Below are 144179 nucleotides of genomic sequence, written 5' to 3'. Positions count from 1 at the left end.
AAACTCTCAAAATTTTGAGTTGGGTGTTGTCTCAAGGGTGAGACTAGGGTGTTCCCATAATTGACTCCAAATAAATGGAATCTTAAAGCTAAGAACCCTCAGCCTCTTACAAGCCTTGTTATAAATTATCTGGCATTTGTTGGGACTACCAAGTGTATTAAAGCTGGCATCTTAAAAATAAATGTTGTATTGTAGTGTTATCATCATTCATGGTGAGCAACTAATTGGATTGCTAGCCCTCTTTCAAGGTGGGTATTCACCAGCTATTTGGAAAGCTTAAGAATCGCCCCCTCTTTCATCTGTACTTCAATCTCACTGAATAAGATGGATAATCTTGGGTCCTAGAAAAAGAATGAGGTTGTGTGTTGCAATAGTGTTGTGACAATGAGAAGTCGGAGGCTACCTCAGGATCTGTTCCTGGGTAGTAAATAAATGCTCACCAAGGAATGTCATGCAGTAGTTGGAAACAATGAATTAAATATACACATAGCACCATGGATGGACCCAAAACATGGCACTTAGGAAAAAGCCAGAAGGAGAAATAGAACATAATAACTTGACATAAATTTTACAATATGTGCATTCAAGACAATACCTTATATTTTTGCAAAAACACATAACAAACAAAACAGGTAACATATGCAAACATTAAAATGGATGCCTGTGAGCAGAAGAGGAGAGGGAAGGGCATTTGAGGATGAGAAAATAAATAATAGAAGAGGAGGACCTAGCTCAGGCCAATGACTAGCTCAACCATCTGGTCCTGGAGGCCAACAACACCAAGAAATTTCTGCTTCTGTCCTCTGGAGAGTTTCAGAAGGTCGTTGGTGTTCCAGGAATTTGTCTTTAACAAGCATTGTCATAAAATCTCCTGACTGGAAAAGTTTAAGAAATCTTACTCTAAGAGCCTAGATAAACTACAACTACCAACACCTGTTTCCATCAATTTCGCCTCAGAGCAATCTTGGGAGTGCTCTGATGGAAGGTGTGAAATGCTGTGGGGGAGGGAGGCACAGCAAAGTCACACCTGGCCCCTGCCCTCTGTGAGCTAAGACCAACAAATGGGAAAAGAATACAGAACCAGTAAGTAGAGAGAAGTTCCTGTGAACTGCAGGGTGATTTGGAGAAGGGAGATATTGATGTGCACCAGACCCTTTGAGGAAAGCTTCTGTCAGTTGCAGAGATGTCCTGTTCTTTTAGGAAAGGTGGAATGGAGAGGTAGAAGGGGAAAGTACTGACACTCTAGGAGAGAAGGTTGAGATAAGTTTCAGAAGTAGGAATTGGCACAGGGTAGGCAGTATGGAATGAAGTAGGTATTCACCATAAAAGGTTCATTATGGGTTGGTATAAGAAATGCACTTGAACAGATAGGTTGAGAAAAGATTATAGAGGATTTCAAGGCCCTGAGGAAAGGTTTATACTGAGCTCAGGAAAAACAACACTATTCCCCAATAGAACTCATGTACATCTAATCCCATCTTGGCATCTACTTCTCAATAGACCTGAACTAAAGAAAGTGCTAATGAGAATGGTTCAAACAAAATGGGCAGTTAAGATAGAGATTTGGGAATGTCCTCATATCAAGAGGGCAACACCCCCAGATAATAGGTGGGATGCCCTGGTACAAGATGGCAGCTCAAGAGCTAATGATTTTAGTGGTGAGCACCCATGAAAATGTCTCAGTAGGGGGAAAAAAACTTGCAGGGCAATAATTCAGATAAGCAATGGAATCCCATAGAACACGGCATACAACCAGGAAACTCTGTTCACAGTAAAGGGGGTGTGAGAGTGGATCCCAAAGGCTGTGGCCATGGAATCCAATCCAATCCAATCCAATGTTTACAAGCCATTGTCCAGATATAGCCAGGCTTGCACAAGATTGAGACAACCTTTTATAGGTTTGCCTTCAGGGCCAGTTCTCTGACAATAATCTGGAAGAATTAGGTACTACTTTCTAGAATACAACAGATGCGTTTAAACAGAGAGCTGGGCTATGCCCGCAATAGGAAGACTACATGGGGCTAGAGATCAAAGGGTGGAAGAATAGTGGCCCCAACTACCATTATTCCCAGTGATCCAGTTGGGATTTTGTTGTTCTCATTCCCATTCTGGTTCAGCAAGGTTGGAGGTCCCACTGTTGCCAGGGCACACAGCAAGGATACTGTTGAGCTATAAACTTTGCCTGTCCCTGGGGCTTTTCCTGTGAATCCTGTCACTAGCAGGTGACGTTAATATCGTGGCAGGGTTTTTGACCCTGATCAGAAGGAAGAGGAACTGTTTGTTGTGAAATCCTGGACAGCTTACTTCAAGACTAAAGGTTACATATTTTGTTTGTAAACTGTTTCAACAAAATGGATCGTTTTTACATCAGACAGATTTTCTGACAGGTTTGCATTGATAACCACCCCCCAGCCAAAGTCATCTGGGTCCCACAGAGCAAAAGACAGCAAGTTCAACTGTATGACATGTAAGTCAAATAAAGAGGCACTGGAAAGATGAGCAGATGAGAAATAATATCCAGTTTTTCAAAAGTTGTGGTTATTAAATTAAGTGAAAGAAGATATGAAACAGTATACTTTGAGTACAGGAAATGCCACTTTATCAAACCAATGGCTGAATTTCATCCCCCTCCCCCACAACAGGCCCACGAAAACATGTCCAAAATCAAACAGCAAATTTAATTAATTAACTACACAATGAATACTATTTCATTCTTGTAGATTCCATACCAGATGTGACAAGTACCAATCAGATGGAGATTATTGTATGACACGATTTTGATAGAAATTTCTAGGAGCTATTTTAGGTTTTTTTGTTTTTATGGCCAAACAAAATTTATCTTTCTGTTTCTTTCCTCAACAAAGTGAACTCTAAACAATTCTAATCTGCCACTGAATAGCAGTCCTGGTCTGTCTCGGGAAAATGCTACTGTGAAAGTCAGACAAGGTGATATAAAATGACTTTAAAACATTAGAATATTTGCATATGTGCTGGGTGAGGTTCATTCTTTTAATCTCATCAGTGTTTTGCAAAAGATATGTGTCTTTCAACTTGTTCCATAAATGGGCTACTTTGAATATGTGGGCTGTCCATGTCTGCACACATTCAAATGTTGAAATCCTAGCCCAGGGCCTCAAGTGTGACTGCATTTAGAGGTTAAGGTCTTTGAGGAGGTGACTATATTAAAGTGAAACTGCTAGGGGTGGCCCTGATCTGATCTGACTGGTATCCTTATAAGAGGAGATTAGGACATAGAAAGAGCCACCAGGATGCATGCACAAAGGAAGGACCATGTGAGGACACAGAAAGGGGTCCCTGCAGAATGTGGCCATTTTCAAGCCAAGAGCAAAGGCTATGAGAGAAACCAATACTGAGCAGCCTCAAGAGAAACCAAATTGCTGACACCTTGATCTTGGACTTCCATGCTCCAAGAAAATAAATTTCTGTTGTTTATTTATTTATTTATTTATTTTCCTACCTGGGAGGGAAGGGCAGGGTGCTGGGCTGGGTGTTGATGGGCATTTATTCATTTAATTTTTCTGTGGAGCTGTGGATGGAACCCAGGGCCTTGCAGGTGCGAGACAAAACCCTGCCTCTGAGCTACACCCCTGGTCCTCTGGGCATTTATTCCTGGAATTAAGGATGATTTTCAGAAGCTATCTCCTTTCACACCACCTCCTCCTGCCACCTACTTAAGAAATCCAACCCCAAGCAGGCTTGGGCAGGTCAGCTGTGCTGCCTGGTTGAGACCCGTTATGAGAAGCAGCAGGAATTTGGGGGGGGGGGGCTAGAGGACAACTTTGAAAGGAAGTATCCCTTAGGTGATTTGCCAAACGGTCTGCTGGTTAGAATTAATTGTGCACGCGTAGGTCTTGGCTCCTGTCCTCATAGATGAGACTCCCTTGTCCATTGCCACATAGACGTGGTGGGTAGGACTATGAATTCAGCAGGGTCCCCTCCAACAACCCCTGTGGGCTCCTGAGTGCCCACAGAACACTTTCTGGAAATATGAGGGTGACAATGTGGAGTTTCTTTGGAGTTTGCCTTTGGGCTTCTTTTTTTTTTTTAATTTTTTATTGTGGGTTGTTCAAAACATTACAAATTTCTTGACATATCATATTCCACACTTTCATTCAAGTGGGTTATGAACTCCCACCTTCACCCCATACACAGATTGCAGAATCACATCAGTTACACATCCATTGATTTACAAATTGCCATACTAGTGTCTGTTGTGCTCCGCTGCCTTTCCCATCCTCCACCCTCCCCCCTCCCCACCTCTCCCCTCCCCTCCCCTCCTCTCTCTCTACCCCCTCCACTGTATAACCCTGAGGGTCTCCTTCCATTACCATGCAATTTCCCTTCTCTCTCCCTTTCCCTCCCACCTCTCATCCCTGTTAAATGTTAATCTTCTTCTCCTGCTCTTCGTCCCTACTCTGATCTTGGTTACTCTCCTTATATCAAAGAAGACATTTGGCATTTGTTTTTTAGGGATTGGCTAGCTTCACTTAGCATAATCTGCTCTAATGCCATCCATTTCCCTGTAAATTCTATGATTTTGTCATTTTTTAATGCAGAGTAATACTCCATTGTGTATAAATGCCACATTTTTTTTATCCATTCGTCTATTGAAGGGCATCTAGGTTGGTTCCACAGTCTTGCTATTGTGAACTGTGCTGCTATGAACATCGATGTAGCAGTGTCCCTGTAGCATGCTCTTTTTAGGTCTTTAGGGAATAGACCAAGAAGGGGAATAGCTGGGTCAAATGGTGGCTCCATTCCCAGCTTTCCAAGAAATCTCCATACTGCTTTCCAAATTGGCTGCACCAATCTGCAGTCCCACCAGCAATGTACAAGTGTACCCTTTTCCCCACATCCTCGCCAGCACTTGTTGTTGTTTGACTTCATAATGGCTGCCAATCTTACTGGAGTGAGATGGTATCTTAGGGTGGTTTTGATTTGCATTTCTCTGACAGCTAGAGATGGTGAGCATTTTTTCATGTACTTGTTGATTGACTGTATGTCCTCCTCTGAGAAGTGTCTGTTCAGGTCCTTGGCCCATTTGTTGATTGGGTTGTTTGTTCTCTTATTGTCTAATTTTTTGACTTCTTTGTATACTCTGGATATTAGGGCTCTATCTGAAGTGTGAGGAGTAAAGATTTGTTCCCAGGGTGTAGGCTCCCTATTTACCTCTCTTATTGTTTCTTTTGCTGAGAAAAAACTTTTTAGTTTGAGTAAGTCCCATTTGTTGATTCTAGTTATTAACTTTTGTGCTATGGGTGTCCTATTGAGGAATTTGGAGCCCGACCCCACCGACTGTAGATCGTAGCCAACTTTTTCTTCTATCAGACGGCGCATCTCTGATTTGATATCAAGCTCCTTGATCCATTTTGAATTCACTTTTGTGCATGGCGAGAGAAAGGGATTCAGTTTCATTTTGTTGCATATGGATTTCCAGTTTTCCCAGCACCATTTGTTGAAGATGCTATCCTTCCTCCATTGCATGCTTTTAGCCCCTTTATCAAATATAAGATAGTTGTAGTTTTGTGGATTGGTTTCTGTGTCCTCTATTCTGTACCATTGGTCCACCCGCCTGTTTTGGTACCAGTACCATGCTGTTTTTGTTACTATTGCTCTGTAGTATAGTTTGAAGTCTGGTATCGCTATACCGCCTGATTCACACTTCCTGCTTAGCATTGTTTTTGCTATTCTGGGTCTTTTATTTTTCCATATGAATTTCATGATTGCTTTCTCTATTTCTACAAGAAATGCCGTTGGGATTTTGATTGGCATTGCATTAAACCTATAGAGAACTTTTGGTAATATCGCCATTTTGATGATGTTAGTTCTGCCTATCCATGAACAGGGTATATTTTTCCATCTTCTAAGATCTTCTTCTATTTCTCTCTTTAGGGTTCTGTAGTTTTCATTGTATAAGTCTTTCACCTCTTTTGTTAGGTTGATTCCCAAGTATTTTATTTTTTTTTGAAGATATTTTGAATGGAGTGGTTGTCCTCATTTCCATTTCAGAGGATTTGTCGCTGATATACAGGAATGCCTTTGATTTATGCGTGTTGATTTTATATCCTGCCACTTTGCTGAATTCATTTATTAGCTCTAATAGTTTCTTTGTAGAGCCTTTTGGGTCTGCTAGGTATAGAATCATATCATCTGCAAATAGTGATAATTTAAGTTCTTCTTTTCCTATTTTGATGCCTTTAATTTCTTTCGTCTGTCTAATTGCTCTGGCCAGTGTTTCGAGAACTATGTTGAAGAGAAGTGGAGAGAGAGGGCATCCCTGTCTTGTTCCAGATTTTAGAGGGAATGCCTTCAGTTTTTCTCCATTCAGAATGATGCTAGCCTGAGGCTTAGCATAGATTGCTTTTACAATATTGAGGTATGTTCCTGTTATCCCTAGTTTTTCTAGAGTTTTGAACATAAAGGGATGCTGTACTTTGTCGAATGCTTTTTCCGCATCTATCGAGATGATCATATGGTTCTTATTTTTAAGTCTATTGATGTGGTGAATAACATTTATTGATTTCCTTATATTGAACCAGCCTTGCATCCCAGGGATGAATCCTACTTGATCATGGTGTACAATTTTTTTGATATGTTTTTGTATCCGATTCGCCAGAATTTTATTGAGGATTTTTGCATCTAGGTTCATTAGAGATATTGGTCTGTAGTTTTCTTTCTTTGAAGTGTCTTTGTCTGGTTTAGGTATCAGGGTGATGTTGGCCTCATAGAATGAATTTGGAAGTTCTCCCTCCTTTTCTATTTCCTGAAGTAGCTTGAAAAGTATTGGTATTAGTTCTTCTTTAAAGGTTTTGTAAAATTCTGCTGTATACCCATCTGGACCTGGGCTTTTCTTAGTTGGTAGTCTTTTTATGGTTTCTTCTATTTCCTCAATTGATATTGGTCTGTTTAGGTTTTCTATATCCTCCTGACTCAATCTGGGCAGATCATATGACTTAAGAAATTTATCTATGCCTTCACTATCTTCTAATTTATTGGAGTATAAGGATTCAAAATAGTTTTTGATTATCTTCTGTATTTCTGAAGTGTCTGTTGTGATATTGCCTTTTTCATCCCGTATGCTAGTAATTTGAGTTCTCTCTCTTCTTCTCTTCGCTAGCATCGCTAAGGGTCTGTCGATTTTGTTTATTTTTTCAAAGAACCAACTTTTAGTTTTGTCAATTTTTTCAATTGTTTCTTTTGTTTCGATTTCATTAATTTCAGCTCTGATTTTCATTATTTCTTGCCTTCTACTTCTTTTGCTGTTGTTTTGCTCTTCTTTTTCAAGGATTTTGAGATGAAGTATGAGATCATTTATTTGTTGGTTTTTTCTTTTTTTAAGGAATGAACTCCAAGCAATGAATTTTCCTCTTAGAACTGCTTTCTATGTGTCCCATAGATTCCGATATGTGGTGTCTGTGTTTTCATTTATCTCTAAGAATTTTTTAATTTCCTCCTTGATGTCTTCTATAACCCATTGATCATTCAGTAACCTATTGTTCATTCTCCAATTGATGTATGCTTTTTCCTTCCTTCTTTTATCGTTGATTTTCAGTTTCATTCCATTATGATCAGATAAGATGCATGGTATTATCTCTACTCCTTTATATTGTCTAAGAGTTGCCCTGTGACATAATATATGATCTATTTTTGAGAAGGATCCATGTGCTGCTGAGAAAAAAGTGTAACTGCTTGATGTTGGGTGGTATACTCTATATATGTCAATTAGGTCTAGGTTATTAATAGTGTTATTGAGTTCTATAGTTTCCTTATTCAACTTTTGTTTGGAAGATCTGTCCAGTGGCAAGAGAGGTGTATTGAAGTCTCCCATGATTATGGTATGGTGGTCTATTAGTCTCTTGAACTTGAGAAGAGTTTGTTTGACGAACATAGCTGCACCATTGTTTGGGGCATAAATATTTATGATTGTTATGTCTTGTTGGTGTATGGTTCCATTAAGCAGTATGTAGTGTCCCTCTTTATCCCTTTTGATTAACTTTGGCTTGAAATCTATTTTATTTGATATGAGTATGGACACTCCTGCTTGTTTCCGAAGTCCATATGAGTGATATGATTTTTCCCAACCTTTCACCTTCAGCCTATGTATGTCTTTTCCTATCAAATGCATCTCCTGTAGGCAGCATATTGTTGGGTCTTGTTTTGTGATCCATTCTACTAGCCTGTGTCTCTTAATTGGTGAGTTTAAGCCATTAACATTTAGGGTTATTATTGAGATATGGGTTGTTCTTCCAGCCATATTTGTTTATTTATGTTACTAAACATGGTTTGTTTTCCTCTTTGATTATTTTACCCCCCTTTACTGTCCTACCTCCCACTGTTGGTTTTCATTGTTATTTTCCATTTCCTCTTCCTGTAATGCTTTGTCGAGGATGTTTTGAAGAGATGGTTTTCTAGCCTCGAATTCTTTAAGCTTTTGTTTATCGTGGAAGGTTTTAATTTCATCCTCCATCCTGAAGCTTAATTTCGCTGGATACACAATTCTTGGTTGGAACCCATTTTCTTTCAGTGTTTGAAATATGTTATTCCAGGATCTTCTAGCTTTCAGAGTCTGTGTTGAAAGATCAGCTGTTATCCTGATTGGCTTACCCCTAAATGTGATCTGCTTCCTTTCTCTTGTAGCTTTTAAAATTCTCTCCTTATTCTGTATGTTGGGCATCTTCATTATAATGTGTCTAGGTGTGGATCTCTTATGATTTTGCACATTCGGCGTCCTGTAGGCTTCTAGAATTTGGGATTCTGTCTCATTCTTCAAGTCTGGGAAGTTTTCTCGTATTATTTCATTGAATAGACTGCTCATTCCTTTGGTTTGGAGCTCTGTACCTTCCTGTATCCCAATGACTCTTAAGTTTAGTCTCTTAATGTTATCCCATATTTCTTGGATGTTCTGCTCATGGTTTCTTAACAGTCTTGCTGAACTGTCTATGTTCTTTTCCAGTTGAAATACTTTGTCTTCATTGTCTGATGTTCTATCTTCTAAGTGTTCTACTCTGCTGGTAGTATTCTCCATTGAGTTTTTAAGTTGGTTTATTGCTTCCTGCATTTCTAGGATTTCTGTTTGTTTGTTTTTTATAACCTCTATCTCCCTGTATAGTTGATCCTTTGCTTCCTGGATTTGTTTGCGTAATTCATTGTCGAAGTGATCTTTCATTGTCTGATTTTGCTGTTTAATGTCTTCCTTGATACTCCAGATCATCTGAAGCATGTATATCCTGAATTCTTTATCTGACATTCCATCTGCTGCAGCTGTTACCTCTTCTAAAGTTGCGTTGACCTGCATTGCTTATGGTCCTTTCTTTCCTTGTCTTTTCATACTGCTTGCGTATCTTTCCTGCAGGCGTGGGCGGCGGCTCTGCTCTCTCCTTATTCCAATTGGGGTGTCGTGGCTACCACGCCGGCAGGTCACTGGGCCTGTTCTGGGCGCTGGCGGCGGTTCTGTTCTGCCCCTACTCCAATTGGGGTGACGAGTGTACCACGCCGGCAGGCCACCGGGCCTGATCCGCCGGTCGGTTGCAGGTTTGCCTACCCTGCAGGCGCGGGCGGCGGCTCTACTCTGCCCCTACTCCAAATGGGGTGACGTGTCTGTCGTACCGGCAGGCCACTGGGCCTGTCCCGCTGGTCGGTCGCAGATCTGCCCACCTTTCGGGCACGGGTGGAGGCTCTGCTCTGCCCCTACTCCAATTGGGGTGTCGTGACTACCCCGCCTGCAGGACGCTGGGCCTGTTCCTGGCACGGGCGGCGACTCTGCTCTGCCCCTACTCCAATTAGGGTGGTGTGTGTACCACGCCGGCAGGCTCCTGGGCCTGATCCGCCGGTCTGTTGCAGGTCTGTCTACCTTGGAGGCGCGGGTGGCAGATCTGCCCTGCCCCTTCTACCACGCCTGCGGACCCCTGGGCCTGATCTGCAGGTTGGTCACAGGTCTGCTCACCCTGAGGGCACGGGTGGCGGTTCCGCTCCACCCCCACTCCAATTGGGGTCACGTGACCACCACACTGGCAGGGCCTGATCCGGGCGTGGGAGAAGGATCTGCTCTGCCCCTACTCCAGTTGGGGTGACGTGTGTACCACACTGGCAGGCCACTGGGCCTGACCCGCCAGGCTGTCACAGGTCTGTTTACCTTGCAAGCGCGAATGGCGGCTTAAATTTCTGTTGTTTAATACACCTACTCTGTGGTATTTTGTCACGGTAGTCCCAACAAACTAAAACATAAACCAACTTGGACTTTCATTAAAGAAAAGTCAGTATATCCACATGATCTGTGCATGTTGAAAACTGTTCAAATCTTGTGTTTTAAGGACATTACCCATAATTTCAAGGATTTGAAACAGAATCCAAATCCAAAAGAGGTATAAAATGTCTATTTAAAAAACTGATATAGTTATGCCATTTTAACTGTGATCTGTGTGGACATTTTGGAACAAAATACCTGATTTGGACATATAAAAAGGACTTTTTGTCATCTTTAAATTCATATATTCAACAGCAGAAGAAAACTTTGTTAAAATTATTAGAAAGTGAAAGTGATTAAAAAAATAAATTAAAACCAATAGAAATTATTTTGGCAAATTTTAACAAAAGTTTCAGTTTATACCAAAAGCCATGATTCATTATGAAAAACAGCTCCACTTCAAACAGAAAAAATAAAGCATTTCCTGTATTATTTGATAATGTAATTATTATATAAATAATTAGGAAGAATATAAAATCCTTCCTGGATTTGACAAAATTCTGACATCATTAAAGACACCATAAAATTCATAATGTTCTTCTAAATAAGCTTATCAGTCTCCCATGATGAACTAGTTGTTGATTGTTGTCGATTCAAAGACTCTAAATTTAGTCCTGTACTAGAAATCTTGAAATTCCCTGAAATCTTTAAGCCCATCCTGAAAGAATGTGGATCATGGTTTTCCAAATTGAACAGCAATCCTAAAAATTTATGAGATAATATTTATAACAAAAAGATAAAATCCATATATACCTAGAAATTATTAATAAGCTACTAAAGTATAATCCAATGATGAATCAAAGTTAAATTTAAAAACATTTAGAAATTAATTATATAGACTCTTAAAATGTAGACATATCAAAACTTGTATAATGAAGTGAAAATGGCACTGTCATTAAAAGATTGAAAGTTACTATGGTGTCTTACTAGTAAATTAGAAACAGAGTAGGATAAGCCTGTAGGTAGGAGATGATAAAGATAAGAGCAGAAATCAATAGGGTAGAAAAAATGCAAAAGAGAAAACCAACAAAACCATAGTGGCCTTTGAAAATATTAATTAAAATTAATTATTTCCATTAATTAAAATTAATAAATATTAATAAAAATTAAAATATTAATTAAAATTAATTAATCTTCTGGTAAGATTGATGAAGGAAAAGAGGATGGAGCAACTGAGCAAAGTTAGGATCGAATGGGGGGGCATAACCTTGTTGTGTCCATGGTGATAATAACAGTAAAGGGTACTATAAATAAGCAATGTCGATTTAAATTTGGAAGTAAGGATGAAATGCATAAATTCTTAGAAAAATGTATTCCCAATAAGTGTGTATGTGTATATATGCAAATTCCACCAAACTTTATGAAGTGAATACTTCTAATCTTACATAATCTTACATAAATAAAAACTCACATAGAACTATAAAAAGACAAAAACTTAGGAATGCATTCTATGAGACAAACCTAACTTTGATACTAGAACTAGAAAAGAATGATACAAGAAAAGAAAATTATAGGTCAGTCTAATATAGGAACATGATGCAAAAAATTCTAAATAAAATATTAGCACACTGAGTCTAACATGTGCAAAAAATACATTATGACTAAGTTGTGTGTTTATCCAAAGAATGCAAGAATGGATTATTATTAGAAAATCCATAAATGTCAGTTACTACAAAAACATATTAAAGGAGAAAAACCATATGATCATTTCAACAGATGTAGGATAAAAATTTTATGAGTACATAATTCATTTTTTATTAAAAACTCCTATCAATTTAGAAACAGAACAGAATTTTCTTGACCTGATAAAGGGTAACTACCCAAAACTTATACAAAATATTATTTTTAACGAGGAACATTAAAAACATTCCCTTTAAAACCAGAAATAACACAAAAATGTCCTCTTCTGCTCAATATTGTATTAGATAGCCTAAGCCAATGCAATAAGCCCAGAGAAAGGAACAATAGATGCCAGGTTGAAAAAGAAGGAACAAAAACTGTCACTTTCACAGATGATAGTCATATACAGTCAACCTATTATAATTAGGAGTTTGGTAAAGTGGTCAGCCAAAAGATAGATACAGGGCTGAGACTGAGGCTCAGTGGTAGAGTGCTTGCTTAGCATGTGCAAGACCCTGGGTTCAATCCCCTGCAACACACACACACACACACACTCACGCACAAAAGATAAATACACAAAAACTAATTGATTTATATCTGTATCTATACACATATACATATGTGTATAGATATAGACAAAGATATATGTGACAAATGGAAAATAGATTCTAAATACCAATGTGTAACTGCAATACCAAAAATGTACTCAGGAAGAAATCTCACAAAAAATGTGCATGACTTTTATCGATAACCTATACAAATGTATTGAAAAATGTAAGAGAAAAAATTCAATATATTGACAAACAGACCACATTCATGAAAAGGAAGACAATAGTCTAAATATGTCAGTAGTACCCAAATTGACTTACACTTTGAATGCAGCACAATTAAAATCCCAACAGTGTTCTTGATGGTAATTGGAAATGGATACAGAAGAGCAATGTGCCAGGAATCACCATACTCTTATATTCTCGATAACAGAATAAGAGAGATGCACTTGCCCCCTAAAAACTTAAGATATTGAATATCCTAATAATTAGGATAGTATTGTCTTGGTGTAATAATAGACAAACTGACCAGTGGGACAGAAATCAGGCAATATTTACATGGGAGAGGTTATAATGCAGTTCTGTAGGGAAAACCCAAGACTACAATAACATGCTAAGATAACTAGTTATCTACAAGTGAAGTTGAATCCCTTTATTTATTAGATGTTAGCCTTCCAGGGCTGCCATAACAAGTACCTGGGTTTCTTGAACAGCAGGTATTTATTTTCTCAGAGTCCTGGCAGTTGGAAGCCCAAGATCAAAGTGCTGGCAGATTGTTTTCTGGTGAGGCCTCCTTCCTTGGCTTGCAGACGGCTCTTTTTCCTGTGTCCTCACATGGACTTTCCTTTCCTCTGCACACATGGATTTCTGATATCTCACTCTCTTTTCATAAGGCCAAAGTTCTGTTGGATCAGGGCCCCGCCCTAAACACCTCATTTAACCCGAATTTCCTCCTTAAAGGCCCTTTCCCCAAATACAGTCACATTAGGTGACAGAGCTTCAGCATACGAATTTTTTTGGGGGGGAGAAGGTGCAATTCAGTTCATAATGCCTTCTATATAGCATTGAAAAGAAATGTCAATTACAGATCAAACAAGGATTAAATGTGAAAAACAAAATTTTAAAACTTACTAAAAGTAATTGTAATGTAGGAAACAATGGTTTTCTGACATTGGACAACAGGCAGCACAAGTCATCAATCCTGAGAGAATGGAAATTAACCAAATAAGCTCTAAAATTGCTCTAACTTGGTGCATATAGAGAGTTTCCAGGTTGCAGTGCAGGATGGAAGAAACCAAACAAAGCCTGAGGGGCACCCAGAATTAAGGGTGTAGAGTTAAGGATTTAGGGAAGCCAAGACAGTTAGAATCTGTTAGGCCAAGTTTTAGAAAGATTGTTGCACAGAGAGGGACCTGAAGTGAGAGAGTTCCAGATGCCTGCTAGGGATTCCCCTGGAATCTTCAGGTAAATTCTCTTTTTATACCTTTATTTAATTTATTTATTTATTTTTACATTGTACCAAGGATCGAACCCAGTGCTTCATGCATGCTAGGCAAGCACTCTACCACTGAGCCACAACCCCAGTCCCCTTCAAGAAAGTTTTGATCAGTGCTTATATATGCTGACAGCCAGAGAAAGAATAACTAGGAAAGAACACGAGGATAATCCCCAGAGATCATATGCAGGGCTAATGCAGCCAGACGGAAAACCTTTTACTACACAGGGCAAGGGATATAGTGCTCTGAGAAGCACTGCTTCAGTAAAGGGGCCATATTAGCCCTAGACTAGATGCTACTCTGATCCCACCTGCACAAGCTTAAAAGCAAGCTTTAAAAGGATCCAACCATTCTCAAGTTGCTTACCTGCATTCCAGAACAAAGTCCAAGAATATTTAAGGAAAAAAAAATATCCAGCATGCAACAATGTAAATTTCACAGAGTCTGGTATCCAAAATTACTAGAAGAAAATTACTAAAATTACTAGAAGAAAAAATATGTCAAATAAAAGGGAAATAGCATCTACAATGTGGAGGAATACAGATCCATGAAAACAGACCCAATGAAATTGAATTAGTGGATAAGGATGTTAATCAATTACTACAATATCCTCCTTATGTTCAAGAAGATAGTGGAAAAAAAAACATGTTAAGAAGAGATGACTTAAAAGAGAATTTAAAAATAAAAAAAAAACTACTAGAGATGAATGATACAATGACTGAGATAAAAAAAATACACTCAATGAGAACAACAGATGAGTTGACTCTGCAGACAAAAGGTGAGTGAATTTGAAAAAGTATTCCAAATGAAACACAAAGACAACCAAAAAAGATGAATTTAATATGTGATAATACATTAAAGGTCATGAAAAGAGAAATATGACTGAAAATTTTCTAAATTTCATGAAATGTATTGGAGACACATTCCAAAATTAAACAAAACTACTTACTGACTCAAGAGGCTCAAGAAAGGTCCAGAGGGTTTTTTCTTGAAACCCCTTCAAGATAGTCATTAGAAACTGCAGAGAACCTGATTTTTATGTACATACAAGAAGGCAGCAGTTTATGGTTAACTAAGAGAGAATACAAAAGATTGGAAGTGGCAAGTATGAATATTTCCTACTTCTTCAGAATAGATGACAGGTGATTTAATTCCAACTCCCTGCTGCTTTTAAATCTGGAATAATACCCTGAGATCACCATACCTAATTTCTTCTGCTTATAAATGCATGCACCAAGAACCAAGACATTAAATGATTTGTTCAAGGTAGCACAAAATGTTAGTTACAGAATTGGCATTAAGCACTGATTCCCAGTACTGACTGCTTTCCAGTAAATCACAGGAAAAGTCTCATTTTTTTCCCACCAAAATCCTGTGTCCTGGGTGAACCATACAGAACTTGCAATGTACAAATAAAATTGTTTGAGTGAGATACTGAATTCATATGATAGCTATGGAAATATGAATATGTTAAGGGGATAAATAGTCTGGTTTACCTGGAATCTGAAGTTTGATTAAGGAGCATTGAGAGAGAAGTGTATAGCAGTAATTCTCAAGAGGTGGAATCCTTTCAAAGGTTCAGTGTAGCCAAAACTATTACCCCAATAATAGGAAGATGTTCTTTGACTTTTCATTCTTCTTCTCTTGTAAATATACAAAGGAATTTTTCTAGGGGTTACAAAGCATGTGATATCACAATGAACTGACTATAGAGGCAGATGTAAGAACTATGTAGCTGTCTTCTATTCTTCTATTAAGTCACATGGAGAGATTTCTAAAAGTGCAAAGCAATGGCAATCTCCTGATTAAATTTTTTAAATGTTATTTTCTTCATAAAATATAGTATTTATCTTTACATACAATTGGTCTGTTATTTTATTTTAAAATACATAAATACGTATTTTTAAAGTTTTCTCAGTCTTAACTTAAAACACAGTAAGGGATAGGTATAACCCATATAAATAAAAGCTCTCAATAATTTTTTCTTTCTTTTTTCGTACTGGTGATTGAAGGGATGCAATACCACTGAGTTATAGTCTCAGTCCTTCTTATTTTTTGTTTTGAGACAGGGTCTTGCTAAGTTGCTGAGGGTCTTACTAAGTTGCTGAGGCTAGCCTCAAACTTGCAATCCTCCTGTCTCAGCCTCTGGACTCACTGGGATTGCAGGTGTACACTCCCACGCCCAGCTTCCTTAATAGCTTTTGAAAGTGAAAAGGGATCCTAACCGAAAAGTGTTTAAGAATTGCTGTATGGGGTTTTCCAAAACCATGATGAAAAATTTGTATCTTGCTCCCACACAGTGTCGTGTCACTGGAGAGTTTGATCGGGGAAACAATCATGGTTAGAGCCAGACTTTATGGAAGACTTACCTGGAGATTTGTACGGGGCATAGACAATGAAGAGGACAATAAAGATGAGAGAATCGGAGGGCTATAAAAGTGTAGTTAAGAAGCTAGAAGAAGATCACGGGACCATATAGACAAAGGAAGAAAAAAGAGGTGGCAATAGAATTTGTGGGAGAGAGAATCAATGGAATTCAAAGAGCACTAGGAAGAAAAATGATCAATATGCTGCCCAGTTGGGCCAAAGTTCATTAACGGAAATGAGGAAGATGTGAAATGAGTAAGATGACATCTTACCTGTGCAGTAAAATTGTGAAAATGACAAGCAGATAGTTGGAAGTGTGAAATTGGTTTTGAGCAAGGTTAGTTGATGTTGGAGTTAGAGGTGTTGATGTTTGTGGAAGCTGACGAAATTCCCCAGGGCATCTAGGGGCAAGACAAAGACAGGGAACAAAAAACCCTGGAGGGCGGTGGGGTAAGGCAGGTGCTGATCTAAAGATAGAGGAGAAACAAGGATTTTGCAACGTCTCCAAGTCTAGGAAGAGAGTGCTTTTTGAAGACAAGACAGTTCCTGGTAGCAGAAGCTCATATGGTAGAGGGCTAAGGGAATTTCTGTGATGAACAGATCTGACATTTAAAGGGTCAGGCACCTTTTAATGTAATTTATTGGAATGGTAGGTGTGAATCAGATCACAATAAAGAATGAGTGTGGGTTGAGAAACTCCAAAAAAGATGTTTGGAAGCAAGAGTCTAGGGAAGATGGCGGCCAACTCAGAGAATGAATCAAATTTCTGAAGATGAAAATATTCAGAGAAAAAAACTCAGAAATTTCAGATAAAGTCACTGTTTGGGGTAAGAAAGAAGAAACGTAAAAAAGAAGAAAGTGATTGGTTAGTGTCCAGAAAAACGAGATTGGCTAGAATGTGATAAAAAAAAGACTGGGTAGCAACATCAAAGGCAGCAGAGGTCAAGGGAATAACCGGGCACATCAGGCCACAAAGTATGACGAGAGTCTACTCCTGCCACAAACAAACAAAAGTTGAGAAAACTTCCCAAGGTTTTGTAACCTTCACAGTGGTTTCTTCTAGAAAGGATGGGAGGGCGGTGCTTAGTGAGGTTCTTGTGAGGTTTTTGTATTTATTCTTCTGCATAATTGGAAAGTTTTAAAATTGTTTTTTTGTTTCTTCATTTTGTTTGAACTTGGGTCTCACTGTGTTGCCCAGAGTAGTCTTGAACTCCTGGGTTCAAGCCGTCATCAAGCCTCAGCCTCCTAAGCAGCTGGGACTACAGGCATGTACCAATGTACCCAACTTTCAGTTGAAAAATATTAAATCAGGACTCTTATATTTTCTTTTATAATTAGAAGTATTTATAACTTTAAATATTTTATGCCAAGGCCACATTTTAAAACAATCTGTCCTTAAGGAAAGGGTAGGGGAAAAAATTGAAAAAGGAATTTCTCACTTTATATGCATATACTTCTTTTATAATTTAAAAAACGTAGGCCATCAATGGAAACAAATGATGATTGGATAAAGAAAATATTTTATATGTACACAATTGAATCCTATTCAACTATGGAAAAAAAAGGATGAAATCCTGATATTTGCAACAGGGATGGAATTGGAGGGTAGTATAGGAGTGAAGTAAGCCAACTATGGAAAGACTAATATTACATGATCTCACTAATGTGGATCTAAGAGTGTTGATCTCATAGAAGTTGAAGGTACAATCTGATTGCCAGAGGCTAGGGAAACTAGGGAAGAGAGAGGGACGGGGAAAGGGGACTTTGTATTTAGGTGGGAGACATAAGTTCTCATGTGATATTGCATAGCAGGATGACTGACTGAAGGACATGACAGCGTATTGCATATTTAAAATAAAAAGTACAAGCATTTTGAATGCTTTTACCACAAAGAAATGATAAATGTTTGAGGAGATAGATAGGTTTGACCTGATTTGAACATTACACAAGGTATACATGTATCAAAATATCACATGGTGCCCCATAAATATGTACAACTTTTATGTGTCAATTTCAATAAATTAAAAAATGTCAGCCTTTCAAAATATTCTCACAAAGAGAAAAAAAATAGTGGTTATTGTGTTCTATAATGTTCCAGTTTTAAGGCTCAGTGCAAGGATGCAAAGAGCCTTCCCACAGAAAGAGAGAAAGGACACAATACAACATAGCTTAAAAGTCCCAAACCAATCAGTGTACAGAGTAAAAGGCACACTCATGCATTGCTGGTGGGACTGCAAATTATTGCAACCACTCTGGAAAGCACTATGGAGATTCCTTAGAAAACCTGGAATGGCAGAATACAACATACACTAGTATGGCAGTATGTAAAAAAGTGGATGTGTAACCAATGTGAATCTGCAATATGTATACGGGGTAAAAATGGGAGTTCATAATCCGCTTGAATCAAATGTATGAAATATGTTATGTCAAGAGCTTTGTAAAGTTTTGAACAACTAATAATTAAAAAAATTAAAAAAAAAAAGAAAGAAAACTTGGAATGGGGGCTGGGAATGTGGCTCAAGCGGTAGCGTGCTCGCCTGGATGCGTGTGGCCTGGGTTCGATCCTCAGCACCACATACAAACAAAGATGTTGTGCCCGCTGAAAAACTAAAAAATAAATATTAAAAAATTCTCTCTCTCTCTCTCTCTCTCTCTCTCTCTCTTTAAAAAAAAAGAAAAAGAAAACTTGGAATGGAACCACTATTTGATTCAGCTATCCCACTCCTCCATCTATACCCAAAGAACTTAAAATCAGCATACTATAGTAATGAAGCCACATCAGTGTTATAGCAGCTCAATTCACAATAGCTAAACTGTGGGAGCAACCTAAATCCCTTTCAATAGAGGAATGGATAAACAAACTGTGGTATATATACACAATGGAATATTACTCAGCATGAAAAGAATAAAATTATGGCATTTGCAGGTAAATGAATGAAGTTGGAGAATATCATGCTAAGTGAAGTTAGCTAATCCCAAAAAACCCAAAGGCCAAATGTTCTCTCTTATAAGTGGATGCTGATGGGGGAAAGCATGAGTGGAGGAACTCTGATTGGGCAAAGGAGAGGAGGTATGGGGTATATGCATATATATGGTAATGGACATCATTACCCTAGACACATATGGTGGGACACTACATGGTGTAAAATTAGAGAAATGCAAAGCTGTGCTTCAATTGTGTACAATGAATCAAAATGAATTCTGCTGTCATATAGACCTAATTAAACAAATAAATAAGTTTTTTTTTTTTTTTAAAAAAGGACAATGGAACTGGTAAAAAGAGAGTAATTGAAACTTTCAAGAATGATATCAGTGGAGCTGGGAGTGGGGGTGCATGCCTATATTCCCTTCAGCTCTGAAGGCTGAGGAAGGAGGATCCCAAGTTCAAGGTCAGCCTCAGCAATTTAGTGAGGCCCTGTCTCAAAATAAAACAGAAAAAGGGCTGGGGATGTGGCTCAGTGGTTAAGTATACCTAGGTCAAACTCTGGTACCAAAAAAAAAAAAAAGAAGGAGAAGGACGATATCTGTGGGCTACCAGGGAAACTAGCTATTCAGAGTTGAAGACAGGCTGGATGGAATTGAATAGGAGGCCTCAAATGTAGACTAAAGATTGGAAATCTTTGCTGGGGCAAAAAGCACTTTGTGTAGTAAAGTGCTCAGGAATTTGTGAGCTCTGGAGCCATAATGCTTGAGTAGGAGCCTTGGGTCCATTTCCTTCCTGTCGTGTAGTCTTGGGCAAACGACTTACCCTAAATGGGGCTCATTATAATATTTGCCACATAAAATTTCATAAGAATCAGCTACAATACTACATGTGATGTGTCTGGCACACGGTAATGCTCAATAAATATTTGTTATTATAACTTGTCAAGTTATATTTATATTTCTTATGTTATAAACTATAAATGTAGTCTCCTTGGGCCCTTGATAATTCAATTAATAATTGTAGAATGGGGCTGGGGATGTGGCTCAAGCGGTAGCACGCTTGCCAGGCATGCGTGCGGCCCAGGTTGGATCCTCAGCACCACATACAAAGACGTTGTGTCCGCCAAAAACTAAAAAAAAAATAAATAAATATTAAAATTCTCTCTCTCTCTCTCTCTCTCTCTCTCTTTAAAAAAAATGATAGTTGTAGAACTATGGGCCAGGGATAAGAAAATGAGGTATTTTCTTTTCCTTAAGAGATAATTGGAAAACAAATATAAAAAGATACATAATAATGCAGGTCAGTGTATTCCACGCTCCAAATATATGAATATATGATCCAGACCAAAGTGTTCTGGAGTTTAAACATCAGAGAAATCCCTGAAGACGGGAACAATTCAGAAAGACATTACAGAGACATGGCATGAATGGACCTTGGAGATAGGTCAGAAAAGGAAAGCGCTTCCTGGAGGTTGGGAGACTGGGATGAGCAGGAACTAGACACAGAAAGGTACCTGCTCTAACTGCAATGTGATACCCTCAGTTGGATCCTGGAACATTAGCAGGAAGACTGTTCAGTTCACAATAATACATCAATTGTAGCAAATGCGCCATGATAATGTAAGATGCTAGCATTAGGTGAAACTGGGTGACGGGTATTCTATTGAACTCTGTATCATCTTTGCTGTTTTTCTGTAAATCTGAAATTATTCTGAAATAAAGTTTATTGTTAAAAGTGTGCATGGCAAGTTTGTGAAATAATGAGTAAAAAAATACAGCTGAAAGAAAATATGGTTCTAAAAATAACGGTCAATTAAGATGAACAAGTGAGTAAGGCCCAGACTGTGGAAGACTTTGAATACCTGTCTGAGGATTTTAGACTTAAGTCTGAGGTCCATATAAAAGAACGGTGAGGTGTTTGAAGAAGAAAGGAGCAGAGCTAAGCCTTCAGATGGGTGCTCTGCCATCAGAAAGTCTGAAATGCCACCAACATCACTGATTTGTGTTTGTTCTACCACGCTCGCTAATGAGCAACCAAATAACCCCCTAACATATTCGTTTTAGTATTTTCCTGTTATTAAGATGATGATAACTCTCCTCCTACTAGATGATAAGAGGAAAAGCAAACAACATAACTCTTATCCAGTCCTGATGGTGAGTTCTTGACCTCACTTAAAACCCATAGTCCTAGAAGTGGAACTTTCTTTAAGACAAGTCAGTGTTGTAATGAATGAGCTACCACATCTTTTATTGCATAGTCAAAAATGGTCCTGTTATGGTTTGGATGTGAGGTGTCCCCCATATGCTCACGTGTGAGACAATGCAAGAAGGTTCAGAGGAGAAATGATTGAGTTGAAAGGATCTTAACCCAATCAATGATTTAATCCTCTGATAGGGATTAACTGAGTGGAAACTGAAGTGGTGGCGTGTGGCTGGAGGAGGTGGGAACTGGGGCGTGGCTTTGGGTATATATTTGTATCTGGAGAGTGGAGCTTCTCTGCCTCCTGATCACCATGATATGAACTGCTTCCCTGTGCCACACTGTCCTGCCATGATGTTCAGCCTCACTAGAGCCCCGAGGAATGGAGCCAGCCTTCTATGGACCAAGACCTCTGAAACCGTGAGCCCTCAAATAAACTCTTCCTCCTCTATAACTGTGCTGGTCAGGTCCTTTAGTCACAGCAGCAAAAACGCTGACTAAAACAGTTCCTTTCAAGGATATCAACAAACTTCACTGTAAGAAATCATCTAAAAGACCCTCAAATTATGAAAATGTAGGGCAAATACTTCCCCATGAATTTGTGTAGGTGTAGGTGTCTCTCTGCGTAAAACAGACATGTGTTTGCTGCTTTGCAACATCTACCCTTCGCCTTTGCATGCAATAGAAGATTCCTGGTTGGGATGTGCCAAGGTGTCCAGCAGCAGGAAAGGTGCTAAGGCTTTATGAGAATGCTTACTCCAGGATGACAGACACTGGGGCTGAGTTCTTTTCTAGCCTTGGTGCAGATGGCACAGTACTAAGATGGCTTAGTACTGTGTATATTGGGGAATGACTGACAGTGTGAATGCAATCTAAAATAGATGTGGCCTCAGAGCACAGGGGTGGGAAAGGATGCAGCTGGGGTGATGGGAAGAGAAGAGCTGAATCCATGGGAGTATGAAAGTGACCATCAGCAAATGTCTTGTTATTAGAATGTACAGGGCTCATCTTTAACTTCCTGTGGCAGAAACCCAACCCAAGCTGCTAATGGACTGGTCATGCTTCCCGGTTCTCTTTCTCTTTTCCTGGCTTTTTGCAGTAGGACTGGTCTCCTTTGGATTGGATGAATCCTTGATGATCTTATCAAAGCAGGGAGGTTGTGGAAGGTATCAGGAAATAAGTAGATTTCCTGTCACTAAGGGCAGGTGGGAGCTCAAGTAATAAATGGAATGATTGAAAGTGAGGTGATTATGTTTGCACTCCAACATAGTAAAGGGGATCATTCCAGATACACTATTACTGTGAATTTCTCCAAAGTGAGTCATTTCCCTTATGGTCATTCCTAAAATTTCTTAAATGTGTTCCCACAACACCTGCAGTTAGTTCAGTGCATATTTTCTGGGAATATAAGAAACAGAGCACATAGCATATCTATGAGAAAAATGGACCCAGAGCACAGGAGGGAGAGCTCTAGAAGAAGAAATCTGCCTGTACTACTCTGGTTCTTTGTATTGCTTCTTCCCAACACTAGCAGGCTGCCTGTTTGGAGCCATCTCACCAGATATTCTCCAGATTCTCTAGAACATCAGTTCCATGGAAGCAAGAGCAATTCTTGCTTTACTTATTGACTTATAACAGGGCCTAGTAGATGCTCAGTCTATATTTTTAAAAAAAAAAACACTTATTTTTTAGTTGTAGGTGGACACAATACCTTAATTTTATTTTTATGTGGTGCTGAGGATCGAGCCCAGTGGCTCACGCATGCTAGGCGAGCACTCTACCTCTGAGCCACATCCCCAGCCCTATTTTGTATTTTATTAGAGACAGGGTCTCATTGAGTTGCTTAGCACCTTGCCTTTGCTGAGGCTGGCTTTGAACCTGCGATCCTTCTGTCTCAGCCTCCCAATCTGCTGGGATTATAGGCCTGTGCCACCGCACCAACACACCTGGCTGATGCTAGTTAATTTCTATTCATTGAAAACACTGCTAGGAAAAGAGATGTATTCTGGGAGAAGACTGGAGAGAGAAAGAAACACATAGTACACATACTCTGGGGAGACAGTTTATGTGATGGAGAATTTTAATCTAGTTCTCTTAGAGCTACATTGAGAACATTTCCTTGATGAGAATAACCCTACCTAGAAGAAACAGAGAGCTTAAAAGAAGTGAAAGTAAATCTCAGTTTTCTGGGCCTATGCCATAGGCTAGAATGTACCATTCTAGAACTTTAAAGAAGATAGACAAAGGAGCTTATATTTTAAGACTTATTCCAGATTACATGTCTTCCTCCTCTTGTGGGTTAGCCAGTATTGTCTGGGAAGTAATAAAGAAATGTATTTTGTTTTTTATTTATTTTGTCTTTTTTGTTTGTTTTTCTGTTCTCTTTTTAATCTTAGGAGACATCCTATCAGGGAGACTTGAGGTCTAATAATGTGATGTCCATGCTAAGGGAGAGGAAATGGATGGACATCTGGATAAAGGAAGATGGTAAGGTGGTAAGATTTCCGTTTAAGGGTCCCTGTGACTGACCATGCTCTAACAGTTTGCTTTCACCAAAGAGTCACTTGAAAGGGTCAGAGAAGCTCTACTCCGGGGAAAGAAAAACGTTTTCTATCTTATTAAAAAAGTATAGATTTGGGGGGCCCCAGGACACGTTTTCCCCCTATCTTAATATTGAGAACCATCTAGTATACCAACCATTTCTTGCTCCTTCAACAGAATGGGAAGAGTTTTAAAAACACAGGAATTTGCAAACATCACAGGGTCTCTCTGGACAAAAAATTTAGACCTTTTTTTTTTTTTTTAAGTTTTAAGTGGAGACTTTCTGCAAATGTAGGAATTTCAAAGCATAGGAGTTTGGAAAACTAAAAGTTCTTCAGCCTTGGAAAATCTTGTGTGGAAAATGAACTCCACTGCTCATGCAGGTCTGGGTCACCATGAGGAGGTAGAGGATAAACTTAGTAGGTGGTAATGTTTCACAATTTGTGTGCATTTCCTTATCGATGAAAGGACCTTTTAGATGGTTGAACAGCAGTTTTGCCAAAGGAATGAGCAGGTAGTGATACTGTTTTACATTATAGCATAATTGACACGAAAAAAAATGTAGACAGGTAGCAAAAAGTCAACTAAATCACAACATGTATTTAGCACTCTTGTTTAAATGCAATTGTCTACATATATAGTATATAAACAATATATCAAATTCTTTAGATCAGAAACATAGACAGTCACAACTATTTGAATTTATTTGAATTAAAATTAACATGAGGGAAATTAATTGACTTACAGATATTTAGTGAGCACTTAGTGTGTTGCAGAAATTGTGTTAAACATTTTGAACACATGACCGCCTTCGATCAGCTCTTAGAGAGGAGGTGGCACACATAGAGATAATTCATAAAAGTAGTTCACAGTGAGCTCTTTCCAAGAGCCAGTGCTACATTAACTGCATGACACGTAATTCTCAAAAGCTTATAATATAGGGACTATTCATCTATTTCTATAGATGAGGAAGCAGTAGTAGTTTGTTGGCCAAATTCACATGGCTAATCTGGCTCCAGAGCCCTGGAAACTTTCCAATCTTGGCTGTAACAATGTTAAAATAATTACTTTCGTTACATTTTTTTATAATTTCAAATTTAAAATGCTATATTAATAATAACACAACGACTGAAACAGCTTCTTTCCTTTCCTTTTTTCCCCCTACTACATTCTGTCCTTAATTATATCCTATTAGGGATTTATAGTCAGATCACTGCCTTTTTAAAGATATTTGAAATAATTCCTCTCTGTGGTACTGGCCCAATCATAGTTAGGTTAATTTGGTTCATTTTTATTTTAGTTTGTATCGATTCTAATTAAAAAATAACTTTGCTTTATAATTAGGTAGAATATATCCATGGTTCAAAATCAAATCCACAAAACATTGTGTTTTCAGAAAACTCAAGTCTCCATCCTGCTTTCTCTATCTCACTCTCTCCAACATGGACTCTTAAAAAAGTTTTAGATTATGTTTCCATTATCATTTTGTTACAAGCGAACAAACAAGAACATATTCATATCCCTCCACCTTTTAAAATAAATTAAAACATACATGTTTTTCCCCACTTTATTTTCTTTACTTAACAAATCCTGGAGATTTTTCCCTGGAGCATATAGGAAACAGTCCTATTTCCTTATTCAAGCTCCAAAATACTCCATTATTAACTCAACCAGTCCTCTAGGAAGTTGATTTGATCCCAGTTGTTTATGAATGAAAGAATGACGGGTGGTGTCTATTGAATCTGCGCCACCCCAGAGAACAAAAACAGAAAAGTGTTCATTAAATTTGGCAATGTGAAGGTCAATGAAATTTTAAAACCAGGGATAAATCATATATACACAACCTACCCCGTAGTATGCAGTGACCCTGGCTCAGCAAAAAGGGTTTCAATGGCCAGGTACAAGCCGAAGTTGGGTTAGAGTGCGTGATGTGGCCAGTGGGATTTAGAAGATAGCCAAGGGTGCAAAATACTCTTTGGGGGAAATGTGGATGATGGAGTCACCCAGAAAATGGATGTAACGGGGGAAATATTTAGGGCCAGGAGTGGCTCTATCTTTGTGTCTCTATATGTTTATGAATATTTGTGTGTATGTATTTTTTGGATGAAAGATATTGGAGCATATTCATCATTTGGGTGACAAAACCAACTGCAGTTAGGACCACAGGAGAACAAGAGGTACTGCTGGTGGAGAAATTCTGCAATTCTTCATTATTGAAGACTCCTGTAATTGTCGAGAGCAGCGTTGAGAAATATCAATGTGAGACAAGCATCTTTTAAAATACATATTTCCTGAAATTCACAGGAGCTCAGCACCATAGGAAGGGGACCACCCTTCACTTGGCCAATCCTCTGGAAGCTCACCGTCAAAGAAGCATTAATCCTTAAAGGCATTCTTTCTTCTTTGGCCCATCCTCACTACCAGCCTTGTCCAAGCCACCATCTTCTCCTGTGATCACTGCAGTCACCTCTCCCTGGTTTACCTGCTTTCCCTCTAGATCCTCCTGTAGCTCCCACTTTTCTACTTAGAAGCCAGAAAAAGGGAACCCTCATCCTGCCTCCCACCCCCGCTGCTCGGATGCATTCAATGACTTTCTTTTGAATTCAGAATAAAATGCAGTCCTGGCAAGAGTTACAGATGGGACTTAACTCCTCAGCATCCTTCCTATTATCCTCATCTCAGCTCAAAGTTCTCCTCAGAGAAGCCTTCTGTGGCCATCTGGTCTAAAACAGAACCCTGCAGGGTCCCTACCATCACTGTCACCTTATGCTGTTTTATTGTCCTCTTAGCTTCAACGATCACATCTTATCTTGTGCTCCTGTGTTCACTGTCTCCCCAGTGAAAATATAATTGCCAACCTAAAATGAAAGGTCCTATTGCTACAGTTATCTTAGTGCCAAGAATTGTACCCAGCACACAGTAGGTGCTCAATAAATACTGGCCAACTAAAGTAATATTGTTCTTTCATTTGTCAGTACCTTCTACAGCCACTGTTCCATGTTCTCAGTCCTATGGTTTTACAGGAAGTACTCTCATTTAATAACCATGGTTTGGGGGGCAGGGTGACAATATAACTGCAGCAAATTTGAAATGGATAACACTTAGTTTCAACTCCTTAAAAACAAAATGCAAACTGTAGTGAAGTTTTATTAGAAGCATCCTTTTGTTAACTGGGGGAGAAAACCCGATCACCTTGTCTTACATGGACAAGTGCAACATTAGCTTTGCTTTTGAAAGAGGAGCTAACTTAGGGCACATGCTGATGCAGAGTGGAAGAATCCTTCAGGAACCCAGAAGAAGGATATTCTCTTGAATATCTTTTTTGATTTGGTACCAGGAATTAAACCCAGAGGCATTTTACTACTGAACCACATCCCTAGCCCTTTTTTACATTTTATTTAAAGACAGGGCTTTGCTGAGTTCCTTAGGGCCTCGCTAAGCTGCTGAGGCTGGCTTTGAACTCACAATCCTCCTGCCTCAGCCTCCCAAGCCACTAGAATTTCAGGCATGCATCACTACACCCCGGGAGATATTCTGTTTGATCCACAGTTAAACAAGTAAATTGCAGCCTTGGCTCTTCCTTTATACTAGTGCCAGCGAGTTTCAGGAGGTTGCTAATTTGTATTGTATTTGCAAGTACAATATTGGCAAGCCAATTTGGCCACAGATCTAAGACCAAACCTTCCAATACACTTTATAGGTAATAAAGATCATATTTAGACTTCCATCTCTGTGACTTCTAATTGGTTCTTATATGACCTCGTACTTAGGAGAAAGAGGAGGTGTTATTTATTGACCATCCTCCAAAAACCCCCAACAGATAAGTATGAGTCAGTTGGATACCCAAGCTTTTTAGATTGGTCACTATTGATCATTGATTTATTTTTCAAATAAGATTCTTCAGCATTACGGCTACAGTCTGATAATATTAAGTGAGTCATACAGAGCAAGATTTTTCACAGAACCATCTAAGATACATGTTACAACTCTGATACACGACTTGGTTTCAGGTGCTCATTTTAAAATATCCTAAAGACACTTTTAGCTTGGAGGCAAAACCTCCTAGGTGGGGTGGGACTGTGTTCACAAACCCTTGAGGCTTACTTTTCAATTTCTGGTTCAGCTCCCAAAATTAACTCTTATGGCCTCTTCTCAAGCCAAAGGGGAGACATTCTTTGTCCGTGTCAGTGCTGTGTCTGAAGCACCTGTTTGTATTCCAAAGGGAAGGAGGAAAGAGCTCTCTCCTCCTTAGGAATGAAAATCAGGCAGGCAGGGGTCACCCAGTGATAGAACACCTGCCTAGTATGCTTATGGTCCTGGGTTCTACCCCTAGCACTGGAAAAAAAAAATGATGATATTCCACTTTACTGGTTTTTTTCCAGAATAAATTTTGGAAGAAGCTAGTTCAAAGAGTGTCTTATATTTTTATTAAAATTACATCTTAGAAAAGTTGGTAGTTACAGCAACAGCTTGTTGTAATATTTGCTTCAAACACAAAATCGAGAGGCTGTTTTGGAGCATGTCTGATTCATAAATATTATGAAAAGTTCTTGATTTTTTTATACTATTTAAAAATAAAAGCTTTTACATCTTGAAAAGGCATTTACAATAGTTTTATGACACTCCTAACTTACCACCAAAGAACTTGTACATTCTCTAAAGAAAGAAGAGCTAATATAAATGGATACTCCTAGCACCTTTATGTAATTAAAGAGGGAGATTTTTATTACACCAGGTACTTCAAAAGATCACCTGCTTCATCTTTAATAAGTCTCACCCATTATAGTCAGAAACAACCAACAGAAGGTAATAAGGCGAAATGAAAAGCCTTCTGTAGCAAGGAAAGCCTTACCTGCCCAGTAGCCAGCGTGTGCTGGAAATGTTAAACTGGTTCTCCAGAAAAGAAGGCAGGACCTTATTTGTGGTGTTTGTCAGTCTTTGTGTTGTAGATACACCCACCATGGCCAGTTTCAGGTGACCAATGTGTTAAACAACGAGCTTGAAAAAACTTGAGGATGGAGCCATTAGCTGTCCCCAGCCAGGGCAAGCCCGCTGGGGCCCACTCTGGCTCTCAGCTTCCACCTCTGCCCTCACTTCCTCATTTTGTCGGACTGACATTTGTTGGAGTGACAATTTGCCCAGATTAAACGATTTAAAGTGATATTTTCCAGCCATCCTTGCAAATAGGAAGGGCCACAGGAGTGTTTTCACCCCTGAGGTGTGGGCAGATATTGTAGTAGTAGTGGTGACAGCTGGTCACAGGTGGTGATGGTGAGTGGTATCTTCGTCCAAGGGACTTCAGACTATTCTTTTGTCCTTGTCCTTTTCCTTTTTCTGTCTGGAATGCGGATGGGAAGACTGGAGCTGCAGCAGACATTTTATAATCAACAATGAGTTAGAAGCAAAGAGAATTGCAGAGACCTTGGCCCTAACACCTTTGTGTTATCTCACCGCGGCCTCCGCCCCCAAATTCTTATTTCTGACCTTCTTTTTATAAGAGATTAAATAAGTTCCTATTTTGCCTAATCAATGTTATTTAGGTTTTATATTAAATGCAGCCAAAGCCAGTCCTTCACTGTGGGAAACTTGCCAATGGATACATGTCTAGAGGAGAGAACTTGCTACTGGGAGCAAAACCATTGAAGAATTTTTTTTTTTTCTGGAAATCATGTAGTCATTTTCAAAAACTGACTACTCCATTAATTGTTCTGTGGGTATGAATTTACCCAAGATATTTGGCTTGGAGACAGAAATTGTATTCTCAGCATGGCACTACAAATATTCAGCAAGAAGACTATTGGTAACTTTGGTGAATGCCTACAAGAGGCCAGGTACCATACCCAGTACTTTATAGACACCAGCATACTTGCTGTGTGACTTTGAGCAAGTCACTTATTATGTTGGTGCCTCTGTTTCTGCATCTATAAAGTAGAGAATACAGTGTGTATAACATAGTGTTTTTTTTAATCAGTGTATAGTAATTATACAGAAGAGTGGGTTTCACTGGGGCATATCTGTACATGCATGTGACATACTTTGATCATATCCGTGCCCTCCCAATTACTCTCCCTTTGTCTCCCTCCCCTTCCTCAGTCCTCCCCTCTTCTCAATCCCTCATAGGATTGTCTTGCAGGCTGGCATTCCGGCCACGTTTCCCTACTTCGTTTGCTCTCAAGCCCTCCCAGAAGACAACTGCTCCAAGGTGCCCTTTCTCTGCGGCTTCCAACATCTCTTCACCCTCTGCAGTTCTCTGGAAGCAGGTCCTTGGATATTTCTTCCAGACAGGAGAGCAGTGAGAAGAGACCACCCTGGGGCCCTGCCTCTGTGGCCTGTGGCCTGCGTGCCCCTGGGCCCCACACCCAGCCTTCCTGCCAGGCACTCACTTCTCCTGGCAATGCTGCAGTGGCCCCTGGATCTGTCATGAAGACATGAAGTAGCCTGGACTTTGCACTGGCTCTGTCCTTTGCTTGAGCAGTCAGAAAACTATCCCTCAGATAGTGTGCCAGGCCTCCTTTACTGTGTGCAGAACCTCCTGCCAGGGGGTTTCCCTGTCCCAGTAGAGATAGCCACCATCTCCCAACCCTGGCCTTGCTCCAGATCTCTCTTACCTTGCTTTTTCTATCCCCTGTACCACCACCTAACATATTTGTAATTATTATGTCTCCCTTGAGGAGGGTGGGGATTTTCATCTGTTTTGTTTGCCATCATGTCCCCCAAGACTAACAAGGCGTGATTGATTGATTGATTCATTCGCTCATTTATCTGGCAGGTGTTTAATGAGATTCTGTTAGATGCAGGCAGTTTCAGGCGCTGAGGCTATAGCAGTGAACACAACAGGCTAAGAATTTAGCTTTTTAGGTAAGCAGTTAGGCCATGCTAGAGTTTTGACTTGGAGTGTCGCCCCAAAGACCTCAATGACTTGGTCCTCAGCCTGGCCCTAACGGGAGGTGGAAGAAACTTTAAGAAATGGGGCCTAGTGGGAGGTTTTAGGTCATTGGGGGCGTGCTCTCAAGGGGATCCTGGGATGTTAGAGTCTTTTTCTCTCTCTCTCCTCCCCTCCCCTCCCTGGCTTCCTCACTTCCAGCCATCATGGGGTGAGCAGTCTCCTCCACCACAGACTTCCTGCCATGACCTGCTGCCTCCAACAGGTCCACAAACAATAGGGCCAATGGATCATGGACTGAAACCTCTGAATCCATGAGCCAAAATGAACCTTTTCTCTTTATAAGCTGATTGTCTTAGGTATTTGTTACAGTAATGGAAAGCTAATCAATACAGGTACTGCTACAAGAAACATATGTAGCCAAATAGGGAGAGAGGATAAAAAGTGTATGTGTAGGAGAAACTGTAGATGGTGGCCTGTTGACATGCAGATGAAAGTCATGGGGGAGGGACAGAGGAGCCATGTGGACCTCCTTCCAGGGAGGGAACAGCTAGTACATGAGAACTGAGGTGAGAGTGTGCCCGGAATGCCACAAGAGTGAGGAGGCCAGGGTGACTTGAGAAAGGGAGCAAGAGGGAAAGTAGAAGATGAGGTTGGAGTGGTAAAGGAGGTTGGGAAGGAAGATCATGTAAGTTCTCTACACACTGGGAGAACTTTTATTCTGAGTGAAATGGGGAGCCAAAGAAGGATTTTTAAATATTTTAATGCAATGATATTAATATATAGTCTATATTCATGTTCTTATAACTGTCTCATTAATGTCATTTTTAAAAGAGTATCTAAATTTTTATTACCATTTAAAGAAATAAAATGCACAAGGGGTGAAATCAAATTTCATAGTGTGTGTAATATTAATAATTATCATTTGAGGCTTGTAGGACTGCATTAAGAAAGACCATGTAGAGGTTCAGAAAAATTAGCAGCTTTATAATGCCATTGTATAGCTTTTTTTTTTTTTTTCTCGTCAGGGTCCAATCAAGGATCATATACTGCATTTAGTTATATCTTCCTTTTTTTCCTTTAACAGCTTTGTTGAGATAAAATTCACATGCCATATAATGCACTCATTTAAGGTATAAAATTCAATGGCTTGCAGTGTATCCACAAAGTTGTGTAACTATTACTGGAAAATGATGTTTCAGGGAGGGAACAACTAGTACACCTTTGGCTACCCCCAGGTGCTTCAATCCCCCAATTAATTTCTATTTCTATAGATTTGTCTCCTCTGGACATTTCATACAAATGACACAAACAAAATGTGTTCTTTTATGTCTACCTTCTTTCACTTGCATAATGTCTAAAGGGTCATCCAAGTAGCACACATGTCAGTACTTTGGTCCTTTTTATGACTGAATAATGTTCCCTTGTCTGGATATACCTCATTTTATTTATCAAAGGAGGGTTCTGAACAAGAGAGTGACCTGATCTCAGTGGCATTTTACAAGGCTAAAATTGTAGCTTTTGCTCTGAGAAGCAGAAATGAGCAACTCTGATAAATGTTGCTTTTAGGAAAATACAAATGAGATCCAAGAATTGACCAGTAAATGCTCAAAGAGTTTAACAAAGAAAGGATTTAATTAGCAGAAATTCTGATATATAACCTATAAATGACATTTTATGGGTTTTATGGGATTTGTTGTATTTCCTTTTAATAATTAAATATAAAATATTTAATAATAAGCAAGAATTTTAAATGGGATGCTTGATGCATAAAGATACAGGAATAATCAGAGTACCATTCATTTAACCATGGTTTTTGAAATTAACGTTGCTGGCAACAATTCTTTGGTTCATGCGAAATTTACTCCTCAGAATAATTCTTCTTTAAACATAACTCACCATTATAGTAATTATTCAGGATTCTATTTCAGCTTTCAAAGACTGGCGAAGAAAAAAGTTGATCCTTGGAAAAACATGTTTTCAATGTCTATGCAAATCAGGTATATATAAGTTAAGTTTGTTTTTGTTTTGAGGGCGTTTGGGTTATCTAAAAGATTCTAAAAAACTGGACCAAATCCCTGGAATATAAAGAGGTATCTCCTTGTGGCTTCTGTCACTATTTGGAGCAACAGGGTCCTACTCAAATCATTGGATCCTGAGTTGGAAATGCATCTATGGACTCAGGGTTTGCAACAGTTTTTATCCAATTCTGGACACAAGCACCTTTTGGGGCTGCAAATCTTTGTGGAGTGAATGAGCGGCGATGAAAACTAGACAGGAAAAGGTGAGTGAAAAAAATGTGCTCCGCGTTCTAACGACGAACCCGTGCGCGCGGTGGACTTGTTAAAGAACGTGTCAGAAAAGAAACCCACAGCACATCGAGCCGGACTCGCTCCTAGTGCACCCAGCCTGCCCCACCGGGACTAGCGGCAGGGCTGCGAAAGCCGGAAAGCCGGTGTGCTTTTCCTCTTGCCTGGAACGGTCTGGGCGTGGGGCTGGGGACTGGGGGCGGTGGCTCGCGCCGCTCCCCTGCGCTGTCCGCCGGCCGGGGCTGCGCTGCGCCGCGCTCGCGCCAGCTGGGCCCGGAATTTGGAGAGGATCCCTGGTCGCGCGGCGGCAGCGGCGGCGGCGCGCGCGAGTGCGCGTGTGAACGAGCGGGCGGGCGGGAGAGCGAGCGAGTGCGCCGGGTATTGGCAGCCGAGGAGTGGAGGCTGGGCGGCCGCGACTCCCTGACGCCAGCGCGACCAGATCAATCCAGGCTCCGGGGGCGAGCGGGCGGAGGACGGAGAGGCCGAGCGGCTGAGCCCGGGCCGAGGCGCGGGGTGGGACCCTGCGAGCGCAGCGCGGCGCCGCGCCCGGCCGGCCGCACTGGGGCCGCGGGACCCCGCTCGCCCGGCCACTCGTGCGTCCGCGCGGATGGGCGCGCCGCCAAGCCGGTAAAGCGAAACAGACCCGAACCCAACTTTCCCTGCGCGCGTCCCCGCCCTCCGCTCGGCGGCCCGGGCTGCCCAGCGCCGCGGTCCCCGCCGGGGCGGGCGCGGGCTGCGCTTCCCCGCGTGGGGCCGCGGACCCCCCCCCCCCATGATGGCGCCTCGCGGCCGCTCCGGGTGCGAACCTGCCCGCTCGCCCTCCCCTCGTGCCCCGCGGGCCGGGCTCCCCGCGCCGCTTTGTTGGGTGTGCGGCGGGGAGTCTCGCCCCCGGCCTGCCCGCGGCGGGACCTCCCGGCCGCCCTCCCTCTCCCGGTTTCTCTTTCCGTTTCTGCAGCCGGGCCGAGGCCCGTGCGCGCGGCCCGCGGGCCCATTGTGTCCCGCTCCGGCCGGGCGACCCTCGCCGTGCTCGGAGGACCGCCGCAGGCGCTGCCCTTTCCGAGCCCGGGCCGAGCGGGGCTCCCGGGAGGGGGACTCCGGGCCCCCGGGCATCCCGCGCGGGTTCCTTTCCGTGCCCCACCGGCCGCCCTGGGGTCGAGGTCAGGGAAAGTTCGCACCGAAATTCCCTTTTGATTTATTCAAAGGTTTGGCGGCGGCGCGCAGTTTCCCCCTCTTCCGCCTACACCCCCTGCGCCTCCGAGTGTCGTCTCATTCCTTTCCCTTTACCGGATTCGATTGCCTCACTGCGTGTGTGTGCACGAGTTCGCCAGGAACAACTGTGCCTCCCCTCTGCGCCTGTCTTTGTTAGGGTTTCTCGGGTGGTTTCTGGAGGAAGGTGGGGGCGGTGGGAGTGAGAGCGACGACGTGGGCTTGTTTGCTAGTTGCTCAGTGTTTGTGCGGGCTGCGAGGGAGAAGGTTTCCTGGATGTGCTTTGGGGAGGCAGCAGGAACAGATGCCGGCCGGATCTCACAACTACCGTAGCTGAGGCTTTTGTTTATTTTGAGGCATATGCAATTAAAAAAAAAAAATACTCGGTGCGAGATAACTAGTGAGGCGCTTTGAGAATCCAGGCGGGTCTGAGAACCATCGCCCGCGGAGGAAGCATCGTTTTCGTGAGTACTGACAGCCTGCCTTTTCTCTCTTCTTGGCTTTGCACCCCACTCCCCGCCCCAAAGTATGGACTGATAGAAAAGTTGGAAGATTTCTGTTCTGTCTTCATGTTGCGGAAGCTCTCAGCGGCTAGATCACAGAATGCCCTTATTTCAGAACGAACATCTTTTGCGCTCAATGCCAGTCGTGGATAACGTACCCACACCTCAGGAACACCAGGAGAAAACTGTTCCTGGCCCAGGTTAATATTACATGTTGTTTGTAACTACCACTTAACGTTGTATGGGAGGCAGGTGAGCTGTATTGGAAAGACTGTTTAAAAAAAAAAAAAAATTCCAGGCAGATCCTGTGTTCACTGCCCCAGCATTTTCAATTGGTGTAAATGTTTTTGCATCAGCTTTACTCTGATCTAGGTGCCAGGCCTAAATATGCTGTACTGATTAAAGTGTTTGTCCTCCGCTCTCTCTCCCTCGTTCCCATTTGCAGTTATTTGATATTTCTATGCAGGTGGTGGACCATTTGTGTAATAGGTGCAATTCTTAGGAAACTGTAACCAGGGTCTTGAGAGATGATTTTCTGGAGATGGTGATGCCAGAGGATCCAGGCAGGATCGGGTTTCTTCTGAGGGTAGGGATTTGTCCTTGATTTAGTTTTGACCCCTACAACCATAGGTATGTAATCAAATACATTTTTCCTTTTGTATTATCCTTTCCTTGCAGAGCTGATGACCTTTGTGTTTTAGAGAAATGATAGTTTTTAGGAAATAAAAATGTTAACCTCTTAATACCTCTTGGGATTTAAGTAAAATCCCCCCCCCCAAGTTGATTAAAGCATTAAGAGGAAGTAAGTCTCATTTTTCCAGCTACATTTACTATATATTTTTTTTAGTTAAAAACTAAAATTCAGTTTGTAATTTTATTTTTAGCAATTCTGGGTTCAGGGTAAAATTTAATAACTTGGTAGATTGGAGAAAGAATAAACTTGAGTGTAATTAGAGGAGTATATTTAAGCTGCAGTAGCCTACATAATTAAGGCCAAGTTGTGTGTGTATAAAAGAACTCATTTGTGTAGTCTTACAAGGCTAATGGAGGCATCGCTGAGGCTTTATAAATAATGTAAGTTGTGTATAATGTAGAGTCTCCAGAGATGGCAGAGAAAGCATCATTACCAGCCTTTTCAACCTGCTCAAGATCTTAAATTGATTTACAGCACTGAACTGGTGCAAAATGATACATCAGGATGACATGGGGTCAGCCTGTAAAAGTCTATGATGTCAGCCTATTAGTTCAGTCGTCATAATTAAACCATATTACAGGGGCAGCTAAGCAGGAGTCTGGCGTTATACTTCAGATATGGGTGGTTCATGGATTTTGTGCATAGTGGAAAGGCCAAGAATACTAGTGTTTCTGAAAGAGGGAAAGCTTTACAGAACTGTGAATGTCTGAGAGAAACAATTGAAGATAAATTCAGAGATGTTCAGTGTGCATTGTCCAAGTAGCTTCCCACTTGGTGATATAGAAACAAGTGCTTTGGTGCTGGCCCTTTGCAGATCTGGTCTATGTATTGAATCATCCTTCACATGAGCTTGAATTTAACTTGGCCTTAGGGACCTTCTAAAATATCAGAAGGCCATATACTTCTTTATCTCTGATCCTTTTATTAGCACTGAGTTTACACTGTACTGATGCATGAGTTGACATGTTATTTCTTTAACTAGTCAGTTACCCGATTTCCACTAAACACAAGGATACTTGCATTGAACATATAAGCAATTCAGGAAAAGAAGACCCTTAAATTTCTTATGTTCCTTTTTTCATTTATGGATCATCTGTGGCCATGTAGTCCAGTAAAGTAGCCCCATAGCCACATCTGGCTATTTGTTTAAATGAAATAAAATTAAATTAAAAAAAATTTTTTTTTCAGCACTGCCCAAATTTGAAGTGCTCAACAGCCGCATGAAGCTAGTGGCTTCCATATTGGACAGTGTGTATATAGGATAGTTCATCATCTTAGAAAATTCTAGATAGTGCTGTCCCAGGACCTTCCACACTGTTCTCACTTGTCTCCTCTAGTAGTGAATTTGGGAGGTTCAAGAGAGACAGAAATATATACATACATTGGTTAATTTTACAACTAACTGCTCTTGTTAAAATGCAGTTCGGAAGTGACAGTTGAAGCTGTTGATAAAATTAGGTTTACTTTTCTGGAGATCTTATTTGTCATTAATGTCATGGATTCTCACTTGATTTACAGCACGGGGTAAGAAATAGTGTTCCCTTTTTTCCAGAATTTTTACCATGTGCCAGGCATTATTTGTAATACTTATTTAAGCCTCAAAACTTCCCTAAGGACTGTTGTCACATTTTACACGAAAAACTGAGGCCAGAGCGGTTGTCTTCCCTCAGGTTCATAACCAGTGAGTGATTTTGATTTATCATCTTAGCTGGGATACAAACAAGGCAGTCTGACTCCAGAACCTTATTCTTAGCTGTGCTTTTTGGTTTTCATCTAGAGGACCCAAACAGGCATTGTGCAGTAGGTGGTACTTTACTATGCCAGTGTAGACATGACTTGACTTTTAGGTTTTTAGACATATTTGTCCTCTGTTGTTCTTTTTTGGGCCTGTCTTCTATTGTTCCTGTAAATGTTTAAAAGGGAAAAGTAATGGTAATACTTATCTAAGCAACACATAATTTGAAGAATAAGTCTGACATAGAAATAATGCATTTCAAAGCCCAACTAGTTTTATCTCAGCTTTTCTATATAATTCCTGTCACTTTTCTCGTGTTTTATTGTATAATCATAAGATAATGGGTACTGATGAAAGTTCTAGTAGTTCAGTTTATCTCATCAAAATTACTGTGTTTTCCCTGAGTGGTTAAACACGTGTCTTGAGATAAGACTAGTTCATTGCAAATTCCTTGGGGATTTTTTTTTTTTTTTTTTGCGGGGGAGGGGTGGTGGTGGGGTGGGAAGTGTTTGAGTATTCTTTTGTATGTCTTACCTTTCACTTGTTCTCAACTTTTTGAATAGAGTGTTAGGCTGTTTAAGAATCTGATAAAACCTTGGGTCCTGTGTCTTCTCTTCCTTCCTCTCATCCAGAAATGTTTGTGTGTCCTGGTGAGTTTGTGAGTACACTTTCACAGCCCTAGTGCATGATCCTTCTGGTGAAGTTCATCCCTGGACTGCCTTGACAGGTGCTTTCATAAACACTGACTTGTGATTTCCTATTTAGAAATGTTTAATGTTAAAAGCTGCTTTAAAGGTTTTCTAATCCAGATGGTTCATGTGGAGATAAGCAATGTGAGGCTGAGAGAAAACAACCTGCTTGTCTAAAGTTACCCGTAGGGATTGCAAGTAGGAAAGCCAATCCTGGATCCTCCTAGTGTTGTTGAGTATTTATTATTATTATCATTATTATTATTATTATTTACATGACAGCAGAGTATCATTTGAAATATTATACATACATAGAATAAGTGTAACTTGTTCCAATTAGGTCCCATTGTTTGGTTGTACATGATGTTGAGTTTTACATTCAGGGTATATTTATATATGAGGGTAGGGTATTCTTTTGTTTGTTTTTTCCTTCCACGCTCCTGAGGCTTTGGGCTGAGTCTTTCCAGTAGAGTTTGGGTAAGGAAGGGTAGAAGAGTTTTTGGCATGATACTGACATTTTATTCCTAATGTTTGAGGTAAATAGGAATCAAGTCTGACCACCAAAAAGATATGTTTTTCTCCAGGTTGAAATTGATTTTTTTTCTTCCATTCTAGAAATGGAAAAGAAAAACCCTGTATCAAATTTAATCAATGGGACCTTATTGGGAAATGGGAGATCCAAGATTGTACAAAGTTCAGGTTAAAGCAGACAGTTCTGACATAGGAATATACGAAACTCCTATTGTGACTCTCATAATCAGATCACATTTTTCACCAAAGGTTGGGGTCTTTAAAGAAGGGATAGGGGGCACTAGGGAGAGAGATGGAAATGTTGAGAAGTAAAAGGATAATGTAAATGTAAAAAGGTGGTATAAATTGTTATTAAGTCATAAAGCAACTTTGAGATAAGAGGTGCTCTGATACTTCTGTATGTGGCTTTGATTGTTGGTACCAAGATTGCAGGACGTGCGCATTAGGAACAAACAGGGGCATTGCCTTGTGTCTCATATTGAAATCTCTTGACTCTGTATCTTCCTTTTCTGCTGTTATCTGATAGACAAATACTCAGTCTGATATGGTGATCTCTTATTTGATTTGCAGCAAAAATACTCGAAGTATTTTTAACCCTTATAGCAACCTTTAAAAAGAAAAGAAAGAAAGCTAAATAGCATCTACTACTTAAAATCTAAGTTAAGCTATTCATTGATGTATGTAGTAAGATAATGTCAGTTTTATAGCACAGTTAGTTTTATAGGCAAAAAAGTAACATTTATATCTGCTACTGGCTGACTTGCAGAAATGAGCAGGCTCTAGAACATTTGTTTGCTTAAGGGACTTACATCTTTTGGATAGAAAAAGCAAAACTTTCATAAATGGTTCAACTCCAGTGTCTACATCAAGACTTTTTGGAAGGCACTGGAAGTGCAGTATTCGAATAGTTTAGCATCTTTGTCATTAGCTAAAAATAATAGAGAAGACTCTCCTGAAAATAGAGCTTCCTACCCTCTTAAGGACTGAGGAGTCTTTACCTGATGTGATTCTCCCAAATCTCTTCTGCTTGGTTCTTAGTGTTTGGAAAAGAAGCCTTATTCTTTTACAAGAACCCAGGTCTGTGGTGTGGTGGATTGGTTTCTTAACTTTGTTGTTTTTTTTTTTTTTTGAGACAACAAACCTGAATTTAAAGAAAGAACTCATATACGTACAACCATAAATTATGCATATTTGTGTTTTTGAGCTCAAGATGTAAATGAATATTAACTGTCATATTTGAGAAGTGGGTTACAACGATCTGCCTATTGATTTGAAAATATATTTTTATACATACTTTTTTAAAGCTTTATTTGTAGTTTCCTCTAATTTTAGGGCTGCTCTGCTATAGATATTTTTTCCTGCAATCTCAGATTGTTAGGTTATAGTTACTCAGACTGTTCATTCATTTTCCTGTCCTTGTGTGTCTTTTGTGGCTTCTTTGTGGTACGCTTATGCAAAGTGGAAGTATTTCAGACCTTATGTAGCTTTTTACTTTCAATTTCAAACACCACAAGAAAAAAGGGGAAGTAATTATCTGTGAACTATTATAATTAGCCATTAAATCAGGTCATTCATTTAGCTAAATTCAAGAATGTTTGTATGTTTAGATTGAAAGAAAACATCTATTTTATTAGAGGAAGAATATTAAATACACCCGTATTTAGTAATTTTGGTGTGGTATTGTAATAATTATATATTCTTCATTTATTCCATGAGTATTTGTTAGTTTCTAAGAGGCACAATAATTTAAGACACAATATTGAAAAATTAAATGCAACAACATTGTATGAATTATAACAAAGTAATGTAGGAGTAAGCTCTATTGACAGCTCATGAGAAGACCACTGTGGTGTGGAGGGACACGTGGGTTTGCACAAATAGGAGGGAGACACTGCTGGGCATAGAGCACTGGGGAGATCAGTACTGGTGTTGAATAGCTCTCCAGCAGCACTGTTCAATAAGAGCAGGTGTTCTAGCACATGTATTAGCACAAACAATAGCTATAGCTACAGGTGCTACCAAGCTCTCAAAAAGTGGCCAGGGCAACTGGGAACTACATTTTTACTGTCCTAACTAACTTCTGTTTCAGTAGCCACGATGGCTGTCATGGAGCGGCACAGATCTAGTAACTGGTGAGCATCTCCACCTGACTCTGTGGTGTTCCCAGTGGAACCCAGCAGGATGAGGCAGAGCTGATGTTCAGAAAGGATATGTTGGGATGAGAATTTGAAACCTTGGTGTGTTAGAATAGGAAGCCTGGGGAAGTCACTGAAAGTATTTGGGCATGCAGTTCAGATTGGAGCGGGTAGAACTCGATGCCAAAAGATTTATAAGAAGGCTATTGAATTATCTGTGTGATAGTAAGTTTCTGGTGAAGGGGGAAGTGGAAGAAGAAAGAGTTTTGCAGGCCAAATACCATAGAGACTTGTGATTGGCTGTAGAGTAACAGATGTCAGAGGTGAATCTTAAATTTCCAACCTTAGTATGGGAGAAGTGGCTGTAGAAGGAGAAAGTTAGGGTTGACTAGACATGTTGAATTTAAGGTGGGGTGGCTAAGTGTTCTACAGGTTTGTTGGAAGGGCATTCCTGAAGTTTAGGGGAGACTTCCAAGCTTTCATATGTACCCTCAGCAGCCGTCTACTTCATATTCTCAGGGACCCACAAAGAGAAAAAACAGTGGTTTGGCTTCATTAGAGCCCACAATTAGGAGTTAGGAGAAGGAAGAGGCATGTTTGAAATCGAGAAAAGAAGGAACTGGCAGAAAAGTAGAGGGTCAGCGGAGAGGTGAAACCAGGAAGCTGTGGGAAGAAAATCCAGAAGTAGGTCTGGAGAGGCAAGTGTGAGGTTCAGGGTATGGGAGAGAAGGTCACATGATCAAATGAACGTGTTGGCAGGAAAAATATCTGAGTATGTAAAGAGATGAGGACTAGATTCTCAAATTACTTATTTTTCAAAATGAGACCTGTTTATATTTGGAGATTCAGGGAAAGAAATTAATAGAGAGCAATTGAAGATTAAAGGTGATGGAGTTAGTGTTGGCGCAGATAACAAAATGCCGATACCTATAAAGGAAGGAGTTGGAGTCTGAGAAAGCAGGCTGGGGGTCAAGGTTAGAGGAAAGTGCCCTGCAGAGCTTGCGCCAGCTTCCACTGTCCTAGGAGGCAAGCCCCTGCATCAGGGTGATGAGGTGAGGGGATCAGCAAACGGCAGGGGAAGTTTAAGAATACTGGAGAAGTCTTGGAGGAACCATTGTAAATCATATGCCAGAGGGTTGACCGAGGATTCAAATTCTAAACAGTGGATAAAAAGACTGGGGTGAACAGAGTAATGGCTACTTTCTAGTATGACTCTGGCCTGCTGGGCCTGGAGAGCAGATGGGTTCCCAGGTGGAATTTAAGGTGGGGCGGCTAAGTGTTCTTAAGGGATTTTGGAAGGGCATTCCTGAAGTTTAGGGAAGACTTCCAAGCTTTCATATGTACCCTAAGCTAAGTCAGGTTGCCTGGATTTAAATCCAGGCCCCACACTGATTTGCTTTTGCAAAGCCACCACTAACCTTGGATTCTCCCTCATCGGAAAGAATAGGGATGATAGTATCAGTCTTGGATTGCTTCGGAGATGAAATGAGTTATTCATCCATATTTCATCTAATTTAAGATAGTGCTAATTGTGAGGTGTTATTTCCTGTACAAATGAGGGGAAAACCTCTTGAACATACCATGAATTGTAAGCTTTCCTGGCTTCTGTGGTGTTAAAATGTCAGAGGTGCATCTCGTAGTCAGTGAAGTGCAGAATACATAAAAGACTTAGCATAGGTCTTGGCACATGATCAGCATTCATGTATGGTAACTGTTTATAAAAATCAATGTTTTTTAGAGTCTAGAATGTTAATAAAGACAATCTTGAGTCTAATCTAGATAAGGGAGCCTAATGGATTAAATGAATTGAGAGGAGTTACACATTGGGAGTCCTGGTAATGAAATTTTGAGATATCAAGTTTGGGAATTTGTAGATAGAATATTTCCCTGACAATTCTAGATAAAGGTTTTAAAGAAAAGTATATTAATTGAGCTAAGGGAAGACTCTCTTTAATGATTTAAAGAGATTATTTAAATTGTTCAGGGCTTTTAAAAATAAGTTTTTCTGAATTATTTATTGCTTTTCTTACAGTGTTCATTAGTATTAATTTTTTTTTCATTATAGCAATACATGCTTGGTGCAGAAAAATTCTGGCATGAGTTCTTACCCTATTGGGGGATGGAAAGAGAGACATTGATTTCTGTCAGTTTGGGGACATTATTAATAGCCAGCTACAGAGCACTTCTCCATGTGGCTCCAAGGGCAGAAACCATAAAGGAAAATTTTTATAGATTTGACCAAACACACAGATACAGCCTAAAAGATAGCAGATTTCAACTAATTATTGTTCTTTGTAAGAAACTTTTAAAATTAATAGGAAATACCACTCTAATAGAAAAATACAGGAAAGGGGTATGATCAAGTAATGTAAGAACAAATAAAATATACAAACTAACAAACATAAAATGTTCTACTGTGTTCTGGATCAGACTCATCACCGGAATGGAAATGATATCTTCTCTTTTATTGTGTTTTTCTTTATAGACCAGAAAGTGTCAATCTGGAAACGCTGGGCTTTTCTCCTTGAAGAAAAGGAGAATCCTAAGAAATGCTCTGGAGTTACAAGGAGGGTCAAGATTATCTATATCTATACATATTTATCCGTGTGTGTGTGTGTGTGTGTGTGTGTGTGTGTGTATATATATATATATATGTATCCATATATGTGCGCGTGCGTACACACACACACATTGTATACGTAGTTCTGTGTGTGTTTATACCTATTAGACTTACATGACTTCTGAGAAGCAGGCCTTCTCCATCTGGTTTACTTGATATCACCCTGCTTCCCTCATGACATGATTTTGGAATTTTCTTATTAGAATGTGGGGTGTTTCTAGCACTTTCCGGGCTATCAGTCATATGCATATTCCTCAATCTGCTGGCATGGGCTTAAAGACACCAGTTCTCCCTAGAGCATTTTGAAATAGGCCTCTTTCCCACCTACCTGTGTTGCAGTATGAGATTTTATAGTGGCATTTACTGATTCATGAGAGACACAGTGATGTCTTGGAATATGGTTTTGATTATTGAGATGGACTGGTTTATGAGGTATTAAAATAAAGTAAGAAAAGTTCCCCCATGTAGTAAAACCTCTTATAAAGTTAAAGAAAGTTAGGCATCAGCATTTAATTTTCCAGATTTTCTCTTATGGGTAATAGTTAGTGGTCATGGGTTTTAAAGTCTTTTCATGTGCTGCCCATTAGGAAGAAGTCTGCTGGTGACTAGTAGGGTCCATACCTAACTGAGTCACATTGTCTTACCTCAGCATTAAGTGGGCCCTTAGCTCACTACTAGACAGAATCAGAATTTGTCTGCATTTTCAGCCTTACCACATCGCCTTTCTTTTAAATTACCTGCAAATATTTCAAAGTTGGGTGGGGGAGCTTGAGAATCTCGCCTACAGGCTCATCACTGGCCTGCTACCCAACTGTGTTTTCTGTGATGAGTGACTGGGAGTGCAGGCCCTGAACTGGTATGCACTGGTCCAACCTGTCACTCAAACTCTTGAAACTAAGTTGGAGAGGGAGGGTAAATGTTGGGATCTTAATTTTATTAAAGGACAGTAGCTTTTTGTGAAAGGGAGTGACAGTGCAGTGAATGTTGCTGTGGAAATTGTACATTTAGTCCTTATTGAAACTCAGGACAGTCGATGGTAGGTAGCTCACATGTCCTCTGTTACAGCTTCCTGTTTCGCCTTTTGTCCATTGCCGGCTTTGCAGCCTGGCATAATTAATACCAACCTCTTTATTTTCCCTGTGTTCGAGTTTGTGTGCTCAGGACTTCTGTTTAGTCAGTTCAAGCTTGAAGGAACATTTGATTGATTTTAAATGTTTTTCTGTTCACTGAACAGAATTGATTATCATTTAAATGATTGGTACAAAAACTGCATAGCATTTATTTGCATTTAAACAGTGGAGAGTGGTCAAATGGTGTGGCCAAGACGTTACTCTGTGTCCTAGGAAAGTCTTTTAAAAAGAGCCCATCCTGAGTGTGAAGTTTTGCTTTTGAAGGCAGAAGTAAACAATTCACCAAGTACTTCACATGTTTGTACCGTGCATCCAGCACAGGGCTGTGGTTGTAGAGGAAAAGATACTGTAAAACTAGTTTCTACTTTGAAGAAGCAATCTAACTGGTAAGAAGAGATGACAGCAATATAAAAAGTTAAATAACATGCCTTTGTTGTAATGTTCCTTAGTCTTAGACTGAAGGTATTTCACTTCTAGTTGGGGTAGTGTCTCCACATCAAGGGATTGGGAAAGAAGTTTGATGTAATTGGTAGAACTTTCTCTTCCTGCCTACTTTTCTACCTTAGTTCATTCTCAGCAAGTTTTTGAGTGTCTGTATTTATGTTTATTCTTGTTTTCACAGCATATTGCGTGTACAGCTTGATAAAGTTGGGATACAGAATGGGAAATGTAACTTTGAGGAACAGTACAAACCTGCTTGTCTAGTCTGGCTTCTGTTGGGACACCTTGATTTCAGTTATCGCAGTAACTCTGGACTGAGTCCCTTGAGGGTATGGGAAGCGTCTTCTGATCCTGGTGTTTGGCACCTTATGGAGCACAGCACTGCCAGCATCTTCTCGTCAGAGTCACATGAATAGTCAGTCCCTCACCCCGAGGGGACCCTATTCCAGGGTTATATTGGGGTGCTTTTAGAAAGTACCACTTGGACAATGCAGCAGTATTAAGAGCTGTTGACCTGACTCAAAGTAGACACTTGTGGAGTGCATTTTTCCATCTTGGTGTTTTTAAAAACATGCCAGGAAATGTGCTCTTGTTCCTTGTGAGTGCCCGTGGGTAGGAGCCATTCAGGTCTTTTGCTCATGGTAGCACTTGACAGAGCGAGGATCCTGTCCCAGGTGCTCAGGCACGCCATTTAAAAGCTAGGACTGACTTGCTCCCTTTTTTTTTTTCTTTGAGGAGAAAAGAGAACAGGTGTGTGTCTTTGACATGGTCCCCTTTTTCCTTGAAGCAACCAGCAGTTCTTTGATTCCTGGAGTCTAGAAGTGCAGCTACATAAAGCTGCTGAGGTTACAAAGAGAAACGGAGAGGTAGAGTGTGGAATAGAGCAGCTTTTCACCAGCAGAGCCTGGGAAAGTTTCTGGCTGTCACACCTGGGGGGTGAGTGGGTGGGAAGGAGGGGCCTTGTGACTGCCATCTGGTAGGTAGAGCCCTGTGAGGCTACTTGGGCACCTTGTAATGCTGAAGCCGAGAATGCTGGGACTGAGGATGGAGAAGGGATCGGGAAGCAGATGGATAGCCGACGGTAGTGGCTGCCATTCCTTACGTGTTTGCTTTATCTCCCTCCATTCCTAACCCCTCCACCGCAATCCTCCAGAGTATAGGCAGAATTGCGACTTAGAGCTATGCACCAGGTATGGCTGTGAATATTGTAGTGTTTTACTTTATTGAGATAGGATATTTGAAAGAATCCTTTAAGTTTTCTCTGTCTCTGTATTTTGCTTGATTAGGTAAGAGGTACCCCCCAAAAAATGAGCCACTAATTTTTTTTTATTACTTTGTTTTCCATAAAGGACCTTAAAGACAGTTGGTGAGAATGTAAAGAAATTGAATTTCTTAAAAAGAGTTTGATTTTAATATTCCACAGACTCATTGTAAGAAAAGGATGTTAAGAGTTGAACACATAACAGGGGGTGTTGATGTGAAGTAATGGCCCAGTTTCCTTTAATTAAATTATAACTTAAGTTTATTCCATGCTCTTTAGATGAAAATGAATTCAATTTTGTCATTGCTACCCTGCTAAAACTCTTGGTTTTTACATGTTCTAGAAAGTGGGACGGTGTCAAGAAGTAAAGAAACAACAAAAACCAAAAATGAGCTGGGAAGGGAAGCCTTAGAGGGATTAAAATAAAACGAGGGCTGGGCTGGGGCTCAGGGTAGAGCACTTGCCAGCATGTGAGCGGCCTGGGTTCCATTCTCAGCACCACATAAAAAATAATACTAATAATAAAAAAGGTATTATGTCCATCTATAACTAAACAACAACAACAACAACAAAATCTTTGCTTGTGGGTCCTTCAGCTTTATCATCGAGAAAGGAGGAGGTGGTTAGGAGGGCAGCTGTTAGAGGGATGGCCTCAGCAAGTTTCTTAGCTTCTCTGTTCTCACTTTTGTCATCTCTAAAACAGTGCTTACAGGAGCCTCAGCGGGATGGAGAGAGTTGGTACAGGTCAAGTGCTTGCATGTAGTGCTGCTGATGAGGAGGACATGGGGTGATTTTTTTTTTTTTTTTAATACTTTATCTGTGTTGAAGATTGATGGGGACCATGAGTGGCCCTCGTGGCATTTTCCATAGATCCATCTGCACAACACTCTTTCCCTTTGAAATTGGTGGCAAGAGTGACAAAAGTGTTTTGAGTTCTCATGCCAGGATGTATTCTATAAAAAGGCTCTTTCTTGCTGATACTCTAAATTCTGAGAGGAGGATAGAGTGATTCATGTGATAAAAGTTTTTACGATATTGAGAAAACTGATGGTTAATTTGTCATCCACTTACATATTTTCACAGCAAGTTTTGAATCTCCAACAGGTAGTTCTTTCATTTACTGTTTTCTCAGGCTACATAAGAGCTTTATTATCATTCTAATAAAAACAGAAGGAACTAAAATATTTCTTGGTTAAATCAATGTATTCCAAAACAGCATTTCATTTTTGCTGGTGCTGCTTAGGAATATGCATTCCGTTTTCATATTCCATGGTGTGACTGGTTGATAGTTAATTGAACTCATTTAGGTTTCCATTGCAAGGTGAACAACGTGAAGCTCAGTATGCATAGCAGATATAGTGGTACCAAGAAAATGGCACAGGCCATTGTCTACTGTACCTGAACGTGTTTCCTCCATCGATAAATAGTCAAGTCATATTGCCCTGTGATTCTTACCGCAGTACCTTATTTAATGCCCCCGCCAGTTCTCTCACAGACTTTATTTCTGTAAGCGTGGTGGTGGTGGGAATGGTATCATTCTCCTCTTCATTCTGCTGTACCTATATGTTTGATAGTAAGTACTTAAAGGATTTTTTCAGTAATAGTTGGTGTCTTAGACATCATAGAACCCATACAAGAGGATTACTTGGGTTCTCGGGCCTTCGGTTTTGCACTTCTAATTGGTGTGTTTGTTACTGTAGGGAAGTCGTGGGAATAGAACTGGACTGAACTTGTCATCAAAGGCACAAAAGGCCTAGATTTTTGATACAAGTCCACCTGGTTCTGTGGGCAGTGCTTACCTATATCTGAAGCGTTAATTCTTTAAAACCAGAGGAAAACTTTCTTCTTTTAGCTCTTAGCTGGAGGGAGCTCTTACTGTTTATCCAAGTGCGCCTTGGAGGTGCCAAGTGAACAATTGTTAGTCCACTTCAGTTTTTGGCAGGTTGAAAACAGGCTGTCATTGATTGTCATGTGAGATAGTATCTGGCTGATCTTAACTTTTTTTTTCAGTTGTTATATAAGTATTGATTTATGGACATTTTATTTTTCTAAATAGCAGATTTATATACTAGAAAAAATCAGGACCAAATTACTCTTGAAGTTGTTTGAATAATACAAAACTTTTTTTTGTTAGAAATTTATGCATTAAGGATTTTGATGGATATTTGAATTTTTAGCAGAAAGGGGACTTGAATAGGAAGGAAAATTTTTTTTTTTTGTTAAATGAAGTTTTCGATCATGAAGCTGAACTGCTTAATGAAAGAGTCCACTCCCATCCATTATCCCATTCACCTAGAATTGGGTCACATGTTCCACCCCTGGGTACAGGCTGCATGCCTCTGAAAATCACTGTTCAGTTGTTCAGTCGTATCTGTTCTGTGAAGATACCCTTTTAATTCTTTTCTTCTTAAAACACAAAACAAAACAAACCAAACAGACAAAAAACTTGCAACCTCTTGGTCACAATGCTGTCTTCTGGAGCTATGCAGAATAAATCTTTTGCCTGCTTTCATTTTTAATTTTTATTGGGTTTTAAACTTGAAAATCATTCTTGGTGTGAGTAGCAGTGGTGGCCTCTGCACTCACCTGCTCCCAGCTCACTGCTGAAGGCAGCCACTTGCTTTCAGGGTGTTTGGTTTGGTTTTTTCTTTCTAGGCCTGTAAAAGTGCATGTGTTTCCACACATTGTTTTCATTTGCTTTTGAAAAGGATTCATAGTTGATCTGTAGCTTCTTTGAACTAAAAAAGTTTGATATGGGTCTCCCCACTATGTAAATATCTTTTTCATGCCAGTTTTACTTATTATTTATTTATTATTATTTAATTGAATGTACCTAACTTATTTAATGGTTCCATTATTGTTAGACAGCTGGAATATTCAGAGCACGAACATCCTTGAACACAGGTCTTCTTGTGTGCTCTTCTGAGGATGCTGGCTCCCTGGAGCTCTCAAATGTTAGCTCTTTTCTTTCCTAACCCTCTCACCTCTTCACTGTCACTTCCAGACCATCCTCCACCAGCTTTGGCTCTCCTGTAGGTTTGTAGTCTCGCCGCCCTTCCTTGTTAGTCCGTGTACTGCCTCACACTCCCCATCCATCCATCACCCCATTTCCTGCAAGAGTTTGGATCCCAGTCACGCTCTCTGCATACACTCCAGTCCAAATTCTTATGCTGCTCCTCCAGTATTCGCTCTCACAGTCCCCATAATGTAGTTTCATACTTTGAAAAAATATATTTATTTAGTTGCAGATGAACACACAGTATCTTTATTTATTTTATGTGATGCTGAGGATTGAACCCAGTGCCTCACACACGCGAGGCAAGCACTTAAACACTGAGCTACAGCCTCAACCCAGGATTTCATACTTTTAAAACTTAAATGGCTTTCTCCAACTTTGTGGTGAATCATGTTCTTTATGCAAGCAGCGAGTGTTACTTTTGCACCGCGGGACCTTCGGGATGCATCCAGAACCTGACTGTGTCCACCATGCCATGTTTGCCCAGCACTGTAACATCTTGGACCTTAATAGTTGCCATGGCTTCCTAGTCGCTCCCCCATTCACTATTTCACCCCACACCCGTTCAGTCTGTCTCAACCCGTGACATCTTAGTCATCCAGTGAAGCTGACAGTCAGATGGTGGCTCTGCTGTGCTCACATCTCCCTGTGGTCCCCATCACCCCTCTTAATTTGGAGCAGAAGCTGTCAGGCCCATTCCAGCTGCCTGGGACTCAAAGGTCCCCTGTGCATTCTTCCTGAGAGCCTTGGTACTTGCTCTTCTGTGTTGGCTCTCTCCTCCCCTCATGCCCTTTCAGGTGGCACTAGCTTTCTGTCTCCTTCAGTGCTGTGTTCCAGAGCCGAGAATGGTTCCCAGCACACAGTAGGTGTTTGTTGTATGAAATGAATAACTGTAGTGGTTATCATTTCTTATTTTCCCTTTTAAAAAAAATAAAGTTAGAACTTCATTAAGCAAACAAAAGAATTGAACAGATTTCCTCTTTGTTAACAAAGAAAGGTAGCTTTATTTTGAATATTGCTCAGTTGATGATATGCTTTTTAAGTTTTTCAGCATGTTAGAATTTCCAAATCAGCCTTACATATTCGTATTTAATCCCTGTAACAACACACTGGTGTCAGAATTTTGTGGAAAATCGAATTGAAGTTCCGAGAGGTTTGTTCAAGCGCAGCTCTGAAGTAGAAGGCTGCGCTCAGACCTTTACAAAGTTCAGGACTCTTGTTTTCTAATTTAGAAACCATCTTAAGATGACAAAAAAAAATGGGAGGGGGGGGGTAGTGTTATTTGAAAGCCTTGAACATGGGCCCCGATTTCTTGTTCTGGGTTTAGTCTGCCTTTTGTTTCCATTTTCAAAATATGTAAAATAAATGGTTAACGATACAATTCCTGACAATGACAGATCAACAAGTTTTATTTCTCTCACCTGTGGAGGAAGTGGCCTCCACCCAGTTTTACTGAATTAGGAGGGAAGTGATTTTTTCAAGTGATAAAAAGAAATAAAATTCCATGCTCTTCCGAGAGGAGGGGTTCAGCAGTGGGGAGAGCGGCTGGGGTTGTGTGTGAGTTTGCAAAAGGATGTAACTTGTAAAGATGTTTCCTTTGATGCCTGTGATGAATATGGATGTGTTTCCCTTCCAGAGGGTCCTGATTAAATGATGCAATTAAGAGCTGAGTTGAAGGATCTAAATATAGGGAAAGGGTTCAGGCCGTCCTGCTTTGCGTCAGTCCTCTCGCCCTACAGATGTACATGTTTGTTGTTGTGGACAGCACCTGCAGGATCCCTGGAGCAAGAGAAATGTGTTCCAAAAGATGAAGTGAAGCAGGGCTTTTTAGAAAAAAATAAAAGGGATAGTTTTTCCTCCTGTAGTTGATTCTGTTTTCATCCGTGAATTCGGTATTTGAATTGTTATTTTTTGACATGATTAATGAACTTTAGTATCAGTACGGGTTTAAAATGTAGAGCTGCTGCTTGAGAAAGTTACTTAACCTCTGAGTCTCAAGTTGATTTCTTAGTAAAATAGAGACACACATACCTTGGAGGATTGCCCTGAGGAGTCAGTAAGATAATGTTTGTAAAAACATACAGTATAATGCTTGCATAAGGTAGTCGCTCAGTTAAACATTTCTCCTCCATAACTGGCCACTTATGGAAATTTACCAGATTTAGCCTTCCTTGCAGTCTGTGAAATTGCTATTCTAGGATAACTATGATTCAGAGAACATTTTTTTTCTACAATAGACTCTTTCCTGGGATAGTCAATAAAATCAAATTTTAAAACTGAAGGTTTTGGTATCCTTCCTGCATTTGAGGAGTGATCAAATGAGTCTATACGTCAGTTGAGTTGAAGTGAAACAGATAAGCTTTATGGGGAGTGAGGGTCCTGAGAACCTGGGTCTCTAGGAAGGTTACTATGTCCTGGAGGACGGTTTCCATTACAAGCATGATTCAAGAGTGGAGATCCAGTGGGATTAGGAATATTCTAGGACTTTTAGAGGAGATGGGGAGAAGATGTAGAAAAGCCAAATTTGTTGAAGTTAGTAACAGTAAGAAAACTTTTATGGCCATCAGTTTCCTTACCTAAACAAGTTATCATCAAATGAGACAGAAAAGAACTGACACCTGCTATTCCTTAGGGAATCTATGTGACTAAGAAAAACTAACAGGGCTCCCCATAAGCAGCCTAGATTGTCAGGATGGGAGGCTTTGTGTATGCACAGCATAGCCAGATTTTTTAATATAATGAAGATGTATTGAGATGCATAGTTCATGCACTTACATGTATAAATGAAACTTATGTAATAGTGACATTCAAAAACTCTTTGCTTCCTTTTCATCAAGGAGATGTTTCTTTTGAATTGTTTGTCTGAAAGGTCGCAGCTTGCAGTGAGTTTATGTGGTGAGTTGGAATCCAAAGTCTTCATGTTATTCCTTTTCTTTTTGATTTCCTAGGACTCCCACTTAGCACTCTGCTGAGACTACATTGTTACAGCTCTTGGTAGCACTTGTTTAGATCACACCTGAGATGGGAAGGCAGCCAGTTATGCCAGTGCTTTAGGTGCAGTTCCTGCATTATTGCTCTAAAAGGGAAATAGGCTTTCAGGAGTTTTAACACTCCCGACCCCCATTTTTTCCAGCTTCAGAAAGTCAAGCTCTAGAAAACTTTTTTTTTTTTTTAAATGAAAAGTTAGCACACTTATTAGTCTGCCTTGTGTTAAAAGGTTGGAAAATTTGGAAGTAAACAAAGCTCCAATCGGTAAGAAGTTCAACAAGGAGCATTTGACTTCCAGATATTGGTGACTGTAGGACTTTTCTGCTGCTGTGACTGGGACCAACAGAATTCTTCTGTGAGCTGTGGCTTTCTTGTGTAGGAATTTTGCTTAATACATTTTTTGAGGACTCAGTTGAGGAACTCATTTTAACCTAAAGTAACTACTTTAAAATGTGCATTAGGATCTGTAGAAGAAAGAGAGGTGTGTTTTTCTTCATGTTTCTTTTTGTTCTGTTTTGGTTGGCTGTGCCTTTTCTTTAGCAGTAGTTGACATGGGTTGAGATGGAGAGATGTTGACAGTCGACTGCTGTTTTACAATGGGATGATGGAGTGCAAGGGTGCTTTACCTGTTTCCTCCTACAGTACACATGTCTCGGACCGAGTTCCGAACTAGAGTAACGTGGAAAACGGCATTTGAGCGGATTATTTGTTGACCCTAAATCACAGAACATTTCTACTTTAGGGCATTTTCTGACACTGAAATAGACCCATCTCTGTTTTTTTCTGAGACCCATCTGTTTTTATCTTCATGTAACGGCATTGGATTTATATAGCGAATTTTAACTTGACTTTTTCCTGTTTGCCTTGAGTCAAGATTTATCATTTTCCTTGAGGAGTTATACAGTATCCTTTCCCACTTTGTTTAAGAGGAACTGGGCTGATCAGTAACACGCACAGCCGTCTTCTGCTTGTTCCAGAGCACGTCTCCCTCACCCCTTTCTTGGTCCTGCCTGTGGGCTGCTTCTCCATCTAGAGACAGGAGTGAAAGCCAGTTTCTGCACAGCCCTCCTACTAGGCCAGTCTCTGGGGGAGTCTTTTGTTCACTTTTAAGTAATAGGTACTTTAGCTTTACCAAAAGTTTCAAGCTCTCCGGTTCTTCGTGAACTTCTGATTAATTCAGTAGCCTAATTTTATGTAGGTCTTAATGATTTTGATTTTTGTTCCAATTTTCTGAATTCTCTTTTATCAACAAAGCATATTTCAATTCTTGGCTTAAAAATGAATTGCTTTCTATGTTTTAAAATATTTAATGGCATTGTCTCTATTTTTTATTTTTTGTAGCTTCTTCTTTTTAAGTATTTTTAACTCTGGTCTCTAGTGTCTAGTCTTCTGTTAGTCTGTGGTTTCTACGAGTGTCAGGAATTTTAGGATGTCTCTGGAAAAAAAAAAAACCTCCTTGGGAATCATAATCTGTTTTGACAATTCTGCCTTTGTTAGAATTACACAGCTGACTTCATTACCTAAGTGAAATCAAGCAGTAATGAAAGTTGCATTACAGGTCCCTTGGTATGTTCCCCTTTGACCCTTTTTGATGTTTTAATTTCAGTATCTCAGGAGGCAAGACTTAACTTCATCAGGCCTTGAACCCTATCTAAAATTGGATGTTAGGCTAGATTACACATACCTTTTCACAGTGCTAATTAATATTGCCACTGATCACTTTATGCAATTTATCTCCAAGGTGTTTTGCATCTCCATGGAATCTAGTGAGTACATAGCAGAACGGCTTTATATCGTAAAAACATTGAACTACAAAATCCAATAGTTGGTTGGTTATCACTGTGAAGCCCCACTGTAGATCTGCTTTAGGAGCTCAGGTCTTGCTTTTCCCAGGTAGTCGAGATCATTTCATCTATTTAAACCTGGACATATGTGTACAGTTGGTTTATTGAGTTACTATGAAGTTGTCTTTTTTTCTTGAATAACTTATCCAACTGTTAAACAGTTTCAAAGTAAAGTTAATCAATAACCTGTTTTTGCTTCTTATTTCTTTTGATCTTTATGCTATGATATTTTACCATTAGTTGAGACAGAGTAGTGAACTGAAGAACAAGTGGAGGGAAAAGGTGAGTCCCTTGCCTCAGTGACAGTAGACAGATCATTTGTCTTCGGTCAGTTGCCTTTTTTAAGATAGGAGTCTGATTTTTGTTTCCTGTTCATTTTTTGGATCCATATTTTATCTTACTGGATAATTATTTCCTCAATATTTAATGGGGTCATTCGTTCCGTCTAGTCGACTGGCTTCCATTCCAGTGCAAGAATCATAAAACAGCCTCTAGTTGAAGCTGATAAAGAGAGTGTTTAGCCTTTTTTTTTTTTTTTTTTTTTTTTGCCTTTCTCTCCCCTCATTTTTGTATTAAAGCCCAGTCATCCCATGGCATCTGTGGGTGGGTTAGTCCCAGGATCCCAAGAATACCAGAATATGCATGCCTGAGTCCCGTGTATAAAATGGCATAGAATTTGCATGTAACCTATGCACCTTGTCCCCTGTGCTTTAAGTCATCTCTGTAACACCTCTTTCAATGTAAATGTTGTGTAAATAGTTATTGTTGGGGGAAAGTATAAATGTTTCACACAAGTGCAGTTTTTTTCTTTCTTTTCTGTCACTGTTGGTTAAATCCACAAGTACAGAACCCACGGACATGGAGGGCCAACTGCATCTTCTGACACAAATTAGAATAATTTTTCTTTTAGAAAAATTCTAATTTTTAATTTAAAAAATTAAAAATTCTAATTTTTCTAAAATTCTAATTTTAGAAATTTAAATTTCCTGTGGGAAACTGGGGTCTGTAAGGTGTGGAGTGGCAGAGAATGTGTTGTTGACACACCGTTGGATAATTACATGCTTCTTTACTAGATGAGGCCATGGTGGAGAGAATGCCCATGGCTGAGCAACTGGCTAATTAGGTTTCCTTTAAATATAAAGCAGGTTACACAGCAGTTAGAAGTATTTTAAAATTCATTGCGCCCCCCCCCCCCCCCCCCCCCCCCGTTTTTAACAATAAGGAGTACTATCATCGGAGGAGGAGTATTATAAGGACATCTTCTGGTAGTCCCAATAGAGCTCCTCCTGCTGGGTGAGATTCCATGGGAAAGGCTTCTGAATTTAGAACCCAGCTTTAAACTATGTCGTTACTACTTGTAGAACTGAAGCACAGGGAAAGCCAACTTCTAAGCAGAATGTATATGGGAGTTGAGCTCATGAGTTGCTTTATGTGTGTGTATTTTAATCAGCAAATGTTGGCATAGGAGGACTTAAAAATGACTTATAATTTTTCACTAAAAACTTTGAAAAATTTAGAAACATAAAGAGAGAGAATCGATCTTCAAACCCAGCCACCATTTTTTTTTTGGTATGTTTACATAATTGTTTGTGTCATGTGCCATTTTATGTTTTGCTTATAGTTTTTTCCAAGTTATTTTAATTTTTTAGTACTGGGGATTGAACCCAGCTGTGCTTTACCACTGAGCTACACCCCTAGTCCTTTTTATCATTTATTTTGCGTGGAAGACAAGGTCTTACTCAATTGTTGAGGCTGGTCTCAAACTTGGGATCCTTCTGCCCCAGCCTCCGGCATGGTGGGGATTACAGGTGAAGCTGGGCTTCAAAGGACTTTTTTTTTTGTTGGTGTGTGTGGTGCTGGAGATGGAAGTTGGGGCCTCTCACAGGCCAGGCAAGCACTCCATCCTGAGCCACACCACCACCGTTTTCAAAGTTATTATATATTCTATGAACATAATTTTAAGGACTACATAATATTCCATTGAATTCCTTCCTAACCTAATGGATGCATATAGTTGGCAGTTATTTTCTGATTGTTAGAATGTCTCTTTTCCTAGATTGTAAATGATTTTCTCATGAATCTTTTTGTGAAACATTCTTTCCTTTCCAGTTTAGAATATTTCCTTAGATTAAATTTCTTCTGGAACAAAGTGCCCCATATTTTTAAAGGCTGTGGGGGTGGGGAGGTGGCAGGTTTTTGCTGGACGGGTGCTTTCTTTTCCATCAGTGTGAAATGTTTGTATTTGGACAAGAGGGAAGGAAATCTCTGTTTGCTGACTCATGTTTTTATTTTGCACTTTAGACTGATAAGGCCACTTAACTTTCGACATAAACCAAGGCAGGAAGTACAAAAAGGGGCAGAAAAAAAATTTAGTTATCTTGCCAAGGCCATAGTATCATGGACTCATTTGAGTCCCTTATGTGAGGTGGGTTACATGTGTGACTTGTATATAAAACATGCTGGAGTCAAGTAGGTAAAAATTGTCATCAGTCTGAGATTTGTTTTGTCTGTGCACGTTTATATACAAGTTCATGATCTTTTTACTTTAATTTTTGTAGACAGCATCAAGATTATTTACTGTTTGCCAACCCCTGCAGTTTTTGGAGGTGGCAATTTTAATTTTTTTTTTTTTCCTCCTCGTGTGGAGAAGTCTTCCTGTATCAAAGACATTATCTCAGCTGTCTTTCTAAAACATAGATTGAATCATATTGGTACACTAATTTGAGACCTGCACTTGTCCACAGGACAAGGTGTATCACAGAGCCATTCCAGGCGTGCCCCTGCCCTTCACAGTTAGCCTTGTATCGTCTCCACCCAGAATAAGCCCCGTCATTTGTATCTCGTGTCTGCTAGAAGTAGTGGTTTAGAATGGTGGTTTAAAAACCCAGACTCTAGAGTCAAGCAAAATGGATTCAGATATTGGCTCTACGACTTACAACTGTGTATGTAATTTTGAATCCAATATTTAACTTTTTAATATTTCACTTTCTTTACCTGTAAAATGGGGACAATGGCAGCCTTTACTTCAGAGTTTGTTGGTGAGGTCAAACTAGTCAATAGACATGGAGTACGAGAACAGTGTCTGTCATATAATGAGCACTCCCACTGTGAGAACTCTTGTTTTTGCAAAATTCTGCTCATCACTTAAGGCCTAACTGATATTTCCTCTTTGGAAAAACTTCCTGGAATTAATTGTTCTTTTCTTTTCTGCACTGCATTAGATTCCTCTCAGTCCACATGGGCTGCTGTTACAAAACACCATAGACCGAGTGGCTCACAAGTAACAGAGCTTTACTTCTTGCAGTCTGGAGGCGGGAAGTCCAAGATCAAGGCTGTGGCAGAGTAGGTGTCTGGTGAGGCCCACTTCCTTCTAGTCAGATGGCCTTTTCTCACTGTAGCCCCACCAGGTAGAAGAGAGGAGACATTTCTCTGCGGTCTTTTGTAAGAGCAGTCATCCTGTGTAAGAGGACTCTTCCTTCCTAACCTAATTACCTCCCAGGACTATCACCTTGGGAGTTAGAATTTCAGCATAGACATTATGGGGTTGGGGGTCACAAACATCCAGACTTTAGCGTGGTTTGCTCTTGTTTTAGAGCATACATCACACTGTACTATGATAGCATTGTGCAAATGCACAGTACACGGACCTTCTTTTCTGTTTCTGTGCCCACGGTCGACCTTGGTACTGCATGGCCTTCCTTCTGGCTGAAGTCCTGGAGATGGCCTGATAAGACATCTCAGCACCGTGCTTTGGATTCAGCAGGCAAGTTAGCAGTTTGCTTTGTGGGAGTGGACTGATCGCACACTGGCTCTTGTACTGAGTGTGTGAACAGCTCCTTTAGGATGTTGGACTTCTTTGTCTCTGTGTCCCCCCTGTGTCTAGCAGGCACGTAGCACAGCTTTGTGATTGACTGTCAATTAGAATAGTTGAAGCAGGGTCTGAAATAATGGTTCTTATTATATTACCCTGCAGCAGACTCCCTTTAGATAATAACAAACTCCCATCAGAATTTGACACTACCCCAAGTGATTTTGATAAGTTACCCCTTCCATTTGAAAATCATTTGTTAAAAAAGCTGTTTTGGGAGTAAAAGAGGAGGTACAGAACAGGAAGAAATATAGTCCCTCTATGGATTGTTAACTGGAGGCCTAGAGAGAAGTTGTCTTTCTGGTTCTTTTGCCAAACCAATCTTTAGTAAAAAGTAAATTACCATACCAATAGGTACACTCTGACCAAGTGTGACTTTTGAGAGTAGCCTGGTTTTGTTTTCTCTTTCCTATTAAAAGCAACAATACCAGCCTCAGAATAACTAGTAAATTTGGTGAAGCTCATTAAAATAGAAAACTCACTTCCTGTAACCTTACTGGATGAAATTGAACCTCCACGTTTGGCCTTCTAGGTTCTTTAGAGAGCTAAATAGTTAATCAAACATTTATTGAGAATCTGCCTTGTGCCAGGTACACTTCCAGGCTCCAAAGAAAGGGAAATCCTGAGAGTTCCTCAGTCACCTTCCTCCAGTGAGGAAGGTAGACGTGTAGATTGTCACCCTGTAACAGACACACAGTTGCACAGCCTACACAATTATGCAGTTCACAGTTGTTTATAATCATCATTTTGTTAAATTTGGGGATCAGTAATGGTTTCCCCCACTTTATTTCTGTTATGGGTGATCCATGCCTTCTCTTTTATTAATTACTCTTGCTAAGGATTTATCCGATTCTTATTAGTGTTTTCAAAGAACCAACTTTGATTTTAACAGGGTTTTTTTGTAGTATACTTTAAGAGAAAAGTTTCTGTTCCTTCTACTTTCTTTAGGTTTTATTTAGTATTCTTTTTTTTCCCTCTTGTGAATACATAGAATAGTGAAAAGCATTTTTCCCCTAATGTATGCATTTAAGATATAAATTTCCCATTAATTACAGCTTTATTCACATCCTACAATTTTTGACATGTCATTTTTACACTCATTCAGTTAAAAAATAATTTGTCTCCACTGTGGTTTCTTTGACTTGTGGGCTAAAAAATGTGGTTATTTTCAATGACAATATTTTTGTTGATTAAATAAGATAAAAGGAGCCTGGGGTGGTGGTGCACACCTGTAATCCCAGCAGCTAGGGAGGCTGAGACAGGAGGATCACAAGTTCAAAGCCAGCCCCAGCAACTTAGGGAGGCCCTAAGCAATTTAGTGAGACTCTGTCTCTAAATAAAATATAAAAAAGACTGGGGATGTGGCTCAGTACAATCCCCTAGGTACAATCCCTGGTACAAAAAAAAAAAAAAAAAATTAAAGGATCTTGGTAGTTATACAATTTTACTCCTTTGATGCATGTTGAGATTTGCTTGATATGCGGTCAACCTGGAAAGGTATTCCGTATATATTTGAAAATATTTTGTATTATAGTTACTGGGTGCAGTGATTGTTTTAGTCATCTTTTTCATCATTGTGACCAAAAGACCTGACAAAAACAATTTTAGAGTAGGAAAAGTTTATTTGGGGCTCACAGTTTCGGAGTTCTCAGTTCATAGATGGCTGTTGCTTTGGACCTGAGGTAATGTAGAGCATTATGGTGGAAAAGTGTGGAGCAGTAAGCAGCTCAGAACATGACAGTCAGGAAGCAGAAAGGGACTAAGCTGGCTCACTAGGGACAAAATATCTACCCCAAAGCCATGCCTCCAGGAGCCCACCTCCTCCAGCCATATCTACCTGCCTACAGTTACCACCAGTTAATCCCTATCAGCAGATGAATGCACTAATTAGGTCAAGGTTCTCATAACCCAGTCATTTCACCTCTGAACTTTCTTTAATTATCTCACACATGAGCTCTTGGGGACACTTAATATCTAAACCCTAACAGTGATTTATGGACATGAAGTTGGTCAAGTTTTCGAACATGTCACTCTTCTATAGCAGTTTTTGTCTCCTTGTTTTATCAGTTAATAATCTCCCTCTAGGATTATGGTTTGTTTGACATTTTAAGTCTTTCAGGTTTTGCTTTATGTGTATGGAGTCGTTATCACTTGGATATAAACTGGAGATTGTGATGTCCACATGGTGGATCACCTCCTAAATCATGAAATGTCTTCCATCCCCCTTCTCACTCTTGGGGGGAGATGTCTTAAAGTCTTGTTTTCTTTGAATGGATAGCTGTGCCAGCTTTGGGGTTAAAATATACATTGTCTATCTTTTCTCATCCTTTTGCTCTGAGTCTTCATGTGTCCTTATGTTTAATGTGTGTCTCTTGTAAGCACAATACGGTGAAGTGGTGTTCCCCAACCTAGTTCCATCTTTTAGTTGCCATAGTTTAGTCTCTTTATATTTAAGGGAATTAGATCTAAATCTTATTATTTTTCTATTTGTCTTATCTATTATTTGTTCCCTTTTTCTCCTTCTATGCTTTGGATTATCATTATTATTTTTTTTTATTTTAGTTTTTGATAGAGATTGAACCCAGAGACAACTTTGTCACTGAGTCATATTCCCAGGTTCCCTTGTTTTCAGTCGGTTCTTTTTAGTTATACATGACAGTAGAATCCATTTTGATATAATTATACAAGTATGAAATGTATCTTATTCTAATTAGGACCCCAGTCTTGTGGATGGACACAATGGTGAGATTCACTGTGGTGTATTCATATATGTACATAGAAAAGTTATGTTAGATTTATTTCACTGTCTTTCCTTTTCCTATTCCCCCTCCCTTCCCTTCATTCTCTCTATCTAATGTACTGAATTTTTGTTCTCTCCCCTCCTTATTGTGGATTAGCTTCCACACATCAGCATATCCTTTTTGGGACTGGCTTATTTCACTTAACATGATAGTCTCCAGATCTGTTCATTTACTGTCAAATGTCATAAAGTCATTCTTCTTAATGTCTGAGTAGTACTCCACTGTGTATATATACATCACATTTTCTTTATCCATTTATCTGTTGAAGGGCACCTAGGTTAGTTCCATAGCTTAGCTATTGTGAATTGAGCTGCTGTAAACATTGATGTGGTTGCATCACTGTTGTATCCCAGCCCTTTTTATTTTTTATTTTGAGACAGGGTCTTGCTAAGGTGCTTAGGGTAGGGCCTTGTTAAATGGCTGAATCTGGCCTCAAATTTGTGATCCTCCTGCTTCAGTCTCCGGAGTTGCTGGATTACAGGTTTGCACCACCATACTCAGCAATCACAAGATTTTTTAAAAATTCCGTATTTTTGTTTCTACTATTAGCTTGTACTTTTAAGCTTATTCTTTCAGTTGTTGCTGTATTATGACACAAATTTGTAACTGTTTTCCCCAAATTTAAATACTTTTAAGACATTGTATTTTCCACTTACAATACACTGTTTATAAAGTTTAATGTTATTTCCTTTCCCTGAGTACACACATATTCCATATTCAAGTATTGAGAATGCCCATTGATTTACTACAGCAGCAATTTGAAAACCGCCATAGCATTTGCTACAAATTTGGGCCCTTCCCTGTTTTACTGTGGAACAAAGTACAGCACTTGGCTGACTTAATCAACCTCTTCCACGGTGAGCCCAGGGGGAGCACCACCAGGGAATCCCCTGGCATTCCTCCTGCCTTGCCTCCTGTACTCTGTACAGCTTGCTAATGGTGGGGTCGCAGGCCTTCTCCAGTTCTTTCTGCTAATGTTCAAGTTCTCCCTTCTCTGCAGTCGGATTCTTATCCAGCCTGTTGATGATTTCATTACATTTGTCAAGAATCTTCTGTTTGTCCTCACCATTTATCTTGCCTTGAAGTCGCTCATCTCCAACAGTTGCTTTCATGTTGAATGCATAGGACTCCATGAATTCTTGGATGACACCTTGTCCCTGTGCTTTTCATCTTTAGCTTTGTACTTTGCAGCTTCCTGGACCATGTGCTCAATGTCCTCCTTGCTCAAGCAGCCTTTGTCATTAGTAATGGTAATCTCATTCTCTTTTTGTGTACCCTTGTCTACGGCAGAGACATTGGGGATGCCATTGGCATCAATGTCAAAAGTGACTTCAATCTGAGGATCATCCTGGGTGCAGGAGGTATGCCTGTGAGTTCAACTGCCAAGCAGGTTGTTATCCCTTGTCCGGGCGCACTCACCTTCATGACTGAATGAGCACACCAGCCTGGTGTTGAGGGTAGGTCATGAAGGTCCGTGTCTGCCTGGTAGGAAGGGGGGTATTATACTTGATGAAGACAGTCATAGCTCCACCAGCAGTTTCAATGGAAAGAGAGGAGTGATGTCCAGGTAAAATGGCTGCCTGGACAGCTGCACCATAAGCAAGAGCCTCATCAAGGTTGATGCCTTTATTCAGTTCTTTTCCACTGAAGACGTCTTGTGGAAACTTCTGAATCTTAGGGATATGAGTAGAACCACCCACCAGTACAGTATCATGGATGTGTGACTTGTCTAGTTCAGCATCTCAAAGACCTTTTTCTGTAGGATCAAGGGTTGCCACGGATCAGGTCAGCATTCAACTCTTCAAATTGAGCACGATTAATGGAGGTATAGAGACGATTCCTTCTTAGAATCCATCTCAGTACTGGCCTCAGTGCTGGAAGAGAGGCTATGCTTAACTCTTTCACTTGCTGTACGGTGACTTTGGACAGCTCTTTTGTTCTTACTGATGTCCTTCTTATGCTTGCCCTTGAACTCAGCAATAAAATGACTGACCATGTGGTTGTCAGAGTCTTCTCCACCTAAGTGTGTCTCCAGCTGTGAATTTGACCTCAAAGATTCCATCCTCAATCTGAGGATTGACACATGGAAAGTATCACCTTCTAAATAAAAAGAGCTCCAGTCTTTTTGTCTAAACCATGAGCAATAGCAGCGGCAGTTACCTCATTGATTACCCTAAGTACACTAGACTGGTGACGGTTCCAGCATCTTTGGTTGCCTGACACTGAGAGGCATCGAAGTGAGCTGGCACTGTGACCACAGCACTGGTAACAGTCTTCCCAAAGTAGGCCTCTGCAGTTTCCTTCAGCTTTGTCAGAACCACAGAAGACACCTACTCTGGATAGAAACTCTTTTTCTCTCCTTGTTGTTCTACTTGGACTTTGGGCCTGCCTACATCATTCACCACCATAAAGGGCCAGTGCTTCATATCAGAATGGACAACAGCATCATCAGATCTCCATCCTACCAGACGTTTGGCATCAAAAACCATATTGATGGGGTTCATTGCAACCTGATTCTTTGCAGCATCACTGACCAATCCTTCTGGGTCAGTGAAGGCGACACAGCTTGGGGTAGTTTGGCTCCCCTGACCATTGACAGTTATCTCCACTTTTCCATGCTGGAAGACAGCCACACAAAAATAGGTGGTGCCAAGATCAAAGTCGGCTGCAGGTTCCTTAGACGTGGTACCAAATGTGTAGGCCAGAATCTACTTGCAAAGAAACCACGCAAATCTTTCTTAAATTTTTAGGTATTTTATTGTAATATGACACATTGAAACTTGTGGACTTTTTTGTATTTTTTGTTTCATGAATCTATGGCTAGAGTCGGCTATGGATTTTGGAAAATCCTCGGAGTTCTAAACCTTTTTAATGTATCCATTATGTCTCTTTATTTTCTTATTTTCCCCTCTTAAAACTCAGACATTTTTTTACTGATCTCTCAGATCACTAATTCTTTTTTCTTCAGTAATTAATCTTATGTTAAGTCTATTTAATGTCTTCATTGGTTATTTTTCAGTTCTAGAATTTTTAATGAGTTCCAGTTCTCTGTTAAAATCCTCACTCTTGTCTTCTAGTTCCTTGACATATCAGTCAGTATTTATTAATATTTTAAGCCTGTATTTTATTATCTGGAATTTTTTGACCTCTTAGGTCAAGTTCTAATCTGTTTTGTTTTGGTTTTCTTTAGTATATTGGACATCTTTCTAATATAAACTATGAGAAAGCAATTCTGATTGAGTGGATCATTTGGTCCTGCCTCCTCTACATTATGAATAAACCTTATAGAGGCTAAAGATGATGTTCTCTCTCGTGGGAGGCTATATTGCATTTCTTTTGGCAAGCTGCAAGAAGGTGGTATCCATCACCTTGACCCAGTCTGGGATGAGGATGATTCTGGACTTTCAGTGCTGTAAAGACTGCTCCCTTCCAGTTTTGGCTTTGTACTGAGCCTACACCTGAAGAAGACTGCTGGAGGCAGAGTATTCTCCAGGGCTCCTCTTTCTTGGTGGACCCATCTCCAGGTTTTTGGTATCTTTTCAGCACTGCTGGGCTAGCGTGGCTTTGCTTAGCCTTTTTAGTTCTTCATAGCTGCTTCCTGCTTCCCTACTAGAATGCCTGGAGAGGAAAGTTGTGAAGGTGTTCAGCTCATTTCGTTGCTTATACCTTCTCTCCAGGATCTTAACTCTTTAATTCTTTCTTTTTTTGAATTTTTATTTTTTTTCTTAGTTGCTCTCTGATGCCTTTAAAAAGCTGGACTTTTGGTTTTCTGATGTGGTAATTTTTGGGGAGAAGGTTGGTCTGGTATTAGCTGCTGTTCCATCTTAGCAAAATTGAGTCTCTTAACCTTTCTTTTCTGTTTTCATCTGGTATGGAGCAGATGGAAAGTTTAATGAGACAGTGTGACTAAAGACTTTGGCACAGTATTCTGCATGTGCTTCATTCTTTTCATGTCAGTGAAAAGAATTTTAAAGCAAGGAATAATTTCCTACCTTGCTTGCCCTAATGCCCATAGACAGAGGCTTGTTTACCGAAAAATAGCCTAAAAGGTTAAGTTTATGTAGCAGAAGTGTAACTGCCTTCTCTTTTAGCATAAGAAATAAATCAGAGGTATTAAGACAAATATTTTTGCTGTTTTCTATTGATTTTAGTTTTTGCTGATGGAGGTATGTCTTAAAATATATTTTTAGAGGTTATTAATGAATCTTGATAGAAACATCGCAATATAAGTTGAAAATTTGAACTTATTTACACTAAGGTGCTATTTGTTTCTATCCCAGTGCTTCATAAAGAATTGACATGCTGCTATTCTAAACTATCTCAGTTTACTCATCCATAAAATGGCAGTAATTGTATTACCTATCTCAAAGGATTGTTAAAAGGATAAATATTGTATATTGTTCCTCTCTGGACACTGTACCTTAAACTGGGCAGTTTAAACAACAGAAGTTTATTTTCTCACAATTCTGGAGTCTGGAAAGTCCAGGATCAAGGTTCTGGACAGTTTTCTGGTGAGGGCTTTCTGCCTGGCTTGCAGATGGCTGCCTTCTTGCTGTTTGCTCACACGGTCTTTCAGTCTTTCCATCATTCTTGGGCGCAGATGTTAGGAATCTCTCTCTTCCTCTTCTAAGACAATCAGTCCTATTGGATTAAGGCTTCACCCTTATGACCTGATTTGCCCTTAAATTCTTCCTTAAAGGCTCATGTCCAGATAAAATCACACCAGGGGCTAGAGCTTTAATATGTGAATTTTGGGGGACCACAGTTCAGTCCTTGGCAAACTGATACAGATGCTCCGTGACTTAGGATGGGGCTAGGTCCCAGTAAACCCATCATATAGTAGAAAAGTTGTATAATTGAACCACTATAAGCCAGGGACCTTCTGTACATAACAGTACTTAAAATAGTTACCTGTCACATTGTAGTTAAATTGTGTGATTCTAAACATTTCCCCCCCCCTTTTTTTTTTCTTTTCTAGGTGCTGATTTTGGATTATGTTCTAGAACATCAAGAGTAGTGATTTCTACTTGTCAGGACTGCAAACTCAGAAGCTGCAGAGAATCCTATGTAAATAAACTGTGATCTCTTTTGCTGCCCTTTTACATTAGGAGACCCCTTTATTTCACCACATCCGAGGAGTATATATATAACTAGCACAGTCATTATGAATGTGACAAGTTTGTTTTCCTTCACAAGTCCAGCTGTGAAGAGACTTCTCGGGTGGAAACAGGGTGACGAAGAAGAAAAATGGGCAGAGAAGGCTGTTGATGCGCTGGTGAAAAAACTGAAGAAGAAGAAGGGTGCCATGGAGGAGCTGGAGAAGGCCCTGAGCTGTCCGGGGCAGCCCAGTAACTGTGTCACCATCCCCCGCTCTCTGGACGGCAGGCTGCAGGTCTCCCACCGGAAGGGACTGCCTCACGTCATTTACTGCCGCGTGTGGCGCTGGCCTGATCTTCAGAGCCACCATGAACTGAAGCCACTGGAATGCTGTGAGTTCCCTTTTGGCTCCAAGCAGAAGGAAGTCTGCATCAATCCCTACCACTATAAGCGAGTAGAAAGCCCCGGTGAGTGAGTCTCTCTGTGTTGATTGCTTTCTGCCAAGCAGCAGATTCATGCTCTCTGAAACCACAGAATTTCTGTCTTCGGTTTTAATTCCAAAGTATTTGGGGATTTTTTTTTTTTTTTTTGTGTGTGTGTGTGTGTGTGTGAGAGAGAGAGAGAGAGAGAGAGAGAGAGAGAGAGAGAAAGAGAACATGAGCCCATGTGTTAGTTAGCTCTCTCACACTGGAACGAAGACCTGAGATAATCGACTTGTGAGGAGAAAAGATCTATTTGAGCCACAGTTTTGGAGGTTTCAGTCCATGGTCACGTGGATCTGTTGCAAGGCAGCACGTCGTGGTATGGAGTGCATGGTAGAGCAAAGCTCATCTCAAAGAGTAAGAGGAGCTGGGGTTCCTCTCTGCCCTTCAAGGGCATGCCCCTGATGACTGGAAGACCTCCAGTAGGCCTGACCTCTTAAAGGTCCCACCATCTACCACAATGCCACTCTGGGGAACAAGCCTTTAACATGTGGTCTTTGGGAGTATAATCCAAATCCAAACCATAGCAGCCCATAAGTATTTCATACATTTTGACAGCTTAGACCTCTTAAATTAGCTTTATTTCTTAGAAACAGGCTATGAAAATTGTCATTGCAATACCAGTACCTCTAATTTTTAGTAAATGCATTTCTGAATTTGTTTTCTTGTTTCACTTTGGTTCTGTACATTTGTATGGGCAGATTTAGCTATGAAAAAATATATTGCAAGGGAAGAAAATCAGGAAAGAACATGCTATTGCTTTCCATACATCCACGAGCCATCACGAGGCCATTGTGACTTTTACTACTTTGTCTTTAAGAATAGCACTTATCATCATCTCCTAGTGGAGGATGTAAAAGAATTATGCTGTGAAATAATTTGATACAATTATAAGATACTCCTAGTTTTTACACATATGACCTTTTTGGAGGTAAAGAATGCACAACTGACTTTCCACGTCTGTGAATTCTGCATTCATATATAAAACCAGCTGGGGTTTGAAAATACTCAGAAAAATATGACATCTGTACTGAACACGTACAGATTATTTTCTTCCCATTATCTCTAAACAATAGAGTAGAACAACTATCTCAATATCATTTACATTGTTTTACTTATTATAGGTAATTCAAAGATGATTTAAAGTGTGGAGGAGGATCTATGTAAGTTATACTTAAATCCTGCACCATTTTACATAAGGAACTTGCGCATCCACAGATTATGGAGTCTAGGAGAGTCCTGGAATCAGTCTCCTATGGACACATGACTCTTTTTAAATTATAGTTTTGCCCTCAAGTTAGAATCCATATTCTGGACAGTTGGATCAATCAAAAGAGATTTGATATTGAAGCATTTAAGTATCTCATTATCAGATTGGGACCAGTTTTGTTGATGGAATGGCTATTAATAGCTAATGGTAATGAAGGGTTCCCAAAGGTGGATGTGCATTAGAATCGGTTTCCCCTCCCAGAAATCCTGACCCTGGGATAGCCTGGTAATCTGTTTAACAATTACTTTGGGTCTTGCTGACAAAGCCATTGGATTGGTATTTGGGAACTGCTGAGCCAAATCATGTGATAACATGGTTTTCAAATAAAAGGCGTTCAAAAAATATTTTTTTTAAAAAAAGACATATAAAACGTATTTAAAGACTAGGGAATAATTTATAAACTCCTTTGTATTCACTACCCAGTTTAATAACAGACTACACACAACTGAAACCCTTGTCTTTGTTTCTCTGACCACTGTTTTGAATTTGATGTTTATCATTCCTGTGCATATTTTTTACTGTTATTATATATGTATGAATCCATGACATTACATACTGTTGTCTTGTATACTTTAGAATATTATATAGAATGCTATATAATATTAGCATTTCCTTTTGCAACAAGTTGTTATATTCATTCAACAGTATGTTTGTGATTCTAGATAATACATTTTAGGATTACCTTGTCTAGTTCTATGAAGAACCCTCTGGGTATTTATTGAAATGTCATTGCTATCATCTGAGGAGGATTGACATAATTATGCTCTGGAACATAATATTTTTAAATTTTTCTTCACATCTTTTCATAGACGTGTTTCTAGATGACTGTTTTTATTATATCTTTAAAAGCTACATTGTTAAATTTGTTCTGTGCTAAGAAGGCAGCTGCTTTTTTTCAGACAACCTTGCCATATTCTATTAGTTCGAATTTAGACATTCTTTACTGCTTGTTATAACAGAGATGCTAGGATTTTTAAAAATTACAAAGATTAACATAGAGGCACACAGTCCTCTTTAGCCAGGAATTAAAATGGAGCTAAGAGTTTTGGAGAACGAAAAGCAGGATCTAAGTAAGATGTACAAACAAGATGTTTGGGTCACTGGTGACTTTTCAGGGTTACAGAGGGAAGATTTTAATATGCACAAACAGTGAAACTGAGACCCTCATAGATTAAGCAACCTGTGTGCCAGACATCTGGGAAGGAGAGGTGATGTGACATGAAAAGTATTCTGAAGCCCGGATCCACTACTAGAAAACACTGGGTGTGGCCCCCACGTGGGCCCCACCGGCGCCTCCCTCCTGCTGGTCACCCTTCAGCTCCCTGTGCTCTAGGGAAAGTGGTCTTTTGGAATGCAGGTAGGATCCATCCACTCACCTTCCGCTCCCAGTGCTGGCAGTCTTGCTGGAGCTCTGCACAGGGGTCCTGCCTCCCTTCCCAGCTTCCTTTCCTGCTTTTCTAGTTTGTACCCTGTGCTCTGTGGGGACACCTGGTGCTCTTTTCCTCTGCCTTTATGCCTTCCTCCTCCCTCTCTGCTCAGCTCACTCTGTCCTTGGTGTCTGAGCTTAATGAATGTCGGTTTCTTGGGGCAGCCTCCTAATTCCTTCTTCTCTGCCACCAGATAGATTATGCCTGTGTCACAGTAACCTGGGTTTCTCCTAGTGCTCTTCTCTGCCGTGGTCATCCTTGGGCTTCTCTACAAGACAGTGATTAAAGCCCTGTGAGGGCAGAGGTATTGGCTTCAGTGAATCTTTGCTGTAAAATGAAAACGCTGGTTCTAACTTATCAGTATGGTCATCTTTTCAGAGATGAGTTTTCAGTTTGTCTATATGGTTTTACCATCCACTGTCCTTCGTTGGTCATTTCATTGTTGACGTAAGATAAAAAGTAAAACCGATATTGAAATGATTTTGTTACTCTTAGTAATTTGCATGCTTTAATAAAAGGTTTGATAAGGAAGAGGTGGGAAACTGGCTAAATAGGTGTTTTGAGACTCCACAGATGTCATTTCAGCCTCTCTTTACCTAAAGTGTTGTGAGCCATGCACAGAACAGTTCTAGAAGAGTTTTGAGGCTGAGGCTAAGATCTATTCAATTTGTGAAAATACCAGGATTTTACTTATTTGTCATTGTGGAGTCCCCGGTGTGAAACTTGGAACAGATGGCTTTTTTCCAGAGACTGCTGTGGAGCAACCCCTATACCTGGTGGTTAGAAGCCAGGCTAGGTCCACCCCTTCCTCCCAGAGTTGAATAGGCATTTTCTCCCTGTAGAGCCACCTGAAGTACACCTAGGTATTGTTTTTGTGAAACAGGAAAAAGGGGTCTGGAATTCTAAACTGCAAATACTCAGCTCCACTCTGAAATTACTTGAATACCTCAGATGAAGCATTTTGAAGAGTAGTATAGCAGTTCAAGCATAAGATAGTTAACTTAGTCTCTCAAAGTTGTTTTCCAGAGAGTTCCTAGTAACTCTTGAGAAAATCCCAACAGAAATCTTGAGTATCTAGAAAGTTTAGAAATTTTCAAATTGTGGTCTGCTTACAGGTAGCATTAGCATCACCTTAGAATTTGTTAAAAATGCAAAAATTTTCAATTAGTAAATAATTGTTTGTAGGGTACACTGCCATGTTTCCACATAAGTATATTGTGGAATAATCAAGTCCTAATTAACATATCCATCACTTCCTATTATTCTCTCTCTTTTTTTTTTTTTTTTTTTTTGTGGTGAGACTTAAAATCCACTTCATTAGCAACTTTGAAATGTACATTATTAATTGAGGTCACTGTGCTGTGCGGGTGATCACAGAACTGTTCTTCCTGTCCAAGGGAAACTCTGTTCTGAACCTGGCCCCTCCTGCGCCTCTGATACCCTCTGCTACTTTCTCTCTCCATGAGTTCAACTTTTTTAGATTAGATCGTGCAGGACAGTTGTGCTGTGATTCTGATGTTTCCTGGCTAAGTGTCCAGGCAAGGCAACAGGCCCAACTGTCTGGGCAAGGTGGTCCAATACTGAAAAGAGATACTAGTGATTTGGCCATGCAGCATTTTGAATTTTGCATGTTCTGAGACAAATATAAAATTGACTTGTTTTTCTAGATTTTTCCTTGTGTTAGTGTTCATTAAGATTAGCATGCCGATGTTATAAGGTAACTTCAGGTGAGTAGGAAAGTGGGGGAGAGAGACTTGATTTCTTTATTTGGCTGACATGCAAGTTTTGTCATTGTTCTTTTGGGTATCTTTTGCCCTCAGTTTTTTTTTACCAAAAATAATCATGTTGATTTAAGCTCCTGTAGTTTTTCCTGAACCTATGCCATTTATTTTATTACAAATAAAATAGCATAAAAATAGTCATGGGGAAAAACTGAGTTATGGAAACATTTTGCAGAGGCTGGGATTCATTGCTGTTAATAACAGTGGCAGAGCATGAGAGGTGGTTGAAAGGTGCCACTTTGACCATCACTGACAAATGCATTTTGGGGAAGTAGAAAATGTTAGGCATTTTGTTTTCTGCATATGTGTGGATACTTAGAGGAAACAGAAAGTTCCAGGAGCAAATGAAGACTGACCCTGCTATGGTGTGGCAGGTGGCTTTGTGCTTGGACTTTTACTAGCCTTGGGGACCAAGGCTGCTTATTAGTGGTTGAATTAAGTGGAGGTTTTTCTTTTTCTTTACCAAAGTAAATGCCAGTGGTGGTTAGGTCAGTCATCTGACTGTGGTAATAGAAGGCCATCCTGTTGCTATCTACTGCTATTAAAGTGCCTTATGGAGATTTCCTACCATTGGCCTTTTTTTTTTTTTTTTTTTTTTTAAATGTTTTCCACGTGGTTCTGTCTGGCCATTGTCTTTTGTACTTTGAACTTTATCAACTCTAAAGGCTGTATAAGCCTGAGCTTCACATTCTGCAATTTCAGTTTCCATCTTTACAGTAATACCCCGGAGTTGGCTTCCAGGCGCCTTTCTTTCAACACGAAGGCTGCCAGCTGTTTAAAGTCATGATACACCTGAGAGCCTCCTCACCTGCTGACTGAATACAGGTTTTGATTTTGAACACTTAAGTCACCCTGTAATTCATGACTTGGCAAAAGTCTTGAAATTATAGAAATGGAGAACAGATTGGTTGTTGCCAAGGGTAGAGAAGGAAGTGGGTGTGGCTGAAAGAAGCAAACTGAGGAACCTTGGGGCTGAGAGAGACCTTCTCTGTTTGGGGTGGCACTGTTCATATTGTGGTGTAAAGGGGAGCCGAGTTTCTCTGTTCTTGCAACTACCTGTGAATCTAGTTACCTCAATTTAAATAGATGGCGGTCCATGAAAAGTCAGCTAGTTCAGCTCACAGCTCAGCCACCTGGGCTTTTCCTTATGACAGCGTGGTACCTTTAAGGTGGTGCAGAGGCAGTACACATTCACCAAAACGACTTCTAATTTGGGATTTTTATATTTCCCTTTGCTAGTGATGTGCAGTAGGATACGCTCCTGGTGCTCCCAGTTGGCCACATGGTTGCGGGGGAGACAGTCCAACATTCTGCAGGACCTGTGTTGCTGAGCTAGGATGTTAGGTAGGTTAGGATGGCAAATGCATTTCAACTCCCAAGGGTTGATAAGACAAATCGAGAGTCTTATACTTTTGGAGGGTAGGGAGAAAAGTGTTGACTTTTCCATGAACTTCCTGAGTGCTGGCAGCTAGGGGTCTGATTGTTGATATTGTAAGCCAGGTAGCAATGTGTTCATTAAAAGTATTTTGAAAATTTGGGATTAATTAGCAGCATTAACTATAAAAATTAAAATGAAGCATGTGTTTCCATACATCAAAATTTCCCTTTATTCAGACATTTATACCACATAGATGACTCCTCGGGAACTGTGCCTGCTTAAGGAAGCCTGGTCTGTAACTCCAGCAGTGTGCAAAATTGAGTAACAAAGGTGGACAAAGGGTGTACCCAATTTATAAGCCCAAGAGCACCAACAATACTCTCTCGTCTAATAACACAGCTGGGTTTGTGTGTTTCAGCCTACGTGTATATATTTTGCTGTGATAAGTTTAAATCAGTTTATAGATAGAAATAGGAAGTAGGAAGTTGTTTATGTATGCGTGTATGTATTTTGTGGTGCTGAGGATTGAGCTCAGGACCTCATGTGTGCTAGGTGTTGATAATAAAGTATACTAAGGAAAACAAGTGAAAATGAAAAGGTTGACTAAGGAAAATGACCACATTTGGGCTCTACAGCAGTTACTGGGCTACAGATAGACTCCTGTGTGCAATTGGCTCTCCACATCAACTGCTGATCGAAAACTTTCGAAAAAAATAACTGTGTTTATACTATGTTCCATGGTTTGGATGCTGGCTGACACTTTCAGGCCTGCGTGTTAAAGACGTGGTCCCCATGTTGCTGTTTTGGGGAGGTGCTGGAGCCTTTAAAAGATGGTGCCTAGTAGGACCTCTTTAGGTCATTCAGGTCATTTCCTTTCTGTGCCCTTGAAGGGGCTTCTGGGACAGCCCGCTCCTCGCTCATTCTGACCCCTGCTCCTAAGGTGAGGGCCCTGTTCTGCCACGCACCCCCGCCCTGGTGTGCTGCTTCAACACAGGCCTGAAGGGCCTACCCATCACCGACAGTAGCTCCAGAAGAAACCCATGAGCCAAAACAAACCTTTTTAAGCTAATAGTCTCAGATATTTTGTTCATAGGTGTTCATAGGGCTGAATGCACCATCCAGCTGGCAGCTATTAAAGATAAAAATATGGCTGAAGACAAAGCAATTTTGAAAATTATAGAAAAATTTTTTTGTAATAAATGAAAGAAGTAGTGTGTATACTGATTGCAATTGTGTGAAAATAGTTTTTTTTTTTTTAAATAAGTAACTTGGCTGGGAGCTGTGGCAACCTCCTGTAATCCCAGGTAATCAGGAGGCTGAAGCCAGAGGATCACAAATTCAAGACCAGCCTAGGCAACTTAACAAGACACTGTCTGAAAATAAAGGCTGGGGTATAGCTCAGTGGTGGAGCACTGCTGGGTTCAACCCCCAGTACCATAATAATAATAATCACCACCACTACCACCACCACCACCATCATCATCATCATCATGCTAATGCATCCAAGATTGGGTTTGGGCAAAATAATTTGAGACTTTATGGGTTATGGGTTTTGGCTTATTAATCTCACATGTGGATTGTCCTCAAACAGTGACTTATTTGCAGGTTTGGGGAGGTTTTATGTGTGGTGGGAGGAGGAAAAGGAGTCACAGGTGACTTACCTCAAATGAGGAGTGCCCTGTGACCTTGATGGACACTTGCAAAAGGGAAAGAAATAAATGGGGTGTTTTCTTATGTAATGATCTCAGACTGCTTATATTGGTTTTACTTTCAGCCTTCTTGGTGTACTGGGTTTCAAAAGGCTCAGAAAAGACTAGAGACTTTTTCCCCCCAAATGTATAGCCTACCACCTTCCCATTTTTCAAAGACTCAGAGAATCATTACTAATAATCATCAGTTGCCAAATCAGCAGTCCTTTGCCCAGATTTGGGGGAAAATGAGATTTGTTTGGGAAAGAAAAAGGGAAGTAAAAAGAGGATATTCATTTTAAAAAGCATAGCTGGGGGACAGATCCCATGAGCACTATGTGACAAAGCAAAGTGGGTTTGAAGAATCCCCAGTTCTGTAGATTTGCCAGCCTAGCTAGGGATTAGTACAGTTGTTAGATCATGGTGTTGACTAGTTTGAAAAACCACAGGCTCACTTCCCCTGCGCTTGGCCTGGACTGGAGTCCTTGTTTAGTAGCTCTTCCTCTTGTATGGGAGGTGGGCTGAAGACCTTGCTGCTTGCCCCATTCATCCCTCCCAGTCTTCATCGCCCTCCTGTGACCTTTAGCCCTGAAGCCTGACTGCAAAACTCCAGGGCAGTTCTGAGGTCATCCAACTGCTGTGAGCCAGAAGTAACCATAACTTCCTCCAATAAAAGAGAGTCTGGAAATGCATTCTCTGGTTTAAATTAAAAGATTTAGGCCAATGAAGGACTGGCAGTTTTCCCCCCAGTTCTTGAAATGGTACTTCCATGCTCTGGAATCTGAGCAGACTTTATGGCAGCTCAGGTTTATTTTCTGCTGCACCACTGCCTCAGCTAGGACAACTTTGTAGGAGATACTGCGTTTCTTAGTTCACTCTCACAAGAACCCACCCATGTGCTAGGAGGTGGCAGCCTGGTGCCTGTAGTCACACGACACCTTCGATACTTTATTATCTGCTCACCTGTATGGAATCTGCGCTTGGAATAAGGCAAAAGAAGAGTAAGACTTTATGAGGGGTGTTTGGGCAGCTTCTTATAAATTAAAATTAAATGTACATGCATATATGTTTATATAAAATATATAAAAATATGTATATAAAAATAACAGTGAAATTGGCCTTGTATAGTTTTTTCTTCATTTCTCTATCAACATAAAGGATATATGTCCTGTTCTCTCTCTCTCTCTCTCTCTCTCTCTCTCTCTCTCTCTCTCTCTCTATATATATATATATATATATATATATATATATATATATAGAATATATATACACACATATGCAGACATACATACACATATGTCCTGTTTCAATTACATAATTGATATGTGTGTGGGCCCTGTGTACTAGTGCTTTCTTGAAACACCGTAAGACCGGTGTTATCTGTAGACAGCCAGCTTTGTAGTAGTCAGTGATGTTTTTTTCTGTGAGCACCTGGAAAGTTTCCCCAGTGGATGGTGGTATACTGGACAGATATTTAAGTAAAGTAGTCAAGTTAGGAAATGGTTGTGGATAAATGCTTTTGAAATATAAAACCAATTGCTTTTAAATAGGGAAAAGAACAGCTAAATTTAAAGTGAGGGATTTTAGAGACAGCTGATGGGAGCCTGTCATGCAGTCCCTGGGGCCAGCTCGAAGGAGTGGTCCCTGGCCAAATCTGAGATGGTTTGATCAGCAGAATAATTAAGGACAGAATAGATCACTGGTGGTGGCTGGGACAGGAATCCGAGAACCCTGTTGACAAGGACGAGGGCTGATTGCCCTCTACGAATGTGGAGTGGAGTTCTTGAAGAAATGCAGGATAGATGAGGCCAGTTACAGTAGATATTGATTTCCTTTTAGTAGTAGGGTCAAAATATGAAAGGAGAGAAAGGAGGATTAAAAGGCCGTGGTTCAGTTTTGGCACTTGGTGACTTTAACCTTGAGCCAGTCACTCGTCCTCTTTGGGCTTTTGTTTGCTGACCCATGAATGAAGTGGGAGAGTGATGTTGTGTCCCTTTCCCGGGTTGTGGTGAGGACCACACAGTTAAATAGGCCCCAGGTACTTAATGCACTCTGGAAACATGCTGTGCCTGAAACAGGACAAGGAACATGGCCTCTCTGTATATCTTCCTTAGAATAAAAACGAAATTGTGGGCTGGGGATGTGGCTCAAGCGGTAGCGCGCTCGCCTGGCATGCGTGCGGCCCGGGTTCAATCCTCAGCACCACATACAAAGATGTTGTGTCCGCCGAAAACTAAAAAATAAATATTAAAATTCTCTCTTTCTCTCTCTCTCTTAAAAAAAAAAAAAAAAGAACGAAATTGTAACGTGAGTGAGCAAGTCTCCACTAAGCAAATGTCAGAAAATTAATGGCAGCCATTGCAATAAAAATAGTGGAGCGCAGTTAACCCAGCTGTTTTTGTGTTTACGTGTGGTGGCACTGTGTTGCCATTTCATTCACAGTGCCATTGAATCCTGACCACAACTGTAGAAAGTTGGTACCAACAAGGCAGCTGAACTGCAGAGTTGGTGGAAATTGTCACATGGCTTAAAACTGGAGAGCCAGGGTTCAAATCAAAGTCTGACGCCAGAATCCATGCTGCTTAACCACCACATTGGCCTGCTTCTCTAAAGAAGTGGTTTCCCCACTTTAATCAGTTTTCTCTCATTACCAAAGGGGACCGGCCTCTGAAGTCCACCCTGGTACTGGGTGTGATCTGCTGTACGTGCCTGCCCTGGGTTGATGATGGTAAATTGAGGGCAGCCATATCTGTATATCAGATGTTTACAGAGCTTTATTTGTCTTTATTTCCTGTTGGCCAGTCACCATCAGGTAATAAGTGTCTCTGATCCATAGAACATATTTAACAGAATCAAATTTGAGCTCAGAATGAGCTGAATATAATTAATTCAGCTGCAATTACAAATTAAGCAAAGCTGCCTGGTGTGACGCCTGGGCATTGTCATTTACATATCAATGGGAGATTAGGCAGCCAGGCCAACTGCTTTGTGTGGCCTTGACAGTTCTTCACTAGTGCTTACCAAGGCCCAGAACTTCCTTCCAGCTAACCTGTGTCTATGCTCACACCCACCGTGGTGCTGTGGGATGTGGGGCTTTTTGCCCATATCGGATCCTGTCTCCACTGGCTATTGGATAATATATTCTTGGGCAAGTTACTTCATCTCACTGTACCTCGATTTCCACAAGGTAACATGCCTAGGAGCAGAGTTGTTATGAGGATTAAATATGTTAGCCTTGGGTACAGCTTGATACCACACTTGGCATAGATAAGCACCATGTAAATGTTAAAAGAAAGTCTGGGACAAATACTGTTATTCCCATTTTAGTAATAAAAGTGAGGTAGTAATTAGCCCTTACTGAGTGCTTACCATAGTAAATTGCCCCCATTAATTGGTCAGTACATAATTGAGCAGAATTTCCCAGTTTGGAAATCTGAAACTAAAACCCACTCTCTGTTGTATGCCTCATTCCCTGTGAAGGAATCCCCACCCCACCCCACCCCCTCTTTTTTATTTTTTTTGCTTATACCCAGAAGTTTTTTGTTGTTGTTGTTTTAACCTCTAAAGAACTTCCGCAGTCATTGATAACCTGGCACCTGTGCTGTGGAAGCTAAGGGAAGGGATGCTGGGGTGAGAGCAGGAAGAGCAGGGCTGAGAGGGAGCTGGCTTTGAGAGACTGCTGTGAGCGGTCCTCCTGATCCTCAGGGTGCAGGTCCCAGGGACGCTTTCCTTATCCCCGCGTGGAAACTGGGCAGGAACTTGTGCTGTCCAAAGTCATTAGCTCAGAGCCTGAGCTCTCTGGATCCAGAGCCAGTTCTTCTTCCATGATGCTGTGCTGGGTGATCAGGGTAAAACTGGACACTACAAAATCTTCTGTCGGCTTCATGCAAAGCCGTGTCAGACTTTTCCACTTCATTCTGATTTTTGTTGTTGGAAGTACTGGAGAGTGAACCCGGGGGCTCTCTGTCTCTGAGCTACATTCCCAACCTTTTTTATTTTGAGATAAAAAGTTGCCCAGGTTGACTTCAAACTTGTAACCTTCTTTCCTTAGCCTCTCCAGTACAGATGTGTGTCACCACACCCTACCTCCATATCCTCCAATTTAAATCAGTGTGTTGTCCAGGAATCACAGTTGACATCCTGTAGTCTTAGTGTAAAGTGAGAAAATGGAAGTTCTCATTATGCAAGAGTTAGAGCCTTGGATAGGGCAGGAAACCTGAGCCTCTGGTGCTAGTACACACAGTAGCCCCTCATCTTCCTTCACCCGGGCTGGTTCTGATTTATCATATCTGTAATGAGTCCACCTTTTAAAAGAAGTATCTTCGGGGGGCGCAGTGGCTCACACCTGTAATCCCAGCGGCTCCAGAGGCAGGCAGAAGGATTGTGAGTTCAAAGCCAACCTCAGTATCAGCAAGGCACTAAGCAACTCAGACCCTGTCTCTAAATTTAAAAAAAATACAAAATAGGCTGAGGATGTGGCTCAGTGGGTGCATGCCCCTGGGTTCAATCCCCAGTACCAAAAAAAAAAAAAAAAGAAGAAGAAGAAGAAGAAGTATCTTGCAAATTAATTAATTCAAATGCAGGGAGTCAGAGATCTGTTCTTTGAAAAAGACTGGTCTGTATTAGCCAGCTGACAATACACATGCCAGTAACAGTAACATCATTCACTAACATATTAATTGAAAAAATACTTATTAAGGGCCTATTACATGTCAGATACTGGATGAATCAAAAGAAAGAAAACCAGTTCTACCGTCAAGGGCATTATGGTCTACAAGACGAGGTAGTCAAATTAGCAATGAAATGTTGCAGGTCCTAAGGTGGAAATCTGTTAAGCCTGAGGGGGCACAAAGAGGAATTTGTTTCTGCTGCGGGTGGAGAGTAAGACCAGGAAGAGCACTATAAAAGAAAAGATGTCCGAGCTGAGACTTAGGTGAGCAAAGAGCAGACGCACAACTAGCAAAGGAAACTGCAGAGGCCAGGGGTAGGTGGGGGAAGAGTGTGATGCTCCCCCAGAACGTAGGTTGCAGCAGGAACCTCAGCTGGGTCACAAGTCTTGTGCACGTACTATAGGCTCAAGTTCTCATAGATGGGTGGCACGTTTCAAGGACATCACCCATGGTATACTAAAGAGAATCATGGGCATGACATAGCTACAAAGTTGAGTTCTCAGGAGTTAAAATCAGGCCTTTTTAAAGTACATTTAATTTTTGTTTTAAGCTTGATAATGTTGCTGACAGTAACTCATTTCTCTCTATTTAGTCGTTTGCATACCTGTCTTCCATTAACATATTCTTACTTAGGAGTCATTAGTGGATTCCTAGCAGGTAAACACTACAGTTTTGCCATCTTTAGGCAAAAACTGTCTTTCTTTTAAAAACATGTTTCCCCAAAAGAACCACACAGAAGAACGGAAAGAGAATCGTAAAAATGGCTTTCACTGCTCTTCAGTTTTGTAGGACTTAGTGTGGTCTGGTGCTGACCAGTAGACCTGTATTCAAATCCTGGCCTCTAGTCCGCAGCAGTGTGTCCTAAGTTGCAAGACTGTCTAGGCTGAGCGCCTCCTCAGCTGTAAAATGCAGAGGACCCTCCTAAGGACTCAGCCCTGTGGGAACTTCCTGGAGGCAGGGGCAGTGTCTGCCTTCCGTCTTTCACAGTGACTGCAGTGCTCAGCAAAGCTTCTGTCAAACCCAGCCTGCCCTCAGCTCACTACCAAGAAGCAAAAAAAAAAAAAAAAAAGAAAAAACAACAGATGCCACCATGCAGGGATTCCGGCTATTCTATATTTTCATGGAAACTTGATCAAGGTGCTATGGATCATTTCTTCAGTTTCTTCATTTCTTCAGAATCCCCAAAGGGGATTTTGAGATGAGGGATTTTATTTCATAACGAGAATACTGTTAGCTTTTAGGTGGCCTTACCCTCTGCACCACTTGCTGTGGGAAACTTCTGTCTACAGAACACACACTGTTGGGACTTCTGTCTAAGGAGGACAGTGCATTGGGCACAGCCACTTTGACAACTCACTGCCCCCTTTGCAGGAGGATTGCTGCTGCTGGACTGGCTCTCGAACCATTCTTCCGTTAGCCCGGGACCACCTTTTTGCTCTCAGGTGACCTCACCAAAGTATCCAGAAATGCCATCTGGGACCAAGCTCTGGACTCAGTGGAGCTCCAGGTGTACACAAAGCAGCGTTCCCTTGAGCCAGAAGACATGTGGAATTTAACATGGGAAGGCCCTTGGAGCAAGCCCCTTGTTCTTTCTGCATGAGGAAATTGAAACCCACAGAAGTTGGGTGACTTGCTCAGAGTCACAAAGGTAGTTATTGTCCTGGCAGGACTAGAACCCAGGTGTGTCAGTTCACAACTAAATGCCTTCTCTAACCCTGTGGAGCCAGGGAACATTCATGTACTGCCGGGTGGCAGGTAGCCTGTTTGCCATCATGTGGCTGAGAACAAACACAGGCAAGGCCTGGCCTCTGCCTCATGGCAACTCTCTCGTGTGTTAATGAGAACAGGGGTGGGGCTGCTCCTCCAAAGCAGTTGGTGGGTCCCAGCCCAGGTGGGCATTGTCAGATTTAGACTAAACTAGCCGACTAGACTACTTAGTTTCCACCTGGTGACAGAATCTCAAGCTGCACTTACATCTTGACCAGGCTGGAATCCAGAGTCAGGCGGGCTCCAGCGTCCAGCCCCTCCTTAGAGTTCAGCTGGTCCTCTTCATTCCTTTCCCACGTCCCTTGGCAACGCGGAAGAGCTGAGTCCACGGCAGATCACAAAGGTCTCCCAAAACTTCCGCTTCCTGTGTTCTTAGTTTGGTGCCTGTTGACTGGAAAAGGGGATTCTGTTTTTTAACCAAAAGAGATGCACAGTTTAAAAAGCAGTTACGTCACTGAGAACGGGCAGAAATCTGACCTCCCTCCTGAGAGGGCAGGGAAAGGAGTGAAGCCAGCAGCCCCCTCTTAGATGGATTTTCAGGCCAGTGGAGGGGAGGTGGGGGTGGGGGAGGGGGAGGGGGGGTCACTGGGCACCTTTTTCACAATACACTTGAGAGGGAACTAGTGAGGCCAGGTCAGGATTTACCAGGGTTAGAGTGCCTAGAATATAGGACCTGTACACATAATCAGATTTTAAATGACTTAAGAAGAAAGGTGTTTCAACACCACATTGTTTTTTTTAGAGAAGATTCTTGAAATTCAAATTAACCAGCCTTTCCTAAAAGGGAAGCCCCATTCTTGGAGGTACCAGGTGGGGCCTCATCGCACTACGATGATAGTGCTCTAAGAAGCTGAAAATGGTTCCCAGGAAAGTCTTTGCCTCCCTATGTCTGTTTCCCATAAGATAGGAGTAGCCTGAGATGCAGAAAGAGGTAGCATGAGCAGGTGTTCCGCACCTCGCTGCTTTCCTAGTTCTGCCCGAGTCAGGCCTAGTTGGCAATCCTGATTCTGTAGGTTGGTTAATCTCTCACCCAGGAACTGAGAGCTGCACAACGAGAGTGCTTCAACATGGATAGTCTGGATGTTTCTTCTTTCCCCACAACAGAAAACAGATATATTGCCAAAATGAAAGGAGCAGTGTGGGGGAAAGGGGTTGCCCAGGAGAGCCGCAGCATCGCCCGCCCTTCAGAATTTCACCAGGAAGAGGTGCCTGGCCTGGTAGCCCAGCCTGCCTAGCTCCCAGGTGCCCTTCTCCAACACGCTAATACTTCTTCCTAGGCTGACAGCTCTTCCAGATCCATTTCTTTCCTGAATTTCATCCATTATTGCTTATATTTCAGATGACCATATTGTTTATTGTCCAAGTTGGGCACTTTTGGTATTGACAGGGGTCCCCTATTACTAATGAATCCAGATAATAGGTACAAATTGGGACTGCCCCAGACAAACATCCTACTTATAAAATGTCTTCAAATGACACAAATCAGATTTCTATTTCTATGATTTCTGTATCATGCAGCATCAGGGAGATAGGTACTTGTCATAATGGAACTCATTAAATTAGGCTGGACTTTTTTCCTGCAAAATGAGTGACCTTAACTTTAATTTGTCCAGAAACATTCTGGAATTTATTCTGATCATCCATTCTTAAACAGACCACAAATAACGTAACAATGATGAGATCCCAAAGACAGGTCCTGTTCTTGGTCCCCTAAGTCTCCTGGAGACTCCTGTTGAAGAGCACCATTGCCTTCCCCTGAAGCCTGGCTTTGACCCTTTTTGTGTGGCCTCAGGGGAGGAAGTTGCCTGTCTCAGCACTCCAGTCTGCAGCATGGTGCCCTGTGCTCAGTGTGTTTTGTACTCGTAGATAATTATTGTGGTAGCAACATCAATGTGATCCTTGTGGGACTTAGTTATCCCCTGAACATCAATTTGGTACATTGTCTCCTCACTTCTAATAGGTGTCCTTGTTTCTAGGGTAGTTTTATCTTTTTCTGAGAAATTTATAACTTTGTTAGAATAGTATGTGACACTTGGTGAATAGACAATCACATTCAAACTAGGGTGCTAGCACCCACCCAGCCCCTTGTGCCACACTGGGCACTCAGAATAAAAGTAGCATGCACATTTTCCTGGAGTTCCAGCGTCAGTTTGTTGTTAGTTATTTAAGATGTTACTTTACATTTGATAACTTTTAAGGAGTAGAACCTATGTATATGAATTAGTAAGCTAAAGCAAAATTTCACTATTCCAATGGAGCTGCTTGGACTCTAGATGAATTCACTTTCCCTGTCGCTGAGGTTTACCACCCTGAAAAATGTTAAGAAACGGTGGAAAAATGTTGCAGACGATTCTGAGAGTGATTATAGAGTGGATTTCAAGTGCTGATTGCCACTCTTTGAACTTAAGAGAGATTTGATAGAAAAGTCCTTTGCAAAGAGTGTGTAGGGTATCCATTTATTTTTTTACCTTGCACTTGGCTTTTGAACTTGGTGTCTCGTATTACAAGACAGTGTGCGTCTGAACTGTTACCACCACCCCGTAGCTCTTTACTTCAGTGTCTTCAGTTGATTTTCAGTATAATGCTGTGTCTATGGGACAGTGATAGAGACAGGAGAATAAAACTGATTTAGTTGGGAATGTAGTAGTGTCGAGAGCTCAGAGTAACGATTCTCAGATCTTAAAGATGGGGGTAGAAAAGGAGTAGACAGTAGCAAAATTTTAGCTCTTTAAAAAATTGGCGTAGGACAATTTAAAATCGCTTCTTCACATTTATTTTTTGAATACCTTTCTTGAGAAACAGAAATGGTGTAGAACAAACAGTACGTATTTTAGAACATACAGTTTGATTATGTTTGACCTAAGAACCCGTGCAGACATCGGCATAAGAGCGTGAACATAGGCATTGCCTGTAACACCCTGCTGGGCGCCCATCCTCTTCTTTGGCAATGACCACTTTCTGTTACTATACAGAATTGCCTATGCTAGATTTTGTATGTGTGGAATATATATCAGATACCCCTTTTCTGTCTGCCTTGTTTCAACATAATTGACATTTATACATGTTGTCATGTGAAGCAATGTTTCATCCCTTCTTATTGCTGAACCGTATCCCAATGTATGGATAAACTGTGATTTGTTTAGTTATTGAGCCATTGATGAACACTTGGTTTGTTCCTAGTTTTTGACTATTACAAATAAAACATACATGTCTTTGTGTGGAATGTTTTGATTTTACGTGCATAAAACATCTAGTATGGGGGCTGGGGATATAGCTCAGTTGGTAGAGTGTTTGCCTTGCATGCACAAGGCCCTGGGTTCAATTCCCAGCACCAAAAAAAAAAAAAAAAAAAAAAATCTAGGTATGAGATTGTGGGTCATAAAGAAGTTTCATGTTTATTAAGAAACTGCCAAAATATTGTCTGACAACCATTTAATATTCCCACCAGCAGTGTATTAGAATCCCTTTTGTTCAACACCCATGCCAGAACTTTTGATTTAAAAAGTAAATGTTAGCATGATAAGATAAACATAAAATACTTATCATCTTAACCATATCTAGGTATGGGGGCTGGGGATATAGCTAAGTATATACTTTGCAAACATATACTTTGGTGGCATTAAATGCATTCACAATATTGCATAACCATTCCTGCTACCCAAATCCAGCATTTTTTTTCATTTCATTTTAGTTTTCAGTGAAAACTCCATATCATAAAACAATTCTTCCCCCTTCCCATTATCCCTGTCCTCTGATAACCTCTGTTCTACTTTCTGCCTTGGTGAATTTGCCTGTTCACATAGTGAAATCACAGATTATTGGTATTGAGTCTGGTTTATTTCTCTAAGCATATTTTGGAGGTACATCTTCATTAATGAAGCGACTGTTGAAATTGATTGCCTAATTTTAAATTGGATTTTTAGTCTTTATGAATAACTTTTGGGGGTTCTTATGTATTCAGGACACACAAGTCCTTTATCAGATATGTGATTTCCTTCAGGTCCGTGGCTTGAATTTGTTAAGTGCAAAATAGTACTTCAAAATAAATATCCTTAAATAAGCATTTGGGGAAATACAAAATTCAGACAATGTATTATATTATATTGTAGGTCACAAAATGTCAAGTTCCATAAAGTAGAAATAATAAAACCAACATTCTTATTACAGTGCTATTGTAAAAGTACATAGCTACTCTGCCTGGGGTTTTATGTTTTCGTTGTACAGGGGATCGAGACCAGGGCCTCATGCATGCTAGGCAGGTGCTCTCTCACTGAGCTTTATCTCCATCCCCCACCTGAGAATTTTAAAACTTTTCCATTAAATGACTTGTAGGTGAATGAGAAGATATAAACAAAAAATTGTTATTTCTGCAAAAACCTATAGATTGGTGTCAGTGGGATACATTTAAATAAATGATAAAAGGGAAATTCATAACCTCTATTAGTAGAAGTGAAAGAGTAAAAATGAGTTTTGCATTCCCAATCAGAAAGGCAGGACAGGAACATCAAAGTAAATCAAAGCAAGTTCAGGGATGATGAGATTAAAAAAACAAAACAAAATACAAAATTGAGGTACAGATTGGGGAGGGGGGACAGATCAAATCCAAACCCTGCTTTGAAGAATAAACAAAAATATACCAGGGACCAGATAATTTAACCAATAAAAAATAAGAAACAAGTGGGGAACAGTTATTTGTATAGAAGGAAAAAAAAACTTTTAAGATTTTGTTTCATATTTGCATACAAATAAATTGGGAAACCAAGGAGAAATTGATAAGTTTTATAAAACTTATCTTAGTAGAGATAGCTAAAACAAATTTATTTTCATAGAGGAATACCGAAAGTTATCTAGGAACTGGTCCACAGAAAAGCACCAAGCCCAGTTGGCCTCACAGAGGCAGTCAGCTGAACATGGGGAGACTGTCCGGAAACACACTGCTTCAGAGCTTACAGACACTGATGCAGCAGACATCATGTCGACACCAGCACCCAGTAGAGGTAGCACACAGGAACACAGACCAGTGTCACTTATTCATATTTATGTAAGAATCCTAAATAAACTATTGTGATCAGACTCTAATATTAGGAAAATAGTATATGATGACCAAGCAACTGTTATGCCAGGGGTGAGGGGACTGTATTGGTACGTCAAAGAAGAAAAATACGAGTGTGGCAGAAATGCTAAAAAAGCCTTTGGCCAAAATTCAACAGTCATTCCTAATTAAAAACACTCAACTTTAGGAATGGGTAGATACACCTCCATCCTAAAGTCAGCATCTTTTTTGAGGAGGAAACACTTCAGCGTCCCACCAAGGTCAAGATAAGTCAGGAAAGTTTTTGCTCCCTTGGCTGCTTTTTAACATTCTGCTGACACGATTAGTCAATGCAACTAGACAAGAGAAAACAATGGAAAGGAAAAAAATTAAGCTGTCCCTTTGTCAGTTGACACGATCTATGCACCTGAACATCTCTATAAAAGTAGATGATAAAAATAACTCAGCAAGATAATCCAGTCAGATAGTAGACTATAAAAGTAACATGAAAATCTCAATAACCTTTGTATATATAATTACTATTTAGAAGATGTAATGGAGAAACCCTTTTAAAAATAGCAGAAAATATAAAGTGCTTAGTAAATTTAAAAAGGAATGAATAAATCCAGTGTATGGCGTGATGGACTGAATGGTTTACTCCTCCAAAATTCATTTTGAAGCCCAAGCCCCAAGTGCCACATAACGTGACTATTTTTTGAGATAGGGTCTTTAAGGAAGGTTAAGTAAAAATGAGGTTATGAGGGGAAAGCTGTAATGTAATCTGTCTAGTTTTCTCATAAGAAGGAGGTTTAGGACATGCAGAGAAATACCAGAAAAAAAGGCTATTTGAGTACACTCTGAGAAGATGGCCATCAGCAGGCCTCAGGTGAAACCAACCTGCCAATACCTTCATCTTAGACTTTCAGTCTCCAGAACAGGGAGAAAAAAAACAAAAAACTTTTGTTGTTGAAGGCTCCAGACTGGTGCTTTTGTTATAGCAGCCTTAACAAACTAATACAGATGGTATCTATTGAACACAAAAGGCACAACAGTAGAATCCAGCAGAACTTCCTAGTTCTTGAATAGGCCTTTTACCATGCTCAAGATGTTGATTTTTGCTGTCAGATTATGAAGATAACATGATCCCAGTAAAAGTACCAATAATCCAGGCAGATAGTAGACTATAAAAGTAACATGAAAATATCAATAACATTTTTCAGGAGGTAAATAATAAAAGTCAGGTGGAAAAATAAGTCTACAAATAAAACACTGAACAGGAATTGTGAGAGAGGTTATCCCTGTCAGAGACCAGAACAGCTGTAATTGAAACAGTCATACTGGGCACAGAGCAGATGAGAATGAAGTATAAAGAAATATCTTAAAAGGGACCCAAACATGTAGAAATTATGAGAAAAGTGGTGTTTCCCATTAGTAAGACAAAGGACGAGCGTTTCAATAAGTGAGTAACTGGCTAACTATTTAGAAAAAGGTAAAATTGGATTCTTCACAAGTAAAATCAAACTTAAATCTTAAAAACAAACAAGCAAACAAAAAAACCCTGAAACTTTATGTGCACCCAAGAATGCCTAGATGAATTCCTCCTTGTAGTATGGGTATAAATGACTATATGACGCAGATGTTCACATGCAATGAAATACATATTTGACTAACAAAAAATTAAAAACATTGGCATATAAGAAAAATCAAAAGACCTGTGACAGGTGTGAAATACCTGCAACATGAGGTATAGGCTAATGTGGACAATCTAGTGAATAGACACATATTTTTTAAATGAAGGGTGGAAAAAAAAATCCAAAACAGGCAAAAAGGCATAAGCAGACACTTGACAGAAGATATAAAAACTCTCTTCCAGAATACGTGAAGAGATAATAATCTCTTACAATAAGAAATGTAAATTAAAAGTGCACCTAGAAAACATGTTTCACCCACCAGATTGTCAAAAGCATCCAAAGCTTGACCAAGTCTCTGGAAAATGGTAGGGGAAAGATGCTCATGCATAACTGGTGGCAGAGGGAAATGACAACCCTACAAGGGGTGCTGAACAGTCACAGTCACAGCCCCTTCACCCGGCATCTCCCCCTGTGGGAATTTAGGAGCACGCACATACTCGAAGTCAGTGCAGCCTTACAGGTAAAATAATGGGAACCACTTAATACACCCGGGCATGGGAGACGGGCTCAACAAACTGATGATGGACTTCAAAACAAATGAGGAAGATCTCTATAACATGAAGTTATTACTAGAATGTGGTTTGAGTCAGCTTTTTTGCTGCTGGGACTAAATGATCTGACCAGAACAATTTTAGGGGAGGAAAAGTTTTTTGAGGTCTCAGTGTCAGAGGTCTTAGTTCATAGGCAGCTGGCTTCATTCCTTGGGGCTCAAGATGAGATTGAACATCATGGTGGAAGAATATGGCAGAGGGAACCAGCTTACATAGTGATTAGGAAGCAGAGACAGAGGTCTCCACTTGACAGATACAAATATATACCCCGTAGCCATGCTCCCAGTGAAGACTTCCTCCAGCTACACCCCACCTGCCTCCAGCTACCACCCAGGTAATCCTATCAGGGATTAATTCACTGATGAGTTTAAGGCTATAACCACATTATTTCTTCTCTGAACCTTCTTGCATTGTCTCACATGTGAACTTTTGGGAGACACCACATCTAAACCATAACAGGTGTAGAAAAAGCAAAAGTGCAGAAGATAACAACAGTAGGCCACCTTTCTTTGTTAGTAGTAAAGAGGAAATTTAAAAAAAATCAGACATTTATCTGCTTTCCCCCACCCCCAAGAAGAAACACAGGAAGAATAAACCTGAAAATAAAAATGAGGAGGTTAGAATAGGGGACTGAGTAAAAGACACAGGAGAGGGACTATAGTATTTGACTTTCAGAATCATGTTAACATTCTTTTATTTAAAAAATGAAGTTAAATCAAGATTGCAAAACAAAATTCTTAAAACAGCAACAAACGTCATATTCAAATAAATAAACTCACCAAAAGAAGAGAAAGAAAATTTCAAGTTAACAAAATAACACTGGGTGTGGGGGAATACATTGTAAATGAATTGGAGCAAAGTCTTAAGTATTTTGTATGTATAAAAAAAAAACTTTCCATAAAAAGAAAATAAGCCTCAAGTTTATCTTATAAATTATTATAAATATAATGATTCTGAAAAATTGTTCTGAAAAATTTTAAGTATCTTTTAGAATTGAGGATGTTCTTCATAAATGTATTAATATTGGTGTTGTTGAGGCTTGTTACTGAAATATGGCTACACTGATATGAACTAAAGGAGGAAATCAAATCAAAACCCTATGTAGTTGGATTGGACTTGGAGCTAACCGTAAAAACTTGGGATTTGTAAGACACAGATGCCCACACACCCCTAGAATCTGTGTGACTCTGGTAGACTTAGAGAACACAGAGCCCAGATTTTGGTTTCTAAATCCCATTCCTAACTGAAAGGGACTGGGAATTCTAGAGCTGGAGAGAAGGGTGAAAGATAAGTCTGGAACATCTTATTCCAGAAATTAAATCTCAAAAAATTCTGGCATGTTAAGAAGACATAGGAACCAGCTTGCATGGGCTCCTGATGGCCAATTCCAAGACCATATGAACGACAAAATAGGTAGTCCATTGACTAAGAATCCTTGACTCTATGTGGATGATTGATTGTCATAGATGGGCAGGTAAATGGGGAAGAAGGGAAAGTGCTTATGTTAGAATTTTGATGAGGAATAATGGAGTTAAATAACACCATTTTGTAATCATTATAGCAAAAATTGATTCAAGCAAAAATGGATGCTTCACATAGAGGTAAAGTTTCATGAGAAATGGTATTTACATAGTCTTAAGGTATTTTTCACTGATTTTCTTATTAATTACAAAAGGAAGAATTATAACTGTAGACAGTGGATGAATTAGACAACACATCAATCATAAGCAGACACAGTGGCTTTTGGATGTTTACCCTCAGAAGGGAGGAGTATCACCTAGGCAGTATTTCAGTCAGAAATCTCTGAGTTTAATTATCAAAAAATAGAGGAGAGGGCTGGGGCTGTAGCTCAGTGATAGAGCACTTGCCTAGCACATGTGTAGCACTGGTTTTCGATCCTCAGCACCACATATAAATAAAATAAAGGTCCATTAACAACTAAGAAAATATTTTTTTTAAAAAAAAAGAAATAGAGGAGAAACCCAAATTGAGAGAGAGCCTATGAAACAACTCAAATGTTAGTAGCATGAAGCTGAAAACAGCTATTTTGTTAACCTTATATGTGACAGTTAATATTCTTTTTAGAAATTGAGGGGATATATGCTACCTGCTTTCAGATAATTCAGAAAGAGTATATGTGCATGTGCCTGTGAAAGGATAAGGGAGGAGAATGTAATAATGAAGCACATGTGGCGTAATGTTAAAAACTGTTGAATCTGAGTAAAGGATATATAAGAGTTGTTTATACTATTGTAATTTTTCTGTAGCTTTGAAATTATTTTTAAAAAAGTTAAATAAAGGAATCATAGTAGCTTCATTATAATTACTCCAAACTGGAAAAAATTTCTTTGGCATAAGATATAATTATGTCATCAAATATATTGCAATATATCTGTGATAAAATGGAACACAACGTTAGATGGATCTCACAGGTGAAGAAGCCAGATGGAGCAGTGTATGTTTTGTTTATGCGAAGATCTGTGCATCTCACTGTAGATCTCTAGTAATTCATTACTTAGAGTTTATTAAAAGGTCCTGTACCAGCAATTACAAAATCATCTTAATAATTGGAGGTGAGGACCTGCGGGTGGAGTTCAGCAGCAGAGCACGTGTTTATCATGTGCAATGCCCTGGGTCCAGTCCCTAGCACCACACCAAAATAAAACAGAGGTGAGGGAAATAGTTATTTTTCTTGTCAAGTTCTTCTGCAGCATGCTGCCTTGCTGTCCTTGATGGTTCACTTCCCAGGTCAGCTACAAAAGCTGATGGAGCTCATCTGTGGCTGAGGACAGCTCCGTGCCTGAGCAGGTAGCCACACAACAGGGTTACTGTGAGAACACATGCTGGGGGTACAGAAACACGTTGTCCTTTGCTATGGCAAAGGTTAATTCTTCCCCCCTGGCTGCCCTGCCTGCAGGCAGTAGGAACAGGAAGTCCTCAGTCTAAGACTCCTGAGCAGAATAAGAGCTGCTAAAATAGGCAGGCAGGGGATGATCTCTGAAAGGTAGAGGAGATGGAGAATTGATTCAGATTGCAGCCTGGTTCTGCATTTGTGGGAAGTGGTTTAGGAGTTAGGGTGAGTTAGAGTGCAAATCATAACAAACTGTAGCTAGAAGATAATTTAAAGGTATTGGACTGTTTGACAGATTGTATTTATTTCGTAAGGTTTCTATTGGCATAGCGGAAGCATTTATTAGGAATTTGTTTGATAAAGCAAAGTAGTTTGTACTTCAGATGATATTGAAAGGTAGAAGGAGAAAAGAATCAGGTTTTTAATGGCTTGGTTTGGGCAGATTCCATCACAGAGCTATTGAAATTTTTTTTAAAAATTATAATATGCTCAAAAGCTTAGTTCCTAAAGGACAAATAATAGAGAAATCAACAAATCTGCTACAGGATTATATAGGATTTTAAGATACAGCATGAGAAATTTTAATACTTATAAAACCTATTTTTACTTAAAAAATATTTTTTTCAGCCCATAAATATGTGATGATCCAAGTATTAAGAGCTTATTTTCCCCGAAAATAAAACAAATCATGGACAGATTGCCTGGAAAGCCTCAAAAGTCAACTTAATTCCTAATACCACCAAGTATTATTTCTTTAATACATTGAGTTTTAACTACCAACAATAATAGATTTGAAATCTTGTCTCTTGGCTCGTGCAGTTTGAAAATGGGGTTTTATCCTCTCCATTGAGGCTACAAGAGCAGGAGGACTTCCAGAGGCCTTTGTCATTAGGAGGAGCCGGTGACCAAGTGGGAAACTTAGGGTGGAGCCTACTCAAGGCTCTGTAACTGACCATTCCCCTGCCCTTATATCGATAGCGGCTTTGCCTGGAGGTTTCTAGAGGTTGATGAACATGCCGATTTTCAACTCCTCGGGTTCCTAGTATTATATAGAGCTTTTAGGAGGCTTTTAGGAGTGACAGGAGTTGTTTTGCTTCTCCCAAGTGCCTGCCTTTTGGCCTTCATACCTTGAGTTTTCAGTTAGCAGAATGTACAGTTCATCCTGTGTCCTCCTTGGCCTACCAAGTGGTGCCAAGGAATGCTGGGAAAAGTCACTGAGCTCCTTAGGAAAAGGTGTTCCTGGAGTGCTGCTGCTGGGATGGGACATAGCATGAACCTGCCCGACAGAGCATCGCTCCCTGTGTGATCGACATCTTCACCAGCCTTGGGATGTTCTCTTGCCCACTGTATCTACCTTCTTGACTTCATTTATCTCCTTTTCATTTTAAAGCAAGTCGTGTGTCAATTTAAAACATTCTTTGGGAATAATTCATATCATTCAATAAACACCTTATCAGCTGGGCTGTGAAGTGGACTTGTCAATGGTGACATATTCCTAATTGTGTTTGATTTTTAGTGGGTGGAAAAATTAACAATGAGAAACTTAACAATTTTTAACCTAAAAGAATGTATTTTGCAAACTTTCCTGGGGCATTTTGTCTGTGCTGCAGATCTCAGGCATATGTCATCTGGGGGTCTAAAGAGGCTGTATTTGTTCCTGAGCATCAGTGGCTTCTCATTTGAATGGTGCTTTTGAGTTGGCAGCAGGGCCGGGTTCAGATCATTTGTTGTTACTTACAGATAATGTTACAGCTTTACAGTGAGGTGCTTATCGATCTTCACAATTCTCATTTTTATTTCTCTTTTTTTCCTCTCCTTGTTTCCAGTTCTTCCTCCAGTGCTGGTTCCGAGACACAGCGAATATAACCCTCAGCACAGCCTCCTAGCTCAGTTCCGGAACCTGGGACAGAATGAGCCTCACATGCCACTCAACGCCACTTTTCCAGATTCTTTCCAGCAGCCCAACAGCCACCCGTTCCCTCATTCTCCCAACAGCAGTTACCCGAACTCTCCCGGAAGCAGCAGCAGCACCTATCCTCACTCTCCCACCAGCTCAGACCCGGGCAGCCCTTTCCAGATGCCAGGTAGGATGGAGTGGTCCCAGGGAGACCTGGGAGACCTGGCGGGAGGGGGCTTCACCGCAGCATCCGGGCCCAATCTCTGGTGCTTTGCAGTGCCACTCACAGAGGAAGGAGGTTCCAGCCAAGGAAGCAAATGTCTTGCTTTATTTGTCAGGCACAAATGCTCAAATAAACTGTTTTTCCTTTGTTTTAAAAAAGTTTTGAAACAGCTGCATCCTTCTGGGAGTGGCATAATTATTACAGTCTTTGCTCTTGATAAAAAAAAAAAAGAGAGAGAGAAATAGTGCATTACACACATTGCTGTCATGAAAAACAGTCTCGATTAACATCATTTCAGATGTGGAAAAACCCCTGTTGCCAGTGCAACTTCAGAAAAGATATTTCCTAAGGGATCACACCCTCCCTCCCTATTTAATTAAATTCATTTAAGTGGTGATGTAATCCCAAGAAACGTATACTTTAGCAACAAAGGAATTGCAGCAGAAGTACTGGAAACCATCTGCTTGTTTAACTTAGCAGAGACAAAAAACAATTATTTTCCTCTTTTAGACATAACTGATGGTGTAATGGTTATCAAAATAAATGATTAATTAGGACATTGTATCTTTCAAATTATAAATTAATAAACAAGCATCTCACACACAAAAAAAATTAATACCAAATTTCTTGCCAGTTGACCTCAAGAAGAATCAAAGGTACACTTGAAATCCATTAACATTTTGGAAAAGGAAAATGGGCAAACATGTCAAATTGAACATCAGTCCTGAACCTTCAAAAACTGAAAAATGAGCCATTGTGGTGGGTACCCACCCATAATTCCAGCTACTTGGAAGGCTGAGACAAGGGAATCACAAGTTCAAAGCCAGCCTCTACAACTTAGCAATATAAAAATGTTTGGGGATGTGACCCTGAGGTAAAGTGTCCCCTCATTCAATCTCCAGTACTGAAAAAAAAAAAAAAAAAAAGGAAAGTGTTTCATACTTCATATTGCCTACATTGCTTCCATTTTTATGTATTTGTTGCTCCCCGCTTTTAAGCCTGTTTATTTTGCTTTGTGGTTTTTCAATCCAAAACTTTGGGGACGAAGGTGGTGTGATAGTTTAAAGATCAAACTAATAACATTTGGTGATTCCCTGTCCACTCTGCTCCCTCAAAAACCTGTTGGGTTTGATGGACAGGTTAGTGGTAAGGAGATATATTTCAGAGCACTTTCAACAGTGGCACCCAGGGCGAGCCTGAAAGAAAACACTGAAGGTTATTGCCTGAATTTACACCTTGTCCTTGGCTGTCAGGGATTAAGGCACAGGCCAAGTAGAGGAAATGCAGGAAGAAGAAAGGAGGAGTAGTAGACCACCAGCAATAACAAACTGCTCCCTCCTAGCCATGCTGATGCTGCAGGTTGCCAGTGAAATTGTCACCAACTTGATAGCAGAAATTCAAAGGATTCAGGCTCAGAGGAGGCTGTCTTCAGTCCTGGCTTGAGGTAAAACAGAGTCAGCCATAAAGCTACAGGGAAGAAGCTAATTTTAAAAGAGAAGTTGAAAGGTGGGGAAAGGCATCCAGCTGCAACCCCTTAATCCTGTGTCCGGACTTTGAGTCACAGCTTTTCAGCAGCTGGATGGTGGAAGCATTGGGCTGATCAACTGGAGCATCAGTAGAATCCCCAAGAACCCCTGAAGGAGCAGTGCTGGTTATTTGTGTGGGAGAGTTGCCCTGAGTACTTCTCCAAGCATGCATGGTTCCCTAAGGTCAAAGTTTGTTCCCAAGGCTCTGTCATGGGTGCTAGGTGGTGGGCTCCCAAGAGCCAGTGAGGAATTTGGCTTAGGACCACAAAGGGTTGTTTGTGGGGAGCCATAATACCCTCTGTTTTACAGTAAGAAAACATCAGACTTCTGTTAGTCTTTGTTGCTCCAGAAACCATGTTGTCTGCCCTGGTTTGCCAGCTGGTGAGCCCTTCAGAAGAGTACATACGTAGATTCTGAAACAGAAGATTTTAGAATTAAAACTGTGATAAACTGATTTATTTCCAACTATTTTATTATTAGGAATTTTAAAACTAGTGCTGATTTAAATAGAAGGGAGAAGGTAATCCTAACATATTGCTCAAAGTCATGGGAAATTATCAGTTTAAATCCATAGACTCTAATGAAACTTGGCTGGTAAATCCCTAAAAAGCCCATAGGTTTAATACAAAAGATTCTGAAACCTCTTTTTAAATAATTAGCTTTCAGATGTTTTCCATCTATAGTTAAGTGCGGTTCTGATTGTTTTTTTTAAATGGCCTGGTCCAAGCCAGCTAGTGAGTCTGCTTACCTGGATGTGTTTCTGCAGAAGTTTAGAAAGAGCTGGCAATAGTAATGCCATATTATAAGCCTTAAGGACACTGAAGTCATTAAGGTTCCCATTAGTTCCCGAAGTCATTAAGGTTTGGCTACAACAAATATTAGTGATGGGAAGCTTTTCCATAGACTTTTATTAAGATTTCTGTATAATTAGTGCTAAAAACTTGGGTGAAACTCCTAAGTGTTAACAAGAAATTGCATGTAATGTTTAATAAATAAATAAAATGGTGTGGTCCTGAACAGGCTGACAGCTCCTGGAACTGGCTCATAGTGGGTGCTCCTCCCATTGAATTGTCATTGAAAATGTGTAAGGTTTTGGGGGTAACATCAAGACCAGTGTCCGTAGTATCTAGTCTTTTGATGTGAAGGTTAGATGGCAACTTGGGGTCTTGTCTTAGCAGAGAAGAGAATATGTGTTTTAAGCATTTTTGAGAATATGTGTTTAAGAGTGTTTTAAGCATGTTAATTTTTTTTGAAACTTTGTAGCTGATACTCCCCCACCTGCCTACTTGCCTCCCGAGGACCCCATGACCCAGGATGGCTCTCAACCAATGGACACAAATATGATGGCGCCTTCCCTGCCCTCAGAAATCAACAGAGGAGGTAAAATGAGTAGCTGGTTACTCTCCTTTTACAATCCAAAGTCAATATGTTGCTTTCTCTCACAAAGTTTATTAATCTTTTAAAAAGATAGCTGCTAGAGAAAGGCAGAGCACAGGAAGAGAAGCTCGGTGGACAGAATTCTGTGGATAACACATATGTCTCTTATTTAAAGAGCAAACACTGACTTTTTGATTGAGGCCTGAGTGTGATTGTGCAGTTGTCTTTTTATCTCCAATACTGCATCGTTTAGAGCTGGTGATGAAAGGAATGCTTTTAAGTGGACAGAGGGGAGTTGAGCCCCAGTGGGCACAGCACCAGCTCCACAGGTGATGTTCAGAGTGGAAAGTTCTCATAATTGGCCTTCTGAAAGGTTTCTTTTGTGGTTAGAATCTATAGGCATAAACTCCATCTGTTTTCTAGACCTTATTTATGTCTCGCTGAAACCAAAACTAATAACATTTGCTTCTTTCTTGCTGAATTTATTTCTAACTTTATTACCCGAAAGACATTGAGGCACACCTTTTTCCTCTTCTCACCCTGAAGAACTCTAAGCAGAACTGAATGTTTTTTTCCTTCCTTAGTGAAGGGTGGGTCTTTAATTTCAGCTGTGAATTATTCATGGCAGTGACTGAGGGGATAGTGCCATCCTTCCTGCAGGTTGACAGTGGTGAGTAGGCTTAAGAGAGCAGAGCACAGGTAAATTAAGTATGATAGGACCCTGAGCATCTGTTAGAAGCCACAGCCACACTAGTGGAAAGAAAGAACCCTTCCCCAGTGGCCTCTCAGGAAGGGTTTCACTGGCACACCCACACACTCACATGCACAGATTGTTCAATCTGTGTAACATTTATGCAAATTGAAGTTAAAAATGCAACTTGATTGCTAGATATGTCTTATTGACACTTTTTAAATTAAAATAGATATCTCAGACTTCCTCAGAGTTGCAGGTATTTTTAAGTACTTAAAGTTTGATGATATCTGTATGATACTATGATGATAGCTATGTGTTGCTATGCATTTGTCCAAACCATCAGAATGAACAACACCAAGAGATAAGGGTGTAGCTAAGATAGAGCACTTGTCTAGATTATACAAGGCCCTGGGTTCCATCTCCAATACCACATACATCCCCATATAAATGTTAACTCTGGACGTTGAGTGATAATTATGTGTCATAGATTTATAGGTTATTACAAATATACCCCTCAATAGGGGTTATGGATAATATGGGAAGCTATGCCTAGGGTTGGGGACATATTGAAAATCTATTGGCCTTGTACTCAACTTTTCTGTGAACCTAAAACTGCTCTAAAAAGTAAGATTTATTTTTAAAAAGTCGAACTCAAAGAACCTTTCTTAGATGTGCAATGTAATAAATTGGGATGTACAACTTCTAAGCAGTTAAATTTTTAAAATCACTTTCTTTTTTTATTGATTCTGTGTTTTATGGTACCTGATCATCTCTAGGACATCCTATCAAACATATAACTATAAGTCAACAAATAAACACTCTGATTTGAAAAATAATCCCTCTCGCACACATTTTTGGAATTTAGAGAACAGGATAGAAGGAGAGAATGGACAGAGTAGTACACACTGATAAGACCCTGTGGACCCTGTGCCCATTGTGGTTAAGTCTAACATGTTGATTTCAGGAAATAGACACAGATTTAAGAATGTTCCTGTTATATAACTTTAACTTTTTTCCCCATTGGAATAAGTCTACAATCATTTAATATTTTCATAAGGAAGGGGATGTTGGGTCTTGTTCTTATTGTCCTTGTTGGTGACTTCCCAAGAGCAGGGGTCAGCAGACTAGAGCCCACATCCTATTGAGTCTGCTCCTGTTTTTGTAAACTAAGCTTTATTGGAGCATAGCCGTGCCAGTCATTACCTGTTATCTCTGACTGCCTTTGCTCCACAAGGGCAGAATGGGATAGTTCTAATAAAGATTGTATGGCTCACGAAATATTCTGGCATTTTTTAAAAATATTTTTTTAGTTGTAGATGGACACAATATCTGTATTTTATTTATTTATTTTTATGTGGTGCTAAGGATTGAACCCAGTGCCTCATGCATGTGAGGCAAGTGCTGTTTCACTGAGCTACAGCCCCAGCCCTATCATGCCATTTTTTATAGAAAAAGAATTGCATCAGTGTCTGGTCTACTTGAATAGTATTTTCAACAATCCTGGAAGCTGATAAAAGACCTATATGAATGACATTGGAGCCGTCTTTAAGATTGGGCACTTGTAAATCACTAAAATTTTGCTCCATGAGCTTAAGCAAATTGACATGGCAGAGTTGCTTAGAAAACAAGGAAAATAGTATATATTTTCAGCTGAAATATGTAAGTATATAAAGCAACTAATGTGTGGGATTTTTTAGTGATCATTTTCTTTGTTTTCTTTACCAAAGTCAAAAATAAAGTGCGTTTTAATATGTGTAAAGGCTGATAGTAAGAACACAGAGGTTCTTCTCCCTTAACAGTTATAGCCCATGCCTCTGATGTGGATTTTCTTTCAATTTTTTTATGATTGCACACCCAAGACTTCATAAACCTCAGATCATTATTTATTGGTATGCTGGAAATACTATGGTTTTGTATTCCTGGAATCTCTAAAGCAGTTGTACAAGAGGTTTTACTACAGAAGGAACTTATCTTTAAAACCTTTTAGTTGCAAGTGTTTAGAAGTGTGTTCTGTTGGGAGACTTGTTAGTCTTAGGAGATTTGACTTAACAAGCTGCATCCTGTCAGTAAAGTTGGGTAATTTCCATTGTTGGCCCATTCTGGGAATGGAGAGACAAAACACACCTGCTCTGCATGACTTAAAGCAAATATAAGGAAGTTAGCATGAAATCTGGATGAGAGAGATATGATTCATTGTGTAAGAATGGCCAGCTGGCAGGATTTCTTCCTGAGTTGGAGAACTGGAGCAAAACTGGAGCTGTGATCATTATTGGCAACTTAATACGAAATAAAGTCACTTCTTATCAATAATTAAAAACTGATTTTCATTCCTTTAAAAAGCATAGGTAGAAAAGGCTTTGCCAAAAGTGAGCCCTTTGTATGCGGCACTCTTGGCATAACTCCGGGCCTCTGCTGTTCTTTCCCACTTGTTTTTTTCACTGGCCTCTTGTTTTACTTCTTTAGATGGGGAGCCAGGGTCTGTGGTAGGGTGATTTCCATTTCTGCATATTAAAGAGCAAGTAGCATTTTGTTAGTATTCAGCAGATGCTGTCTCTGGGCTTGCTCTCTGATAGTAATTGTAGGAAATTGTTTTCCTTTTAAAGGAGAATGTCACACTTCGTAAGAAGTACCTGCTTTAGACATCAGAGAAAACCTATAACCGCAGTTGCTCTTCCATGATCCTGAGCTAGTTTTTGGGATGCAGTTTCAGTTTTTGAGAGCCCAAGGCACAAACTTCAGTTGATGGAACCTTTTCTTTTTTACAGATGTTCAGGCAGTTGCTTATGAGGAACCAAAACACTGGTGCTCTATTGTCTACTATGAGCTCAACAATCGAGTAGGTGAAGCGTTCCATGCCTCCTCCACAAGTGTGTTGGTGGATGGTTTCACTGATCCTTCCAACAATAAGAACCGTTTCTGCCTTGGGCTGCTCTCCAATGTTAACCGGAATTCCACTATTGAAAACACCAGGCGGCATATTGGAAAAGGTGAGTCTTCACTTGAACCCTTCAGATGTTTATCTTTCCTATCGCTGTTCTCCCAGAGGAGACTTGGTCATTCATTCCTGTAGCAAACACAGGGTCATGTTCAGTTGCTGCAGTTTGAAGTATTTTTAAATTTTGTATTATCTAGAAGTTCTTCCATTTAAACACTATGTGGTCTCCTGACTGCCATTTTATTAATGTGAATTAGCCAGAATCATGATTTGCTATTTTAGGGCACTGCTCTATCTTTTTTTGCTGTAGAATAAAATATCTTTTTAATAGACTCAATTATTTAGTGGTGATACGAGTAAAATAGTTCTGTAACTTTTAGATATATGATAAGATTAAGAGAATGAGTGTGTGGCTATTTGGGGAGCTTGGTTTTCACTGTGGAGTAAGGGACACACAAACATGAAGGAGGGCAAGAGATTAATTATGAGGTAGATGGAGGCATCAGTGTGTAATCATAACTTTAATAATATATACTTAGACGTGCATGCTTGTGTTTATTCTCGTGTGTATGGAAATCTATGTATGTGTGACTGTACATGCATGTGGTTTCTGATGTGTGTGCCGGGAGGGCCAAGAAACAGAGACATCCAGTAGCAACAAGTGCATCTCTAGCCCCGACTGCAACCTCTGTCGCCATTTCCCACCAAGAGGAACTGGGGCTCCTTGGAAGAATAGCCAGCATCTCATTATGGCAGAAAGTAAAGAATGCTTATGGGGCATGTCACAGGAGCCAACTCAAAGGGGCTTCCACAATTCCCAGTGTGAGCACAAAAAATAGTTGTCCCTTGGTGTATCTTGTTCAGGATCCTCGAGGGTACTAAAACCCTTGGGTGCTCAGTTTTCTTGTATAGGTTGGTGTACTAGTGTTTATAACCTGTGCAATCCTCCTATATACTTTAAACCAAATGCAATATAATGCTGTTTAAGTAGCTGTTATGCTGTGTTGCTCAGGAAATCATGACAAGAAAGGAAAGTCTGAACATGTTCAGTACAGATGCAGTTTTTTAAAGAATATTTTTCAATCTGTGAATTTAGATCCTATAGATACCTGGGGGCAAATATAATTAGGTACACTAATTAATTTTAAACCGCTCAAGAACAACACTAACATATGTCCTTGTCAACAATAAATAGATGTACTAGTGAATTAGGAAGACTGATTGGTATAGAACAAGAGCTAGAGTTGGAGAAACAACAGTTTGCAAGCATCCTAGTAAGGATCAAGCTCCTTGATGAATACCAAATACGAAGAGAATTTTTTTATAAGAATCAGGATATTTGCATGGTCTTCAGGTGTTTCCCCACAAACTACCTATTAGTCACAAAGGACACTAGAAGGCAGTAATTACAAAGTAGAAAAACTGTATAATTTGTTTTTATAATTACATAATTGATCCCCCATCTTGACTGGGGGATCAACATTGTCATCAGCAGTAAAGACAGCGAATCCATATACCTCCAGATGTGATACCCTGATAAGGATATAGGATCGCCCGTGCAGGATTCCAGCTGTTAATGCAAACCTGAGCCCCATCCTGTGGAAACATCAGGCAAATCCAAAATGATGAGCATTCTGTATTTAAGAGAGTAAAGAGTGACTTTATTCTCCCAAAATATTTGTCAAAAAAAAAAAAAAACAAGAAAAGCTAGAAGTGTTCCAGATTAAAAGACGTTAAGGAGCTGGGGTCGTGGTTCAGTGGTAGAGTGCTTGCCTAGCATGTGTGAGGCACTGGGTTCAATTCTCACCACTTATTTATTTATATAAATAAATTAACAAAATAAAGGCCCATCAACCTCTAAAAGACATGACAAGCTATATATAATATCTGACAGTAGATATGATCCTGTACTGGACAGGGGGAAAATTATTATAAATGATATTATTGAGAGAACAATTCTGGAATAAGAATGGTAGATTAAAGTTTCATATCAATGTTAAATTCACTGACTTTGCTGAGGATTGTGTGGAACCATCTTGCCTGGGAAATACATACTTAAGTACTTAAGAGTAAAGGACTGTGATGCAATAGTTGAGAAAGACATTATGTACATATGAAGATATCTGTCTTCTCTCCATCTGGCTGTATCTGAAGCAACTCTGTGTCAGAATACATAAGGGGTGTGTGTGTGTGTCTGTGTGTGTGTGTGTGTGTGTGTGTGTGTGTGTGTACAGTGGGGAGGGAGAGTACTAACAATAAAGCAGATGTAGCAGATTGTCAATGTAGGTTAGTCTGGGTGATGGGTATACGGTTGCTCTTTGTTATCTTTTTCAGACTTCTCTATAAATTTGAAATTATTTTCAGAGTTAAATGTTTAAAAAGAACGACCTGTGAAATTTAAAATAGTGGACCAGATAGATTATTTAATGGGTATTTGAAAAGCATTTGAGACAAAGTTTTAACATTCTAGAGGCGGTGAAACCCAGCAATCCTTAAATAGGAATTGATAGATATTTCCTTAATATGATTAAAAGGGGAAAAAATAAAAACTAAATACATTTAAGGATGAAATGCTAGAAATTAGGTTCATAACATACACAGATAACTTTGTATGGTCTGTAAACCCCTGTAATTTATGTATAAACACATTCTGCATTTGGAATGGAAGGACTTACTTTTCATTAAATTCTAAGGTGACTATTTCCCCAAAGTAGTAAAAAGCCAGTGTACAATTGCCTTTCAGAATATTAGGAAGAAAATAAGGATTCTGGGAATGCCATTTCTTAAAATTGTTCCAGATGCTCTGAGTAGTGTGCTTACAATTTCAGATGATGGAAGCTTAAGCCAAGATTATCATGATTTGCAGATGATATGAGTGATTTAGATAACACTCGTGAGATACATTCTTGAAATGAAACTGGTAGGCCAAAAGCTCTTGATGTATTTTATCAGAAAGCTTAATATTAATTCACAGCCCTGCCAGAAGCACACTAGCCTTCTCCCTCACCTGTGCCCACACTGTGGGTGAGCACTGTTCACCTGGAAGCCCCTGGAGAACCTTGTTGTTGTTGTTGTTGTTGTGGTTGTTAGTCTCCCTTCATCTGGCAATAGCCCGTTAAAAAATATAAGGGAGGGGAAAGTCCCAGTCCTATAGCAACAGAAAACATAAATTTCTTGGAAATAATCTGAACTGTAGCAAGATTATATAAAGCTACTAAAACTGGACTGAGAGAGAAAGAAAATTTGAATTAATAGGCAGTCTTTGTTCCTTAAAGGGAAGGCTTAATATTGTGAAAGCATTTTAGGATATTTGCTCTTTCTAACTTAATTGTAGTTTAAAGCAAAAAGTTAAACTACAATGTGATGTTTTCTGAGATTTGAGTAATATATTCTGAGTATTACCTGGATGAATAAACAAAAGAGAGTATCTAAAAGATTTAATGGAAAAGAAAAAACTGTTGACATTAGGGTTAATAAAATGTTACAAAACAACAAGTAAATCAAAAACAAAACAGGAGAATAAACTCAGACTGCATAAAAATTTAAGGTTGTTAAGAAGCATAGCAAATCAGGAGAGTCTTTTAATAGTCCTCAATAACACAGTCAGCTGTTGTGAAGTGGGGAGGATCCTGGCCTCATATCATATAAGTGAATGGATTTTTGAACATTTTTTTCAAAGGCAAACAATTAAAAAGCTAGAGTGAAATATATTTGATCAGAGATGTAAAAAAAAATTCTGAGCATAAAAAAGTAACAAAAAGAGACTTAAAAGGATTTCAGACTTCTTTAGGTTAAAATATATCATGAACCAAATTAAAAGACAAAGAACAGGGAAATAATAAACAAATTATTTACATCCTATCTCTATATGCACAGCTCATAAAAAAATAATCAGAAAGCCAGAACCACAGTAGGATAAGGGAGGAACACGAACAGTGAGTTCAGGATAGAAACCCAGATGGCGAATGGACTTGGAGAGTGTATCCAGCCTTACACACAGATTAAGACAGCTATGTTATTTTTCAGCTATACATTAGAAAAATTTTGCTTTTGTTTAAGCTCATATTCAGTTCTGCCTGGGTCAAATGAGGAAGGCACTTACACACTACTGGTGAGGGTGTCAATTGATCCGAGCATTCTGGAAAGTCATTTGGCAAAGTGAGTCAAAGCCTTCGATCTAGTGCTTTAACTTCCAGGAATCTCTCCTAAGGATATTATTAAAAATTGTCCAGAGACATTTATCATGGCATTGTTATAACAGCAGAAAATCAGCATCAACACAATGGTCTGCTAATGGGAGAACTGTAAAATAAATGGTTAGATCCATATAGTCATGGACGCATTTTAAATGTTTACAAAGAAAGCTTAATGATGCCCTAAACTGAATATGGTGTTTCAGACTATTAACAATTATTTCCTCTGTGTTGCTAAGGGAGTGACATTTTTTGCTTCTTTATATTTTTTGTTTACTTTCTAAATTTTATATGGTTAAATTTATCATTTTTCCATCAGGGATGAAAGTCTTTCTGTGAAGAAGTTTTTACTGTATCAGGTGAAAGATGGGTTTCTGCCTCAGCAGCTATTTAATTGTTAGAGAAGTCTTCTGCCTTGGGTGCACATGTAAACACAACACTTCATATTTCAGATGGGACAGCCACATTAGCAGTGATTAAGCCATGCAGCTACCTGTAAGATGGATCATTTAAAGCCATACGGGCTGTGACTGCTAGGTGGCCTGTATAATCTCCCTTAATGGCATGGGACTTTGTCAGAGGGGCCCTTTCCCCTTTTTCCTTCTTTTAAAGACTGACTAGTGTCGATTTCCTACACTTCTAGAACTCTGGGTCGGTCTCACAGGAAGAAGTTTGCAGCAGGTGGTAGGTTAGTGAGCTATTGTTTCATAAAGTATGACATTTTTTTAGTTTAAAAATTTGTTTTACTAGACCTTGAATCTCAGTTCTCAGCAAAGCTTCTTCTACCTCTAGTTTTCTAGTTCTACTTTTCTTGGTCCCCCTTCTCTGCTGAAGAATAAATCCAAGAGACATATTATGAATGCATAGAAGATACCACAACAAAGCCCAAGTTTTATCATACAATATTTTTAGAGTAAGAATACATGTTTAGCCATGGCTAAATAAGGCATTAATTACTTATCAAAAATGAACTGTGCACAATGGCACATGCCTGTTATCCCAGTGACTTGGGAGGCTGGGACACAAAGATCACAAGTTCAAGGCTGGCTCCAGCAGCTTAACAAGGCCCAATGCCATTTAGTGAGATCTGTCTCAAAAAGGGCTGAGGATGTGTCTCAGTGATAAAGCACCTTGAGTTCAATCCCCAGTACCAAAAAAATAAACATGAATTTTTATACTTTGTTATTATTTTCAAGACTTGTTCTGTTATTCCCTAGAAACCTCCTGGATGTGCTTATTGATGTAAGGATATTGTATTCACATATGGATATTTTTTTAACTAAGAGTCTGTCAGTTGTGCAGGACTTAGAGAATATCTGCCTATGTTGCCAAAGTTGAAATCATATAAATGTGCATTTTTATGTTGAGGTTGCACAGGTGCCTTTCAGCTGTAAAACGATGGCAGTAACTAAATGGTTATCTTCCCACAGGAGTGCATCTTTACTATGTTGGAGGGGAGGTGTATGCCGAATGCCTCAGTGACAGTAGCATCTTCGTGCAAAGTCGGAACTGCAACTACCATCATGGATTTCACCCCACGACTGTTTGCAAGATCCCTAGTGGGTGTAGCTTGAAAATTTTTAACAACCAAGAATTTGCTCAGTTGTTGGCACAGTCTGTGAACCATGGTTTCGAGACCGTCTACGAGCTCACAAAAATGTGTACTATACGCATGAGCTTTGTGAAGGTGAGTGAGCTCCAATTGCTCTAGGCTGGGCTTAATACATTTTGCTGTGCCTTGTTGAAGTGTATCAGTCTACATCCACTTGATACATTTCAGTCATAGCAGACTTACTATCTAGGGATTTTTAAACCTTAACCAGCATGTGAATTTCAAAGAAAATATTAGGACATAGGAGTGCTTGTGTAAATGTCAGTTGCAGTAGCCTTCAGTAGCCTCTTCCTTATACAAATTTAGCTGTTTTAGCTACTTTTATGATAGTAACACTTGTTACTTTTGGTTCAATGATAAGTGCGTGATCTTTTTGTAAAAATAAAAGTTCATCACACTGGATTTTTCTTTTCTTTCTTTCTTTTTTCTTTTTCTTTTTTTTTTTTTTTTGTGTTGGGATTGAACCCAGGACCTTGTGCATGCAAGGCAAGCACTCTACCAGCTGAGCTATATCCTCAGCCCTGGAAATTATTTTTGACTGGTCAGGTTTTTTTGTTGTTGTTTTAATGGTTCTAGTACATCTTGTACATTTCATATAGTTCAAAATTTATTAAGGCCCTTGTTCCAAGATAGATACCTTATTAGCTTTAAGTGCATTAGGTGTGTATTGTATGTTTGAAGAGAAGGTTAAAGACATGCTTGTACTAACTGGTCACTCTGTGCTGCCTCATCTTGTGCCTCTGAGAAATGAAAGTTTTTAAGATGCCATTGAAATGTAAAAAAAAAAAAAAAATGAATATCTGATTATATTTAGTGAATCAGTGACTTATTCTAGAAACTGACTGGCTTGTCTCTGATTTCTCAAAGATAAATTTTCATCCTGTATCACTCTGAGAAACACAACTAATTACAGACTTGGGTGAGGCCATCACCCTCTATGTCGTTTCTTCAGAAGCTCACCTAGCTAGTTATCAAACCGGTTTTGTAATGTATTTATTACTGAGGATAATTTTGGAACCTAATTTTGTTCATCATTCTTTAGATCAAATGTATTTTTTCCCAAATATCATTTTTTTCCTGTTTTGAGTTCTCTTAGCAGATTTTTGGTATGTTTTCTTATTGCTGCTTTTCTCAAAATGTAGTTCAGTGGTTCTTTGCAACGGAGCCCGGTACCTCTTTCATATTAAAAGAGGGTTTTGTTTTGTTTTGTTTTGTTTTACCCCTTTCAGAGTTTGACCTATTATCCATGTACATATGAGACTACAAAGACCATTTTCATTCATTTTTAATTCACTATTTAATTTTTGACTTAGCATTTTGACTCAGGTGATTTTTAAAATAAGGACATGACTTGCCTAAAGCATTTTTTTGTTTGTTTCTTTTTATTGGTTTGGAGGAAAGAACAGCCTGAAGAGATACAGGTTCTTCTTCTTCTAGTTGTCTTTGCCTTTTTTGTTTTAATTTTGGACAGGGTCTTGCTAAGTTGTCAAGACTGACCCTAAACTTGTGATCCTCCTACCTCAGGCTTCCAAGTTGCTCGGCTCACAGGTGTGTGCCACCTCACCTGGCCTCTAGTTGCTATTTTAACTGTGTGACTAAGGCGCATGGACTCCTTTGAGGGCCTCATGTTCCTCATCTGTAAAATGGGGGTGGGTGGGGCTGGGACTGTGGTGATCATTCTGTGATCCCTTGTGAGTTCATTACTACTGAAGGCCACTCTGGAAGGATTTATGGCTCTAACACTCCAATTAGTTGCCTCTTCTGATTCATTTCTTATTAATTACCCAATCATTTTAACTATTTCACTTTTATAGTTTCTTTTTTTTTTTTTACCATGAATAAACTTTTAAATTTTTTTTTAAATTTTTTTGTTTTAATTAGTTACACATGACAGTACAATGACCTTGACATATCATACATTTGAATCAGATGGGATATAATTTCTCATTTTTCTGAGTGTACAGGTTGCAGAATCACATTGGTCATGCAGTCACGTGATGGGAGGGAGGGGAGGGGAAGGGGGGAAAGGAAGGATAGCAGAATAAAATAGACATTATTATTGCTGGGTATATATCCATGACTGCACTTTTATAGTTTCAATAATGTACTTTTACACAAGAAAAAAACTTTTACACTAATAGAAGGTATTTATATCTGATTTCATTCTTTCAGCCAGAATTTTAGCAGTATTCCAGAGAAGGAATACAAAGATGAAAACAACCTACAATCTCTAGCTTTAGGATGCTTGTGGTCTCACACATGTAATTAATACAACATACGATGAGCACTAGCATGAAGGGGCTGACACCGTGTAATGGATATAGCTGGGAAGCTGGATTTAGAGAGTTGAGGATAAACAAATCTTAGTAAAAACTCTTGCTGAGTTTTTTTTTTTTGTAAGGGATTCTCATATATTAGCAACAAAAACATTGCAGATTATTTTTACAGCATTGTTCTTCATTATCACAATGACTGGACACTTCACCCTCTGCCACTCAGCATCTTGGAGAAATGCTGAGGAACATTAATATAACCAACATTAATAACCAATCTTGCACCATTTTTGCCATTTTAGGATGGTAATATAAAGCATATATTTCATAAATTATTTGCATCTTAAACTCCCCCATAGCTGAAAAATCCAGATCTGTTCAGCTGAACAAGTGTATATAGAGCTTCTGCTTTGTGCCAGTGACTGTGCTGGATGTTGTCCCTGCCTTCTCAGAACCTGCTGTCTGATGGAGGTAAACCGACACATTCCATTTAGCAATATATTAATGGAGGTTCAAGTTCATGTGTCTACGTACTATGTGCAGATAGAGTTCACATGTCACCACTGTCTCCTGAAAGTCTTCACACTCAGATGTACTTCTTGAAACTGCTAGAGTAGATAGGTAACAGAGAGAGCGTGCCAGCCTTCTGTGGTACACCTCAGGGAACAGGGATCAACCAGAACTTCATGTTCTGCTATCCACTCTTGCCAACAAGTTTTTGAGCTCTGAAGTGGCAGTATTACTCTGCTCTTTATCTTCTATGGAACTTTAGGGTCCTGATTCAGTAATTTTGAAGATGTCTGCCAAGCTGCCTTCTTATACAAATGAATAATTAAATGCTGACTTCAGGCAGTGGCTAGGTATCAGTCATAACTTTGGGGATACTTACATGCACTCCTGCCAGTTTTGCTTAGAGATCGAAAGATCAAGAGGTCCGTGTTGATAGGCAGACCTTAGGTGGCTGAACAGGGAAGAAAGGGTATCAATGTCCAAAGAAGCCTTTTCCTTATTTTATTGATGATAAAGTGAGAATTTAATAATAGCTATTACCTTACTATCAGAAGGGAATGGGAAATGAATATGAAAGTTAAAAAGTATGTGGGCCAATAATTCTTGTTGTTTTGTTTTGTTTTTTAATATTTTTTAGTTGTCAGTGGACCCTTATTTTATTTATTTATATGTGGTGCTGGGAATCAAAACCAGTGCCTCACTGTTAGGCAAGTGCTCTACCACTGAGCCCCAGCTCCAGCCCCAGCCCCAGCCCCAAGACCAGTAATTCTTTAACCTGGAGTCCATGGATGGACTCCAGTGGCCAGCACCATTTCCCGCAGTTTGCCTGCCAGATCGCGTGTATGTGCGCACTCTTCTGGGAACTGTCTGTCGCTTCAGTCAGAGTCCCTGATTAGGTGAACTCCTTTTACTTAATAAGTTGAACACTGCATTAAACAAGTTAAATGACCCTGCTTTGTTTTTTCCAGGGCTGGGGAGCAGAATACCACCGCCAGGATGTTACTAGCACCCCCTGCTGGATTGAGATACATCTGCACGGTCCCCTCCAGTGGCTGGATAAAGTTCTCACCCAGATGGGTTCACCTCATAATCCTATTTCATCAGTGTCTTAAATGGCCTCAGGCTTCTGCCTCTTGAAAACTATTGAGCCTTGCATGTACTTGAAGGATGGATGAGTCAGACCCAATGGAGAGCTGACAAAGGAGCCTTGATAATACTTGACCTCTGTGACCAACTGTTGGATTCAGAAATTTGAAAACCCTTGGTAACATACTATTGATATCAAGAACCTGTCTAGTTTACATTGTAACATTCTCTTGTAAAATCAACTAAAATGCAGACTTTTAGCAGGACTCTGTGTATAGTTAAAGAAGAGATGGCCAAGCCAGGGACAAATTATCTATTAGAAAAAATGGTCCTAAGAGATTCTTTTGTGTTTGGCACTTTAGGGTCATCGTTTGGCAGAAGTTTAGCATTAATGGTTAGTCTTTCTGAAGTGTGTTTTTATCAGGTTTAGAGCCCATGTTGAATCTTCTTTTCATGGGTTTTCATAATTTTTAAAACTATTTGTTTAGTAATGGTTTTTGTTTGTTTTTAAGTAAAGATTAATCTTTATGATATACATAGTAATCTTTCTAAAATTGTATGCTGACCATACTGCTGTCAGAATAATGTTAGGCATATGCTCTTTGCTAAATATGTATGTACAGAATATTTGAAAGTTAAGAATTGATTAGACTAGTGAATTTAGGAGTATTTGAGGGGGTGGGGGGAGGGGGGAAATGACAATTGCAAATGTAGAATATACTGTAAAAATTCAGTTTGTCGCCTTAAAGAAACGAACTGATGTCTGAATTTTGCTGTGTTTCAATTTTTTAGAGATTTTTATCTTCTTTTTTTTTTTTTCTTTCTTCTCTCCATCCTTTCCCAAAAAAGCAGTTATGCAGCTGGTTAATTCATATAACTGTGAGAGCAAATGAATAATTCCTGCTATTCTGAAATCGACTGCCTATGTATTTCAATACCAATTGTATGGAGTGCTTGAATTTATTAAGCAGTTTTTATGGAGTTTACAGTACAGAAACAGGCTTTAATTTTCAAATGAATTATTTGCCAAACCTAGTAACTGTTAAATATTTGGAGGATTTAAAGAACATCCCTGTTTAAATCCATTTCAAACTTTTTTAATTTTTTTGTACTACGTTTGGTTTTATTTTCTTCTGTTATCTTTTATATTCACTTATGCTCTCGTACATTGAGTACTTTTATTCCAAAACTAGTGGGTTTTCTCTACTGGAAATTTTAAATAAACCTGTCATTATTGCTTACTTTGGTTAAAAATTGGTGAATTTCATTCTTTACATATCAGATTTTAGGGTAAGATTTGTTTTTCTTTTGAAAGTTTTTTTCCTCAGATATCCTCTGCCAAATAAAACAGGTGAACCAAATAACTAATAAAGAGGAATCGGGTAGAGAGCAAGGTCCCTTTAAGTCAGAAAAGAAAGGACAGGTAGAACTCAAAAATTTGAGGAAAACCTAGCAGAATCTAAGTGTACACATCCTTCAATGTGCAGAAATACAGCACCAACAATTATTGGTTGGTGCCGTTCAGTCACCTGAAAGAACCAGTTTCCAACTCAGATGAAACTAAGGGTGACTGGAGGGTGTTATTGGGGGGCGGCGGGTGGTGCTGAGAACTCAGCGCAACAAGAGAAATTGCTTTTGCAGTTCTCTTGGGTTTGGGTATGATTCCAAACCCCTCCCAAAGGAAAAAAAGAGAATGATTTTGTCCATAAGGGACCCAAATTTTGAGGACTTTTACATGCTTTCCTGACCAAATAGATGCCACTCTTTCTCCTTCACATTTTATTTCTTTCCTGGAGGTGTACCAGACCTAAAATTTTAAGATTCTTTCTCTTCCCATTTTAAACCCAGCTTAAAAGAAAAAAAAATGCTGCCCCCCTCCCCACCACCAGAAAGCAATATTCCTACACTATGATCAAGAAAAAATTCCCACTTCTTATTGTCGTCTGCCAAATCACCAGAGTACAAGTAGAGAAAGCCCTGGCTAGAAGACATATGTTATAACAAATTCATGCCCATCTTTGCTGATCCAACTTCTGTGAACCTGTTTTCTCATTTGTTAAGCAGAGATAATGTAGTTATGTTCTTATCATAAAATTGAGATGAGGATCATTCAGATAAAAATATGTATGAAAATATCTTAGAAATATAACTGCCAAGCCGGGCATGGTGGCACACACCTGTAATTCCAGCATCTTGAGAGGCTGAGGCAGGAGGATCAAAAGTTCAAGGCCAGCCTGGGCAACTTAATGAGATCCTGTTTCAAAACTTAAAAAGGACTGGGGATGTAGCTCAGCAATAGAGCACCACTGGTTTCAATCCTGGCACCAAAATTAAAAAAAAAAAAAAAATGGAAGGCCTTAAAACTACAGCCTCACTCTGTTATTTAATAGAATTTGATATCCAGCAAGTTTCTTTCTGCACCTGTTTTCTTGTCTGTAAAATGGAAGCAAAAAGCCTATTTAATGGAGTTATCATAAAGATTAAATCCATCCATGCAGAGCACTTAGAACCCCTCAGTAAATGATTGTACGGCTCATTAAATCGGGGAACTCCTGACCCCAGGAGCTTACGAAAGGAAGGAAGAAAACAGGCGATTGCAGGGTGCCCACTGTGCTGCAGGCCCTGAGCGACGGGTTTCTAAGCACTGTCTCGCACCCTCACAAGAATACGAGACACTACGCTCATGTCAACAACACCTCTGTCCTGCTGCCAAGCAACCTGCACTCTGATGAGGAAGGCAGGCAAGAGAATGATGTTCCAGTGCCATGATAGGGCCACTGAGGGTGCATAACCCAGATGGGAAGAGCAACTCGCCAGGGCTAACTGGGTATTGTGCAGGAGAAATGTCTACCAGGCAGAAAAGGAAAAGGCCCAACCAGGAGACTTGGGCGCAGTTGGGTAATTCAGTGTAGCTGGAGGCGCAGGGCAGTTGGGAAGAAGCCTGGTCCTTAGGGATCTTGTGTAGGTTATACTAAGGGTTTGGATTTTTTATTTTCCCCTGTGATTTTAGCTCCTAGATGGTAGAGACTAAACCGACCAGGGCCCAGGAGAGGACCTCTAGTGAAGCTGTCACATAAAAGGCAGGAAGGATCTGACAGCAGGAAAGAGTCGTGGTAGACGCCAAGGCAAGAGTTAGTTGCAACAGGAAGGTTTGATCAGCAACACGACCAGCACAAGAGAGAAGAATAAATTTAGGAAAGTTTTTTAACTGAATAACTAGGAAGTTTTTAAGGACTGTTAAAAATTTTGAGGGGTGGTTCACAAAGGCAAATAACAAGGGGTTGAAAGTATGACTAAAAGAAATGGAAGCAGAGTACTTTGATCTAGAAGTTTATTGGTGAGAAGAAGATGGAGGATACTCTGTGTAGCTGGAGAGATGCGTGGAGGGGAAGGAAGGTCGTGTTAGAACCAGGAGCTGTGAACACCCCTGTACCCACTGGTAACAAGCTGAAGCACCATCAAGCATCTGTGAGTGCAGCTAAGCTCAGGTGATGGGCCTTGAAGTGGATCCAGTCCCCAGAGTTCTGTAGGCTGGAATTGGGGATCAGAGAAGAAGAAAATGTGTTCAAGTCCCTAGGGCTGAGGACTGACAATGTAGTCCTGGGGAACACTAATGCCCGTCATTGCAATGGTGACCCATTGGTCTAGGCTAAGAATCAAAGTAGGGACACCAAGGCAGAAGGGAGAGCAAAGGGCACATTCACTGTGAACAGCCACAGCCTTCCACTGGGAAATCTGAGATTGCAGAAACCTCAAAGGTGATCAGTTGTAAACCAAACCTTCACCAGGGGTGCTGGTTATGGAGCAGAGTTGTAAAAGTCACTGGAGGAGAGAAAACTCAAGGAACCAAGAGGGTGGCTGGGAGTAGAGTGTTGATTTTCATTAGTGCACCACTAGATGGCGCCTAGGCAGTCAGTAAAGAAGAATGAATGAATGAATGGATGAATGAATGAAATGGTGTAGCCTCATAGACACTGAAGCCATCGAGGGTCATACAGAATCATACAGAAGACATTGCAAAGGTTACAGTAGAAGTGGGGCAAGGGAGGGACAGCACCACAGTAATGAACAGACAAAAATTAAGTCACCCCAGGATCCTGAAGAACTTGGGTCTGAAGAGGAAGCCCGGGAGAGTCAGTAACAGCCATCAATCCATCCTGAGGTCGGACAGAGGGCAATGGGAAATTCCTTCATTGATCTCCTATCATCGGTGTCTTTTAAAAATTCCCTATACCCAAGGATTTGGGAGGATTTCTGAAGAATTTCTAGTTCAGTTCACTGAGATTTTAATACTCTTAAATGAAAGGAAGTCAAGAAAGGAAACAGGTGTGGGGAGGGGGGAATGAGCTGGATGAAGCTCACTAATGAAGAATTCCCAGGGTAGGGCGAAGGGTGCGGTTCAGAGGTAGAGCACTCACGTGAGGTCCTGGGTTCCCGCCAGAACCTCAGAACAAAGCAAACCAAAGCCCTCCTTAGTTGCTTCCCCAGATATGACATGTCCATAGTGATACCCAGAATAAGAACACCCAGCAAGAGGGATGAGTGGAAGACAGAGCTTCCAGTACAGCAGCAGGAGAGACATGGAGACAGCAGACAGGCCTTTCCAGTTTAGCAGCTCTGGGATCAGGGACAGACCCCTGCTCCTCCAAAGCTCACTGGGTCTCTAGCAGCTGTTGAAAAAACATAGATGTCTGAAAAGCTAGTTGCCCATCGCCAGCTCCAGGGACCACGGCCTTGGAATATTTGGTATTTCTTGGGAGGTATAATACCAGTAGAGTCTCTTAGAACCATAGGTATTTCTTAAAACACTGTGTTTTATTTATTGCCTGCATTTTCTTCTACTAGCAGGACTTAGTAAACAAATGGTCAAGTGCCTTACAAATGTACCACGTTCAGGTCACATTACCATGCCCTGTCACTGGACACTGAAGAAGGACTGCTCACCACAAGGTGAATTGGCTTCTTTCTTTCATAATCATCTGTTTCTTCTGGGATAATTGGATTGTATGAACTATGGGCGGTTTTCTACAAAGGTCACTATTTTACTTTGTCTTATAAGTGTGTACCAGGTACAGTTTTGTAACTCTTAAGTGGCTTTGAAGGCCGCAGTTGCCTGAAGGAAACCTGTGGCCTACAGGCTCCAAGCCCTGGAACTGAAGAATCTCTTTGGAGATCTGAAATCTCAGTGTTAGCAACAGAATAGGAAAGGCCATAATCCATCCAGCCTGAATGTAGCATGGTAATTCAAAGGCAGGGGCCTGTTAGGGTTAAAAGCTTGGGAGTGATTTTCCTAAGGAATACTTTGTGAAAAGCCGACAATCTGTTAAAAAAAAAAAAAAACAACAACTTGATCCAAAAGACAAAGTGTCACAGCTCTCTTTATTCCCACAGAGTAAGTTTCAAAAACAAAAGAGGGGGATACAAAAGAAAAGAAGTTGCATTGGAGCTGGCCGTGATGAGAACATTTCATCTTTCCCCTGGTCTTAGGTCAGATGCAGACTGAAGGATATGCACCTACCCCTGGGTTGGATTGATAATTACGTTGCAGATGTGATGATTCAGAGCAGGCACTTGAATTATAGACACGAGCTTTTTAACACCAGTTCTACCACTTTCTAACTTCACCATCTCAGGCAAGTGAATTAAAGCCTGTGCTTCGGCCTCATTATCTGTAAAACAGAAAAATAGCAGTCACCCTTTCATGGGTCATTGTGCAGCTGGACCGGTGTGATGCACATGGAATACCTGGCCACAAGCCACATGGTGAGCGCTAATAGTGGTTTGGCTGCAGTTGGTGACAATGACCTCGAGGCCTACTGAGCACTCAGTAGATGGTGGTGCTGGGTTCTCAGTATCCATGGGACATAGTAGATGATTTGGAACACAGCCCCCTGCCCCCTGCAACTTTCTAAATTGCAACAATAGCAGTAAAAAGTGTTATTTATTATGAAGGGAAGGAGAAAAACACACAGGGCTTTGCTAAATAATTGTTCTTTCAGGGTGCTTATAAATATTTCCATTTACACTACTCCCTACAGCATCTCTAACTTACAGACCAGCTGCTTGTAGGACATCTTTTACTCTTGTGGTGTCCAATACTGAAATAATTTCTTGGTTCAGGGTGGAGCTCGGTGGTAAAGCACTTTCCTGGCATGTGCCAGTCCCTGAGTTCCATCCCCCAGTTCCACAAAAACAAAACAAAAGAAGAAAGTAAAACAGAAAAGAAAAATCCCAGAATTATTTCTTTATTCCTGGGTTTGGTCCTGGGTTGTTGTTCTACCTTGAATAGATGCCACACCTGGTCTCACGCCCACGACTCCCACAGGATTCAAGCTGCTTTTCAGTTCCGTCGCCCACATTCCACATCATCTGCTGGAAGGACTTGCCAGTAATCCTGTCACCCCCCCCTGGGAATTGGCAGCCAGTACGATGCCTTCATCATGACTTGGGGCCTTCTCTTACTGTGTAGTTCCACGTCCCAAATTCCTGTTTATCCCTTTGTAGGCGAGGATTTATTTTGGTGGTGTCATTTTATCTCCCCTGGTCAGGACATGGAAGTGCATTCTACTTCTGGAAGTGCATGATCCGTATGTAACTGGGTGAACTGGCAGTCACTTTGCCCTGGGTGTCTGCCTAAATACACAGCACATTCTACCCTCCCTAGTCATCACGTATTAATAACTCACTCGTATCTAGTAAAACCCATTAACTCCTGTCCCTACCAATTTTCCTACCCCGCCCCCACACTTGCCTAAATATATCTAGAAACTTAAATTAGCACAGGTCCTTTGCAGAGGAAGGAGACAAGATAGGCCAATTCAACATTTGTAAGATGTGTAATTCTACTTAAGCAGAGGCATTAAGTGTAACACCACTAAGACATTTCTTTGAAGCTAATCCCCTTATGATAGTAAAACGTTGTAACGTTTGAATTAGCAAAACTCTAATACTGATGAGTTGTGACATGGATCTAGCTTGGAAATGGGGGCGGGATTCCACATTTATTCTAGACTTCAGCTTCTATCACTTGGGACACTGGAGTTAGGGAGAGAGAAACGGCTTTGAGTCCAAGAGATTTGTGTTCAAATCCCACCTTCTGTACTTCCTCCCTGGGCAATTTCTGGAAAGTCTTCCTGAAACTTTGAGTCCTGACACTTATGTTGGTACTTAGTAGTTGCTATAACTGTGTTGGTTACACCAGTGGGTGGGGTGTGTATGTGTGTGTGTGTGTGTGTGTATATATGTGTGTGTGTATTTGAAAATTCACTGTAACCCCCTTCAAATTAAAAAATATTCAGAGTTGTAGAGTAGAAAGATTATTCTTCAATAAACCTGATTTTTTAATTTAAAAAGATGAAATCTATCAAATTAACTTAGAAAACATGAAAATGATTTCTCAACAAAAAAATTCTCAATGCCTGTGCTGTAGGTGACCAACAAAAATTAATGAACTCATCTGTCATTTTACTTGAGAACATGAGTCCAAGATCTCCTTTATGTAGTCTGCCCTTAATCCAAACATTAATTACTACATTTGTATTGTAAGATTATTATGATATCTGTATTCTGCATTGGGAAATAATTCAAAACTCATAAAGAAGTACATCTTCATGCTTTGATAAATGAGTCTAATTAGTTCCAAAATTTTTGCTCATAAGCCAAAACTGGAGTCATCAATCATTAACTATTCCCATTAAAATTAATGTAAAAACTTTAGTGTTTCTCGTAATGGAGTCATTAATAGAGAAAAGTGTCCCATTTAATAGTGTTGGAGTCCCCAGGGCTCTGTCCTGACTGCCCTTCTCTCCTCCACCCACCCACTCTTCTAAGGTGACCACTTGTCTCCAGTTAACCCCGTGACATTGGAAGCCTCCTGTGTACTATTGAGTCCTAGATGTGTCTCCAGCCAGAGCAGCTCTCAGGATCTCGTCACCTAACCTGTCATTCCCTCACAGGCGTCATCTCAAACCTAACATGGTCAAACTGAACTCTTGATTCCCGGGCTACTCCCCACCCACCATGTTTCTTCCCCTTTTTGATCACCAGAGACCACCATCATTCACCCAGTTGCAAAACCAAATATCTTTTCTCAGACCACATCAATAAATCCCATTGCCGCTGCCCTCAACACATTCTGAATCTACCCATTTATTTCATCTCTTCTACTTTCACCCACCTTGTGGGCCCCATGATCAAGAGACTAGACTAGATTAGACTCCAACTATAACTCCCTGGCTGGTCTTCTTTCTCTCTCTCTCTTCTCTCTCTCTCTCTCTCTCTCTCTCTCTCTCTCTCTCTCTCTCTCATAAATGTGTGTGTGTGTGTATCTCACTCTTTATTACTAAATCAATACACACAGAATATTATCATTACAGTTAAAAATTCACACAAAATTATTTTTGAAGTCTTTTGTACACTTTTCATACTAAGTTTTTGAAAATCCAGTGCGTGTTATACTCTCAAAGCTTATCTCAATTTGGACCCGTTGTATTAAAGGTGCTTGCTGGAATAATCAGCATGGTCCTGACACGAGCTTGGTCTCAGTTGGAATTAGTTCAATATTTATTTTGTTGTTCCTTATTTGATTATATAGCAATACCGTTGCTGTTATTTTAGTAGAAATTGATGAAGTGTGAATTGTTTGTGTTTATGTTTGCTTTATTTATAAATATTTTTTCATCACTCACAAAAAGACTCTTCTGACTTAGACTGACCACCTACATTAAAATTTATTTCGTATGTTTTCAGAAATAATTTTCTGGTTCTCTCACAGAACATTTATAGACTCCTCCCACTTCAGAACTACTCCAAACAGACGTCCTCATTCAGACGAAACTCATGTTGCTTCACATTTCACAAGATAGTGCTACAATGCTTCTTGAATCTAATAAGTGGTTCATCATATATATCATAATATTGTCAAAGGAATATTAACCACTGTACTGAATGCAAAGATTTGCATAACTAGCATATATTTGGGTTAAATGATTCAATCTGATATCTGTGCATGTGCATGTGAGAGGGAGAGTGAGTGACTCTGTTGTTCCAACTCCTTGGAAGGCTCATTTGCTGTCTGGGGTCAATGCTCTTGCTTGCGATGTCCCTGCCCCCACTCTCAGCTCTGCTACCATCAATTTGTACATGGCATCCAGGGCAAACTTAAAAATGCAAATCAGTTTATGTTATTTCCCAGAATAAGATCTTTCTGTGACTTTCCATGGAACTTGGAATAAAATGCAAACTCCTTCCTATGTCTCATAAAGCCTCGTGGTCCTTATTCCTAGGGCAGGCTTGAATTTTACAGGAGATTTTTTTATCGTCAAATTATTAGGAAGGGGAGCTGCTACTGGCATTTAGCAAGCAGGATAGAGAATGCTAGATGTCCATATTGTGGAATGATCCTTCATCCAGCCGTTGATCATTATTTAAGCCTGATTCTTTGCTCAATATTATATATCCAGTGTCAATGTAGAAAAAGATGCATTTTGGCTGGGTGTGGTGGTGCATGCCTGTGACCTAGCAACTCAGGAGGCTGAAGCAGGAAGATTCAAGTTCGAAGCCAGTCTCAGCAACTTGGGGAGAACGCTAAGGAACTTAGCAAGATTCTGTCTCAAAATTAAAAAATGGAAGGCTGGGGATGTAATGCAGTAGTAAAGTGTCCTGGTACAAAAAGAAAAGAAAAAGAGACTTTTTGTTTTGTTCCAAGCTTTATCTAGAAATGTTCACCGTTTCAGAAGATCACTTACCTCAACCTTAGAGAAGCCACCGGCTCTATCTGAGTCACTGTTGCGACACACCTTGACACTTGCACATGCGTTCCACCTACATGAGACTCAGCTGATGACTCCTGATGTTTCCAGTGGAGTCATGCCTGAGCATTGCTTATGGAAATGCAAAGTACTTCATTATAAATTGCTTTTTAAATTACTCCTTTAACAAGAATGAATGGCTGATTCATTTACAATACCGGTTCAGGCTTATGAGCAAGAATGTTAGTCTAATTATACTCATCCATTGATGGATGAAGGCACAGATAATTTCCCAACACATAGAGTAACACTCTTAGGAAAAAATGAACACCTAGGAGAGGTCTTCCTCCAATGAACCCATCAATCTGTTGGCTACCTCCAACTTAGGGACTGAAATTTCAGTTTTAATATCAACTTTGTGTTTCATAGGAGAAGATGATAGATATCTTTACATTTAAAAACAAAGTGAAAATAGCATATTATGTAGGGATTTCAGGGCAGTTGGAGAGGCACCACAAAACATTTTGGTTTAAGATGGCATTGAGGAGATCAGTGGAGCAGAGGAAGGAGATTGAAGGAGAGGAGAAGGGATAGGAAGAGAGGAATGCTGGAATGAAATTGATCAAACTATGCTATGTATGTACATGAATACCACAGTGTTTCTCTCTCTCTCTCCCTCTCTCTCTCTCTCTCTCTCTCTCCTGTGGATTGAACCCAGGGGCACTTAACTAGTGAGCCACATCCCCAGCCTTTTTAAATATATGTTTCTTAGAGACCTTGCTAAATTGCTGAGGCTGGCTTTGAACTAGTAATCCTCCTGCCTCATTCTCCCAAACCACCGGGATTACAGGCATGCACCACCATGCCCGGTGAATTGCATCTTTATGTATTATCTATTAAGCATTTATTTTTTAAAAATATAAATGAATAGAAGGAAACCAAGTAGAATAGAGAAAGGGGAACAGTAGGAAGGAGGAAAGGAGGGAAAGAGGAAGAAGTACTGGGGACTAAAGTGGAACAAATCACATCCTATCTCTGTATGATTATATCAAAATGAACCCCAGTATTATGTATTACTATGCTGCACTAATTGAAAAATGAGGGGGAGAAGCCATTGGGTCCTGTGAGTTTGAAAACCACTATCCTGGGTGCTCTGGCTCCTGCTTATCTCTCCTGTCTTGCTTCGTGCCACCCAAGTCCTCAAACACACCACGGTGGCTCCGCCTTTGGCACTTTGGTTTTGACACTAGCAATGCTCTCTCCAGCACCTGCTCAGCTCTTGCCAACCAACCAGCAGTCATAGCTCTGAGGCTTTCTCTGTCAAACCGCCTCCTTGAGTCCTCTCAGCATGTGCCACCTATCAACGACTTCAGTGCATCCTTTCTGCCTCCAACGGTGTCTGGAATACGGAAGGGGACGATTTGTGGAATGAAAGAATGAACAAGCAAGGTAAAGCATCCTGCTGGTGATCTATAGATGGCCTCCCTAGTTCTACAACATATAGGACTGCAAAGTGTTGGTTTGTTTGTTTTAATGGGTCCTGCGATGTTGCCCAGGCTGGTCCGAAATTCCTGGGTTCAAGTGATCTTCCCACCTTGGACTCCCATAGCTGGGTCTGCAGGTGTGCTACTTCAACTGGCTTGTTAAGTTTTGCATTATAAAATAGGAGGTTAAAACATTTGAACCTGCCTGTGGCATCTGTGGCACCCATGCTCACCATTTCAGGGGTGGCGAATCAATACTCACCGAAAATAACCTTCACAGTGTACTTACAAGCTCTTTTCTGCCTATTAGGTGTGTGTTTCTTAGACAAGACCTATCTGTGGGCCAGAACATGGGGTATAAAAGTTTTCATGTGTGATATCTTCTTTTTCTCACAAATCACAATGGATGGACACGAGGTCAGAGGGCTGCCAGCAAACTTTCATTTCTAATTAAGCAACAAAAATTGTCCACATCAAAAATTGTTGTATGGTAGGGAGTGTAGCTCAGTGCTAAAGCATGTGCTACCATGTTTAGGGCCTCAGTTCAACTCGCAGCACCAAGAAATAAATTATTTTTAAAATGACATATGAACATAGAGCTCCAGCAAGTAGAAACTTCCATTAAGAGAAAGACAAAAAGTGATGGGTATAATGAGTGTTCATGAAGGGACCCCCAGCCTCCTCATCCAATCCATCCTACACACCATCTTCCTAAAATACCAGCTATGTCACTCTACCCTGAGAGAATCCTTCAGTGTGTCCCTATCATCACACATGACATGCATAAGGAGACATCAATGACATACTTGCAGAGTGAGCAGGGACCCTTCATAGCATGGCTCCTTCTGTCTTCTCACACGTCCCCGCACAGGCCTGAGCTCCAGTCACACTGGTGAACTTGCCACACCAAGCTTTCCAACATTCATTGCTCTACGTGGCCTTCTAAGAGATCCTTCTGCTGCTGCCTGGAAAATTCTAACTCATCCTTTAAGAAGTGCTCACAAGAGTTGGGGGTGTAGATTAATTGAGGAACACTTGCCTTGCATGTGAAATACCCCGGGTTCCATCCCCAGCACTGCAAAATAAAAAGTATCTGTGGCATGACTCTTCCGTGTAGCCTCCCTGTCGCCTGCCGGGGGCCACGTTGGCAGCTCCTCCACTGGGGTCCCCCAGCACAGTGCACCACCTCAGGCAATAACTATTCCTAGTGTGATTTCCTCCTCACAGTCTCCCACTCCATGTGCAGTGGGATTTCATGGAGAATATCTGTGCCTATAACACTGAAAAGAGGTTTTCAAAACGGTAGAGGATGCAGCCCAGTCTGATTCACAATTAATCTGAGGTAGCCCGCGATGCAGAAATTGCAGAAGACAGACCATATAGCCACGGAGCCTTGGATGGCCCATGTGTGGTGTTAAGGTCAGGAGACTGCATGTAAAACATTCTGTGTATGTGCCAAGGTGTATTTCCCTGAAAGTGTGGGATTGGGTGGGCCCGCTAAATTCTCAAAACCATCTGTGACCTGTAAAAGGTTATCTACCTTCCCCCTAATGAAGAACTGCAGCCTATGTGGTTAGGGCATTTATAAGGCCTCATAGCATCTTAGCACGCACCTGTGTCTAGAACCCAGTGTCCAGGGCTATGTCCACTTCTTAGCCATGTTCTCATCCCATCAAGAAGTCTTATACCTCTGACAATTCCATTGGGAAAGCTTCACAAATTGATGGCAGCGTTCCATTTATCCTAAGTTAAATATAATATCAAAGCATCCCACTTTAAAACCTGGGATAAATAATGTTTACTACATTTGATCTCTGTTTTACACCAAATACTATAACTGTATCATGACACTTGCATCCCCCACCATCACACACACACTTTGGATACATCTTTAAATTCCTTTTAAATTTGTAGTACAGGTCAGAATGTAAATTTTATAATAAAATTACTGAGCTATGTTTGAGCTTTTAAAATTGCGGTTTCATAGGCTCTTAGTTTCTAAAATCCTGATGACTTGCTCTAATTTATACATGAGCCAACGTATTTAACTCATTTAAAAGGACAATGCACTTTATTACTTGATTTTCTTTCTCTAGGAAATGACAATCAGAGGTTCCCTGAGAAATTCTTATCTCGACTCCATCTTTTTACTCTTAGAAAGAAAGGCATCCCTGCTTCTTGGTTTGCCATAGAAAAAAAAGAGGCTGTTTTGCATTTCTGTTGCTCATGAAATAGAATATGCCCCTTCTTGAGAGCTCTCACCTTGATGCCATGGCTGGTGGAAGTGAGAACAGTCGACCATCCTACTCCCATTTAGTTGGCCTTTAAACAAGACTGAAGGAGATCAGGAAGTTCTTCCCAGGTTGCAAACTGCCTACAGTGATTCTACTTAAAGCTTGGTTTCCTTGCTGAAAAGGTTTCACTGAGAGTGTTCAGATGGGGCCAGACAGACAACAAACTGAGATCCCAACTGCAGACATCTCAAGGAGATCTGTCAGTATCATTATGAAATAGATAATGGATGGTGGGGGTTCTCCCTCTCTATGAATTAAAAAAAAAAGAAGAAAAGAAAGAGGTGGAGGAGAAAAGTGGGGGGGAAAAGCCAGAAGGAAAAAGATAGGAGCATTCTGCAAACACATTAAAACAGAGCATCAGCGTAATGCCCAGAGGAGGGACAAATGCATATCAATGGCAAATGCACAGAGAGCAGAGAAGCAGAGCGGGAGGGCTGACTCCGAAAGAGGTCCGACAGCCCAGGAATCAAGAAAGAAGAGAAAAAGGAGAAGGGTTGATGGCTGCTCACAGGATGAAGGGAGAGTCGGGGTGGGGGAGGAGAGGACAGAGCCCGGCCCTTTCCCCCAGGTCCACCTGCAAGCGCTGACCTGCCGATTCCTCCAGCTCCCCATGGCTCCCTCAGGTATGCAGGCATGTTTACTGGGAATGGCTCTAGGGACAGTAAAGATGTCTTGCAGGCTTGCAGCAGGGCTGCCAGGAAATTGCAATGAAGAAGTAAAAGCTGGGAGGGTTCCAACAGAGCCTGAGTCACCTGCATGGGGACGCTCAGCTGGAAGTGGGGTCACTGACAACACGTCCCTTTTCCCCAGGTTTCCTCATACCGCAGGGCGGCTGACATTTCCTTTGGATGTGAAGGGGCAAAGGCAGGCAGCCTGAGAAGCCCGGTAATTGGAGAAAGGCTCTCTGGTATTGATTAGGGGTCAAGGTTATGTTATTATCACATTACACTTGTTTTCTGCTGTTCTTCCCCATTGTCCACACTAGCTGTGTATTACCATGCTGAACTGCTACACTGGGCCCCAAACAGGAATCTTGGGGAGCTTCATTGCAGACAAAGGCACAGAAGACTGAATTCCCACTGTAAATATTACTACAGTGCTCTCTTTTGTCTAACTTTCATCTTTTTTGGAGGGGAAGGCGGGGCTGGGGATTAAACTCAGGTATGATCAGCCACTAAGTCACATCCCCAGCCCTTTTGATTTTTATTTTGAGACAGGGTCTTGCTAAGTGGCTTAGGGCCTCACAAAGTTGCTGAGGCTAGCCTCAAACTTGCTATCCTCCTGTCTTGGCCTCCAGAAACGCTGGGATTACAGGCGTGTACCATCATGCCTGGCCTAACTTTCATCTTTTACAGATACCACACCTCTGCTTTGGTTTGGGATTTTTTTTTCTCCTTCTCCTCCTCCTCCTATTTTTTTCAAATACAATTTAAGTTTTTGATAAATTTAAGTTTTTGCATTTGATTAATTAACATTCAACTATACAGTTTTGACTTAACATTGTAAAGCAACAATCCTGGGCTCTACTCTCCTCTATCTTAATTCTGCTGCCTTAATGCAACCTGTGCTAACATTTGTTATTGTTTTTCTTTTGGTTGCCATCTCTACAGTTCTAAATTATAAACTCCTACTTCTATTTCTTGGTTTTATTAACTCTAGACCTTCTTTATTGATTTCTTCCTGTGATGGAGGATTTAGCTTACATGGCTCCCACATCCCCTTCCCGCCTACTCCCAGGAGAGCAATTTTGTGATTCTCATTTCCTTCCCTGGCCTTCTTCATCGCTGCAAACCTTAACTCTCCATTTCATGATCCATCAATTGTATGAATATCCGTCCACTCTCTGAGACTAAGACAAAGGGTCTTACCTTGCCTTCAATGTCAACATCATCCAAGTAGAAGTTCATTTACACTGTGTTCTTTAAAGTACTTGAGTCTCCTGAGATTTGCCAACAGGTTGGTTCCAAATATTCCAAGTCAACCAACAGCATTTACATCATCATAACTGTGTTAAGTGTCTATGGAGAGCCAAGGGGGGAGCTCCGATTGCTCTCCCTTCTCTATAGTTGCTCCTCAGTAGCAACTGTTTCCAGAGTCAAGTTCAAATGCATTTTCCTTTTGTGTGTTCTACCATGTAATCATGATAACACTTTCATTTTATTTTGCTTGTAGTTGGACTATAGCTTTCTGATAATGGATTTTTAAAAATTTTTTAGTTATGCTTTCTGATTTCTTTTCCTTTGCCTGAACATGATGATTTTTTTCAATATAATAACTTGGCTAAACTAGAGTCCTCAATTATATAAACACTAATCTAGGTGTTTCTGGGAAGGGATTTTGAAGATGTAAAGTCCCTAATCAAATAATTCTAAATAAGGGAGATTAAAGTGGATGAACTTAATTTAATCTGTTGGAAAACCTTAAAAACCAAGCTGAAGTTTCTCTAAGAAAGAAAAAAAAATTCCACCAGTGGACAACAGCTTCAGCCTGCTCTATAGTTTTAAGTCTGCCATGATATTCCCTTTCTTACAACATAGCTTATATATTTCAAATTTGCATATATCACATAAGCACATACCACAATCACATAAGCCAATTCCTTGTATTAACTATCTTGTACCTACCTACCTACCTACTTATGTATGTATGTACATCAGCTCTTTGTTACTATAACACATTACTTACCTGAGATAACTTAAAAAGATGAAAGGTTTATTTTACCTCTCAGCTTTAGAGGTTTCCATCCATTGTCCTTTGGGCCTATAGCAAGGAAGCACATCATGGCCAGGCAGACATGATGGATTCTGCTCTTCTCTTTGAACCTTGACTGATACACTTCCCGTCTGTTCCTTTATTGCATCTTGAAGTTTTGCCAATGACTTTGTCGTACTATTGAGTCTTCCAAATCGCCCTCTGTTCTGGAGCCCTGCCTCCCTCTTCCCCATCCATACAAGTTGCTCTCTGGGTCTGCATAGCCACCTTCCCAGGACTTGCCTTCTCTGCACTCTCTAGCTGACCTTGTGTCACCTGGATGCTACAACATCATCTGTTGGTTTTCCTTCTCATTTTGTTGGTTGAATAAGTCATTTCCTAATATAAAACAAAATCTCTTTTTTTTTTTGAGAAACTTTTTAAATTATGCTCTTCCCCTTGAGTGGTAGTTTGAACACAGAATTCCAGGTTGAAAACAAATTCCCTCTAAGAAGTTTGAAGGAACTGGGAGAGTCTTCCCTTTGACCTGGGATTGCTGGATTGCTGAATGGAACCCATGCTCCTCTGATTATCGATCTTTTTTAGACGACCTATTGTTGTTTGTTTCCACTGAAAGCTTTTCGGATCTTTTCTTCGCCCTTGGCGTACTGAGATTCCTGATGACAGATCCAGCTGTAGCTCTTTACTTCACCAATTTTGTGATGCCCATTCAAACGCCCAGAATCTGTCCATGTGTCATTTGTGTGGCAAAGATGGGCTTCGCAGATATGACTAGCCTAAGACCTTGAGATGGGGAGACTATCCAGGTGGGTCCCATGTGATCGCAAGGGTCTTCTGGAGGAAAAGAGGAAGGCAGGAGGGTCTGAAGCCCAGGAGAAAGAGAAGGCAAAATCTGAAGACGCCAGACTGTTGGCTTTCAAAATGAAGGAAGGGGTCACAAACCAACAGATGCAGGCTGTCTTTAGCAACTGACAAACAAGGAAACAAGGAGCCTTCAGAAGGAGAGCAGACCTGCCAACACTCTGATCTTAAGCCAAATAAGACCCATTTTGGATTTCTGATCTCCTGAATTGTAAGACAACGAATCTGTGTTTTAAGCCACTAAGTCTGGGATAATTTCTTACAGCAGCAATATGAAACTAATACAGATTTCTTTTTGATGTTAGATTCACATACTCCCCCCGCTTTTTTTTTTTTTTTTGTAGTACTGGGTATTGAACCCAGAGATGCTCTACAACTCAGCTACATCCCCAACCCTTCTAAAATTATTTTTATATTTTTTTGTGACAGGGCCTCACTAAGTTACCCAGGTTGGCCTTGAACTTGCAATCTTCCTATCTCAGCCTCCCAAGGAGCTATGATTACAGGTGTACATCACTGTGAGTTCTTCACTTTTCAAGATTCCTTTTTAGAGCATCCAGTTCTTATTTTATGGATATACTAGCTTCTTTAACTCTGAAAAGTTCTGTTTTGTTTTTTGGGTTTTTTTAAAGATATGTTTTTATTTGATTGTTTTCTTCCACTGCAAATTCTTCTGATGCGTTGGTGTTATTTTTATCTTGAACTTTCTACATCATGGTGCTTGTTTCATCTCACACGTCTGTTGAATTCTCAGCCATTTAGCCCTTATGTTAGGACCCCGTGTGTCAAAAGGAGCAGGTTTTGCTCTGGGTACCAAGATCTACAATGTCTGCCTTCGCTCTTCCTGGAGAGACTGTTGGGGAAGTTGGTGTCCTTGGAGTAGTTGCTGGGCTATGGCTCTTCTGAGAGCAGGAACCGTGAGGGGGAGGAGAGGACTTCTGCAGAGAGCCCTTCTGTTCTCTGCCACCCTTCTGTCCCTCTGCTGTGATATCTGCACTCCCGTCCCCTCCCCGCAGCAGCACCCTTCGCCTCTTCCATTCTGCACCACAGAACCATGGCTGGTTCATGGTCAGCGCTCACCATTCTCTCACACACTGTAGAAATGCACTAAGCCTCTCATCCGTTGATAGTTCCTTTGCCATTTTAAAAAATTATTGCTATTGCTGGTTTTTGTTTTCTTTAACATTTTAATTGCTTGCTGTGATATTAGTGGGATCTCAAAGGGGCATGCAGACCCACATGCGGGCTGGGCTCTGCCATCTTGAGTAAAGGCTGCGGAATTCTCACACTCGTTACTTGGGTCAATATGTGCCAAAAAGGAAAATCCACAAGTACATGAGGCAAATGAGGCTTGACTGTGCCTTGAAGGACAGGATCCACAGCCACAGGCAAAAACATGAGGTCCCCATAGTCAGATATAGAACAGTCTTGGGGGCTGGGACTGTAGCTCAGTGATAAAGCATGTGATTAGCCTGCCCAGTCCCTGGGTTCAATACCCAATGCCAAAAATAAATAAATAAAATCTGAAAAACAGTCTTTACTGAGCCAGTGGCATATTCCTCTCCCCCTACCCCACACTGATGGGCATCTTCACAGTCACAAGCCACAGGACAATTTGCCCATGTCCTGAACATGGAAAAAAATGGTTAACCTGAATTCTTCTCATTCGCTGATGCTGGTGATCACCATTCACTTAATTAAACATCTATTTTGTGCCAGATACTGTGCTCAGGGCTTGAGATCCATTTCCTGCCCTCATAGAGTTGAATCTTATGATCACACAATTCAGCATAACATAGCATCTGGGATCAATGCTTTGCCTGAACCATACTTGAGCCTCTGAGAGTGAGTGAGCACTTGTGGATTGAGTGTGAAGGGTGACAGTTTCTGTGAGGAACTGGTTTAAGAGGAGCATCAATTTCAATAAATGCCATTGCATACTTTATGGGCATGTATGGACATTATCATTGCACAGAGAGACCTGATCAAACATACATCACATGAGACATGGCGGAGGCCCCCCCACCTCGAGGGATCAGGAGACCCGGAGGCCTGGGGTCTTTTCATTTCGGTGTTACCAACAGGTAGATGGCTTTATGACCCCGGGCAGCTCTACTCAGCTTCCCTGAGTGGGATATTTTTTGTGTCATCTGTAAAATGAAGCAGTCAGATAAATGATCTGCTATGTCATTCCCAGATCTAAAAGTGTCTCTCACCATAGGTAGGTCTCTTCTAGAAGTTGGGTCCCCTCAAGTACCTTGACTGAAGATAATCTTGTGCTCAGGACATCCAAGTGTACTTTCCAACCCTCAAAAGGGATCTTTGTTCAGGATATTTAATTACCTAGTTGTGTGTGGAGAGTGAGCAATGAGGCATTTGAAAGATGCAGAAATATATTTGTTTTCCCTTAGAAAAACCCTTTAGCTTCATATGTTTCTGCTTTCGCTTACAGTGGCTTCCCATTCACAAATGCACATTTTCTTATTTCTGGGAGATTTGTCAACTGAAGAACAGTGTTTTGAACAACAATTAGGTATTCCTTTGGGTCTCTTGCTCCTGGCTTTATTTTAAAATGTGTAACTTTTTAAATGTTACCCTATAATAGGGTGAAGTATTGGTCTTAAAATATTATTCATGAAAGTGGGTGCAAGTTTGTGTGTCTGATTCTTTGTGTGTGCTCTTTATGGGCAACAAAAGCCCCTTTGGGGGCATTCAAGACTATTTTCTCAGTCCTTGGAAGTACCCTTAGAAATAGTCAGGTACCTCAGGTTGTCTGAAGGATTTGGCAAATTGGAAGGGGAAACTTTTATGTGATCAATAAACCAAACGGTTTTGAGAATTAGGCTAGCTTTGTTTCTTGAAGGGTGTGATCTTTAACTCTTTATTTATCAATTTGTGTTTATCCTTGCAATTGTTAAGAAATGTTTATAGTTTGGAAACAATATCTCTAAGTGAATTAGTTACCCTAGAGTAAAATAAAAAAAAATAAACTTCCATTTTTTATTTCTAAGATATACTTACTTGTGCTCCTAATTTTATTTTATTTTATTTTTGGTGGTGGTGGGGGGGGGTAGGAACTGAACCCAGGGCCTTAGCATGCTGGGCAAGAAGTCTACCACTGAGCTACACCCCTAGTGCCTCTCGTAATAGTATTACCCAACCTTGATCCTCAAGCTGAACCCTGGCTACCAAGGCTACCAAGGTGGAGGAAGAATCTCCCCCGGGGTTGTTAAAAAAAGGACAAAGGAGAGAAAGGCCTCCTTTTACCAGGGTGCTTCCTCCTGAGAAGCAGTGTTCCCACGGGCAGAGTGCCCTGGCCCATCCCTTTTGATCTCCAAGGATCTTTGGGAGACTGGCAGGGCTCTCCACAGATTTCCATTCAAAGGCCAAATTCCTTTCCTGGAAGAAGTTTTTGTTTTTCCCAGTGCATTGAGCTCTGCTTCAGTTGCTAATCACCCTTAATGGTCCCGAGCCTGCAGGGAGGCCATGATCAACCCTAAGTAAACACATGTGAACTGCCATTGCAGGGTTGGGGGGTGTCTCAGAAATGAGTCATTTTTAAGTACGAATCAAAGCGTGTTATCCTTATAGGCAAGTATGTCATCAACACACATGATCTTGCTCAGCTGTGGCTATATCTAATTAGCCAAGCCAGGGATGGTGGCACACACCTGTAATCCCAGATGCTCAGGAGGCTGAGGCAGGAGGATTGCAAGTTCAAAGCCAGCCTCAGCAATTTATCGAGGCCCTAAGCAGTTTAGCAGGACTTGTCTCAAAACAAAACACAAAAAGGGATGGGGATGTGGCTCAGTGGTTAAACACCCCTAGGTTCAATCCCTGATATTAAAAAAAAAAAAAAATCAGCCAAAATACAGTTGTGGAGGGACTTAGGAAGAGCTGACCAAATCTTTTCTCGTAAAGGAGATTAAAAGAACGAAGGCCATTTCTGCATTTCCTAAATCTACAAAGTCTGTGAGGATAGTTCAGACCTGCATGTTAATATCATACATATCTATTTACTAATATGGGATTTTTAGCAATAAAATTATACTGTGGATGAATATTTACTGACACAGAAGAAGTTTGTGTTTGGTAACTAAAAAATTAGGTTGAAACAATGTGTACTGAATGTGTCATTGGAGTAAATAACTGTTTTAATAGGAAGAGAACTGAATTTTTGATTTATGGAACAATGACTACTTTTAGAAAGTGGGGAGGGCCATAGGTGTATTATTTTATACTTTTTTATGTTCTATACTTTTCTATTATCTCCAATAAGATTGCATTGATTTTGATTTTTGTTTATTTTTATTTTGTTTATTTATTTATTTGGTGGTAGGAGGGATTGAACCCATGCACTGCCTTTTTAATAAGAAAAAACATTAAACACTCTGTATAACCAAAGTGTTAAGACCACGTGACAGCAACTGAGCCACTGGTATTTATGGTGATCATATAAAACCTGGGCAAGAAGCTAACAAATAACAATATAAATGATTTCTTTAGGGAAAACCTTTCCCAAAGTTTTCTCAAGGTCAGCCCTTCCCTTGATTCCCCAGAACATATGTCTGTAAAATGCTCTGAGAAAAACAAGCAGTTTCTTTTTAAGACCTCAGACAATGTTGGCCACATTTTTTAAAAATGAACTCTTTTGTTGATTCAAAATGCACGCTGGAAGGTTCTGCAGTGGAGAACCTGTCACATCAATTACTTGACCACAGAAATCTTCTTTCATGGAACACCTGTTAATATCCTGCAGCCCCCACTTAGGAAATGCTGGCTTCTAGTAAAGTCCAAGCAGACCCTCTGTCTTCGTACTGAGTCCCAAAGACTCTTACTTTGACCACTTTCTTGAAGATGGAATCCCACCACCAAAGGTGTTCTCTTCCACATGCCTAATGAATTGAAGCCCAGCATAGAAGCAAACTACCAAATAGCAGCAAGGTGCTTCTGCTAACACTAGCCGCACCTTCCACAGAGTTCTCTGTGGGGAGTTATATTTTTCCTGGGCTCTTTCTCAGCAAGCAAGAGGGGCATGGACCCTCCACAGGAAACCACAGGAGGCATAGCTCTCACCTCAGGGTCAGCCCTTTCCTTGATTCTTTCCAATCCACTCTCACTTCTTCCATTTCACAGGAATCGTGCTTCAAAGTCCCTAATGGGAACAGCCAGGGCTGATTTCCAACACAGACCCTGGGCGTTTGGCACACCCAAGGATAAAAATTTGGTACATATTAAATGTATCATTATTACAATTTAAAATTGCAATTAGGTGCTGGGGATACAGCTCAGTTGGTAGAGGGCTTGCCTCGCATGCATAAGGCCCTGGGTTCAATCCCTGGCAACACACACACACACAATTGCAATTAAAAACAACTTCTTTTAGAATTGTAGTAATATAGGCCAGGCGCAGTGGTGCATGCCTGTAATCCCAGCATCTCACGAGGCTGAAGCAGGAGGATTGTGATAAAATGCCCCTGGGTTCAATCCCCAGTACTGCCCCCCAACGCTTGCAGTCCAATAACAACTAAATCTCTGAAGTCATGAATTAGAAAATTTAAGGTTAGAGATAATGGGATGGAAATCCTTCTAAGTTTGAGACTTTCTTTTTAAATAATGCATTAAAAGTTAGTTACATATTTAGCTAGGCACAGTGACACATGCCTGTAATCCCAGAAGTTTAGGAGGATGAGGCAGGAGGATCATGGTTCAAGGCCAGCCTCAGCAAAAGTGAGGCGCTAAGCGACTCAGTGAGACCCTGTCTCTAAATAAAATTCAAAATAGGGCTGGGGATGTGGCTCAGTAGTCAAGTGCCCCTGAGTTCAATCCCTGGTACTCTCCCCCCCAAAAAATAATAAAATATACATAACAAAATTTACTATTTTAATTATTTTTAAGAACAAAATTCAGTGTGTTAACATTGTCATCACCAGCATCCATTTCTAGAACTTTTTCATCTCTCCAATTAGGAACTGTGCACCCATCACACATTAACTCCCCAGTCCTGACTCCCTCCAGCCCCCGGTGGCCTCAATTTTACTTTCTGTTTCTGTGAACTTACTAATTTTGTTCCCTTATGAAAGGGGGATAATGTATTTGCCCTTTTGTGTCTGGCTTATTCACATAGCATAATATCTTCAGGATTTGTGCAAAACATAATGGTTTCAAATTAAATAATTATTTTGTATCAGTAAAATCCCCAAGAGTGTTTGTGATCTTTCACCAAAGTTTCTGTGACACCATACAAGATGAAAAGCTTAAGGAACTGTGTTGGAATCCATACAACGTCAGTTTCTTTTTCATTCTGAAAAATAGAAACTGAAATAGAAAGTTCTGACCACAATTAGTCATTGGGGTTGGCAAAACTGTTCAGAACCTCTGTCTGATAATTCTAAATACATAGTTCAAACATGTACCAGAAAGTATGCTGTAATTTCTTTCTCAGTAGTGTCAGGCACTAGGATTAAAAACATCCCATTTAATACCTGGAATGTTCTAGGATTTTACTCAGAGATAATGGTAAGTGAAGTTCTCCTCCATTTTTATTTCATGTGGCTCTGTATGCTCAGGGTACTGTGTTCCATACCCAGAGCCAAAAGAAAAGAAAAAAAGAAATATTATTTCGATGTGGGTCTGTAAAGTATTTCTCCAGCATTGGATTTCTTTTTATTTTATTTTTTTGGATAAGACATATAAATCTGTCCCATAATATCACTGATTTCTCTGATGATTGGGGGAAAAAAAAAGTGTTAAAATCAAATTCAAGATATTTGTACCATAGTTTAGTCTTCTTAAAAAATCCTGATAGCTCCAGTAGTTAAAAAGATAAAATTTACACTCCGACATGATATACTGAGGCCCTTGAAAAGTAGAACATATCATGGAGAGATGCCACTTGAATACATTACTTTTAACAAAATGACATTACTGGTGTCACGAATAAAGCTTTTTATTTCTTTCTTGTCGAAAACATGTGTACACACTCTTCACCTCAATGAACAGTTTCCATCTCTGTGGAAAAAGAGGCTCGGACTCGCTCCACTTTCCTCACAAAGCATCTTAAAAGACCAACCCTTGGTGGTCACAGTGAATTTATGAATTGCTCTCACCCACAGTCTTCTGGAAATGAAATAATGGCTAAAGGGACAAACACTCTGTCCACGCAGTAAATGTGTGTCTTTCAGCCTCCATCTTGGCTCACACGGTCATGGCTGAGGACACGAGGGACCTCCTCTTGCCTGGGGTGGGAGCCACAAACTTTCCAATAAGTCACTGAGCACTTCTCTCTCATATTTTTCTTTTCCTTCTTGAGTGGAATTTCCACATTTTTCAAGGATGAGGCCCTTGACCAGAAATGCCACAATGAAAGGAGAAATTGCTCCCTAGGCCAACATCCTCATTCGCAGGTGGGGGTCCCAAAGCATGAAGAACACGGAGGGAGACAGGAGGAGGTGATGGATGGGTTCCTGGCATGAATGTGGCCATGTCTTGCTTGTATCTCTGCACTTCTCTGCCAAGTGCTGACTGATACTCCATACTTCTATGATTCTTTCTAAATGTAAGTCAAACATCTACAAGAGCACACTCCTGCTAAACACTGCTTTTCTGTGCAGCATGCCATTAATTTTATATTATGTATGACAATCCATTTGGATTATGAAATTCTCAGCAGCTAATTAAAGTTTCTTCCTGAGCATAGTCATTATCATTAATCTTATAGAGAAACCTCTTAAACATAGTGTGATTTCTCTCTCTCTCTCATAAAATTTTTCTCTCTCTACATATATAGATAAATATCTGATATGTAAATATATATATATATATATATATATATATATATATATATATATATATATACACACACACACACACACATTTGATGTTTAACTTTGAATGATATTTCTTTAGTTTTGGTCTCTTCTCCACCTTTAAATGACAAAATTAATCACTTTCACATTTGAAAGCATTATTTTGTGCTTGTTCAGGAAAAACTCAATTGGTTTATCAGAAAGGTCAGGGTACTTTGAAAGCAATGCAAAGCTCCAGTGGCTTCTTGCCATTCTTTAACAAAATTTCGCAACAGACAATGCAATAGATACTACAGGCAAATTGATTGCTGGTCTGATAAAATCCAATTTTCACATATTCATCAAGACTCGTTCTAGCCAATACAGCTTCACATTCCAAATTCACATTGGATTTCTGTTCACCATTTACAGTTACACTGTTGTCCTGTTTACAATCCTCATTGCTACTTTCTCTTTTTTTAATATTTATTTTTTAGTTGTAGTTGGACACAATACCTTTATTTTATTTATTTATTTTTATGTGGTGCTGAGGATGGAACCCAGGGCCTCACAGGTGCAAGGCGCGCGCTCTACCGCTGAGCCACAACACCAGTCCCCTCATTGCTACTTTCTATACTTGACTTTTAAGTAACTGATGTTCTTCTGGGGGTTGGCTATCATAGCACACCACAAAAAATGTAAAACTAAACAAATTGTAAATAGCATTTAAATATACAAAATTCCATAATCAAGGCAAAAGTGTACCACTAGCTGTTAGAGAAAAGGAACAACTTTTAGGAAAACAGTGATTATTAAGTATGTGACTAGATTTTTATAAAATGTAAGTTAATCGTAACTTTTTCAGTTTTACAAAACGAACATGAACTGGGTCCTAGCTGTTTCCTTCTGTCACCAGCCTTGGAGCACCAATTTTGCATAGTCCACCAGGGGTCAAGTCAGCATCTCCCTGTGGGGTGTGATTTCAGGAAGCTGGAATGGCTGCCTGCCCTACAAGACAGCCGGTCGTCCAAAGTCCCCAAGTCACTGTTTCCTTCTCCTGTGCTTGTAGGACAGATGTGGCTCACGACACCCGAGTTGATGTTTATGAATATGGGGCCCCTGGCATAAAGGGAGGCAGCCTACAGATAGAGGCCGTATAAAAACCAGACGTAACCCAGCCTTCCCCGAGCACGATTCAGAGCTGTTACAAACAAACACAAATAAATTGCAAACTCCCAACTGTGGTAAGAACTGAAGGAAAAGACAGATCAGAGAAAATAATAACGTGTGTGAGTGTCTAATTGGCAAATCAGGTGTGCAGTGTGTGAGCTCTGTCCCTGGGGCTCCTCTGGGGGAACACTCCATCCTGACTTACCGTATGTCCTTTTTCTGAACAACAGTCATCTAGTATAGGAATACGGGGGACAATATTCTTTGTTCTTCCATTCAATTCTTTGTTTTCTTTTACTGCTGCTTACTGTATTACAGGCACTGTTCTAGGCTCGGGGAGGGGGTGTGTTCCTGGTGAACAAGGCAGATTTCTGTTCTCATGTGGCTTCTGTTTCAGAGACACGGTGTTCTTCCTTAGGATACAGAAAGAGAAAAATATGACTAAACCCTGGAGTGAGGAACACGGAGGGGATAAGGAAGGCCACCCACCCTTGCCCACCAGCACTCAACCATAGCCTGACTGGATATTTAGTCATACGTTTTCAAAGGTACATGTCATTTGGAGCCAATGGTCAGCGACATAGAAAATGACCCCTAAACTGGTGCTGGTGAGTAGGTGTGACAGATGGATGACATGAGCTATGGGCAGCATCTGACTCCTCTTCTGTTGGAAGCTTGTCCTCAAATGGAAATTGGCCTGTGGGGAGAATTACTGGCAAAGATGCACTGTTGTCATTCTGGTCACATACATAGTGTCCATAAGTGTGCCTAACCCGAGTCTTACCTGAGAAAGAGTAAAAGGAGTTGAGCCTGTGGGGCAAGAGTAGGGGGCAACTGTCCCCACGTAGTGGCTCCAGTGTCCCTGCAGGTGGCTGGCAGACTTTCCCACAAGACTGATGGCTTTAAGAAAGTTCTCTTTCCAATCAGCAATTTCAATCAATCAATAATCATGAAATACTTGGGAGACATTTCTATAACTATGCATAGGAAGATGTATAGCTGAGATGCGATTTAAGATGTCAGATAGGACATGGACATTTTCAAGACTTACAGGAATTAAAAAAAAAAAAACAACTGGCTGGCATAGCTGTCAAAACGGACTAGAAAGTGCAGGGGAATTAAACCCACAACTTTTTTTTTTTAAGAGAGAGAAAATTTTAATATTTATTTTTTAGTTTTCGGCGAACACAACATCTTTGTTTGTATGTGGTGCTGAGGATCGAACCCAGGCTGCACGCATGCCAGGCGAGTGCGCTACTGCTTGAGCCACATCCCCAGCCCCCCCACAACTTTTAATTCTTTTATAAGAGCGGTTGCACACGCTCTTGGTAGGAAGACAGGCTAACACAGCCAATCAATGTTTTTTGGGGTATTTTTTGTTTGATTTTTGTTACCAGGGATTGAATACAGGGCCACTTCACCACTGGGCCACATCCCCAGCCCTTTTTATTTTTTATTTTGAGACAGGGTCTTGCTAAGTCACTTAGGGCTCACTAAATTGATGAGGCTGGCTTTGAACTTGCCATCCTCCTGCCTCAGTCTCCCAAGTCCCTGGGATTACAGGCTTGTGGTGACACCCGGCCCCATAGGGTCTTTTAAATCAAAGCTATGTGCATTTCTCACTTATTCCAAAAAGCTGAAACAGTGAACAAGATTAACACTTGGCTATTCAGTCTTATCTCCCTCTTTTGTGAAACTGAAAATAAACCAAATAAGCACATTTGAATTTGGCATAAAGGGGACTAGGAATATTTATCACAGACAGTTAAATATGAGTTATCTGAGAACAAAGCTAGCGACTCTTTCCAAGTTCAGCAAAAATATACAAAGCATTTGATAAATATTGAATTATGCCTCAGGGCCAACTGCCCATATTTTTAATAGAATCTTTTTAAAAGTTTATTTGCTTCTTTGAAATTGAAGTCCATCACAAAGTACGATTTTAAAAATATACTGTCTTGTTCTTCATCTCGGCATAGGGAAGAGCTTTTGCCTGCTTTTATACCATAACCTTGAGCATTTTTCTGTTGAATGAGAAGGAAAAAAGCTTGAACATTTCCAAAGAAATGTAGTTTAAAACGATAGGCTGTCTATAAAATGGTTCTGTCAGACATATTGTTACATATTACTGTCAAGTAAAGACAATGTGTCAAAGACGTTAAGTTAGATTATGGTAATTATTTTAGAAATTTATAGCTTTCAGTGTTTGGAGTTTCATGCAAAATGGAGAATATTTAAGCAGTTAAAACTATTGATGGTACTTTTTCTAAATTTGACTGCACGTTAAGATCATGAGAAGGATGGTGAGGTCACTGAAAAAATCCTGAGTCCAGCTCCCTAGTTGATTATAATCTTTGATCAAGATTAAAACCCATTGTCTTTCAGTAATTATGGAAGTAAAATCATAAAAGTTCTAGAAAATCTCAGCAATTTAGCAACATCCCAAGCAATTTAGCAAGACCCTGTCTCAAAATTTAAAAAAATACAAAAAGGGGCTGGGGATGTGGCTCAGTGGTTAAGTACTCCTGGGTTCAAGCCTCAGTAACCCCCCCACCCCCTCCAAAAAAAAAAAAATCTAGAAAATCAAAATGCAGTTAGGTTTAGATTAGGTTGCCAGATAAAATAGTGGATGCCTCACTAAATTTGAATTTCTGATAGACAACAAATACATTTTTTGCTCTAAATATGTACCAAATATTTATAGGCACCCTATATTTATTTGCTAATTCTGGCAATGCTAATTTAGTTTTTTTTAATTTTAAAATTATTATTACCTACTATTGAAAATAAACAGGGCTGGGGCTGTAGCTCAGTGGCAGAGCACTTGCTTAGCATGCGTGAGGCAGTGGGTTCAATCCTCAGCACCACATAAAAATAAACAAATAAAATAAAGGCATTCTGTTCATCTACAACCACAAAAAAAAAAATTTTTAAAAAAAGAAGAAACAAAGACTTCTAGGATTTAAAGCAAAACAAATCAAAGCAAACTATGTAAACGTGTTAGCTGTCCTACAGTCCTGGGGTCCCAGAGCAGCTCACCTGTCCTTCACACTTTTGGAGTTCACCTTGCGTTCTATTTTGCCTCATTTTGTTCAAGGTTTTTTTGTTGTTATTATTGGTTCTTAGCAGAGAAGTTAGAGAAACTAGGCTCTGTCATCTTGCTTGGACTAGAAGCAGATTATGTCTCTGCTATTAATTTTTAATATTTATGTTTTAAATTCATATTTCCTAAAAATATCTGTTTCTACTTGTTTGTATATAATGTCATAAAAAAAGTGTGTAGTTTTTCTTTAACTTGAAAAGTGTGTAGTTTTCCTTTAACTTGAAAAGTGTGTAGTTTTTCTCCAACTTGGTATAGTGTTTACCAACACATTTTGGATTTGGCACCCCTGAGAAGCCAGAGCTTCATAGGCACATGAATATTTTTTACATATATACATAGTTATATGATCAGGTATATGCTTTTATGTGTCCCATAAGTATATAATTGTATGCACATTTTTAAAAATGTTTATCAAACCAGGCAACTTTTGTGGAGGAAGCCATATGTCTCAGCCTAGCACTGGTGATCTTAGAGATGCCTCCTGACTTTGCAGAGCCCTTGGTTCAATGTCCCATCATTACTTTTATGATTAATAAAAATAAAATCATGTTCTTTGTATATTTGAATAAAACATAAAACTAGGAGACAGTTATTGCTAACATTGTATATTTCCTCCCGATCTCTAAATAAAGAAAGATGGACAGTGACCTGGGAATCACACATTACTAGGAGGTTTGGTACTAAAGGCAGAACTCTTTCTTATCTGCTGTCTTAGCCAAGCACAGTGGTGCACGCCTGTAATCATGACTACCAGGGAGACTGAGGCAGGAGGATGGCAAGTTTGCAACTTAGGGAAACCCTGTCTCAAAATAAAATAAAATAAAATAAAATAAAATAAAAAGGGCAGGGGATATTACTCAGTGGTAGAGCATTTACCTAGCATGCACAGGCCCTGAGTTCAACCTCTGGTAAAACACGCACATACACAACCTGCTCTGCTCTGTTCTCAGCCTCGGTACTCAAAGGGAAGTCCAGTGACAATGCCAGCTCTCCATGATGCCTGTGCTGTTGCTTTCCCACCTAAAAAAACAATTTTCCTAAACCATTCATTAAATAACACATATTTTCCCATTCATTTGTGATGCCACCTTTCTTATGCATAATTTTTGTTGGTATTGTGAACTGGGCTTTTTATTGTGATTTATAACTGGCCTTATAGTTATAAATGTATCAATGTTTACCAACACATTTTGGATTTGGCCTTCTTCACAAACTATGTATTTAAGAAACGTGCCAAACCTAGGCACTGTTACCCCATCTTTGGCAGGACCTTATGTTCTAAAACCTGGCCGTAGCCAGGTGGAAGTTGTATGACAGCAGGGCATGGAGCCCAACCCACAGACTTTGGGCTCCTTTTATTTCTTATCAATCTTCTAAGCAGGGTTGAAACATTCCTCGCCTTATTTCCACACCTTGTGTGAAAGAGGTTTCTTCAAATGTCACTTTGAGAACCAGGACCCTACAAAGGGGATTGCTGAGTCCCATTATTACCACCCCCACAATATCCTCTGGGTTGGAAATTTGTATACCCAAGGTTTCATCCTGTCTCAATACTCTTCCATTGATACGTGTTCAGTGATGATTTCCAAAAGCAACTTTTAACCTCATTGGAGCTACCTTCTGTACTATTTCTTTTATATATTTAAGCAGCATAAGCATAACTTCTTGATAAATCCAATTACCTAACAACAATTTACCAAACATTAAATGGTCTTTTCATGTTGCATTTGTATATACTTTATTTTCTGGGAAAGGAGACACAAATCTTGATATGACTTCATTCAGATAATGTCAGTCTATTAACTCTGTTTGTTACTGTGAGAAAGGAGAAAACAAAAAACCAAAGAACACCATGCTGATGCAGAAGGGCCTCTGACAGCATCTCTTATTGGTTCTGTTTTAAAAATAATTTTCTCTGGTTACCTATTTAGAAAAGAAATGAAAATAGTTTTGTATTCCTTTTCAACATTTATACCTTATAAATGTAATACATTAAATCAAACAGATTATTGAAGAAATATCACCTGGCCCTTTGATTAAATAAAAAGGAATTTGAGGGGCTGGGGGTATAGCTAGGAGGTACAGAAGGTGCTGAACTTGACCCCCAACATTGCTCCTACCCCCGAAAAAAATTTATAAAATTTACCACTAATTATAAATTTGTTGTTGTTCAAGACAGTCTCCAAATGTTTCTCCAGGCTGGCCTCAAACTCCTAGGATCTGGTGACAACTTGCTTTCGTGGCCTGAGGAGTTGGAAGTTACTCATCATTGTGCCTGGCTACTACCCATTCTTGATTAAATTAAAACATTTAGTGAACAAGAAATGAGATGCTACCCTAACATAATGAAGATTTGGATCTTAAACTAATAGTGAACATTAAAATATCTTTGAGTTTCTGGACTAAGTCATAAATTTTATGTCAGCCTTTAGTATTTCACCTATCATTTGTTATTGTGAATTATGTTGATTTTTCTAATTGAAACTGTCACCCATCAGCAGAGGGGTTCTTTGTTCAATTTGGACAGAAATTATGAAAAGGCAAAGTGCAGCTAATGCTAGAGGGTCCACGTTCCAAGGGCTAATGGTTCTCTGCTCTCAGTGTCCCAGCTCTGGCAGCTGGTGTTAACGGCTCTTGCAGTTGCTCTCGGCAGCTCCTTAGAAGCCAGAGCAGCTCCCAGCAGCTCTCTGCAGCTTTCCAGGTGTAACTGTCTGGAGCTCTTCTGCAGCTTTCTGGCTGCTAAGTACTTTCAGAGCTAGCAGCCCTTGGTGTAAACAGTTCTTAATGCAACCAGCTCAATCCACTATGCATAAGATAAAAATCACAAACAAGCAATAAAACATTCAAACAAGGCTTCACTGAGGCCCATGCTGCAGCACCTGGTAGGAGGAGTGTTTGTCAGTGCACAGAACAGAAGTCCCAGGATGGCCCAATGACAATGAGGTGTGCTGTGCTTTTGTAGACAAAGCAGCTTTGCTGCACAGGTGTAGTCTGTATGGGGGAGGTTCTTCTATGGGAACAAATAAAGACATCTGAAACAGCTGCTTAGGTGGGCAGGAACAGCCAGATTAGCTGGCTAGGGAAGCAGAGTCATGTGGGGGCATTCATGGAACACTCAGATCTGCTTCAGCCAAGCAATGTCTATCTCAAGCAAAGGAACTATCTCAAGGCATCAGTACTGGCTATGGCTATCATAATTGCTCATCAGACCTCCAAAGTGGCCATTTGATGGAAAGCTTCCTGGTTTCCACAGAAGTGGGAGATGTTGGGTTGTGGGGAGGGTTAAAGGGACTGAAGTCAGGTTTGCGCACCCTTCCCACAGGACTTCAGGAGCCCTGGCAGTGTCAATCATAGCATGGCTGGGTTTGGGGCTGCCCAGGGAACAGCAGTGGCCCCCACTCCTACCCAGCCTGGGGTGGTTGTTACTTCAATGGCCAGGTGGCTGCAGCAGTGAGCAAAAAGGTCAGGAGCCAAGGCATGTGGCAGCAACCACAGACTCCCTGTGTCTGTTTCCTGATCCTTCCAAGGAGGTTGGGGCTGGCATCCAGTTTTGACACTGGTGCAGCCCCAGATCCAATTCCTGCCCTGTCTCCACCAGATCATGTAGGTCCAGCTAAGGCGTTTGTACCCCAGGGTGGCAAGAGCTGCAGACAAGCAGCCCGCATCTGGGAGGGACTTGACAGCTGTCAGTGGAATGGCCAAGCTCTGACTCCTGCTTCTGCCAATTTCTAATAGTTTGGGCTATTAAAAATGAAATGGGAAAGTATCTTTAAAGTATCTTTAAAGCAATGAAAGGAAGTGGAGTTTGTGTTAAGGATGATCCTATTGCAAAGAACTTTGGTTGTTATGTTTGCCCACAGAGAATAAAAACCTTAATTCTTTAGAAAAAACAAGATCCAATATAAAGTTACCATGCTTCTCCAGCAAACTCAGGCAAGCACTTATTCCCTTGCCAATGCTCTGACAAGAAAAGTGTCTCCCTGGGGAGGGCTGGAAGGTAGCCAAAGTTTGTCTAGTTCAGCAAATGCTCCTAGGGTATTTCCATAGCTTCAGCGTTCTGGGGGCCTTTCTCCATTTAGATTTCATCCTGGAAATCCCTTACTATCTCATTAGATCTTTACGGCTTTAAAGAATTTGTCAGTATGTGCTACCAATCATTTTCAAGTCAATTCTTCCCTCCAGCAGAAAGTGTTAGTTTGAAAAACCGAGCCTGCCATATTATTGGAAACGGAGGTCTGCTTTTATAATTAAAATATTACATCTAAGGGGTTTTATTTTCTTTTTCGTTCCTAAGTATTAGGTATCTGATGTGTATGCCTGTGTTTCTTAATTAGAAATTCTCAGGGCAGTCTTGTATTCTCTTTTCTCCCAAAAAAAAAAAAACCAAAAAAAAAAAAAAACCAAAACCACAATGCTTGGTCTACTTATAATTCAAATGGCTTTCATTTCATAATTCTTTAATTTTTACTTTGATATTTCTTATTTCCTTTCTCATGATATTTTTTGGGGAAGGGTTATCTTTCCTAACTTATCGAGTTGAATACTTTTTTAATTAAGGCTTTCATTTTTATTTTTTTTTATTTTATTTTTTTTAAAAATATTTATTTATTTTAGTTCTCGGCGGACACAACATCTTTGTTTGTATGTGGTGCTGAGGATCGAACCCGGGCCGCACACATGCCAGGCGAGCGCGCTACTGCTTGAGCCACATCCCCAGCCCCAAGGCTTTCATTTTTAAACAATGGAAATATTTAAATAATGGATTTGGTTTAAGCTCAATGAGTTTTAATATTTTAATCCTTTTCCTAAAATATCAATAATTATAACTTTAATTTCCTTTTTGTTCTAAGACTTACTTGGGACAATTCCCCTCCCAAATTTTCAAACCATTGCCTCTCCTCCCTTGTTCAATTATTTCCTATTAATTTGTATTCCATTTTATTATTTTTAGAGAACATGGTTTGTTTTAGGTTATTTTTTTAAGTGGCTAAGTTTTAAATGCCCAAATACATTATTAATTTTATCAAATATTCTATAGATCCTCATCAAATGTAGGGTAGAATCATATGTAGGGTCTAATTTCCAAGGCATACATAAATATAGGTAGGTAGGTAGATATTATTAATCTTTTAAATTATAGTTTTATGAGTTATTCTTGGCTTATTTGATTTGTCAGGTCATTAATTCAAATGGCAGTGGTATAAAGTAAGAATCTTTTTAAGGAGTAATACATCTAAGCATATTATTTTCTAAATGTAAAGATATTTCCCTTATTTAGAATGCTTAATATTTTTTTCCAGTAGCTCTAGAGGCTTAGGCAGGAGGATTGTGAGTTCAAAGCCAACCTCAGCAACTTACCAAGGCCCTAAGCAACTCAGTGAGACCTTTTCTCTAAATTAAAAAATATCTATCTATCTATCTATCTATCTATCTATCTATCTATCTATATGTATGGGCTGAGGATGTGGCTCAGTGGTTAAGCACCCCTTAATTCAATCCTGGGTACCAAAAAACAAAGAAGAAAATAAAAGAAAAAAAAAACATAATATTTTACCACCTAATGATACTTGAAAAAGCAAAGCATATGGTTGGTATCTACAAGATTTTCTCTGTCAAATATTTTTCTTCCCCACATCCTTCCAATGCTGCATACACATTAACTATGTCTTTCTGTGCTTTGTTTCTCTAGTACTAATCAGATGGCTGGGCTTTGTTTGTTTTTAAAGCTTTGGCCTGTCACTTGTGTCAATTTTTTCCCAACCGTCATATATTTAGAAAAAAATGGGCAAGAATGTAATCTTTAAATAGGACTTTGGAAATTGTCTCTGTTGCTTTAGTACATCAAGAAATAATAAACAAGGTAAAAATAAAAGCAGAGGGGAGTGGGATGTAGCTCAATGGTAGAGCGCTTGCCTAGCATGTGTGAGGCACTGGGTTTGATCCTCAGCACCACATACAAGTACATAAATAAAATAAAGGTATTGTTCCCATTTACAATTAAAAAAAATTAAAAAATAAATAAAAGCAGAGATGGTTTTTATGGGTACAGATGGATTTGCAAACCGGGAGACACAGGTTCATTGGAAGTCAGTGTTCCACGAAGGGGAAGGAAGACTGGATTTTTAAACGGAAAAAGCGAGACAATAGGGAGAGGTGAAGTAACTTACTTTGAACCATTTTCTTTTGACCCTGCTAACTTTCAAGTTGTTGGGAACACACACACTGGTGCTGGGGGATGTTTATACATTAAACATGATTGGTTGTTGGGTGAAATCATTAGTAAGCAATAAATCTTTCCAGATCTCAACAAGTCAGTAGGAGTCCTAGGACTGGAAATGGTTGCAAATCTGTCTTCTTGTAAGCAGTTTTCCTAAAGGGGCTTTTCACTGGGAA

General features: G+C 40.1%; 1 protein-coding gene, 1 non-coding gene and 1 pseudogene across 4 annotated transcripts; 2 read left to right on the top strand and 1 right to left on the bottom strand.

The window, feature by feature from the left end:
- Positions 1 to 33536: 33536 nt before the first annotated feature.
- On the top strand, positions 33537 to 109867 carry Smad1 (SMAD family member 1). Of its 3 annotated transcripts, none has more exons than XM_046459562.2 (7): positions 33537 to 33780; positions 65594 to 66179; positions 92127 to 92384; positions 95210 to 95326; positions 98783 to 99004; positions 104576 to 104832; positions 108509 to 109867. In XM_046459562.2, the coding sequence occupies exons 2-7, from the start codon at positions 65780 to 65782 to the stop codon at positions 108650 to 108652; spliced, it is 1398 nt and encodes a 465-aa protein (XP_046315518.1). In that variant the 5' UTR covers positions 33537 to 33780; positions 65594 to 65779; the 3' UTR covers positions 108653 to 109867. The 3 variants fall into 3 exon arrangements, with proteins under 3 accessions (XP_046315518.1, XP_046315519.1, XP_058440026.1); XM_046459563.2 differs by lacking the exon at positions 33537 to 33780 and adding an exon at positions 34357 to 34823; XM_058584043.1 differs by lacking the exon at positions 33537 to 33780 and adding an exon at positions 34357 to 35062.
- Positions 61454 to 65200, bottom strand: LOC124103075 (heat shock cognate 71 kDa protein-like; annotated as a pseudogene).
- On the top strand, positions 94671 to 94800 carry LOC124103138 (small nucleolar RNA SNORA33). Its single transcript, XR_006855114.1, has one exon. It is a non-coding gene; the product is annotated as a small nucleolar RNA SNORA33 (small nucleolar RNA).
- Positions 109868 to 144179: the final 34312 nt, after the last annotated feature.

The sequence above is a fragment of the Marmota monax genome, unplaced genomic scaffold, assembly GCF_021218885.2.
Source record: "Marmota monax isolate L192 unplaced genomic scaffold, Marmota_monax_Labrador192_F-V1.1 WCK01_AAM20220418_F8-fsc00039, whole genome shotgun sequence".
NCBI lineage: Eukaryota > Metazoa > Chordata > Mammalia > Rodentia > Sciuridae > Marmota > Marmota monax.
Note: the sequence above shows the minus strand (reverse complement) of the source record. Positions and strands in the feature narration are given on the sequence as shown.

Coding starts and splice junctions, on each gene's coding strand:
- Smad1 (XM_046459562.2), top strand. CDS start 65,780: ATGAATGTGACAAGTTTGTTTTCCTTCACAAGTCCAGCTGTGAAGAGA. Junction 99,005..104,575: donor CAGGCGGCATATTGGAAAAG/GTGAGTCTTCAC, acceptor ATCTTCCCACAG/GAGTGCATCTTTACTATGTT. Junction 104,833..108,508: donor TACGCATGAGCTTTGTGAAG/GTGAGTGAGCTC, acceptor TGTTTTTTCCAG/GGCTGGGGAGCAGAATACCA.